The 144,179-nt window shown below is 44.9% G+C and overlaps 2 protein-coding genes and 1 long non-coding RNA gene across 8 annotated transcripts; 1 reads left to right on the plus strand and 2 right to left on the minus strand.

Annotated features, from left to right (window-relative positions):
- Positions 1-2,963: 2,963 nt before the first annotated feature.
- On the plus strand, positions 2,964-64,457 carry LOC142074808 (uncharacterized). Of its 4 annotated transcripts, XR_012670714.1 has the most exons (6): positions 2,964-3,021; positions 17,231-17,353; positions 17,650-17,761; positions 54,533-54,618; positions 58,758-58,922; positions 61,787-64,457. It is a non-coding gene; the product is annotated as an uncharacterized LOC142074808 (long non-coding RNA). The 4 variants fall into 4 exon arrangements; XR_012670715.1 differs by lacking the exon at positions 17,231-17,353 and having other exon boundaries at positions 2,964-3,030; XR_012670712.1 differs by lacking the exon at positions 17,231-17,353.
- Positions 3,149-9,060, minus strand: LOC142074806 (homeobox protein orthopedia-like). The gene is made up of 3 exons (XM_075135682.1): positions 9,024-9,060; positions 7,666-8,075; positions 3,149-3,673 (listed from the first exon to the last, which is right to left on the minus strand). Exons 1-3 carry the CDS (start codon positions 9,058-9,060, stop codon positions 3,149-3,151), a joined length of 972 nt encoding a protein of 323 aa, XP_074991783.1.
- LOC142074807 (tubulin-specific chaperone A-like) lies at positions 56,447-114,682 on the minus strand. Of its 3 annotated transcripts, none has more exons than XM_075135684.1 (5): positions 114,553-114,662; positions 67,810-67,915; positions 66,736-66,868; positions 58,040-58,126; positions 56,447-56,686 (listed from the first exon to the last, which is right to left on the minus strand). In XM_075135684.1, exons 2-5 carry the CDS (start codon positions 67,824-67,826, stop codon positions 56,606-56,608), a joined length of 318 nt encoding a protein of 105 aa, XP_074991785.1. In that variant the 5' UTR covers positions 67,827-67,915; positions 114,553-114,662; the 3' UTR covers positions 56,447-56,605. The 3 variants fall into 3 exon arrangements, with proteins under 3 accessions (XP_074991785.1, XP_074991786.1, XP_074991784.1); XM_075135685.1 differs by lacking the exon at positions 66,736-66,868 and adding an exon at positions 75,454-75,509 and having other exon boundaries at positions 114,553-114,599; XM_075135683.1 differs by lacking the exon at positions 66,736-66,868 and having other exon boundaries at positions 114,553-114,682.
- Between the last annotated feature and the right edge of the window lie 29,497 nt (positions 114,683-144,179).

Raw genomic sequence — 144,179 nt, forward strand, 5'->3', positions numbered from 1 at the left:
TGATCGCTTTATGTGAATGAAGCAAAGCTTGTTCCTGTTGTTAGGTAGAACTAGTCAGTGCTGTTTAATTTTTATCTTTTAATATCAGCAAGGGTGAGATTTTGTAATAAAATCATTCACATACAACCTGTAACATGTATGAGTGAAACCTGCAGTCCCCTTCCTTTCATCCATGTTAAAGACGTAAGAGCGTCAGCTTAGATGTTTTATGTTGCAAAGCTTCAGCTGGTGCTAAGGGTATGTATAATTTCAAAAATCTCAAGGACTCAGAACACGAAGATCTATTGCCATGGAAACAAATGTTGTATCAAAGTTGGGTAGGATCAAAAAGCTTTGCTCATAACCAGGAGTTGCATTAGAATATGGAGGAAATGATGGATGTTTTAGGAGCGAGAATTAACCAGAAGGACCTTTGTAAGGCCCCTTCCATAGATTTGCAACATTCGGTGTCAAGAGTTGGATCTTACAGGTTGCATCTCAATCCCCTGCCCCCAGTCAGAGAGAGCATTTTCCTCTACCATTAAAAAGCACATATTTTTTAAATATCTTCCATACCACACTTTATGACATTCCTACATCTTAAAGCTGTCTTGCTTATAGCAATATAAAGCAGCTGTAAAAATTACATGCTTATAAACAACCTTCCATGCATTTGGGAGAAGCAGAGTGAGATTTGCATGCCTCTGCATGTAAGTGGAGACCTGCTTTTCCTCCCAGCGGGCCACAGCACAGGGAAGGCACCGCTGTGGGATGCATGGGCCATTCCCCTTCTCCCCTTGGCCCACACAAGGGCACCTATGGGATAGGGGGGCTGGGGGCACGCTGACCAGCCCTGCTCCATACGCACCCCGTATGCCCACATCTTTGAGGGCTGATCTAAACTGATCACGAATTTCAAACTCAGAGCCAAACCCGGGTGCAGAGGGGCAACTGCTTGGCCCAAGGCCAGGCTGGGGAATAGAGGGAGGGTTGGAAGGAGGGACAGGGCATGGTGCCTTCTTACCCCAGGCGTTACTCATGGTATGGATTATGGTACAGGACCTGTCTTGCCTGGCCTGGCCTACCTCAGGATGAGCGTCCCGGGTTGTTTTGGCACCCAGGCCAGCAGGCTCCTGCAGAAGGGCGCAGGGCTGCTTCCTCAGGTGACCCCCAGCGGACTCACTCACGTCCTGGATCTCCAATAATTTATTCTCCTTTTATTTCTCTTTTAAATTAAATATGCATACATAATATGCACTTTGGAGCAGGCAAGGACCCTTCTGCAGGTACCTATGGAGCCGGGCACTCTCAGGCATGTAATTACAAGGTGTGCAATTGATGTATAAGGGGAAGAGATCTCAGTGCATTGTATTAAAAAAAGAAAGGAGAGGGGGAAAAAAGAAAAATATAAACCCAAACCGGGCTGTAAGATGCTTGCCAAAGTCCTGCACTTTTTTTCCCCCGTGTCAAAGTTTGGAAGGGATTACATCGAAGGGAGTACATCCCTCTTCCGTGGGATTAGCCCCGCCAGCATCCGCGCACTCATTTCAGAGCCAGCAAAAAGGTCTGTGGCGAAGCGCCCCTCCGCTCCCGCTCCCGTTGCAATCTCAGCCCTCGTCCCCAGGCCCCGCACCGGCCCCGCGGCTCTCCGGAGTGGGCGGCACTTGCTGCCAGCCCGGGCCCAGGGCAGGTGCCCCCGCTCCCTCTCACTCTTCGCCTCTGTCTTGCTTCGCAGCGGAACTTTTTGTTTCTTGCAGTTTAAAGGCCAATTACGCAGAAAGATTAACAAAAGTTTATTCATAATGAAGTATTAAAATTGAGATAAATGAAAGGCTTCAATGCAAAATTCAAGCAAGCAAACCATTCCCAAACGTATGATAAAGGAATCAGTGAATCCCAAAGAAAGAAGTCTTGTCTTTTTTTTTCTTTTTTTGCCTGCAGTTCAAGACACCTCTCATATCTCACACGCCACACCAAAACCCATAATTCTTCATATCACGTACTGAAAATTATTTATTTATCCATTTACATTAACTTGATATAAACGTGTCCGGAAAAGTCAAATAATATGTTTTATATTAGCTCAAACATTTATTAAGAAACCCCAAATTCAATAAATAAGCACAGACAGTAAATTAAAACGTATCACGAATCGACCAGTATGTAACAAGAATGCTTTATCTACACAAAACATCCTATTTCACATCGTTTGTTCATTCCTCCAGTGTCCCTGCCTTGCGGCGGGGTAACCGGCACATGCAGGTGGGCGGGCCGCGGGGCCGGGCCGGGTGGGGCGGGGGCCGCGGCCGCCCGGCGGAAGCCTCCGCCGGCGGCAGCGGAAGATGCAGGAGGGACAATAGCAGCAGGAACGTAAATATATGCGTAAATAAACATGGGGCAGATTGGCAACTCAACTGTCACGAAATCAAAGATCCGAAAAAGGGAAGTTCTCTTGCTTTTTTTTGTTTTGCTTTTTTTTTCCATGTGTTTTACTTTTACAAAAAGAAACAATACTTTTTTTTAAAATTTTTTCTTCTCTCTCTCGGTTATAAATGCTTTATCAAAATGGATTTGATTCCTTCTGGCGTCTTCGTACCGCTCCACGAACCCGCCCGGCCACCCCCTGACGGCGCCCTCGGACCGGGCGCCGTCCGGCCCCTGCCCTCGCTGCGGACGGGGCCGGCGGCAGATCACTGCTCTTAAATTACAAAAAAAAAAAAAATCAACCAAAAACAAACAAACAACCAAAAAAAACCAACAAAAAAAACCCAAACCGCGTTTCTTTGCAAAGCCGGTCGGGTGGCCGGCGGGTGCGCCGGGTTTTGGCGAGGGAGGGAGGCAGGGAGGCAGGGCCGGGCTCTGGGAGGCCCCGGGGCCCGGCGAGTCCTTCCGCTGTCGGGGAGAGGCGGCCGCCAGGCAGGCCAAGCCGGGCCGCGGGGGGGGCGGAGGGGGTGTGTGCGGGGGCTGGGGGATGGAGGGGTGTTTCTCGGCCCACAAACCAGTCAGTTGGCGTCTGATTTCAGATCCTGAGTCGACTTCCTGGTAAGTCAGGTGAGGGGATAAGCGGGGGGGTGGGCCGGACCGGGCCGGGGACGCGGGGCGAGGCGGTGGCGTTGGCGGCGGCGCGGGGCGAGGCGAGGCGAGGCGAGGCGAGGCGAGGCGGCGGCCATTAAGTGAAGCTCATGGAGACTGTGTGCTCTAGTGCTTTGCGGCGGAGGGAGGCGATGCTGGTTCCCCGCCACACGTCGCTGCTATCCGGGGAGCTGCAGAGCTGCGGTGAGCCCGTCACGTTGCTGGGGCCGGGCAGGGAGGCGGGCACCATGCCGGGGAAGGCGGGCTGGTAGAGGTGTGACTGCAGCCCGGCGCCGTTGGAGCCCGCCAGGCTGTTGGAGAGGCCCATGGAGTTGGGCGGCGGCCCAGCCGCCAGGCTGCACTGGGAGAGGGACTGCGCCATGGCCTGCTGCCTGCCCAGTGCCGGCGGCAGCGGCAGCTGCGACACGCCCGGCATAGCGGCGGCGGCCCAGCGCGTGTCGTTGGCGTGGAAGGAGCAGAGGCTGTCACCCATGGCGGCGGCGGCGGCGGCCGAGGGGAACTGAGGCAGCCCCGGCGTCGGCAGCAGCGTGCCCGGGGCGCGGAAGACGTTGGTCGTCTTCTTGCGTTTCTTCCACTTGGCCCGCCGGTTCTGGAACCAGACCTGCGGGTGGCGGGCAGCGACACACACCGTTAGCGACACCCGCGCCGCGGCCGGACCCGGCGGGGCGGCGGTAGGGGGCGCTGCGGGAGCGGGTCCCCCGGCAGGGCCCGGCCGGGGCCCGCGGCTGCCAGGCCCTCCCGGCTAGCGGGGGCCCCGCCCCCGGGGCTCGCTGGCACCGCCGGAGCGGAGGGCTAGGTGTTGCCGGTGTCACCGATTTCCGCGCCCGTCGGTGCGACCGAGGCGAACCTTTTATGAAGGTGCGGTTCGGTTAAACGGGATTTACTCCCTCCCCAACCCTCGTCTCGGTACCTGTCACGGCCTTCCTTGTCTCCTGTCGCCCCCCCGAGACCCCTCCCCGGCCATTGTCTCTCCCACGCCCGCTCTTCACACTCATGGCCCTGCTGTAGCCCCACGCGTGTCCCCGTGGCGGGTTAATGAAGCCGCTGGAACTTTTTATAACGAAAGAGATCGATGTGTCTGTCCCGAGATTGAGCTGTCTGTAGCCTCCCTCGCTCAGGAGGAGGCTCCGGGCGAGGAGCCTGGCCTCCCCCTGAAAAAAACAGTAACACAAACCAAAAATAAATGACCGGCCCACGGCTCTTTCCCCTGCGTGGAAGCACTCCCGAGCCGGCATCGGAGCAGGGCGCCGGCGGGGCGGGAAGCCTTTCCCCGGGCGAGCCCCCACGCCCGGCGCCGCTCAGGTCCCGGGGCTGCTCCGCGGGCAGGAAACCCTCCGGCCAAACCTCCCGCATTTGGGTTTTTTTTTTTTTAAAACAAAGGTGGTTTAGGTAAGCGGGTGCTCATGATGCCGGCAGGGATAATTTCGTGGGTCTCGCTGCACCGTTACCGAAAGCACCGGGATGTTTGTTATGGGGGAAAAAACGGGTCATGAATGAACAGCCGTTAAGGAATTAAATGGCATATGGATAATCGAAAAATCGCGTTCAATTATGTTTTAGGGTTAATAGTTAAATTGTGGCTACAAAATCTTTTTATGTTTCATGGTTTACTGGTGTTGTAAAGAATCTCCATCAGGTCTGATCGCCTCAGTTCATAGCTATGCTGCATATGCTTTTAAAATGTGAATGTTTCCAGTTGAAAACTAGTGCATGATAGATTAAAACACGGGGAAAACCTGGAGGAGATTTTGAAATCGCACGCATGACAACTCTAGAAATATATTAACCGCGACCATTTGGCAACTTTGGACTCCTTTTAAAATGCAACTAGCCCCTGAAAATTATTAATACAATAGTGAGAATCTAATAGAGGTTGGAATCTAAAAATCTACCTTGATGATATCTGCTGTTACAGTAATATAGACATACTGTAAATGTATTTTAAAATATATAGCCCATTTAATTCCCCATCTATAAAGGGGTTAGAAATAGAGAGAGAGAGAAGGGGAGAGAATATAACTTCTTATTTTTTTAGGAGCCAAAGCTTTATGAAGATCTCATTGGAATCCAGTGGATGATTAATGTGAAGATTTGGTAGGAAATCTGGAGAGCTGTATTAAAGCTCAGATCTCAGGTTCATTTCGATCAGCCAGCCATGAACTGTGGGCCAAATTCATTACACTTTAATAGTGCTGGGAGAAGAAGAAAATTCCATTGGAAAACTAGAAAATACTCTCAGCTTGTCCCCTATTAAGATGTGGCAGGTGACGGGACCATTGTGGGGGACACAGTCAATGGAATTACAGCACATTATTTTTGTTCGTATAAAATATTGAAAGGCAAGCCTGACTGTGCAGAAGTTATTTCACTGATTTGGTTTTTATGTAAATAAAATATTGAAAGTTAATTAGTCGGTGCTAGAGACTAATGATTATGCTTATTATATTGCATTTGATCACGTAATTTGCATGATTCTCGCATTGCTGTTTAATAAGCCATTCCAGGTTATAAATAATTATGAAATTGGTTTCTAATAATGGCATGCTATAAAAAGAATGGTTTTATTATACCAGCCTGAAAAGTGGAGCAATATCGGAGAGCAATTGGACTCCCATTTAAGCACCAGCCGCTTTAATAATTATTTAAATGTATCATATACATCAAATATAGATCTAAAAGGAGGAAAGAGGTAATTTATTCTGGCATCTAAAGCCCTTAAAAACATATACAGCCGCTATAAATTAACTATTTAGATCATTCCTTAATCAGTGTGGAGCCCACATACTGCAAGGAATGTGTAGGCAATCTGTTAATTATGAAGAAAACTATGAAGTACATAAACGAATTAATATTTAATTTAAATTTGGTTAAGGAGCACTGATACAGTGGATTGTGAAGTAAATACATTTTACATAAATTATTATGCCTTAGATTACATAATGTTAATAATTTTGAAGTGTTAATTAAGAAGGTTATGTTGTTCTGATTACTTTTTAAACTACAGAACATTATTGTAAAAAATATTTAAATTGCCACTCTATTAAACTGTTTTTATCAGCAGTCTCGAGCTATTATCATTGGTTTAAGATTATGCTGAGACCATTAAAACACTTTGTCTTTCTTCCTACGAATTTCTTTAAAGTGCTGTTAGAAAATAACTATTTCCATTTTATATTTTATATTTTACTTCATTTACCACACTCCTAATATTGAAATTGGTATCATTAACCTTTGGGAAACCCAATGAAGTTTAATAACCTCGTTTTCTTTTTTTATAGAGTCAGTTGTCCAATTATATTTTATTTGTGAATCTAATTTCTTTCTCAATTTAAACTAATTATAGTCCTGTGTAGGCTGAGTCAAATTGTTTTACTTTTTAAAAGCAGACGTGCATTTTCTGTCGCATTCGAGAACGGAGTCACTTTCTGTTCATAAAAACGTTCATTTAGGGATTTCTTTTGATGTGTCTTTATTTAGCTGAGGAGCCTAGGCTTGCCGAGAGAGATTTTGAACACCCGCTCTGGTACAGTGCGGTGGCATTCCCGGTGCACTGTGCTGAGCAGGGAAAGCACATCCCACAAGTGATTCCATTGTACACGCTTTCATTCCTCTGAAGAGACTCGCCCAGAAAGTCGCTAAAATAACCCTCTACCCACACAAGCCGCATCTGAGTAGCCTAGCGGTTGGATCCATCTCCCCCTTTTCCAAATTTCGTTTACATTTATTTGACTAAATGGTTTCTTATGTGCCTGTGTGCAAATATGTATATGTGTATATATATATACACACACACTTTTGAGAACAAAGTACACCCTAGATTGTTGAAGTTACTCGCTACCCCTGCCGTCCCCATGCATTATAAAAGCCAGTACGGGGAAACTCCGATTCCAAATACAAGTGCTTTTTATCGAAGTTCCTTTTCACAAACCTGTGTGTCTTCCTCCGCCGCCCACCCCGACCCTCTCGGCGGCGGCGGCGGGGGCCGGGGAGACGCCCCGTCCCGGCGGTTGCGGCGCCGCGGCCATGCCGCCGGCAGCACCTTGGACAGCAGCCCCGCGCCCCCGCCCCTTTCCCCCGCGGGGCGCCTGGGCAGAGCCGCGGCCTCACTGCCGCTGGAACTCCGCACCGGGCAATTCCCGGGCGGTTTTGGCTCGCCTCTTAGCGCCGAGCTATTGCGAGGGCTGAGACTCGCCCCTCTCGGGCTGTGCTTGCCCGGCCTCTTTCCTGCCGCGGGTTGGGCTGTGGAGCGGAGGAAACTCCGCCCGCGTCCCACTCGGGACCACCGCGTTGCAGGTGGATAGGGGACAAGAGGACACCCCGGGGCGCACCGCCCCCGGCCCCGCCACCCACCTGCGGGGACAGTTTTAGTCTCGAGTGCGTAAAGGGGCGGGTGGAGCGGAAGCGGTTTAGAAGTCTTCCTGCGCAAACTGTTGCGTTCGGGGGTAGGTTTCCTCCCCCGCCGTCGGGCTGACGTTTGGGGGCACCCACACCCCCCCGCCCCGTTGTGCCTGGCCTCGTCGCCGTCGGTGCTCCCGGGGAAGGGGCCGGCAGGCGCGGTGGGAGCGGGCTCTGCGCGGGGGCGGCTGCTCATACCTGCACCCGGGACTCGGTGAGGCCGATGCGCAAGGCCAGCTCTTCCCGCATGAAAATGTCCGGGTAGTGGGTCTTGGCGAAGCTCCTCTCTAGCTCATTGAGCTGCGCCGGCGTGAAGCGGGTGCGGTGACGCTTCTGCTTCTGCTGCCCCTGCTGCTGCCCAGCCTGGATGGGGTTCTGGCCGCCCTGCTGGCCTTGCTGCTTGTCGGGGTCTTTGGCACTGACGGCTAAGGAGCTGGGGTTGGATCCCATCGTGCTGATGTCCTCCCCCGGCAGTAGGGTGGTCCCTTCCACCGTGTCCGAGTTGGGGGCCATGTCTCCCGAGTGTCCCCCTGGATCCGAGCCCCCTACGCCCAGCCGACACTTCACCGCCTCCCGATGTCCCAGGAGCTCGGCCGCATCTTTCATCCCTGCGGAAGCAAAGGAGCTGTGGTCACTCCCCTGCAGCCGGGCATGTATCCATCAGAGCCGCTTTCCAGCGCACCGAGCCAGCGAGAGACATCCAGCCACCGCCACCGCGTCCGCCCCGCCGCCCCTCGCCGCCTCCCGGCCGCCCGCCAGCCCCGCAGCGCGGGCTCGGCTCCGCGGCGCGCAGAGCCCGCGGCCCGGCGCAACTCGGGGCGGGGGAGAGAAAACTTTACATGGAGTGGCTCTTCTTCCTGCTTACATAACCAGCTCCCTGCCGGGCCTCCTCTTTGCGAGACCGGGGGGGGGGGGCAAGTTTTTCCGGGTTCGGCTTGGGTTTTCCAGTGGGGCTGGTAAATGAAAGAGACGGAGAGAAAGAAATAACACTCGAGCCGCCCTGCTGCCGGGAGCTTTAACTCCCCGACAGATGTGCGGGGACTTCGGTCACCCTGGCCACCTTTCCCCTCTCCTCCCTCCGCTCCTCTGAACAAACGCATGAATAACCGTAAATAGGTAGATACAGATATTTTAAAACGAAAGAAAGGGGAGAGGAAAGCGAGCAGGCGAGCAGGAAAAGGCCACCCAGAACTTCTTCATAAATACCATTGAGCTCATCTGTCCTAAAATAATAATAATAATAACAACAACAACAACATCATCATCATCATCATCATCGTACTAATGTGTAGGTATGTATATAAAAACAGGGGAGGGAGAAATTAAATGATCCACAATTCGCTGTAGATCTACATACTCCATAGGTTGCCCTCTCTTTTTTTTTAAAGATGATGTTAAATCAAATTAAACTTTAATACAGTACAATTACTTTTAAAGGAATTAGCCCATTTAGATCGCATTAAGGTAAAATAAGGAACAAATTGACAATTTCCTGCCCCGGCTTCCTTCCGCCGGTGCAGCCGCCGCAGGGCGGGGGGGTGCTGGGGGAAACTCACCGAGACGGGCGTCCAGGAGGTCGGCATGAGACAGCATCGCGCACCGCTCCAGGGCGAAGGCTGTTCCCCCCCAAATTTTAGCGGCCTTAAGTTATTGAAAATAGATATAAGAAATATATATATATAGATCGCCTAAATGAAAGAAAATTCGGTGTGTGGTTAAAAAGGGGGTCTCTTGCATTATAATGTCCTTTGGAGAGACGGGGAGGTGCTTAACACTTCAATGAACCCGTGAGCAGCTCGGCGCAGGGACCAATCAGGAGGGCAGCCTGCAAATGTCAGCGCCCGGAGCGCCCCGCTCCGCCCGCCCGGCCGCCCGCCGCCTCCCCGGCCGCCCACCGCCCCGGCCGGGCCTGCGCCGCCGCTCCCTTCCCCTGCTCCGCTTGCCTTCGCCGCCCTCCTTCCCTCTCTCCCCTGCGCTCTTCTCTTCCAAATGCACATTTGACACCCTCCTCCCGGTCCGGGTCACCTCTGATTTATCGGGGTTTCTTCTTTTTTTTTTTTTTTTTTTTTTAATGCCTCCGCGGAGCGCACCTTCGGACCCGACCTGGTCTGGCTCCCGGGGATGGCTTGCAAGTCCAGCGCCCACCGGGGGGATGTAAGTGGGTGAGCGCGGGCGGCTGCGCGCGGGGGGGGCGGCGGAGACCACGGGCCGGCTCTCGCCCACCCGCCGCCGCCTGGCCCCGACGGCTGCGGGGAGGCGAGGAAAGAGAAACTTCCGCGAGTTCCCCCAGCGGTCCGGGCCGCACAGGCTCCCCTGGCCCTTCGGGGCTCCCCGCCACCCCCTTCCCGGCCCCACTTGATACGCAAGCATGCCGCAACTCAGGGAAAAGGGAACCAAACACCGCATGTCCCGGCCGCCCAGGGAGCGCTTCCTCTCTGGCCGGGATTTAAAAGCCCGTAAGCCCTATTTTTTCGGGTAAAGTTTCCAAGTTCGGCTCGCCTACAAACTCAATTTAAAGCAGTAAATAAAGTTAAATGCTTTTTATTTTCCTCTTGAATATGTTAAACTACTTGAACAATTTAAAGTGCTTTGCACAAGTGAAGCGAACCATTTATAATCTGATTTTTCAAAGCCAGCCAACAACAAAGTTTAGATTAGTAATATATTTCTAACCAGAGTAATTTTCAAGATCATTAGGCATTTATGTAATTAGTGCTAAATCTATAAGCTTTTATTACGATTATTAGAGTAAAATCAGTATAAATTTGTACTAATTTACTACTGTTTAGACTTGGCTGTCAAGCCAAGAGGTTCTTATTGTAAATGATAACTGAGGAAATTAAGTGCAAAATTCTGTACCATTTCTGATCCGCTCCTAAACAATCCGTTTCAATTGTATTTGTAGCAGAACATAATGCCCTTTTAAAGTGATTTGACTTGTATTTTTATTTGAGAAAAAAAAACCCACAACCTCTACCCGGGCACAATGAAAACTGATATTTACTACTTCCAACATGATTAACATTTATTTTTAATTCAAAAGTGATGCAATTAAGATTATTCATTTAGTGCAAATAAAGCTTCCACCAAAAGGGAGCCCAGTGAAGTCTGTGTTAAATAATACAGCGCCAATGGCTTTTTTTTTCTGCCATCCAATTGACTTACACAAAACATTGTAAATACTGCATACGAAGAGATGCAAGAGTGGTTTTGTTTGCAGCTCAGATGTGCAAGGGGTTTCGGCAGCGACTGAACAAGGAGACAAAGGAACCGACCGACTGGTCTCTAGGGAAGTTTTGATGCTTTTTTTTTCCCTCCTCCCTGCCCAGATCTTTGGCTACATTGATTCAATTCAACTTTCGAGACGTCGGGCTGTTGCAATGAACCTGGGTGCCCGGGAACGGCCGCTAAGAGCAGGGAGAGAGACCCAGAGCTGGGCCACAATTTAGCTGGAGAGACGGAGAGAGCGAAAGAAAGAGGTGGAGGTGGGGTGGGAGTTTCGGGTTGTTTTTTTCTTTTTCGGTTGGATGGAAAACGGCGAGGATGGATCATTTGCTTTGCTTTTTTCCTTTGAAAATTATCTATGTACAGCTCCAGGACAGCAGGGGAAGCTCCGGCGGTGAAAATTCCCGAGAGGCGCCCCCCGGCCCGCTGCCGGGTGCCGGGACCCGCGGAGCGGAGCTTGCGGAGCCGCCGGCGGTGCGGTGCGCGGCCAAGTCGGGCGCCCGCCGGCGGGGAGGCAGGCAGGGGCCGGCGGGAGCCGCAGGGCGCGCAGCCTTTCGCGGCCGTGGCGGGTCTGGCCCTACCTGGGCGCGGGCGCCGCAGCTCCGCGCCGGAGTTACGGGAGTGGTCTGGAGTCGGCCGGGTGCTTTTGGGGTTCAGTTTTAGCTATAGCCACTGGGCTATCCGGGCGCTGTAGGTGCCTGCAGCCGGCTTCTGCCGAACGTGCTGCGGACAGAGTCACACGGCGTGCACGTGTATCTATTCCGTGGTTTTGTATGTTTCAGGTCGATAAATAAATGTGTAATAGTCAATGTGCAGACACATCAGAGTAATAACAATGGGATGAAATCAAAGGATTATCAATCTCTGTTAGCAACTGCTGAATAACAGTGTTGCGGTGTGATTGATAGCGCGCTTCATTTTATGACTTGCTCTTGATTTTTATAGCAGTATAAACAAACTAAATTATTTCTTCCAAGACTTCAGAGCACAATCGTCTTAAGGGAAGGAGGGAAATCAGAGAAAGGAAGTCTGCGGGAGAGAAAAGAGCGAGCAGGGCTGACATTTAAGCGTGTCAGAAAGAAAATGACAATGGGGTCTATACCCTAATCACGTTCCGCTTCCGCACACTCTTGTTTTGTCAAGTGTCTGAATTCATCCGGGCAGTGTTGGATATGTATTTACAAGGATTCTATTCCCCGTCATCTTTCCATTTTCCCAGTGTAGACAGAAAACTGCCAGTCAAGTCCATTCCCTGTTATAATTTACGGTATTCCCCACATGATCATAGGAACTGAAGTTCCTAACAAGGAAAGGCTTTAGCACAATGGCCCAAAATCTTCAGAGTAACAAGGGTGCCTTCAGAAATCACTTCAGAGAAAAGTAAAAGGATTTTCTATGACGGATCCAGTGATTTTTCCTCAATAAATAGGTTTTAGATTGTTACACACACATAGAACTGGAACAAAGGGACCTACCAGAAAATATATTGGTTGCCCCAAATAAAATTTATTTAGACAGCTTACTTCTCATAAAAAATAGAGATTTAATTTCGTACTGGAGCGCCTGCCAAGGGGCTAGGCACTGGGAGATCATCTGCCCCCACACTTTCCCTTTCCGGCGGACCCGATCCTGGGATCCTAGCTGGGGCCGGCTCTCCCCTCCGCTCCCCACCTCCTGCCCACGCTGGCCGATCTGCCTGAGTAAGGACCGCGGGATCGGGGCGTTTCGCGTTTGGAAGCAATATAAGCCTAATTCTCCAGTGCTGTGACCATGGGAAAAAAGGGTAGAGAACTTTCCAACCCCTCAGCTAAACTCAAGCCTTGATTGAATGAGGCTGTAATATAAACAAGTGTATTTAACCAATTCTGCTCTGATTTAGGAACAGAACCTTCTTTTGTCAGAATAATTATATTTGGAGCGAGAAACACGATAAAATAAGGTTAAACTGCTAAAGTCAGCAGGGTGGCTGATAAGGTTTGTAATTTGATATTTATGTATTTATTGAACATCCATCCAGTTAAGGGGGCTGCTATATGCAGAGCACCGTAATTACTTTTTGCACTTAGCACACGCTCCCAGCGTTTATCAAATGTAATTTTTGTTTGCTTAGCTTGTTCACACTGCCTTTTTTTTTTTTTTTTGTATTTCCAGGCAGTAGTCCTGAAATATCGGATATTATTATTCACATTCCCGCTCCTCAGTGCTGTATTGTAACATTGTTCGCTTTAATGAAAAGCGCCTCCCTCAATAATTAACGACCTCACTTTTCATCAGTCAAGAAAATAGGGAAAAGAATCAATTTTAATTCATTGTAAATTACAGCTATGCTTCTGAGTGTTATTTGCTTACAGTTCAACAAATCAAGTGACTTAGGCTACTGTTTACTTTTCCACATCGGCACAACCTAAACACAAATGACAAATCAAACTATATCCTTTTGTTAGGTGTAATTTGGAGTTAAGAAATAGAAAAACATAAACACGTGGTTTTATTTTAATCAACCCGCTCGAAAATATGACTTCTTTGGAAATGAAGGACAAGGCTACTAGCAGCTATAGATCCCAATTTATTCATTCTAGTCAGAGCTAAATATGATGATCATCTCTGCTTTACGACATTAGGGTGCATGCAGCATTTTGTAGCTGTAATAAATATACTACTTTGAAAGCAACTTTATGAAGTTTAAACGCATCTGAGGCAAGAACGATTGCAGCTGATCAGAAATGCAGCCGTCAGATGTTCCGAAAATAGCCTTTCTGAGCGCGGCAGGTAAAGCTCGAATCTCCTGTCATCTATTCTCAAATACGTTTATGAACATCGTTTTCCTATTTGCTTATTTATCTAAATATCTGTATCTCACTCCGGCTAAGTCAAAGGCAGCATCTCCGATTGTCTCCTTGCTGGCAGACTGCGGGGAAGCTCTCGACAGCGAAGCGGTTGCTTTAGATTGAAAGGATGGCTTCTATCAATTAATTTTCATCAGAACTATGACAACCAGACTTTTATGGGGAAAAAGCTATTTTAATATAAGGTATGCCTGATATGCCCCCACCCCCGCTCTCCCCCGTCCAAATGCAAACTTTTTATATGCAAAAGTCACCTCCCCCTCTAGCTTTGTGTGTATGTATGTATAGTCTTTTGGCATAATATTAAGTTCATAAACTTAAAAATGCGGGGCCCAAGCATAACGCACTGTATTGTAACTTATGCAGTCAGACAGGAATTATCGGGGCTACCCCGAAAGCGAATGGAATGCCAGTATAAAGCATTTTTCAGATACATTTCTGTTTAGGGAAAGAGCACAGTTCCAGGAAGACTATTCCTACTGAGATTTGAGGAATTTATTTAACACATACCCATATTTTAAAATGCAAAATCTCCCCAACCGGCTGGATAAATAAACCGCCAGGCGTGGCAATGAAAGAATATACATCGGAGACTGGCGTAGAGTATTTAACTTTCTCCTTTTTAACACCGTAGTTTTAATCTCTTCAATTGCATAGGTGGTATATAGTAATAAGGAACATATATATTTTGTTTGTATATGTTAAGTTCACTGCTTTTCTGATTTCTATTTACTCAAGATAAATATATCAGTTATTCAGTTAGGTGACAAGTCTAGTAACTGGAATAAAAAGAAAACATCTCATCCTTATCTCTTCCTATAACTAGATATAGTGCTAATAAGACTGCATCAATCTTATCTGGCAAATAAATAGACAAAAAAACCCAAATTCGCCTCCAACAAGTTAATGTGGTGTATCTGAGTGGAAAGTAGATATTTTCACGCATTCTGGAGATGAGGAGTGATTTTTAATAAAATCACAAGAAAAACAAATGTAATTCTGTAAGCAATTTCAGAGCTCGGCCATCTCTCACCCGCGCCGTTACTTAGCATTCTCCAGCCGTCCTAACCTTTTATGTTAAAAAACAGTTAGTTCCAGAAATATGGCTGTCACTCAATCTGGGACCTTTAGATCCACTTTTCTTTATTATTGGGGGGGGGGGGGGGGGGGACGGGACGGGACGGGACAATTCTAGAGGTAATATGGTTTATTTTTGTTGACTTTTGTTTTTTCCCCTCCCTCTCCCCTTACCCCTCTTGCCCGAGCGCGGCTAATTCGGGGCGTCTATATTTACTCAATTAGAGAAATCTAAAGAGAAAATCGATCTTCCATCTGCAGAAATGCCAGCTTAACAAATTAGATTCTTGTTTCGTGCAGGTGATTTGGTGACAGTCGGGGAATTAGAAGTAATAAGTTGTTGTGTTCGAGACCGAGACCGAGACCGAGACCGCGACCGCGGGAGGGGAGCGCCGCGCCCTCCTCGGCACCTCCTCCTCTGACCGGGCAGGCGAAAAGCTTCCGCCACCGCATCTCCCTATGTAATTAGTGCTGCTGCCCTCCATGTGGGCTCGATTAAACCGTGATTTAGCCGAAAGAAATATAATTATGGCTGCAAATAAAATAATCAGCATTGAAGAGCGATTTCCTTAATGAGATGGAGCGGTTGCACGTCACGGAGTAAAGGGGTCTCATTAAGAGGTGATAATGAGGCTTGGGTGAATATTGGGAGTTGCACAAAATATCTAAACTAGTGAGAAAACCCAGCGCCGGGCTCCCGCTCCCGGGGCTAGGCGGGCCGCAGGACAGCGCGGCCCCGGGCCAGAGCCCCTGGTACTGTATGTGGAGGGCAGCGGCACAGCGCCCTGCGTCAGGCTGAGATACCCCTGGCCGGCAGCAGCCCTACCTCCAGCTCCCCGCCGCCGCCCCCAGCCCGCCCCGCAAGCGCACTCGCTGGAGGACGGGCACCTACATGCCCGCGAACGCCCGGCCGCGCTCTCCTCGCCCGCGGGCACCACCTGGAGATAGGTATTTTGATTATGGCTAATTTTTTTAAAGCTATTAGCGCGGCCATTTTTAACGAGGAACAGCAACGCTTAATAACTCCCTCCTCCTACGCACCCGCCCGGTACACCCGGCGCTCTCCACAGCCTTCCCGCATAGCCCGCGGAAAGCCTCGACTATTGCTATTCCTTCGACTGCGCCGTGTATCCCTGGCAGTCTCCAGAGCCGGCTCCTCAAGTAGCTGCCCGCGGCGGGTGGGGCTGTGTGAGGCCGCGGGCAGCACCCAGCCTCAGGCCCGTCCCGGCTAGCTCTGCCAGCGAGGTGGAAAACAAGAGGCAAAAGCTGTGAGAACAGAAGTCGATCCCCCAGGCAACAAAACAGAGACGAACGGCTGAGTCAGGGAACACAGATTAGAACCAAAATGGCTAATTAAGAAAATCAATTACAGAACACCCACAGAGGAGCGCCAGTATGGCTGCTCTGTCCCTCGCCTGCCACAGGTGTGAGGCTGCCAAGATGGCCACCTGCCACGCATGCTCTGGGCCCCGCTAGGCGGGAAGCGATGGCGGCCCAGGACAGGGATGGCGAAGAAAGGGGCTAGTGGATGGTCTCAGCAGGGGAGACCTCTCCTGGAGGAGGAGAGGCCTGAGTGAAACCACCGCGGGTAGCGGTGCTGCTTCAGTCCGGGGCTGTGTGTGTGGGAGGGGCTGCCTCTAACGGCCAGGCCGGGGCTCATGGGGGGCCTGTTTGAGAGCAAAATGTTATATTTACATAAAATAAAAGGGAAACAAATTGGATAATAGGCAGCCTAATGTTCCCCTGGAAAATTACATGCTGGCTCTGCTGTGTGACAAAGGGAAAAGCATTGTTTTGCTTTCATCCCCCTGCTTTTTATTTTGTTTTTAATAGTGTAAAATTGGGCATGTCTTGGTGTTTTAGCATCTAATCAAGAAAAACAGCTTGAATAAGAAATACTAAAATAAAATAAAGGCCAGGGTATTTTTCTTTCTTTGCTTATGTCATGGTTTAACCCTAGCCAGCAACTAAACACCACACAGCTGCTTGCTCACTCCCCCCACCTCTGGTGGGATGGAGGAGAGAATCGGGAGAGTAAAAGTGAGAAAACTCATGGGTTGAGATAAAGACAGTTTAATAACTGAAATAAAATAAAGTAAAATAGTAGTAGTAGTAATACTAATAATAGAATATACAAAGCAAGTGATGCACAATGCAATTGCTCACCAACTGATGCCCAGCCAGTCCCCAAGCAGCAATCACTGCTCCCTGGCCAACTCCCCCCAGTTTATATACTGAGCATGATGTCATATGGTATGGAATAGCCCTTTGGCCAGTTTGGGTCAGCTGTCCTGGCTATGCTCCCTCCCAGCTTCTTGTGCTCCTGGCAGAGCATGGGAAGCTGAGAAGTCCTTGACTTTGTATAAACACTACTTAGCAACAACTAAAACATCAGTGTGTTATCAACATTATTCTCATACTAAATCCAAAACACAGCACTATACCAGCTACTAGGAAGAAAATTAACTCTATCCCAGCCAAAACCAGGACAGCTTATGCTCTCAGTAACTTAAAGAGGAGACGGAATCTACATTTTGTTCTTATTACCACCAAAAACATTTCACCTTTTAGCCCGATACTTGCAATACGTGGTAAAGGTCAAGTTTCTTGATTAGGAAAAAGGTCTGTGTGACATTAGCAAAAAAAATGGGAAGGCTGTGCTCGGCAGTGAAGGAGCTGAGAGTCGCAGGAGCACTGGTGGCCCCTGTGTTGAAGACTTGTCCTGCTCTTCTATCATGGTGAGATTATATTTTTTTTTAACTGACTACCTCTGTGTTTTCAGTGTATTTGTGTGTGTAGAGGGCTTTGTAGTCTTAAACTATTTACAACTTATATATATACATCCCAAACAGTGACATTTGTCTCCCATTTTGGTACTTTGTAAAACAATGGGGACATGCCAGGGCCAGCCAGACTCTAGTTCAGGATATCCCATTGGTAGTACTTACATTTATGACCATAAACACGTTAGAAATTCCAAAGTAGCCCTAAGGGACAGCTCTCTTAAGATTGTGTTTTGTTTTTTTTCTTCTAGGAAAAATATTTTGGGTTTTTGGATGATTGGTTCTGTTGGAAGAAATTGCAAATCATGTTTAGAAAAAAACTAATCGGGAGTCTTGGGAGACTCTGCTACTGGCTGGAAAGAGGTAAATAAATGTTTTCTCAAAAAGCATTCTTCTGCTGCTTTCTGTTAGGGTTTCATTTTCAGACTTTCTACCATTGTTTGCTTAACCTGAGTGCTCCTTTCTGCATAGTCACAAACTCTTCTGCCTGCAGGCCTCTCTCTTCCTGATTAGTCTGGCTAGTGGCTGATATTTCGATCATGGCTTACAATGTTTGAATTGACATTCTCCAAAAAGAAGCATCTCTGTCTCCTAAATTTGTCATGAACGTGGGACAGTTTTCTCATGTTCCAGCTCTAGCGAGGAATCATACAAACCTCAACACAAATCTTGTGGATTTCTTCACATTTAAACTTAGCTGTTCCTTCTCAACTGAAAGCACAGGTTAACTATAGCAGATGTTTACTGTAAGCAGGGTGCTCTGAGGAAAGCTGATACTCGGCACCCAGAATTTTGTATCTTCTGCTAGGGAAGCTACAGGACTGAAAGCCATTTTTTCTTTATGCTCCAGTTGAGGAGAAGGTATCAAATTTTGTAATGGGCAGAAGGTACTTTGTGTGTTGGGAGAAATAGTGTGTTTGGGCTTGAGGACTGGAGTACTGTACAGAAAAAGTATTTTATTTCACTGTAGAGTAGTGACCAGGCATGAAATTATTAGAGCTCTAGAACCTCCTTCGCCTCCCTTATTGAAAGAGTAGCGTGTGCTCATGATTACAGCCGGTCAGACTGCAGGTGCCTCATCCCCTAGTGACAAGCACTGGGGGAACTGTACTCATCTGATTAATAGAGGCTTTCAGTCAAAACAGTGGAGCAACAACATGTCACAAGTGTGGTAAGTGTCTGACTAGGTTTATCTTCACCTGGCATAAACGCAGTCTGCTCTAGGTGGGTTACTTTCAGCCTAGAATAGTAGTAATTACTTGGATGGGTAAAATCGCATGAAAGCACACCTGAGAGTCATGGCATGAAAGAGTTTAGCCTTGTAGCCACAAAAAACACAGAACGTGATGGCAGTGGTAGCATCTTGTAAGATTGGGCTGAAAGACGCCTTTTGGGTCAGTGAGTCCGGCAACTCTATCATAATTAGGGAGCGAGAGGGTGCCCCAGCCCCCCTCCCCCGAGCCGGAGGAGCGAGCTCCTGACGAGCGGCAGCTCTGACTCAGCGTGGGCGGGGCCAGGAGGGACAGCGGCCAAACCCCCTCAGGTACAAGAGCAGCCCCCAGGGAGCGCGAGCGACCCGGAGCGCGGCGCGGCGCGGCAGTTGGCACAGGGCAGGGCGCGCGAGCAGGGCGCAGTCCCCCTCCAGGCTCCAGAGGCTAGCTCAACTCGTGGTCGTTGTCCTCCCAGAAGAGGACCTGGCCATGGTTTCCACTCGGCCAAAAGCCATCGTCAGGAGTAACGTGGCGACCCAGACCAAGCCCCTATGCAAACACACATCTGTCCAGGTCTCCGGCTGCAGGGAGTGCCTTAGCCTGTCACTTGTACAGGAGGACAGCAGAGATGACACCTTTGTGCACTGTGACCAGGTGGATGGTCTGCTCAGCCTGGTGGCAGAGCTGAAGGAGGAAGTGGAGAGGTTAAGGAGTATCAGGGAGTGTGAGAGGGAGATAGATTGGTGGAGCAGCACCCTACCATCCCTGAAGCAAGGACAGCACATAGAGGCTCCACAAGAAGCGGAGGAACCCCTGCCCTCTTGCCGCCAGGCAGAAGGAGGGGACCCAGGCGACGGAGGGGAATGGACACAGGTCCCTGCTCGGGGTGCCAGGCGAACCCCCGCCCGGCCTCCCTCACCTCAACCTTCCCAGCTGCCCCTACACAACAGATATGGGGCTCTGGAACTTGAGGGCCAGACGAACGAGGACAAAGATGAAGGCCCATCCAGGGGGTTGCCCAAGGCGAGGCAGCCAGCCCCACAAATCACGACTGCCTCCGCTAAGAAAAAAAGGAGGGTAATTGTCACAGGTGATTCCCTTCTGAGGGGGACGGAGGGCCCAATTTGCTGGCCAGACCCATCCCACAGGGAAGTCTGCTGCCTCCCTGGGGCCCGGGTGAAGGACATTACTAGGAAGCTCCCTAGTCTTGTGCAGGCCTCCGATTACTACCCACTACTGGTTATACAGGCTGGCAGTGAGGAGGTTGCAGAGAGAAGTCCCGAAGGGATCAAAAGGGACTTCAGGGCACTGGGGCGACTGGTGGGAGGATCGGGAGCACAGGTAGTGTTTTCCTCGATCCCTTTAGTGGCGGGGCGGAACACTGAAAGGAACAGGAAAACTCATTGGATCAACACGTGGCTCAGGGGCTGGTGCCATCGGCAGAATTTTGGCTTCTTTGACCACGGGGAGGTTTACACGGCACTGGGCCTGCTGGCGACGGACGGAGTTCAGCTGTCTCACAGGGGGAAAAGGATTCTCGCGTGTGAGTTGGCCGGGCTCATCGAGAGGGCTTTAAACTAGATTCGAAGGGGGAAGGGGATAAAACCAGGCTCACTAGAGAAGAGCCTAGGGACCGCACGCCAATGTCGGGGGAGAAATCGGCAGCCCAGCTCAAGTGCATCTACACCAATGCACGCAGCATGGGCGACAAACAGGAGGAGCTGGAAGCCATTGTGCAGCGGGGTAGCTATGACTTAGTCGCCATCACGGAAACGTGGTGGGATGAGTCGCACGATTGGAGTGCTGCAATGGATGGCTATAAGCTCTTCAGAAGGGACAGGCAAGGAAGGAGAGGCGGTGGGGTAGCCCTGTATGTTAGGGAGTGCTTCGACTGTCTAGAGCTCAATGGTAGTGATGACGAGATCGAGTGCTTGTGGGTAAGGATGAGGGGGAAGGCCAACAAGGCAGATATCCTGCTGGGAGTCTGTTATAGACCACCTAGCCAGGACGAGGAGGCAGACGAAATATTCTACCAGAGGCTCGCAGAAGTCTCCTAGTCGCTAGCCCTTGTTCTCGTGGGGGACTTCAACTTTCCGGATGTCTGCTGGAAATACCACACGACAGAGAGGAAACAGTCGAGGAGGTTCCTGGAGTGTGTGGAGAATAACTTCCTGACGCAGCTGGTAAGCGAGCCCACCAGGGGAGATGCCTCGCTTGACCTGCTGTTCACGAACAGAGAAGGGCTGGTGGGAGATGTGGTGGTCGGAGGCCGGCTTGGGCTTAGCGACCATGAAATGGTAGAATTCTCGATACTTGGTGAAGTAAGGAGGGGGGCCAGCAAAACCGCTACCATGGACTTCCGGAGGGCGGACTTTGGCCTGCTCAGGACACTGGTCGAGAGGGTCCCTTGGGAGACAGTCCTGAAGGGCAAAGGGGTCCAGGAAGGCTGGACGTTCTTCAAGAAGGAAGTCTTAAAGGCGCAGGAGCGGGCTGTCCCCATGTGCCGCAAGAAGAACGGGCGGGGAAGGCGACCGGCCTGGCTGAATGGGGAGCTCTGGCTGGGACTCAGGAAAGAAAGGAGAGTTTATCACTTGTGGAAGAAGGGGCAGGCAACTCAGGAAGAGTACAGGGATCGCGTTAGGTCATGCAGAGAGGAAATTAGAAAGGCAAAAGCCCGGCTAGAACTCAACCTGGCCACTGTCGTGAGAGACAACAAAAAATGCTTTTATAAGTATGTTAATGACAAAAGGAGAGCCAAGGAGAATCTCCATCCTCTATTGGATGCGGGGGGGAACGTTGCCACCAAGGACGAGGAAAAGGCTGAGGTACTCAACGCATTCTTTGCCTCAGTCTTTAGTAGTCAGAGTGGTTATCCTCAGGGTACTCAGCCCCCTGAGCTGGAAGACAAGGACGACGAGCAGGATAAACCCCCCATAATTCAAGAGGATGAAGTTAATGACCTGCTACGCCACCTGGACGTTCACAAGTCTATGGGGCCGGATGGGATCCACCCGAGGGTACTGAGGGAGCTGGCGGAGGAGCTTGCCGAGCCGCTCTCCATCATTTACCAGCAGTCCTGGTTAACTGGGGAGGTCCCGGACGACTGGAGGCTCGCCAATGTGACTCCCATCTACAAGAAGGGCCGGAGGGAGGATCCGGGGAACTACAGACCGGTCAGCCTGACCTCGGTGCCGGGGAAGATCATGGAGCGGTTCGTTTTGAGGGTGCTCACGAGCCATGTCCGGGACAACCAGGGGATCAGGCCCAGCCAGCACGGGTTCATGGAAGGCAGGTCCTGCTTGACCAACCTGATCTCCTTCTATGACCAGGTGACCCGCCTAGTGGATGAGGGAAAGGCAGTGGATGTGGTCTACCAGGACTTCAGTAAAGCCTTTGACGCTGTCTCCCACAGCATTCTCCTAGAGAAGCTGGCGGCTCACGGCCTAGACAGGTACACTCTTTGCTGGGTAAAAAACTGGCTGGACGGCCGAGCCCAGAGAGTTGTGGTCAACGGAGTTAAATCCAGTTGGTGGCCGGTCACGAGCGGTGTTCCCCAGGGCTCAGTACTGGGGCCGGTCTTGTTCAATATCTTTATCAACGATCTGGACGAGGGGATCGAGTGCTCCCTCAGTAAGTTTGCAGATGACACCAAGTTGGGCGGGAGTGTTGATCTGCTCGAGGGTAGGAAGGCTCTGCAGAGGGACCTGGACAGGCTGGATCGATGGGCCGAGGCCAATTGTATGAGGTTCAACAAGGCCAAGTGCCGGGTCCTGCACTTGGGCCACAACAACCCCAGGCAACGCTACAGGCTTGGGGAAGAGTGGCTGGAAAGCTGCCCAGAGGAAAAGGACCTGCGGGTGCTGATTGACAGCCGGCTGAACATGAGCCGGCAGTGTGCTCAGGTGGCCAAGAAGGCCAACGGCATCCTGGCCTGTATCAGAAATAGTGTGGCCAGCAGGAGTAGGGAGGTGATCGTGCCCCTGTACTCGGCCCTGGTGAGGCCGCACCTCGAATACTGTGTTCAGTTCTGGGCCCCTCACTACAAGAAGGACATGGAGGTGCTGGAGCGTGTCCAGAGGAGGGCAACGAAGCTGGTGAAGGGCCTGGAGCACAAGCCTTATGAGGAGCGGCTGAGGGAACTGGGGTTGTTTAGCCTGGAGAAGAGGAGGCTGAGGGGAGACCTCATCGCGCTCTACAACTACCTGGAAGGAGGTTGTAGCGAGGTGGGTGTTGGTCTCTTCTGCCAAGTAACTAGCGATAGGACAAGAGGAAATGGCCTCAAGTTGCACCAAGGGAGGTTTAGATTGAACATTAGGAGAAATTTCTTTACTGAAAGAGTGGTCAGGCCTTGGAACAGGCTGCCCAGGGAAGTGGTGGAGTCACCAACCCTGGAAGTATTTAAAAGACGTGTAGATGAGGCCCTTAGGGACATGGTGTAGAGGGCATGGTGTGTTGGGTTGACGGTTGGACACGATGATCTTAGAGGTCTTTTCCAACCTGTATGATTCTATGATTCTATAATTACTGCCCTTTTCATACTCTGATGATGGCAGGTCCACAGCTGGGCAGTGTGAGAGTGGTTTTAGACTGGAGGTACTGGGTTTTCTGTTTTTTAGCATTGGGAGCAAGGGTGGCAAGGATAGTGGTGGTGTTCATTTCCACTCTTTGAGGGTGAGGAACTAGAGAGAAAGTCCTGTGTTGGGGTGTCCAACTTGGGGAGGGAGCCAGAACGCAATGAGGGGCTTGGTTGCTGGTAATCAGCAGATTGAGTCTCTGTGTGCAATACTGGCTTCTCCAAATGTTAGTAAAGTTCTGCTTCCTTCCTAAGCCATGTCATTTACAGCTAATGAAGCAGTGAGGGGTTGCAGGGGAGAGAGCCTAGCACAGGGGATGGTGACATGCTGGGGGAGGAAACCTCCTGCAAATGGCTGCCTTTACTTCGGATGGCTCCCAGCTGTCACTGCTCTTCTCTCCTATGCTGTCTTCAGAGTATGCTTTCCTTCTGCTCTGCAGGGGGAGAATTAGAGGCACAGAGATAAAATAGCCCAATACAGTCAGGATAAGTGTGTTCCTTTTTGAACTCAATGTTTGAAAACAGTAGCTTGCTCCTTGGACTGCTTATTGAGATTCCTAGTGGGAATAAGAGCTCAAAGAAGGCTTGTCTGTGTAATAAGCATTGGTAAAACTTCTCTCACCTAGTTGTAGCTCAAAAAGTAGCTGACGGAGGGGGGTGAATGTTTTGTCTTGTGATATCTTTATAAGGTCTTTATCCTGAATTGCAAAGCATGCTGTCCTTTGTGATTATCTTGTCACAGTTCCATTTTTAGCACAGTGTATGTGCTTTCGGGCAGCTATTGGGTTTTGGAAGTGTCGCAGGAGAAGAGTCAGAGATCACTAAGATAGATCTGATCTAATAGTTAGTTTATTATTAGTTAATTATTATTAATCAGTAAATTTAGGCATGTAAAATATTTAATAAGTACAGATGGATTGGCAGTCACTACTCTACTATTTACTACACTTAAAGTTAGCATGGGATACAAAGATTATCGCGTAAGCTTACTATACGTATCTTAAATGTTACGTGCATGCAAAAAATGTCACTTACCAACCCATCGATGCCTGGTGTCAGGTAAGGGATCTCTCAGCCTCGAGGGGCAACCTTGAGAGGCATCCTTACTCAAGGGGAGATAGCCGCCACGCATCCAGCTGCTATGGAGGGAGAGCTCAACGGACCCTGATGGCTGCAGATATTTATAGCGTAAAGTGGTTGATTTGTAGTCAGATTTTCTGCTGTGTTAATGCAGTTTCAGCCACTTATCAGCCCAGTCTCCAGCCAAACTGGTGTTTTGTTTTTGGCGCTGGGTTCTCGCTGATAGCCTCACACAATAGGATTAACTTTGGTTAGGCCTATTTGCAGAGCATCTGTCTGGACCAAAGTTCAGTTAGTTCAAACAGGAGGAGTGCATCTGTCACACTCTCCACCCTGTGATTACAGTCAATCCACTTTACCTCACAGAGTGGTGGTATGGTCACCTCTTGCCTCTGTGCCATAAATATAGGGCGGTAAAGACATCACCTTCTCGATAGGCTGGTAAATAAGTTAATATATCAATTTGCTGATTCTTTAATATCGACATGTTCACTCATAGCTATTATATGTTGAGATAAGCGCCATAATTTGATATATAAACAAAGGGTTAACAATAAGCACAAAAATACTACAATTGGGTGTAACATCAAATTCAAAGCTCCAGTTGCTGTTGGTGACCATCCAAGGAGTTTCCCACCAGTGATGTTCTCCATCTTCAGTCTTTCTAGGACGCAGTGTATCTCCTCTGCGTCATGATTGGATGGTAATTAGGATTCTTTGTCCGTTGTTTCAAACTTGTTTTAGCAATTGACACAGGTCATCATGTTGCAACAGTTTTCTTACCAATGTGAGATTCATTCCAATGGGGGTAGGTAATAAATGTTGATACAATGTGTAGTTAGATTGTAACAATTGGTGGGTTGTGACAGGAGCATCCCATAATTTTAGTAAAATTACAAATACAGATATTTGAGTGATTGTGTACATCTACAGTGGTGTTGCCTATAAATAGAAAATCACAAAGGGTTCTCATACAAACACATCCATTTCCAACATATACAAGTACAGTTTCAGGGGTTTCATCAGTATGTATCTCAAAATAACAAACACTTTGTTCAGTGTCAAGACAAATGTCTTGGGCCTTAATGGTATTACTTTCACAAATAAATTCTTGTTGTTTCCATACAACACATGCGTCAACATCGACAGTTTGCCATTTGTTCCCATTTTGTTGGGCCCATACTCTATGTTCTAACAGATAGAGTACAGTTCCATGGTGATTTAATCCCAGCGCAATGATTGGTTATATGGTGGATACCGAAGCATTGCATATGGTTAAAACAAAAGCTGTGGCTTTACTGTCGGTGGAGTCATAAGTGAAGTTGACTAGACACCACCAAGATGGGAAATCCTTTTTGAATTGAGTTGCATTTTCCCAAATTACCTTTTGAATCTCAGTGGGCAAGGTGCCCTCATCACCTTCCCTTATAATTGCTGCTATAGTGGATTGCACTCATAACTGGGCTTGGATACAGCTAAGAGCTAGAGAAACATTATTCCGGGTGATGCCAAGTGCGTCTACAATTAGTTGGTGGTCCTCATTAATTCTTTCCCATTTAGGCAATATATTAGCTAAGAGCCATTGACTAGTTCCCAGTGCCAGCAGAGATGATCTTAATGCATGTTCTAGTTTATACAAATCACTTGTTGCCAAGCTTAATTTGTTTGCCAAAACTTCAGCGTCTATGCTGTTTAATACTCCTAATCCTGTTCCCAGGACGCCAGTCACATCTCTCCGTGCAACCATGCTAACCATCCTGTATAGGGTGTATTTGGCAGGCAGCCAAAGACCACGCAGCCGCTCACTCACTCCCCCCACCCCCCAGTGGGACAGGGAGAGAATCGGAAGGGTAAGAGTAAGAAAAACTCATGGGTTGAGATAAAGACAGTTTAATAGAACAGAAAAGGGAAAATAATGATAATAAATAATGATAGAATATACAAAATGAGTGATGCACAATGCAATTGCTCACCACCCGCGCTGACTGATAACCAAGTAGCGATCGGTACTTCCTGGATCACGCCTACCCTTCATATACTGAGCATGACGTCACATGGTATGGAATACCCCATTAGCCAGCTGGGCTGGCTGTCCTGATTATGTTCCCTCCCATCTCGTGTACCTAGCTCAGTCAGTAGGCATGGGAGCTGTCCTTGGACTAGGAGGGCACTTAGCAACAACTGAAAACATCAGTGTGTTATCAACATTCTCCTCATACTAAATCCAAAACACAGCACTAGGAAGAAATTTAACCCTATCCCAGCCGAAACCGGGACAGTATCCACCCCTTATTCCATACCATTTACGTTATGCTTAGGTCTCACATTTTTCGATACATTTCAATTAATCACCACTATCTTTTTTATATATATACATATATAATACATATACATACATATATACATATAATACATATACATACATATATATACATAAATATATATAAATGTCCACTGAGTTCATTTAGTCCACAACTTTGGGCTCCATCTGTCATAACAGTCTTTCAGGGCCAGAAAGATGGTGTGTGGTGTTGGGCTGTTGCATCCTGAAGCCAGTTCTCATTTCGGTACTGCTGCACTCGTTCAGTTCTATCATCGTTGCACTTTGCTCGGTTTCATCGGAGTTAGTTCATTCTTCATTAATCTGGGTGATTTTCACTGCTATACCATTGATAGCAACCATAGAAATAATGATATACAATATCATATAACAATTGACATCATACAATTCAGTTCATTGGCTATTTTCACCCAAAATCAAATCCCCTTGAGGTACACACCGGACTTCCCCATCCTTTCGCATCACCCACCAAGTGCACCCAGGTCCTTGAGCAAAAGCAATCCCACGGATGGGTTTTCCCTTGCCAGAGGCAGGAGTAACCCAGACTGTCTTCCCCAGCATATTTCTTATGTGCACGACAGGGACTTTATCTCCATCTACAGTACGTAAGAGTCTTGATTGGGCAGGGCCAGCTCGATTAACAGACCCCCTGGTGTTGACTAACCAGGTGGCTTTTGCTAAATGTGGATCCCAATGCTTGAATGTCCCACCACCCATTGCTCTCAGCGTAGTCTTTAGCAGTCCCTTGTATTGTTCGATTTTCCTGGAGGCTGGTGCATGGTAGGGGATGTGATAGACCCACTCAATGCCGTGCTCTTTGGCCCAGATGTCTATGAGGGTGTTTCGGAAATGAGTCCCGTTGTCTGACTCAATTCTTTCTGGAGTGCCATGTCACCATAGGACTTGCTTTTCAAGGCCCAGGATGGTGTTCCGGGCGGTGGCATGGGGCACAGGATACGTTTCCAGCCATCTGGTGGTTGCTTCCACCATGGTGAGCACATAGCGCTTGCCGTGGCGGGTTTGTGGGAGTGTGATAGAATCACTGTGCCAGGCCTCCCCATATTTATATTTCAACCATCGTCCTCCATACCAAAGAGGCCTTACTCGCTTGGCTTGCTTGATTGCAGCCCATGTTTCACGTTAATAGATAACCTGTGCAATAGCGTCCATGGTCAAGTCCACCCCTCGATCACGAGCCCATCTAGATGTTGCATCTCTTCCTTGATGGCTTGAGGTGTCATGGGCCCAGCGAGCTATAAATAATTCACCCTTATGTTGCCAGCCCAGATCCACCTGAGCCACTTCAATCTTAGCAGCCTGGTCCACCTGCTGGTTGTTTTGGTGTTCTTCAGTGGCCTGACTCTTGGGTACGTGAGCATCTACGTGACGTACTTTTACAGTCAGGTTCTCTACCCGGGCAGCAATATCTTGCCACAACGCGGCAGCCCAGATGGGTTTGCCTCTGCGCTGCCAGTTGTTCTGCTTCCACTGCTGCAACCACCCCCACAGGGCATTTGCCACCATCCATGAGTCAGTATAGAGATAAAGTACTGGCCATTTTTCTCGTTCAGCAATGTCCAAGGCCAGCTGGATGGCTTTCACCTCTGCAAGCTGACTCGATTCACCTTCTCCTTCAGCAGTTTCTGCAACTTGGCGTATAGGACTCCATACAGCAGCTTTCCACCTCCGATGCTTTCCCACAAGGCGACAGGACCCATCAGTGAACAGGGCATATTGCTTCTTGTTTTCTGGTAGTTTGTTATATGGTGGGGCATCTTCAGCACGCGTCACCTCCTCCTCTGGGGATATTCCGAAATCTTTCCCTTCTGGCCAGTTCGTGATCACCTCCAAGATTCCTGGGCGACTGGGGTTTCCTATTCGGGCTCGTTGTGTGATCAGTGCGACCCACTTACTCCACGTAGCATTGGTTGCATGATGTGTAGAGGGGATGCTCCCTTTGAACATTCAGCCCAGCACCGGCAGTCGGGGTGCCACGAGGAGCTGTGCTTCAGTACCAACCACTTCCGAAGCAGCTCGAATCCCTTCATGTGCTGCCGATATCTCCTTCTCAGTTGGAGTGTAGCGGGCCTCGGATCCTCTGTATCCCCGACTCCAGAACCCTAAGGGTCGACCTCGAGTCTCCCCTGGTGCTTTCTGCCAGAGGCTCCAGGTAGGGCCATTCTCCCCGGCTGCAGTGTAGAGCACATTCTTTATATCTTGTCCTGGCCGGACTGGCCCAAGGGCTACTGCCTGAACTATCTCCTGTTTAATTTGTTCAAAGGCTTGTTGTTGCTCAGGGCCCCATTTGAAATCATTCTTCTTCCGAGTCACTTGATAGAGGGGGCTTACAATCAGGCTGTAATCTGGAATATGCATTCTCCAAAAGCCCACAACGCCTAAGAAAGCTTGTGTTTCCCTTTTGCTAGTTGGTGGGGACATGGCTGTTATTTTGTTGATCACATCCATTGGGATCTGACGACGTCCATCTTGCCATTTTATTCCTAAAAGCTGGGTCTCCCGTGCAGGTCCCTTGACCTTACTTTGTTTTATGGCAAAGCCGGCCTTCAGAAGGAGTTGGACTATTCTCTCCCCTTTCTCAAAAACTTCCTCTGCTGTGTTGCCCCACACGATGATGTCATCAATGTATTGCAGGTGTTCTGGAGCCTCACCCTGTTCCTGTGCGGTGTGGATCAGTCCATGGCAAATGGTAGGGCTGTGTTTCCACCGCTGGGGCAGTCGGTTCCAGGTGTACTGGACGCCCCTCCAAGTGAAAGCAAACTGTGGCCTGCACTCTGCCGCCAAAGGGATGGAGAAGAACGCATTAGCAATGTCAGTTGTGGCGTACCACTTGGCTGCCTTTGACTCCAGTTCATATTGAAGCTCTAGCATGTCCGGCACAGCAGCACTCAGTAGCGGCGTCACTTCGTTCAGGCCACGATAGTCTACTGTTAGTCTCCACTCTCCATTAGACTTTCGCACTGGCCATATGGGACTGTTAAAGGGTGAGCGAGTCTTGCTGATCCCTCCTTGGCTCTCCAGTCAACGAATCAGCTTATGGATGGGGATGAGGGAATCTCGGTTGGTGCGATATTGTCGCCGGTGCACTGTTGTGGTAGCGATTGGTACCTGTTGTTCTTCAACCCTCAACAACCCCACAACAGAAGGGTCCTCCGAGAGACTGGGCAAGGTGGACAGCTGTTTAATTTCCTCCGTCTCCAGGGCAGCTATACCAAAAGCCCACCGGTACCCTTTTGGGTCCTTGAAATACCCTCTCCTGAGGTAGTCTATGCCAAGGATGCACAGAGCCTCTGGGCCAGTCACAATGGGGTGCTTCTGCCACTCATTCCCGCTTAGGCTCACTTCGGCCTCCAACACAGTTAAGTCTTGGGATTCCCCTGTCACTCCAGAAATACAAATGGGTTCTGCCCCTTTATAGCTTGATGGCATCAGGGTACACTGTGCACCGGTGTCTACGAGAGCCTTATACTCCTGTGGGTCTGATGTGCCAGGCCATCGAATCCACACAGTCCAGTAAACCCGGTTGTCCCTTTCCTCCACCTGGCCGGAGGCAGGGCCCCTCTAGTTCTGGTCATAGTATCCGCTTCTCACTTCTTGCAAACGTGAGTCAAGAATTCCTTCATTACAGTCCAAAGTAAGATCAGCCCTTCTACTCTGTCTGGGGAACTGTTCACTGGAAACTGGACCATCGTGAGACAGGTTTTTCCTGACAACTGGAGCAGCATTTTTCCTGGGAGAACCCCCTTGTGTGATTGTTTTTCCTTGCAACTCACGTACACGTGCCTCTAGGGTCAAGGTAGGTTTTCCATCCCACTGCCTCATGTCCTCTCCGTGGTCACGCAGGTAAAACCACAGGGTGCCCCGTGGTGTGTACTTTCGATATCCTCTCTCTTGAGGAGAAAAACGCTGACTCCTAATGGCTGAGATACTGGTCCCTAGAAGTGGGGAATAGGACATACCCTCTTCGAGTTGCTGGACCTTCCGGGACAGCTTCTCCACAGCCGAGACAAGGGAGGAGTAGACAGTTTCTTCGAAATCCTGAAGTCTGCTAACTAAGACATCCACCGTTGGTGCTTCTTCCTCTGCCCAGGACAGTACTGCCAATGAACTGGCATACGATGCTGGTGCGCTCCGTACCAACTTCCGCCACATGGGTCGCATGCACTGGACGTCATCTGGATCTTTGGGCGTTTGGTTGTTGTCCAGGTCACTATAAACCACCTCCAGCACGCCTAGTTCTCTCAGGTACTGGATACCTCTCTCCATAGTGGTCCATTTGCCTAGGCGATATATAACATCTTCCTTGAAGGGATACCTTTCCTTCACGCCTGACAGGAGTCGCCTCCAGAGGCTGAGGACCTGTGTCCCTTTTCCAATTGCTTTGTCAATGCCTCCTTCCCTAGCAAGGGATCCCAGCTGTTTGGCTTCTTTCCCCTCTAATTCCAGGCTACTGGCCCCATTATCCCAGCATCGGAGCAGCCAGGTAACAATATGCTCGCCTGGACGACGGCTGAAATCTTTCCGCATATCTCGCAGCTCACTCAGGGATAGGGATCGTGTGGTTTCCGTCTCGTTTATGAGTTCTTCCTCCTCCTCCTCCTCTCCTTGTGATGGCCCTGGTCTTCCATCATCCCTTTCTAAATGACCTGATCTCCGCTTCCAAGATTTCCTCTTCTGTACAGGGGCAACGGATACCAGCAAGGGTTGGTCCTCTGGTTCAGCTGTAGTGCCTGTTGCTGGGGTTTGGGTAGCTGCAGTGCTTGTCATGGGGGTTGGAGTAACTGTAGTGCCTGTTGCCGGAGTTTGAGTGGCTGCAGTGCCCATTGCAGGGCTTGGAGAAGCTACGGTGACTTTTGCCGGGGTTTGAGTAGCCACAGGGGTTGTCGTGGGGGTTGGAGTAGCCGCAGTGCCTGTCGTGGGGTTTTGAGTAGCCACCGTGTCTGTAGCCGCCCCCGAGACTCGCCGCTCCTCCCGCCCCGATGAGTCAACGCCGCTTGCCCTCCCTCTTTTCTTGTTCCTGAGGGTTGATCTCTGGACAGTATTCCTGAATAGTTGTTTAACCCTAGACAAGGCCTGAACCACATTCAGGAGACATAGTAGCAATATGAACATGCTTGTTTGAACATCCCAAGGATATTCAAAATTCTCAGGGAATATTGTGGACATCTTCGTGAAGAGGATAGAAGAAAAAGGAGTTTCTGACAATATGGAAGGGAAGATGAACAAGTGGGAGAAAGTGTCCCATCCTGTCTCCCCCTTAAATTCATTCTCCGAGGCGAAAACAGTGCAATTACCAATAATTTCTAAGAGGTGGTTCCCGAGGTACAGAAATGACGGCAGTGGTGAGTACAGATACCAGATTAGACTTGCGACCAATGATTTTATCACCTCATAAAACAGCAGAAAAATGATAATCTTGGCCCAGTTCCGAATAATGATAAACAGCACAAAAGGGAACATATACTGCAAGCAAGGTATTACATGACCCAACATTGAGAGCCAGCCCCACAACTTTGAGAGCCAATACATCAACATTGTGACCAATCAATATAATGAATGCTTATAACAATTTTTCCTTAACACACTTTGGTCAGATCTATTGTTATCTCAACCCTTCGTGCCCCACGTTGGGCGCCAAAAAGGACTGTCGTGGTTTAACCTGGCAGGCAGCCAAAGACCACGCAGCCGCTCACTCACTCCCCCCACCCCCCAGTGGGACGGGGAGAGAATCGGAAGGGTAAGAGTGAGAAAAACTCGTGGGTTGATATAAAGACAGTTTAATAGAACAGAAAAGGGAAAATAATAATAATAATAATGATAGAATATACAAAATGAGTGATGCACAATGCAATTGCTCACCACCCGCGCTGACCAATAACCAAGTAGTGATAGGTACTTCCTGGAACACGCCTATCGTTCATATACTGAGCATGATGTCACATGGTATGGAATACCCCATTAGCCAGCTGGGCTGGCTGTCCTGATTATGTTCCCTCCCATCTCGTGTACCTAGCTCAGTCAGTAGGCATGGGAGCTGTCCTTGGACTAGGAGGGTACTTAGCAACAACTGAAAACATCAGTGTGTTATCAACATTCTTCTCATACTAAATCCAAAACACAGCACTAGGAAGAAATTTAACCCTATCCCAGCCGAAACCGGGACAGGTGAGCAGGTAGGTTTAATTGCAGATATATTAACCTGCATTAATAGTTCCACTCGCTTGAGGGACCACGATGGATTAAATAGCACTTGTTGCTGGCCTGTATATTTAATAGCATAGGGTCCAATTTCAGAAATCTGTGGGGATAAGGTTTCAACAGTCTTATCGGGGGTCTTGGAGGTAGTAGGATGCATTGTGGGGGCTAAGGTACTTTTTGCTGTGCCGATATAAATTATCCCAGTTTCAATTGCGGATAAATTTTATCTCCATGTGCATAGTATTTCTCTTTCCATATTTTCTTTTAATGTAACACTCATTGAACAGCTACTAGCCTCGTTACATCTATGCCACTTTTCGAAGGAACTATATTGAAAACTAAATAAGTAAATTTCCCCTTCATTGTCTGGGGGTTGTGTTTCACATATTAGGCTTATATTTTCCTCTGCCAAATTCATGCTAATGGGTGGGATTCCTAAATTTGTACAATTATAGCTTACTTTGTTAGCGATTGTCATTGTAATGCACTCAGGCTTAAGTGCAGTTATGACCGTTACCATGTTGATTGGTACAAATAAAAGAAGTGAGGGTCTCCACCCTGTGCGTCAGGCTTGTTGACGCCTCCACTGGAGCTGGTCTATGCAGGCCAAGATGGTTAGGAGACAGAAGAGAAATAGGCCTCCAGCGATAGCGACAACTTCTCTGGTGGGTATTCCCCTGCTGGTATTATTCATTATTCCTGCAAGAGAGAAGAATAGTCTCGGCGGGGCATGTCCAGACCAGTTACCCTGTTATGTTCAATAACTGGGATATATTCATCTGGTTCTAATACTATGTTCAGTGCCACTACTATCTTTTGCCTTCCAGGCCAGAGAGCCACGAGGTTCAGTCAAGATCATTTGTACTTATGCCTATTTGGGGTAGTTTGACCATGACAGGTTGCCCTGGTTGAAAGGTCATGGGGAATTTTCTACCATCTGTGGGAAGAGCGTCATGGGGTGCCATCACAGTGGGAAAGAATGCGCAAGCAACTGGACTACCAGTTGAACCATACCTGTTATTTAGTTGCTGAACTACTTTCCACACTCGAGTTTCCCAATGGGGTTCATGCGGTTTTAAATACCGTTTCAATAAACCATTGGCTCTTTCTACCATCCCATTTGATTGAGGGTAGTAAGGAGTATGGAATACCCATTGGATTCCATTCTGGTTGGCCCAGTTTTGGACCTCTTTATTGGAGAAGTGTGAACCATTATCGCTTTGAATCATTTTAGGTGTTGGTAGGCCCGAAAACCATGATGTCAGACTCTGTATGGTACTGCGACCAGTCGCGGCCCGACATATCCATGCCATGATTAGTCCTGATACTACTTCTACTCCGGTTAGGATATAAATATATCCTAATGATGGCTTCAAAGGACCTATATAATCTATTTGCCATGCAGACCATAATGCTTTACCTTGCCTTATATGTAAAGGAGGGTCCTTAGCTGGATGATCCGTAGTAAGTTTTAATCTACATTGTGGACATTCTGAAATAATAGTAGCGCACACAGCACGACTAAGGGGCCATCCTTTGTGCTGCAAAGTACAGGGCTTCTCTTCCCATATGGCCTAAGTGTTGATGCAACCATTCACCTAGATGATACCATTCTTTCTCTTGTGGCTCTTCCTCTAACTTTATACTATGTATACGTGCCAAAGCATCCACCCGATTGTTCGGTTTTGATGCTATGTCTGACTTGGTTTCCTTCTCTGTTCCTGGCTATACTAGGAAGTTTTTGCTAGTCCTCCTTCCTCCACGCAGGTGCTCAGTTTACTTCCCAATTTAATGCTTCTCATTGACAAACACCTGGGTTGCTCCAGCCCATACAGCATAAGAGTCAACATAAATTATGTCAGCTCTGTATTCAGCTGCCAACATTACCGCGTGTAATTCTTCTACCTGTGCACTACCCTCTCCCTCTTCTACCTTCTGCTGACCAGTTTTCACTTCCAAAGCCACTGCTCTATATTTCCATTTTCCGTCCACTCTTTTAGCTGATGCATCTGTAAACCAAACACCCTTCAAAGGGCTTTCAGCTGATAGAGGGGGAGTGGGGTAAATAGGAGAGGGTTTAAAAGGTTGAGCTAATGCAAGTGGGTTCATGTTCACTGATACTTGAAGTTTCAAAGGTTTAGTTGGTCCTTCCATAAGATTCATTTCATCAGCTACTCCTGTTAGGTAGGTGTACCATTCCTGACTGGGCTTCTGTGCAATTCCTTCAGAAGGTGCTGTACCCTTTAAGACTGAATCGAGCAAGTGAAAGGGACCTCTGACTTGTACAGGTTGTCCCTGATGTAATTTCTCTACTTGTTTGACAGCACGAACTAGGGATGATAGGCCCTTTTCCCATTCTGAATAACACTGTTCAGTTTCTTTAAAAGATGTAGAATTTAATAGCAGGGGCCGCTTGGGTCCATTGGGTCGCACCTGGAATAAGTTACAGTAGGTTCCGTGTTCTGCAAATCCCCATTCTACAATTATGGGATCTAGGGGATGTATCGGTCCCAATGACTGGTAGGTCCTTAGTTCATTTATTAACGTCTTTACTGCCTCTTCATGTTCATTTCTGAAATCCCACAACTTTCCTTTTCGTAATAGGGAATATAGGGGTCGTGCTATAATTGAAAATCCTGGTACGTGTTTTCTCCAATATCCTAAAGTTCCGAGAAGTTGTTGCAGTTCCTTCCTGTTGTTAGGCATTTTTGAGTTTTCTAGTTCCGTCAGAGTATCGGGGGGTATAACAGCACTCCCAGCTACCCACCAGGTGCCTAGAAATTTCACCTCCCTACTGGGTCCCTGGCATTTGTTGTGGGGAACCTCTATTTCTGCTTCGTGCAGTGTCTGCCAAACAGTAGCAGCAGCTTGCCCTACCAGTTCAGGAGAATCTCCTCCAATCAAGATATCATCTATATATTGGTACAACTTAACTCCTGGAGGAATTGAAACAGTTTGCAATAATTCAGCCAGTGCTGCATGAGCTATAGTGGGTGAATGTTTATAGCCCTGAGGAAGTCTATTAAAAGTAAATTGTATCCCATCCCAGGTAAAAGCAAATTTTTCTTTATCTTCCTCCTGTAGCAGCACCATAAAGAACATATCTTTTACATCTAGTACCGCCATCCAGGGGTGAGCGGCAGCTTGCAGGGTGGCAGTTAACGTAGCAATGTTTGGGACGGCTGCTGTAAGAGGAGCGGTGTTTGCATTTAACTTTCTATAGTCTATGGTTAGCCGCCACCTCCCGTATGTTTTTTTAACTGCCCACACTGGAGAGTTGTATGGGGAGTGTGTTTGGGAAATAATATGTCTTTTTTCTAAATCAGCTATGACCTCTGCAATACCTGTCTGAGCAGCAGCAGAGATAGGATACTGAGGGACATTAGTTATTTTTGAGTCAGGCAGCATGGGTGCAGCTCGCAGCAAGTGAACTATGCCAGTTAACTGACGCCCACTGGTAGCTGCTAATTTTCTCTCAGCTAACCAAGGACACTCCGGGCGGCCAAATGACCAAACACTACCATCTGGTAATTTCCAAACCCGTCCTTGTAGTACATCAAAGCCTAACACATTTTGTTTCCCTGAAGCTACTGCTAATTGGTGCCTTGATATCCTTTTCTCCCCTGGTAATAACAAGTTTACTTTAGCCACAGGGCATATCTTACTTTTGCTGTTAAATCCTGTTATTTTAACTTTCCGCCATCTGGGCTTAACGTAAGTTCTTTGGGCATCCAAACTTGAGATTATTGAAATTTGAGCTCCAGTGTCAATCAGAAATTTTACTAACAGTTTCTTAGGGCCAACGGAGATATAAACATGGGGGCCGTGTGAATCATCCCACTGACAGGCATCTACTCTCCAGATGGATAGGCCCAAAGTCCGTTTGGAGCTTAATCGTTTTTTGGGAGTTTAACTCTTTCAACTCATTCAGTAATATCTTGTGCTTCCTCCCTGGGGGGTCTAAAAGGGTTATTTATGGGTGGAGCAGATGACTGAGTGTTCTCCCTAGGTCAAGTCTGGCCTGTCGATTCCTTACTGCCCGGTTGAAAAGCTTGTACCAGGCTAAGAATTACCCCCATAGACTGTCCTTGAATAGCTACTCGGGGTATGCCTAAATCTAAAGCTAGTCTCCACAATTCATTGCGGCTCTTCTGGGGATCCATTGCTTTATGCGGAGGCCCTTGTGATCAAGAAGGATGTCTGGGATTCTGGGGGGTCTGTTTCACTTGTCTGACCCGTTTACTGTCTGGTTCAGATTGGGATTGCCCAGCTGGCATTGGATTGTCCCACCCCATTTTTCACCCATGATTGACAATGCCGTGCATCAAATCTGCCCAGGTCAGAATAGGTTGAATATGTTGTTGTCCGTCCTGCGCATTGTGCTCCATATTTTGTCTTATTTCGTCTCTTTTTGCAATAAGATACGGTTTTAAAACAGTGGGGGCTCCCCGTATTAGTGGCTTCATGGCCTGGGGGTCTACGGGAGCTGAGACAGGGTTACCATGTTCACCCCTAGCTTGAATGCAGGCTGCCTTTGTAACAGCTGTCGATAGCTCGCTCATTGATCGTATAGGGATAGCAGTGGGTTCTCCTTGTTCCCGAGGGTCTATGCCCCTGCCCAATAAGCTATTCGGCACGTGATAGAATGCGGTTCATTGTTAGATCTGGTCCCCCTGTTAAAAATACCCCCAGTCCCCAAAAGCCGTCCGCTTCATCTTGGTTTAACATAATACCATCTCCCCCTGTCAGGGAAACTTGCCATAAATATTCAGTTTTGCTCTTGCCAGGCTTCCGCCCATATTTTTCCTGCAAATTAGCTAATTGAAGCGGGTCCCATGGAATGGTTTCGTGGTATTTCTTTGGTAACCCCCTTGGGGCCCTACGGACACTTCAGTTTTAATAATAGGGGCCACCTGAAACTCCGATTCATCTAACTCTCTTCACTACTCTCATCGCTAAATTCCTGGTCAGGGTCCCCCCATATATCTCCGTCCCAATCTTCCGGGGACACAATTAACTTATGGATCTTTACAGGGTCTGGGGGATTGGGGGCCCAAGTTATCATGAGTTCTAGTTTGTCCTCTACTCTTTTTTGCTTTTCCTTTTCCTCCCCCAGTTGTTTCTGCAATTGTTCTATTCACGGAGGTAACAGCATTTCTTGTCACTTTCTTTGTTCAACCTCATCTTGTAACATTCTCATTTCCTTTTCTTTGCATTTCTTATACTGACATGCTGCTTCCAAACATGTGCCCAACATCTTGCATATTATCCCTTTACCATTTTTCAGTTTCCCTCTTGCAAGTTTTAACTGTACCTCTATCTTACTCCAATTATCCCAATTTTCATGTGCCCAATCTCCGTGCCTCCGTAAGTAGTCAGTGATTTAATCTGCCATCCTGCCGACTACGCCAATTTTGTCGCAGGAGAAGATTCAGAGATCACTCAGACAGATCTGATCTAATAGTTAGTTTATTGGGTTCTAATCAGTAAATTTAGGCATGTAAAATATTTAATAAGTACAGATGGATTGGCAGTCACTACTCTACTATTTACTACACTTAAAGTTAGCATGGGATACAAAGATTATCGCGTAAGCTTACTATACGTATCTTAAATGTTACGTGCATGCAAAAAATGTCACTTACCAACCCATCGATGCCTGGTGTCAGGTAAGGGATCTCTCAGCCTCGAGGGGCAACCTTGAGAGGCATCCTTACTCAAGGGGAGATAGCCGCCACGCATCCAGCTGCTATGGAGGGAGAGCTCAACGGACCCTGATGGCTGCAGATATTTATAGCGTAAAGTGGTTGATTTGTAGTCAGATTTTCTGCTGTGTTAATGCAGTTTCAGCCACTTATCAGCCCAGTCTCCAGCCAAACTGGTGTTTTGTTTTTGGCGCTGGGTTCTCGCTGATAGCCTCACACAATAGGATTAACTTTGGTTAGGCCTATTTGCAGAGCATGTCTGGACCAAAGTTCAGTTAGTTCAAACAGGAGGAGTGCACCCGTCACAGGAAGGTAGGGTGTGGTTCTCTCTTTGGCTTGAGATATGCTTTTGGATTCATTCTCTGCCTGGAGCCTGACTCTTGTGTATCCAGAGTTAGTCTAACTACCTGGCAATAGGCCCTCCAGCTCTTACCTCTTTCATCCTGCCCCCTCCACCTGGACACTTCAATCATATTTACCACTGTTGACAACCTGAGTTCTAGTGCAGAAGACTTTAAAAAACAGCTAGAGATTGAAAGTACCTTTTTCATGTGTTAATCTTGCAATGCGTGCGATTTTTCTCTTGTAAAACAATAGTTGCTTCTGCTTGGTTAACAGTATTAACTACCTGTAATACAACATACTGCATACTTAAAATATCCTGGGATGATTAAGTTCTGTGCTTAAAACTGTCAAGAAGTTCTGAAGCTTGCATGTTTGCATGTAGACTTTTTAATGATAAAGTATTTCTTGCTTCTTCAGTTGAGTGTAGTTTGTTCACTTAACAACTTTCATGAGAGGACAGAATTATTAAACTGAAATAATCCTGCCATCGCCACTGGGATAACAAAACTTAAAACACTTAAGTATTAGTTTATGGAAAAGTGAACTAAAGCTTGGAGAGACTAATTGATTTGCTGAAGAACAACATTTCATTAAAAATGAATAGGAGCCTTTCTGAAAAGCGATGTGTTTGGTACAGAAGGGACTGGAATCTTCTGCTTATCCACAGGATGTGTAGTCTTGGCAAAACTGTCTGACCTTTCTTACCTTGATTCCTCATTTCTGTGATGTGTCTTGACGCTGCTCTGGCAGTACTCCTTTTAAAGATAAGAAGATAGTTTAATGATAGGAAGGTAATTTAGTTTTCTGTCAGCTCAGCTCTAGGCTCCTTTGAAGGCACTAGTATTTAGGATATGGGTTCTCCCCTCTTGTACCTCTGTTACCATAAGAGAAATGGCTCTGCCTTGGAAACCTTTAGCAGTGTCCCATTTGCCATATGATATTATGGGGTTTTAATTGTCACCTCTGCTACCCAGCTCCTGTAAGACTGCATTTTTTTTTTCTTTCATAGCTTTTGTTGCATGTAGCTATTGTTACACAGGGGCTTGAGTTCAAAGCCAAGTGAGAACACTGGTTGTCCTCCTTCCAGTTTAATGCAGTCTCAGCTCTGCCTATCTGTGGAAAGAAACTGATTTCTAGTAGTGTCCTGGTTCCGGCTGGGACAGAGTTAACTTTCTTCCCAGTAGCTGGGGGGGGGCGGTGCTGTGTTTTGGGTTTTGTATGAGAGGAGCATTAATGGCCCATTGATGTTTTGGTTGTTGCCGAGTGGCACTTGCACTGGGGACTTTTTGGCTTCCCATGCTCTGCCAGGTGGATGGGAAGCTGGGGGTGGGGGGGGAGCATAGCCGGGGCAGCTGACCCAGCTGGCCAATGGGGTATTTCATACCATGTGACATCATGCTCAGTATATAATTAGGAGGCGTGGTCCGGGAAAGGGGGGCTCTCGTGCTTTGGGACTCATGGGGCGTCGGTCAGCGGGTGGTGAGAAGTTGCATTGTGCATCGCCTGCTTTGTATATTGTTATTGTTGTTGTTATCATTGTTATTATTACTGTTCTACTTTGTTTTATTTCCATTATTAAACTGTTTTTGTCTCAACCTGTGAGTTTTCCTACTTGTGCCCTCCCGATTCTCTCCCCCATCCTATCAGAGGGCGGGTGGTGAGCGAGCGGCTGCGTGGTGTTTAGTTGCTGGCTGGGGTTAAACCACAACAAGTAGTAACCAGGTGGTGTGGCCATCATCGTTTCCTCCTGGCTAAGAATCTTAATGTCTTGGTTAACTTTTTCCTTTTTTTGAGTCTTTCCTTGTCTTAGTCACGTGTTCACATGAGCATAGAGACCATAAACTTGTTTGGATTATTGTTCTCCTTTATTGTACAGCTCCTGGCACAGTGAGGACCTAGTGTGATGGTTTTTTAGATGCTGTTTCTGTAAATGCTCAGTAATATTCAGAAATGGACTAGGTTCACCATCTCACTTTATGTAAGCTGCTGAACAGTGTGTAGGTAATATGTTGATGGTTATTGATTTTAAATTGGGTTTGGCAAAGTAATCTGAGGTTTGTTAGCTTTGATGTGAAAATTGCTTCATTTTGATCACTCCACAAGCTGCTTTTTTTTCCACTCGCTCCATCTACTGTGCCTAAGGGTACATGTGGAATTTCAGATGTCTTCAGTGTGGGTTCTCATGAGTCCACATTAGCCAAAAATTTCCAGTTTACTCAATATTCCTCAAAGCAGGGGGTAGCACTCCAAAAGTAGCAAAGGCAAACAAAATTAGAGTTGGTGTTTGGCTCCTTTAAAAACAAGTCAATGAATTCAGTATAGGTAGTTGTATCTTTTTGATATCACTGTTTAAAAGTTAAGTTTCATGTATACCTTCTTAATTTAAAGGAGTATAAAACTTAAGTTTACAGCTGTTTAATTTGCTCAACTAAGAGTAACAGTTTAGCTCTTTGGTTTTGGGGTTTTTTGTGGGTGTTTGTTTTTTTTTTTACACTGTTTAGAAGGCAGCTTGCTCTCGTGCTGGTTAGAGTTTTTACTGCAATTTTTTTTTTTTAGGTCACAAATGGTATTTGGTGCATTCATGGAGGTGAGGTCCATCAGTGGCTATTGGCCATGATACAGCCTTTGGGGGCTTAACTCACTGATTTCCCTGGCAGAGTTTCTCAGTTGTCATCACTGTTATACTTGTTTCTTACACTTTTCCCTTGAGTATTGGCTTTTGTGCCCCCCATCTGTGCCCCAGCTCAAGAGAGTGAGAATACAGCTCCCTGCTGCCACAAATGATGCAATCAAGTTTCCTGCATTTGGGGAAATTGCATGAGTTGGCACATATGGAGTGTGAGGCTTGATCTTCACCCTGAGAAAACTGCATTCCTGCCCAGGGTGTTTCCCCTGGCTTCTGTTGGTGTCAGGATGCTTGGGGGAGAGAGCCCTTGGTCCGGCCCAGTATCAGGAGCTGTTCTGAGTTCTTACAAATCCTGCGGTGTGCTGGACGATAGCTCTCAAGCCTTCCTTTTCCAGGTTCAGCTTGGCACCTAGATAACCTGGTGGTAGGTATTGTGTAAATGGCCCAAGAGAATGAAACGTAACACGTTAGTCCTTTTGTGGAGGCATTGATTTTTATGCAAAAATATGAAGTTTATCTTCTGTGTTGAAAACAGAGGACAAGTTATAAAACTGACATATGTGATCAATTGGTTTTGAAAGGTACCATCTTCATTTGCAAATGCAGTCTTTTTTTTTAACCCACTTCCTTGGAAATGTGTAGAAGCTGTAAAACAGCAGGAAGCCAAGTCACTAAAAGCATCCAGAGGAATTTTATATTATTTTCATAAACTAATCTACCCACTCACATCTATCTGTGTAAACTAATTACTTTTTTAATTAGGTAGCCTTTTGATTGCTTATGGAGAGCTGTGGTGAAATTTACCACTAATTATGCTGGGGCAGGAGGAGGCCACTGGATTGTTAGGAAGGATGAGAAAATTTTATTTCCTTTCGTTGAAATGGGGAGCAAGTAGTAATTGATACATAAATAATGTGCTTATTTTTCCAATTTCAACCTATTCAGCTTCTGTTAACCTTACTAATTGAGGCTTTTTCTATGGGTCACTGGGTTTCCTTCCATCTAATGTAACATCTACAGGAACTTCAGAACAATAAGGAAACAGAACTGTTGTAAAGTTTAAGTTGTCCTTCTTCTTGTTAAAGGTAACGTTTATACTGAGTGGTTCTAGATTTTGGAATTTGGTGAGTTCCAGTGATGTTTGACCCAAAATGCTCGATCCTAGGACATGCTAGCAAGTAATCTGCAAAGTTCAAGTGCTGTTTTTTTTCACTGTGGTTGAATATGTATTTAGAAAACTGGGGGAAGGTGGCAGTTTCACATCTCTTGTGCCATCTCCTCTGAAGCCCTAAGCCCATCGTTTGGATAAGATTGCACATGGAAGAGAACCCAGTAAGTGGTTCTCCTTTGTGTTTTCTGTCCGTGGTGTAGTCCTGGCTCCTTATAAAGAGTTGGTGCCCAGAGAGATCAGGTGGGAGGAGGGACGTTAAGATGGTTAGGCCATAAGCAGCATGTTTTCTCCTTTCCCTCAAGCTTGCAGTCCTGCTCTGAGTCTCTACTAAGGCTGAGACTTTCAAATGAATTTGCTGCACCCCTCCCAGTTGTTTCCAGCAGGCCCCACAGTTCACTTCTGGTGCCTTGTGAGCTCCATCCTTCAGTTCTCAGCTTCAGTCCAAACTTCTGGCTTATCTTTGCCTGAACGAGTCGCTTGTGCACAAAATAAACACCACTGACAAGTGGGAAATTTGAGGTATTTTTTGGCATTGCGTTAGTGGTGGGTGTTCAGAAACGTGAATAAAAACAAGTGGGAAGCCAGAAAAAATAACTTCATCTGGATCATAATCTAGTCCTTTCGTTCAGGAGGACCATTTTCAGCTTCTTTCAATCCACTGCATTGTAACGTGCAGTGCGAGGTCTGAAAGGTCTGATATGTATCACTGAAATCCTCTCCTTTGAGGAGGCTCTGGGGATCACCTCTTCACTGTATTCTGAGTAGTTCACTTCAGCTGTGTCACGAATCTTGCCTTTTTTTACATTTCTGTGTGGGTGGGTGAGCCTAAAGGGGCGAGTGCTGCTGAGGGAAGGACGGTTGCTCCATCCATCTCTAGAAGCCTTTGCCTAATGCGCAAGTATGAGGCAGGATCAACTGTCCCTGTGTCACATGTGACAGAGCTGCCTGGTCAAGAGAAGACCTCTAGGAATGCATTTCTGACAGCCTCCCTGGACAGTCTGTTCCAGAGCTTCGTTTGTCTTAGTTGTTTTCTGAGGAGAAAGAAACCTTTCCGACTTTCCCCCCCCTTGCTGTAACTGAAGCCCATTGCATTTTACTCTGCTAAGCAAAAGTTTATTCCTTTCCTCCATAATCTTTTACATGCTTGAAGACTATTACCACCCTTGGTATTCTCCAGGCTAAAATGTCTGAATTTGTTCCATCTTTCCTTAGAGTCCATTTTTTTTAGTCTTTTTGGTAGTTTTCACCGTTTTCCTCTGAATCTTTCCTATTTGTTCATTCCTTTAGTTGTAGCTTCTAGCTGTGATAATGCTTCTAGATGAAGCCTTAATAATATGGAGAGTGTAAGGACTGTTGCCCATGTCTTGTGAGCTAGGCTAGTGTTTTGCATATAATTCACTAAAACACATCTCTCAGAAATGCTGTCTAGCTTTTACCTTTTCCTGTGTTTATGCAGCAGATAATTTCTGCTGCCATGTAAAATTTTGCATTTTTCCTTATTGAAATATGTTCTTACCGAAATGCATTTTTTCTAAACTTTCTCCAATTTGTTAGAAACATTTTGATTTCTAATCTTGTCCTTCAAGATATTGAACAGCCTTATGTCGCCCACGTATTAAATATGCACACTTCCTCTTTCACCTCTTTCATCATATAGATCAGTTGAACAGAACTGCACCTTTTGGGGTGGTCAGAACATTCAAGTTTAGTAGTAAACTCTTGGTAACTACCTGGTGTAAGGGGCTGTGCACCCACCTGTCCTATTTATGTAGGAATTCTGAGGACCCCCAGTCTATTAGGAATGAGTGGCAGGTATTGCCCAGTAGTTAAGCATTTTCCTGGATTGGAACCCCTCTGCTTGCTTGATTTAGACCAAGGACTTCAATCCTTCTCCCCGCCCCACTCCCCGCAAGAGAATGTTTTGAACCATGGCTGCTAGGTATTCTGTGGGAGAGCTCTCAGTCTGGGCTTTTAAAGTCAGTTCAGTCAGTGTTAGAGGAGTGTGGGAGATTGCAGCTCAGAGCTGAAGGCTTTCACTAGAGGTGCAGAAGGTGGGTTGCCAAACCAGTACATTATTCTAAGGAAATTGAGCAATTTTGTGTGGGGGTTTTTTTTTGTGTTTTTTTTTTTTCTTTTTTTAATTGGCAGATCTGGATTCAAGCCTCTGCCTTAGGATTTGAAAATACGTCTTCTAGATGGCAGATAAAGCCTGCCTTTTCTTGTTCCTAATCTTGACATTTCCTGCTGGCTAGAAACTTCTTGCTTAGTTTATTGCCTTTTGTGAATGCCATTCTGAAAGCCCAAACTTTTCCCATGGCTGAAAGTCAAAATCTGACAAAATGTGTCAGAAGTATTTGTAGCATGGAGTACATTATATTATGGAGATTCATGAGCATTAGACATCTATGAAATGGTTGCCCTTGGATTCAGTGGCACTGGGCTAATTGGCTCTGCACTCTGCAGTCAATCCCCTTTTCCTACCTCAAGGCATTTAGCACAGGACATGCTGTACCACCTTTATCCTTTTTGTAGATTTTATCCAAAATATTCATGTACAGTTAGCTCTTCCCTTCTCTTAAGGGAAGTTGGAGCATGTCGTGGTTTAACCCCAGCCAGCAACTAAGCACCACGCAGCCGCTCGCTCACTCCCCCACGGTGGGATAGGGAAGAAAATCAGAAGAGTAAAAGTGAGAAAACTCATGGGTTGAGATAAAGACAGTTTAACAGGTAAAGCAAAAGCCGCGCGCACAAGCAAAGCAAAACAAGGAATTCATTCGCTGCTTCAGCAGGCAGGTGTTCAGCCATCTCCAGGAAAGCAGGGCTCCATCATGCATAATGGTTACTTGGGAAGACAAACGCCATCACTCCGAACGTCCCCCTTCCTTCTTCTTCCCCCAGCTTATATACTGAGCATGACGTCATATGGTATGGAATACCCCATTGGTCAGTTGGGTTAGGTGTCCTGGCTATGCTCCCTCCCAGCTTCTTGTGCACCTGGCAGGGCATGGGAAGCTGAAAAGTCCTTGACTCTGTGTAAGCACTACTTAGCAATAACTAAAAACATTCTTCTCATACTAAATCCAAACCATAGCACTATACCAGCTACTAGGAAGAAAATGAACTCTATCCCAGCTGAAACCAGGACAGAGCATAACCTCCCTGGAGATGTATACTGTAGTCCTTTTTTGTAGCTAATTATTTGCCTACAGGATAGGGGAAGCAGGCTTATTCTGTTGGAGGTTTACTTAAGTCTTGGCTCTGATACACATTCTGTCCCTTCTGAAACTGTGTTTCAATGGATAAATCTCCTTTTAACCTATGCTGTGTGATCTTAGTGAAATTCAGCTAATTCAACTCAATGAACAATATTTTTGATTGGAAAAAAATACATTGTTCTGTTTCATCCCTTTTATGCTAGTAAGCTATGGCCAGAAATGACCTGTACATAGTGATGTTCCTTGTGCAAGTGCTTTTGGACCAGATTGTGCTTTCCCCTGCTCCCCATACTTCTTAAGTCATCCCAAAAACTATTTTTGAGTGTAAAATTTCAGTTGTTTTATTTGCGTTGTTGGTTGGTCTGTAGTATAGTGTGGCCAATTACAAGAGCAGATTTCCATATTTCAAGGAAGTGGTAGCTGCTCGGCTAATAAATAAAAGGGTAAAAGGATGCAGTGGCAGCTGTTTCCTCTGCTTGCGTTTTGGGAGAAATAACTGACGTAGACATTGGACTCTAAGCAGAGGTTCAGGGTTGCTGTATTGGGTTTGTGTGGCAAGGTTTTGGTAGTAGGGGGGTCTACAGGGGTGGCTTCTGTGAGAAGATGCCAGAAGCTGCCCCCATGTCCAACAGAGCCAGTGCCAGCCGGCTCCAAGATGGACCCGCCACTGGCCAAGGCTGAGCCAATCAGCGACAGTGGTAGTGCCTCTGTGATAACATATTTAAGAAGGGGGGGAAACTGCTTTGGAACAGCAGCTGGAAGAGAGGAGTGAGAATATGTGAGAGCAACAACCCTGCAGACACCAAGGTCAGTGAAGAAGGAGGGGGAGGAGGTGCTCCAGCTGCCAGAGCAGAGCTTCCCCTGCAGCCCGTGGTGAAGACCATGGTGAAGCAGGTTGTCCCCCTGCAGCCCATGGAGGTTAACGGTGGAGCAGATATCCACCTGCAGCCCATGGAGGACCCCACGCCAGAGCACGTGGAGGCGCCCAAAGGAGGCTGTGACCCTGTGGGAAGCCCGCGCTGGAGCAGGCTCCTGGCAGGACCTGTGACCCCGTGGAGAGAGGAGCCCACGCTGGAGCAGGTTTGCTGGCAGGACTTGTGACCCCATGGGGGACCCACGCTGGAGCAGTCTGTTCCTGAAGGACTGCACCCCGTGGAAAGGACCCACGCTGGAGCAGTTTGTGAAGAACTGCAGCCCGTGGGAAGGACCCACGTTGGAGAAGTTCGTGGAGGACTGTCTCCTGTGGGAGGGACCCCACGCTGGAGCAGGGGAAGAGTGTGAGGAGGAAGGAGCAGCAGAGACAATGCGTAATGAACTGACTGCAACCCCCATTCCCCGTCCCCCTGTGCCGCTATGGGGGGAGGAGGTAGAGAATTTGGGAGTGAAGTTGAGCCTGGGAAGAAGGGAGGGGTGGGGGGGAAGGTGTTTTAAGATTTGGTTTTATTTCTCATTACCCTATTCTGACTTTTGATTGGCAATAAATTAAATCAATTGCCCCGAGTCGAGTCTGTTTTGCCTGTGATGGTAATTGTTGAGTGATTTCCCTGTCCTTATCTCGACCCATGAGCCTTTCATTGTATTTTTCTCCCCCTGTCCAGTTGAGGAGGGGGAGTGATAAGAGCAGCTTGGTGGGCACCTGGCAGCCAGCCAAGGTCAACCCACCTGTCCTGGTTTCGGCTGGGATAGGGTTAAATTTCTTCCTAGTGCTGTGTTTTGTATTTAGTATGAGGAGAATGTTGATAACACACTGATGTTTTCAGTTGTTGCTAAGTGCCCTCCTAGTCCAAGGACAGCTCCCGTGCCTACTGACTGAGCTAGGTACACAAGATGGGAGGGAACGTAATCAGGACAGCCCAGCTGTCCAATGGGGTATTCCATACCATGTGACGTCATGCTCAGTATATGAAGGGTAGGCGTGATCCAGGAAGTACCGATCGCTACTTGGTTATCGGTCAGTGCGGGTGGTGAGCAATTGCATTGTGCATCACTAATTTTGTATATTCTATCATTATCATTATTATTTTCTTTTTTTTTTCCCTGTTCTATTAAACTGTCTTTATCTCAACCCACGAGTTTTTTCTCACTCTTACCCTTCCGATTCTCTCCCCGTCCCGCTGGGGGTGGGGGGAGTGAGTGAGCGGCTGCGTGGTATTTGGCTGCCTGCCAGGTTAAACCGCGACAGTCCTTTTTTGGCGCCCAACGTGGGGCTCGAAGGGTTGAGATAACGACACATCTGACCCGAACGGGTTAAAACAAATTTGTTATAAGCATTCATTATATCAATTTAGTACTCGATGTTCACAATGTTGATTTATTTGCTCTCAGAGTTTTTGGATCTGTTCTTGCAGTTGTGGTATATAGCACCTTACTGGCTGTCTATACTGCTGATTATCAGTTTTTATGTGGGGTTGGTCATCTCTGGGAAATGGATTAAGGTCATTGCTTTGCTATACTGTGTGACCTGGCTTTATGTTATGATAAAATTATTGGTCACGAGCCTGTACTCAGCACTGCCATCATTCCTGTTCTTTGGGAGCTATCTTTTGGAAACTATTAATAATTACACTTCTTATGTCTTCACCTCAGAGGATGAATTTAGTGGGGAGACAGGATGGGACACTTTCTCCCACTTGTTCACCTTTCCCTCCATATCTTCAGAAACTCCTTTTTCTTCTATCCTCTTCATGAAGACGTCTACAATATTCCCTGAGAATTTTGAATATCCTTGGGATGTTCAAACGAGCATGTTCATATTGCTATGTCTTCTGAATGTGGTTCAGGCCTTGTTTAGGGTTAAACAACTATTCAGGAATACTGTCCAGAGATCAACCCCAGCAACAGACACGGTGACTACTCAAACCCCCACGACAGGCACTGTAGCTCCTTCAACCCGCACGGCAACCACTGTGGCTACTCAAACCCCTGCGACAGGCACCGTGGCTACTTCAACCCCCACAACAACCACTATGGCTACTCAGACCCCGGCAACAGTCACTACAGTTACCCCAACCCCCGCAACAGGCACTGCAGCTACCCAAACCCTCGCGACGGGTACTACAGCTGAACCAGAGGACCAACCGTCGCTGGTATCCGTCGCCCCTGTACAGAAGAAGAAATCTTTGAAGCGGAAGTCAGGTCGTGTAGAAAAGGATGATGGAAAACCAGGGCCATCACGAGGAGGGGAGGAGGAAGAGGAAGAACTCATAAACGAGACGGAAACCACCCGATCCTTATCCCTGAATGAGTTGCGAGATATGCGGAAAGATTTTGGCCGTCGTCCAGGCAAGCATATTGTTACCTGGCTGCTCCGATGCTGGGATAATGGGGCCAGTAGCCTGGAATTAGAGGGGAAGGAGGCCAAACAACTGGGATCCCTTGCTAGGGAAGCAGGTATTGACAAAGCAATTGGAAAAGGGACACAGGCCCTCAGCCTCTGGAGGCGACTCCTGTCAGGCGTAAAGGAAAGGTATCCCTTCAAGGAAGATGTTATATATCGCCTAGGCAAATGGACCACTATGGAGAGAGGTATCCAGTACCTGAGAGAACTAGGCGTGCTGGAGGTGGTTTATAGTGACCTGGATGACCCCCTAACACCCAAAGATCCAGATGACGTCCAGTGCATGCGACCCATGTGGCGGAAGTTGGTACGGAGCGCACCAGCATCGTATGCCAGTTCGTTGGCAGTACTGTGCTGGAAAGAGGAAGAAGCACCAACGGTGGATGAGGTGGTTAGCAGACTTCGGGATTTTGAAGAAACTATCTCCTCCTCCCTTGTCTCGGCTGTAGAGAAACTATCCCGAGAGGTCCAGCAACTCAAAGAGGATATGTCTTATTCTCCACCTGTACGGACCAGTATCTCAGCCATTAGGAGTCAGCGTTTTTCCCCTCAAGAGAGAGGATATAGAAAGTACACACCACGGGGCACCCTGTGGTTTTACCTGCGTGACCACGGAGAGGACATGAGGCAGTGGGATGGAAAACCTACCTTCATCCTAGAGGCACGTGTACGTGAGTTGCAAGGAAAAACAATCACACAAGGGGGTTCTCCCAGGAAAAATGCTGCTCCAGTTGTCAGGAAAAACCTGTCTCACGACGGTCCAGTTTCCAGTGAACAGTTCCCCAGACAGAGTAGAAGGGCTGATCTTACTTTGGATTGTAATTGCAATGAAGAAATTCTTGACTCACGTTTGCAAGAAGTGAGAGATGGATACTATGACCAGAACTAGAGGGGCCCTGCCTCCAGCCAGGTGGAGGAAAGGGACAACCGGGTTTACTGGACTGTGTGGATTCGATGGCCTGGCACATCAGACCCACAGGAGTATAAGGCTCTCGTAGACACCGGTGCACAGTGTACCCTGATGCCATCAGGCTATAAAGGGGCAGAACCCATTTGTATTTCTGGAGTGACAGGGGGATCCCAAGAGTTAACTGTATTGGAGGCCGAAGTGAGCCTAACCGGGAAGGAGTGGCAGAAGCACCCCATTGTGACTGGCCCAGAGGCTCCGTGCAGCCTTGGCATAGACTACCTCAGGAGAGGGTATTTTAAGGACCCAAAAGGGTACCGGTGGGCTTTTGGTATAGCTGCCCTGGAGACGGAGGAAATTAAACAGCTGTCCACCTTGCCCGGTCTCTCACAGGATCCTTCTGTTGTGGGGTTGCTGAGGGTTGAAGAACAACAGGTACCAATCGCTACCACAACAGTGCACCGGCGGCAATCCCACACCAACCGAGACTCTCTGATTCCCATCCATGAGCTGATTCGTCGACTGGAGAGCCAAGGAGTGATCAGCAAGACTCGCTCACCCTTCAACAGTCCCATATGGCCAGTGCGAAAGTCTAATGGAGAGTGGAGACTAACAGTAGACTACCGTGGCCTGAACGAAGTCACGCCGCCACTGAGTGCTGCCGTGCCGGACATGCTGGAACTTCAATACGAACTGGAGTCAAAGGCAGCCAAGTGGTACGCCACAAATGATATCCCTAATGCGTTCTTCTCAATCCCTTTGGCGGCAGAGTGCAGGCCACAGTTTGCTTTCACTTGGAGGGGCGTCCAGTACACCTGGAACCGACTGCCCCAGGGGTGGAAACACAGCCCTACCATTTGCCATGGACTGATCCACACCGCACTGGAACAGGGTGAGGCTCCAGAACACCTGCAGTACATTGACGACATCATTGTATGGGGCAACACAGCAGAAGAAGTTTTTGAGAAAGGGAAGAAAATAATTCAAATCCTTCTGAAATCTGGTTTTGCCATAAAACAAAGTAAGGTCAAGGGACCTGCACAGGAGATCCAGTTTTTAGGAATAAAATGGCAAGATGGACGTCGTCAGATCCCAACAGATGTGATCAACAAAATAACAGCCATGTCCCCACCAACTAACAAAAAGGAAACGCAAGCTTTCTTAGGCGTTGTGGGTTTTTGGAGAATGCATATTCCAAATTACAGTCAGATCGTAAGCCCTCTCTATCAAGTGACCAGGAAGAAGAACGACTTCAAATGGGGCCCTGAGCAACAACAAGCCTTTGAACAAATTAAACAGGAGATAGTTCATGCAGTAGCCCTTGGGCCAGTCCGGGCAGGACAAGATATAAAGAATGTGCTCTACACCGCAGCCGGGGAGAATGGTCCTACCTGGAGCCTCTGGCAGAAAGCACCAGGGGAGACTCGAGGTCGACCCCTGGGGTTCTGGAGTCGGGGATACAGAGGATCCGAGGCCCGCTACACTCCAACTGAGAAGGAGATATTGGCAGCATATGAAGGGGTTCAAGCTGCTTCGGAAGTGGTTGGTACTGAAGCACAGCTCCTCCTGGCACCCCGACTGCCGGTGCTGGGCTGGATGTTCAAAGGGAGGGTCTCCTCCACACACACATTTAGCAAAGGCCACCTGGTTAGTCAATACCAGGGGATCTGCCAATCGAGCTGGCCCTGCCCAATCAAGACTCTTACGTACTGTAGATGGAGATAAAGTCCCTGTCGTGCACATAAGAAATATGCTGGGGAAGACAGTCTGGGTTACTCCTGCCTCTGGCAAGGGAAAACCCATCCGTGGGATTGCCTTTGCTCAAGGACCTGGGTACACTTGGTGGGTGATGCGAAAGTATGGGGAGGTCCGGTGTGTACCTCAAGGGGATTTGATTTTGGGTGAAAATAGCCAATGAACTGAATTTTGATGTCAACTGTTACATGATATTGTATGTCATTATTTCTATGATATAGCAGTGGTATAGCAGTGAAAATCACCCAGATTAATGAAGAATGAACTAACTCCGATGAAACCGAGCAAAGTGCAACAATGATAGAACTGGACGAGCGCAGCAGTACCGAAATGAGAACTGGCTTCAGGATGCAACGGCCCAACACCGCACACCATCTCTTCGGCCCTGAAAGACTGTTATAACAGATGGAGCCCAAAGTCATGGACTAAATGAACTCAGTGGACATTTAGAGGGATAGTCCATAGACCGAGGGAATGATATCTGTGCGTGCATATATATATATGTGTGTATATATAAAGAAAGATAGTGGTGGTTAATTGAAATGTATTAAAAAGATGTGAGACCTAAGCACGACGTAAATGGTATGGAATAAGGGGTGGATACTGTCCTGGTTTCGGCTGGGATAGGGTTAAATTTCTTCCTAGTGCTGTGTTTTGGATTTAGTATGAGGAGAATGTTGATAACACACTGATGTTTTCAGTTGTTGCTAAGTGCCCTCCTAGTCCAAGGACAGCTCCCATGCCTACTGACTGAGCTAGGTACACAAGATGGGAGGGAACGTAATCAGGACAGCCCAGCTGTCCAATGGGGTATTCCATACCATGTGACGTCATGCTCAGTATATGAAGGGTAGGCGTGATCCAGGAAGTACCGATCGCTACTTGGTTATCGGTCAGCGCGGGTGGTGAGCAATTGCATTGTGCATCACTCATTTTGTATATTTTATCATTATCATTATTATTTTCTTTTTTTTTCCCTGTTCTATTAAACTGTCTTTATCTCAACCCACGAGTTTTTCTCACTCTCACCCTTCCGATTCTCTCCCCGTCCCGCTGGGGGTGGGGGGAGTGAGTGAGCGGCTGCGTGGTATTTGGCTGCCTGCCAGGTTAAACCGCGACACCACCACAGTTGCAAATCTCAGCCAGAGAGAGGTGCAGCTTAGTTATTGGAATTAGAGCCGGAAGAATAGGGGTGAGTAAGGGATGTGTGGCTTAATGGTGTGCTTCCTACAGTTCGTGCTTAAGTGTGGATGTTTCCTGGATCCTCTTTTGAAGTATTTAACTACAACATGTAGTTTTCAGAAGAAAATTAAGTTATTTTCCTGGATCTTCCTCCTAGAACGTAAACACTGTAAAACAACCCAAAATATGGTGCTAATAAATTGCAAGGTTTGCTTTTCATGCAGAATATTTTGAGATGTGTTGTATTAGAGGCCTGTAAGAAGCATTATTTTAGAATCATGGTTACTTTTATGAATGTAAGAAACTTACCTTCAAAGAATCCTTGGGAAATTATTGCTGGGGAAGAAAGTGCTTTGTATTAATTAAAACACTTTTAGTAACATAACAAAAGCAACTGGCCTGCAAATTAGCCAGTTACAAGAAATTACCTGTGTGTTGTGGAGGTTTTTCAAGTGAAGGAAGGAGTTTAAATTAGAGGACAAACAGAGTTTTGAAACTACTTTCAGTTTTGAATATACAGTATAACTGAGGACTTGAGAAATATTAGTTTCCGGGTGAAGATATCAAGTTTTTTTTGTAGTTGTATTTCAGATGCAGCACATCTTCTGAATCAAAGGGCAAGAATCTTAACTGTGCAAGGGTAAACTTAAAAGCAGGTAGTAGCTAGCAAGCATGTGATCAGAGTAATGGGCACAGGACTTATAATGATAACTTACTTACAAATTGTTATTTTCTGTCTACCTTTTTCTTCTAAAATCACCTTTGGACTCCTGTTCTGCTATGGCCTTTCAGTAAAACAAATGCTTTGTTCAGCTGGCAAATAATTGAGAAACTTCTTAAAATTATTCTGCCAGCAAGAGAGAGAAATGTCCAAGGCATAAAAATGCATTCATTATAAGAGTGCAGTATGAAAACTTCTGAGTGATAAATGAACATGTATCGTCATATGTAAGGGTAAATACAGCTCGTGTCAATCTCAGGTAGACTTTGAAAGGCATCAGTAAAGCTAGTGACAAGGTTCAAAGAGGACAGAGGTCAAAAATATTGCCCACAGGACTTTTCTTTTTTGGCATGGTCTCTTGTATCCGCTAATGCAGACTGTGTATCTCCAAAAAGAGTAGGTAACTTTAAAATTAGAAATAACATGGTGTCACTTGATGTGCTACTGCCTTTTGAGTTTGGGATCTGAGAGGACAATAACAATACTACTACTTAGGCTTAATTTTCTGTATTTTACTTCACTATGGAAATTGGCCCCAGTCTAAATGATAAATGTTTTGTCAGCAAAAATCATCTTCTATATGAATAATCTGCATCTGGCCACTGCTGGAAAAATTTAGTCTGCCATAATATATCACTGGATCAACTGTTCTACTAGCATGAGTAATGCATTATCTGCATGGATTTGCCAATCACCCGTCAAGGGCCAGCCCTATGTTATTGCTGCCTTGTCACAATTTTTTGGTATAGTTTTTACAGATATCATGCTGCTGTCCTCTCAGAAGTTAGACACTTTCAGGGGCACCTGGAGACAAGAAGAGAGCAAGTCCTTTCAGGTATGAACATACCTTGATTTTCATCAGTGAGGCTGGCTATTTTCTGTACAACAGAATACACTCAGTCTTTTGGAGAACTTAGTAAGAGGGAAGAAATGGATAGGGGAGATGTAATCAGAGGGAGCTAGAAAATAGCTTGGACAGAGATGTATAGGCAAACATGAGAAACCACTCTACCCTAGAAACTATTGCACCAAGAAACTTTTCCCTGGAGTCTGGTTTATATGTTAACCACTCAGTCCCATGCACCCTTAACTCTAAATGCCAACTTAAGCCATACCACAATGCTACTTCCTTTCAGCCACCACAGGTCCCACCTATGTTTAGATTTCATGCTGACCTGCATTTCTTGTGGTACTCAGCAACTGCACATCATTTTTCTGTGGGTTTGTTTTCGAGAAGTGTGTATTATTTCTTCTGAAGAAGAGTAATTTTTATTTTAAATTCTGCCTTACCCAGCATACTTGACACCCCCACACACACCTTTTCAGCTCAGCATTTATTCACCACACTCCACTCAAGGGCCTGCAAGCATAGTTACTATTACGCTGTCTGCAGTCGGTCAGCTAAGGCAGGCTTTGTCTGCTCCAGCTGCTGTTCCTGGTAAAGGTTCATAGAAGAAACTGACTGAAATGAGTACGCAAAGACAGATGTTCTCCTCAGTAGCAGTTCATTTGCCCTGTGAACAGGGCAGTGTCTGTTTGGCAGTTACATGCCTAGGACACAATGCTAGTAAGAAGGTGTGCATATACTCTTATGAAACCATAGTGTTGTCACAAATGTTTTTTATCTCTTAGCGCTGTCTAATACTGGTCTGGGGTCACTTACTTCAAAAGTAGGTCATTCTGCAGTCAATCAGAAATCTTGCAGTGTTGATAACCTGTCAGAGCAGTGCTTAAGAGTGATGGAGAAGTAGACATTAAGCACATTGAGAGTAAGGTACACAAATAGAGGTACTGAAACTGCAGTTTACCCAAACTCAGGCAAATTAACAAAAAATTTTAATAAGAGTATTCAATATAGCACCACACAAAAGGTACACTGTGCTTTGTGTTGCCTTTAAGGAACATGCCAAAAAACTTTCAAACTAGAAAAACTAATGTAAAAAGCTTTCTTGTTCATCAGAGCTTACTCTTTGCTGTTTAGAGAAGCCATTCTGAAAGAACCACAGCTTTTGTACATGTTTGGTCTTCCAGGCAGATTAAGCATTGTTCCCTTACCTGTTAGTTCTCTTTCAGCTTCTGGGGTTTAAGCTTTGTTCAAAGAAACTCACTTAAGCCAAGGTGCTTTCAGGAAAAGCATTCAGTCCAGAACTCTTACCAGCAGATCCAACTGACAACATACTAGTCACCTGCTAAATTCTGTTTCTTTAAAAAGTAACAGAATTTTGATCAATAGTAATTGTGTGAATTGGGCTCTACGAATCAACCCCAGGCAAATTGAGAAAGATTTGGAATCAGCTCTTAATTCTGTCTTGGGCTCAAAGATAAACAAGGAGTAATACTTGATAAAATGACAAATAAATTGCATCACAGAAAAAAGATGGGTGACGTTGAAGGGTCATTTACTCCATCTCTTCTTTCAGTACAGATTGTTATGCTAGAATGGCTTGAAATTATTTCAAATATAAGGTGCCTCTAAAGTATTTATTGGTCCCTCACATTCCTTACATAGCTAAACTTTCTTAGCCTGAATTGTTCAGATTAAGTTCTGTATATTAGTTATTACACTATTATGCTTACATTAAATAGGCTTTATTTTTTTCCTTTCTGTAACTGAGGTGAACTGGAAATGTTTCTATTTTGCCTGAATATGGAACACACAGATGTTTCAGAACGTCCTTTATTTGATGCATCTTGCAGTTAGAGAAAGGCCAGTTTGCATAAAGGGAACCTTAGCAAGCCAACAATAGTAATAGAGCCATAGTCAAATGAAAGTGTGGAAAGGACTCAGTGCTAATGCATATAAAGAGAGTACTGAAAAACTTCTAGGCTTCCAGCTTCACTGACTCTAGTATGGAACGTGCTTCTTTATACTCTTCGGCTTCTTCCAATTCTTTTTCATTTTCCTGGAATTAAAAACAAAACTTTTGAGTACTTTGAAAATAATGGACATGGGATTAAATTTAAGAAGGAAACTATGAAACAAGGGATATATCATTATTGAAAACACTAGTTTTACATAATTCAAAGCACAGGTAATTTCTTTTGTCCTGCTTAAGGTCCAGGATAATGGCTGTCATGTGTGAATAGATTTAACCTATGCATACCTTTATTTTGTTAAATAAATATTTAAAACCAAGGACAGCATAACTGAAACCAATAACAACAGAACTCGGAACAAGAGTACCATTAGAAAAAAGCTTAGGCAGAGATTGACAATTGAAAAAGCATATACTACTACACAGTTGATTTTAAGCATTGAAGGTGAGCAAAGAACAGAAAGCAACCTTTAAAGACTTCCAAATTCTTAATAAGAATAGTAACTCCCCACATTCCTCGTTTTAACTTTATACAGCACAGCATATGGATCAATAGCATCACTTCTGCATGCCGCTGAAATCTAGACCAGCTAACTGTCAAGTAACTAGTTGAATGACAAAAGGACCCTAAATCCTGCCAGGTACTGAGCATTTATTTTGGAAAACAGTAGAGGCATACCACCCGAGGACAAGACACCTTGAGTTTTCCTTTGAAAAGGGATTTGCATTTTAGCTGTCAAATGTGTCTGAGGCTTAATTTACGGTATGTATTTTTAGCCTCACGGTAGCATTTACATGTGTAGCAGAATTCTTGGTGAAAAATCAGCTTTTAAAATAAGCATGACTATCTCCAAACTTAGTATAGTTTCAGTGAATCTATTTGTACAAGATACTATTTATTCCTGCAGGTATTCATATCTTAAAAATGCGGCACTAGTTCTCATCTCACTAATAAATCATATAAGCAGTACTCAGTAAGGACTCAGCTGTCTTGTTTCTTGTCCATAGCATAATAAAAGTAGTAAGCAAAGTATTTTGACTATTTCAGTTCACTACAAGCATATTATATACATCTACATGATCTAGAAAGACTACCTAAAGCAAGTGAACTATTTTTTCTGATCATGTAACTATCACAGGAATTCAGAGTCCATTCTAACAGTTCAGTATTTAAGTGTATGTTGAGTGTGCACTCCCTTAAAGACAGCTTCTAATATTCTAACACACATAGTTTTCATAGACTGAAGACCAAGTCTGCAAAGACAGTTATCTAAAATGAAATATTGGTATGTTATAGGATACTAGTCTTGAGACCTACAAAAAGTAATTCTTCAATCCAGTACTAATATGCTGCAATTGCACTACAGACAAGCATGTTTATCCAAGTTCATCAAGGAACAGCAGCATTTCTTGATCAGTGGATTTTGGTGCTATACTTACTAGTAGTTGAGTAAGATCTGCACGTGCAACTTCTAATCTGCGCTGGCAGTCTGGAATCATCATTCGTGACTCTTGTAAGATCTCAATCTGTGAAAATTAGAAGCCAATGAAATGAGAATGTATTCCAGATAGGAACGTTATTTTTTAAGATAAGTCTTTACTCTGAAAAATCAGTAGTCCAGTCATCATCTAGGAACTTCAGAACAGTGGTACCTATTTTCTGAATAGGCTTTTTTATTAAAAGACACACTTAGCATAATTACTTAAAACTCTGTTAATTTACAGGACACTTCCATTTACTTTGTGCTTAATTAAATATAAAGTATTAAGTGCAAAAGAGTATTTAGAATAATTTTTTCCTTAGAAAAAGGTACTGCCTGGTAAGCTTTCCATACAGCATTTGTTAAAAAGGCTATTTAAAACAAACTTTCTCCTGCTGTCGTGAAGCAGCTTCATCCAAAATGGGATCAGCTGGTTATATAAATATCTCCTGCATCTTTTGGGTAATAAAGAAAAACAGTGTTCAGATAATACCACATAGAGATAATTACTGCATGAAAAAAGTTATTGAGTTATTGATCACATTGTGTGCACACTGCAGGAAGCTCTGACTGAAAGAAAAAGGTAAAGAAAAATGAAAAGCAAAGACCAGCAGGCTCATATTTTTGATGCTTATCATGCATAAAAAGTTATTACTTATCCTTGTGCTTCATTTTAGGAGAAAGATTATTCTCACCATGCACTTTGAACAAAATTACTAAACTGGCACCCCACCGAATCTGAACATCCTGCCTCCTCCTACAGAAAACTTCAGATTTATACAAGGGAACATTTATTTTAGGGAACATTTCTGGATCTGAAATCCAACCACTGAGAAGAAAAGGTGTGCAGAGTTGTTCAATAATGTTAAATCTATTTAGAAATGAAAATAGGTTAGATATTTAAGTATGAAACCTCATCTGCATTCAGGATAACCTGCAATAGAAGGCTTTCACTTTAAATGGCTTACTTCATTCTGTCATTCCTATGTTGTATTCTTTCAGTATTAATGCTGCCATACTAAAGGAAACACTGTCATCACAAAAGGGAAGATAAGCTATGGCTAAGAATGTATTTATGCATACAGGAAGGCCTTTTGTAGTACAACATTATCACCATGCTTAAGTTCTTAGTTCAAGTAATTTTTGAGAAAGGGTTTAAAAACTTTGTTTCTAATTTCCTTTCAGAGAATCTAGGGCAAAACCTGTCTACTTTGATGAAGCAAAGACGGGTGACAAATGTTTAAAAAAAGTTAAGCACCCCCAAGTTCTAGTTCTCATCAGTATTATCACTTTCTTTTAAGCATTCAGCATTGGACTGTATTAAAAATAAGACTAGTCAGTCTGCATGTTACACTTTCAGCAGTGAACAAATAAAGGTTTGTAACTTCTATAGAATGAGGTATGCCATGAGATGATGCCTTCTGCTTTATGTACTACAACTTTGTTCTACAAAGAATACCTACAGGAGTGAGAATATCCAATAATTACTTCCTTGGGCCAGTATTGCTAAATAGTTGTGTGTTGTAAAGCTGGTGGATGATATGGAAAGTAGTAACTTATTTGATATATGCCACTCAATAAGCAATCTGGGAAGGCATATAAGCTGTAGTCTTGGCTGCTGTAAGAAAAGAACAAAACTACCCTAACCACTCTGTTCAAAACAGAATTTGACTGAGATCCAAAGGGGTACCTGAGTTTTATTTACATTTTCCTGCAGTTATGCAATAATATAAATAAAAAACAGAAGGAAGATAAATCCTGTAACTACATTCAGTAGGTGCAAACAGTTGGAGACTGGAACAGGAATTTTGTGGAACCAAGATTATTAGCTGATTACTGAACTACCTATGCAAACTTTGATAACTTCTACATAAAACACTTTTTTCCAAGATAATCCCATATGGACTATTTACTGTTACAAATGTATATAATAAAGCAAAGTCAAAAGCTCAAATAATTAGATAAGCTTTAGGACTGGAATTTTTAAAGAGTGTTTGCTCTCTAAATTCTATCAAAATTTAAACAGCAGCCCTCTCCCCTCCCCCAACACATTCTAGAAACTTTCTGACTAAATTCTAAGGAGTTAAAATTATAAGCAGGTCACAGAGGAAGTTATTACATTAAACTGATCTAACTTTGCAAAGGACCATAAATATCTGCAAGGTTTCTGTGAATTACAATGCCAAGTAGAAGTATTAAAAAACTGGAGTAACTGAAGTGCATCTAAATAAAGTGTTAAGACAAAAGCAATAAAGCACAAAAGTACGTACAGAGAGAAGCAAATTGAATTTGTTGTCAATAAGTGCATGTAGGACCAGAAGAGCTACTGTGACTAGTGAGGATGACGTCCCTATTCCTTTAAGTGTACTGAAAAATCCAGTTAAACAAATCTCTTCAAAGAGACACATTTCTGGTCAGTTGTCTTTCAGGATTGAAGGTATTTCTACTAATAAGGGAGCAGATGTCTGGCATCTTTCAAAAGAAAGCAGTCTGCTCAGATGTGATGGAGCTCTGTCCTAGTTTCGGCAGGGATAGGGTTAAATTTCTTCCTAGTGCTGTGTTTTGGATTTAGTATGAGGAGAATGTTGATAACACACTGATGTTTTCAGTTGTTGCTAAGTGCCCTCCTAGTCCAAGGACAGCTCCCATGCCTACTGACTGAGCTAGGTACACAAGATGGGAGGGAACATAATCAGGACAGCCAGCCCAGCTGGCCAATGGGGTATTCCATACCATGTGACGTCATGCTCAGTATATGAACGGTAGGCGTGATCCAGGAAGTACCGATCGCTACTTGGTTATCGGTCAGCGCGGGTGGTGAGCAATTGCATTGTGCAACACTCATTTTGTATATTCTATCATTATTTATTATCATTATTCTCCCTTTTCTGTTCTATTAAACTGTCTTTATCTCAACCCACGAGTTTTTCTCACTCTTACCCTTCCGATTCTCTCCCCGTCCCACTGGGGGGGTGGGGGGAGTGAGTGAGCGGCTGCGTGGTATTTGGGTGCCTGCCAGGTTAAACCACGACAAGCTCTCTAACTGTTGGGGTGTATATAGCCTATTTACTAAACATTATGTGGATTTTTTGTAAATTGGTTCAGATGTCAAAGAACTAGTGTGCATAATGCACTATCAATAGCCTTCAATCTGTTTTCCATAAATTCCAGATTGCAGTGACAGATAAAGCAGAACTGGAAACAGAAAAGCCAAATAGATGCAAACACACAGATCCACCTACCAGTTGCTTAAGTGGAAGGGCACCATAACAAAAATCATACAATTATTTTACACATTCAAAATAAGCACAAAGGCCAAACACAACTCTCTGAGAAACAACTGAGGAGGTAATGCCCGAGGCTTTAAACATAAGCAACTTTGATTTTAGCAGGTCCCACAATAAAAGTTCAAAGCCAGTATTTCAACTTATCTAGGCAGATCAGAGCTGCTCAGATGAGGCAGATTCTCTATTTTTTGGCTCACCCAAGCACTTATACTAAAACAAATTTTTGATACTTTAAGAATACAAATAAATATTACTGCTTATGAGTGTCGATACCAAGTATTCTGCAACAGGAAGCAATTTTGCTCAGCCTAACTGACATTTATTGTGTAATGTGGACAACAGTTTTATCAGCTTCAAAAAGATGGAAACAGAGTTTGGTGGGGTTTTTGTTTTTATTTTTTTGTTTTTGTTTTTTTCAGCTGACCCACAACTTAACAAGAGATTTAGAGATGTGCAGACCCACAAATAATTTGAAAACAACAACAAGAAAACCTCCATAGGACACGCTCTCATTCCTTGATCTTAAGAAGGACAACCTAATAAACTACTGGGTCACAGGGTATGGTGACAATATTGTTTTCTATGACAGGAATGGTGTTCTAAACACAAAAGATAGGCTAAGAAAAATTAGAACTGTGAATGAGTCATATATATATGAATTATATACACACACATGAATATATATTCATGCTTTTAAATACTGCCTGATAATCACTTGCCCTTTGTTGCACAACTGAAAACAGATAATCATAACAGTATGGATCTACTCAAAGACAGTAGGGAAGAAAAGAAAAAGCATGCAAATAATTCAGTGCTACTTGTTTGAACTACTTTTCATCAGAAAGTTTGTAAAACACTTGGAATCCATTGACCAGTTACAGCCATATCTGATGGAAGGACAGAGACCCAAAAGAAAAAAAGGACATCTCTAAGTATCATGAACACCAATGGTTCCAAAATTAATAATCCTACTAAGGAAAAGACTGTGGCACAAAGTAAACAGTGATGCTAAGGCTACTGGTTGGCTAATCAACATATTTGTAACTTAAATCCACAGCATGGTATTACTTCTCACCTCACTGGTAATCAGGGAATATAAAGGCACGAGGTGCTGGGCCAGGATGGTGGCAAGGGGACACAGGGAGTAGGACAGCATAGGTGATGTAGGAGAAAGCTGGGTATAGGGAAGGCAGGAGCTCACAGGAGATACAGCATTAAGGGGAATATAGAGGGGAAAAAAACCCAAACACACACAAAAACTGTAGGAAACCAAGTTTTATTAGTTCTACTTCCTTTGAAGCAACTTGTTTTATTTTCACATAGCAGGCCCAAAAGAAAGCTTGAGCTATCCACAAATACAGGATACAAGAACACACTGCAGTCTGTTGTGAGTTCTTTGCCAAATACATTTGATCAAAACACTTCTGAAGGACCACGAACAAAAGCTTGCAGTAAAGAATTGGAGAACGTTGTTTTGTTTCTATAGTGCTTGAGCGTTTCAGGCACTGAAATGGCCGTGTATCGACCACAAAGTAACTAAACTAAAAAATGGAGATACTGTTCAGAGGACAGAAGCAAAACTCCATGTCCTCCACTGAAAAAGTTTTTCATTAAATACTCTGTATCATAAATTACAGATACTGCTCTTTAAAATTAACTTAGAGGATGATAATGGAATTATCCATTACAGAAAGTTGTCATTTAATCAGCAGGCAGCACATTTCCTTCCAGCAACTCAAAATTCTACCTGAACAGATCCGTGTTGATGCAAGTATAAAGCCTCACCCTGTAAACAGGTGAGAGGTGGTAAACATCTGAATGAAGAGGTTTCTTTGGGAGTAGCATAAAGAAAACACTGACAAAAGACAGACTTGCTTTCCCAACAAGAATGGCTCAACCTTGTTAGAACAAATAACCAAATTTTCTCTCTGCCGAGGTTAAGCCTGGGGGAGAGGTTTAGAGGGTTGGTTTTTGTTGTTGTTGTTGTTGTTTGTTTGCTTGTTAAGATAGCATATAGATTCTGAATGCATGCTTTGCTAAAAGGTAGCAGGCTGGTTAGGAGATGTTTTAGAATAAGCTTGAAGGTTTGGGAGGAATCCTCCATCTGTTTTGTGGAGGCAAAATACCTGGGGAAATATTTGTGCTAAAATTGGAAGCAGAACAGACATGGGAAGTTCCCTAGATAGACAGAAGGCAGAAAAATCAAGTCCAGATTTTTTTTCCTCCCTCTAGAGCAGAGGAAAAATGAGCCCAACTACAGAAGAAATGAATCATGTCCCATCTTGGTGGCAAGTCTTTTCTACCATAGGAATGTTGCCATACTAACTTATTCTAAATATTGCACAAGTGCCTTTAATCTTCAGTATAAAATCTGGAATCCAAAAGGTATTTACACCTGCCTAGATAAAAAGGAAAACAGCCCCTGGAAAACAGAAGGGAAAAAGGAAGATCACAGTAATGATTTTTCATCATTTGGTCTCTTTCAGAAAGCACGTTAGGCAATAAAACCAAAGTTTTAAAGCATTTTTAATATCACCTGTATGTTAGGAATATTATTCTGTATTTAGTACAGAGAATTCCAAGTTGCTAGCTTTTAAGGAAACAAATTGTGCTTGTTAAGGATACTGTCCAAATACATAAGGGGGAGCATTAGACCCTTCATTAGTATTTCCACTACCTCTTTACCTAAGCAGCTAGAGCTACAGAGTTCAGATTATTAAGCAAAGATCATATATTCTTAGAAAAAAAAAACAACTTATGAAAATAATCAGACTGCAGTGAAACTGTATGTTTCATCTAATCTTACTGTACTTGATCGGTGAGAAGATTGAAACTTTGTTTGAACCAATAGGGTGGGGGGTGGAAAGAGTTAAAAACTTAAAAAGCCAACTGAGCTAACTAGAGCATTTCTTTGATGCTAAATAGACATTTAGAAATGAAAAAGTTACAGAACATTACAATGTTCCTTTCAGCTAGAACACTTCCAGTAACAAGGTTAGCAGCTCATTCTCATCTTCAACAATAATTTTCCAAAACAATATAAATTGTTTCCAAATGTATTTCTTTTTAGCTGTTTCAGGAAATATTCTACCTCCCACTCAACAAAGCAAGAGAAATATTGCTGTTTTCACGAATACTTGGAGAAAAACTGTGTATTAGCAAGACTGTATGTACTCTTTGGCATGCAGATATTAAATTCTACGTTAAGTCCATTGGATTTTTAATTCATCTGGAAAAGACATTACACAAAAAATCATTTGGAACTGTAGGATAACTATTTAAACAATAAATAAATTATCATTTATCAGTAAAAATGCTGACAGTTAACAAAAACTCTAGAGTAGATCTACAATCCCACTGAGAGGAAATAAGGAGTAGATACCTCAGGCTCTTCCCACACTCACAAGCCTCAAGATAAAAGCATGAGATAGGAAAGAATGTTATTTATGTACAGGACAAATCAACAACCACAGAAATACAGAAAACTACTGGTTCCTACCATTAGTCTGCATTCATGAGCAACTACAGTGAAAAGTTTCTATTACAGATAAAGTATCATGAAGCCCTATGTAAAGTCTTCATATATCGAGAACCATTACAACTGTGTGGAAACTCAGGCTTCATTACAAAAAAAAAAAAAAACACGGAGGAACAACTGCATTATTTGCTGCTACCAGTCAGGGGTCTTCATGACCCTCTATAGAAACTATATGCAGAATTTACACCTGATAGAATACATCAAAAGTCTTTTAATACTTTTTTTCTAACTTAGACAAACCTGTTTTGTATAAAATAGTTCAGTTTTTATTAAAATTGTTTTCAATTTAGTATTTTATTAAAATACTTAATAATCCTTTTTCCTAAAAGTCTTGTGGTTGAAGATAGTGTGATTTTGAGATATAAAATTTATGAAAATTTTTTTTTCATAGTATTTTTCCCCCAAATACTGCTCTTCATTTATTATGTTTTTTCTGCCAATAAATTGTTATAAGCTTTCCCCTAAATTCTAAACTTCTCATCTGCCTTTTGTAGACAAAAACCAGACAGAGTGTGTTTTTTTTGGTTTGGGGTTTTTTGTTGCGGGTGGGGTTTTTTGTTGTGGGTGGGGTTGGGGGGGTTTGTTTGTTGTTTTCTTTTGTTTTTTGTTTGTTGGTGTGGGGGTTTCTCTTTTTTTTTTTTTTTTAAATAAACTGTAAGTGATGGGAAAGGAAGGGCTTCCCTGCCCCATAATGCTAGCGATTCTTTCCTTGGGATATACTACCTACCACAAGTAGATCTCACCCAGCTTAGATTCAGCTGAAGTACATTAGTTGAGACACAGCAAGTAATGCAAATACAACATGCACCCAGGACAATGGTAATATATGGGGTCTTCAAGTTATATTCTTGGTCAGAGTATACCAGCACTGCGAGAAAACTGTCCTTTTTGTTTCTCAGATATTGAATCTGCTCCTCATTAAAATAGTCTTTCTGGACAGTGCAGGTGAAGGCTAGTATCTAACAACTGCCAACTACCCTAGTTGGTCACTGCCTCAGCTAGAGATCACTTGAGTTCACAGAAACCACAAGGTGCCTAATTGTATAAGGAGTTAGGAGAAAAATATTGAGTCAAACCCTAACTATTGTTCTACAAAGGGACTGATCCCTCCTTACAGACCAGACACACCCTAAAGTCTACGTATGATTTAGGAATGGCATTATTAATTTTAAAGTAAATTTTTCCTTAGACACTTCTGTACTGTTAAACCATGTGTTCTACTGCAGAGTTGTAACTAGAAAGCTAAATGAGAATAGTAGTACATTAAGAGGCAAGTAATGCTTTTAAGCATCCCTCCCTCAACTCTGGATTGATTTGTATATACATATCTGATTTAGCTGATACCTCAGCTAAAATAAGTTAAAATTATTCTCCTAGTCTCAAATGATTGAATTCATTCCCATCCCCCAAATGCTATTTTTCATTACTGAAATAAAGTCTATAACCATATTTTTAAATAAAGTTATTCAGATTAGGAATTATTAACTAAAAGCAATTCTTAAAATGTGTAACTACAGATATTTTTCCTGAAGAACTTCTCAAAGTATTAACTCTATCCAAAATGGTTTTTTGAGCAAGCTCTCCTGGTATTATGTAATTTTCTTTAGTGTAAGAAATTTGATCCTATGAAAAGCGTGCACATTCTTTCTGAGCCTCCAAGTTCTTTACAACCTAAAATATTAACAACTTCCAGAATGCAAAGTGCTCTAAAAGAACAATAAGTGAAGATGTCATTGGAGGAATTGATTGCTTTCAAAGTGGATCAGGCAATTTCTGAATGAATCGAGACTATTCTCTTTGAAGGCTTTTGTCATCGGTCTCTGAAAATACCTTCAAGTAGTGTGTAACATTCCATTTCACAGCAGAAGTTCCCAGCCTCCGCTTTTTTTGACTTTGATGATATCTTGCCAGGTCACTGTGGAAATACCACGGTGCAGTCAAATAATCTGATGAATGGGGGACACTAAAAACAGGAATTGCATTCATTAGTTCTTGTTAGCACCAACAGATCTTCAGAAATACTATTTCTGTAGGATCTTGGAGTCTCAGTCTGTGGTGAGGCAGAAGACAGCTCAGCTCTATAAATACAATTCTTTATTTCTATACAAATACTTTATTTGTATTTCTTTCTCATGGCATAATGAAAGCAAGGCAGGACATGAACTTATATAAAAAGTTGTTTTAGTTTGTTCTAAAAGGGCTTTCTCCTAGCTTGTTTTCGTTTATTTTTATATTGGGTTTTGTTTAACCTATTCTTCCATTGTTTGAAAATGAAGATGGGAAAACAGTAGGTTTTATAACACGAAGTCACCAGACTATTGAAACAAGTGAAAATAATTTTAATTTACAGTTTCAGTTTCTGTGAAGATTTAAGAGAAAACATCTGGGAAATGCTTGGGAAAACACAGTTAAAAGATATTTAGCATATTTAGCTGAAAGAATATAAAGGCCACAGTTAAACACAGACATGCCACACTTCTGTAAAGAATATAAACGAATCTCCCAAATCCAAGCCTTCTCTCAGTGACAAGGAAACTTGACACTCCTTCCAAAAGGGCATGTACCAACTGTCTGCAACGACTGTCCTTTATGGGGAACCTTCCAAGAAAAATTTAATCATATCGTAATAGTGACTCTAAACTATACCCATTGTTAGTGAGTAATAGCCATCCTGACACCAAGTGCTTAACAATCCATACCCAGTCTCCTTATAATTTAACAGTTCTGGAGGAAAGGAAGTTTCTACAAATGCATATTATGACTTTTATAATTGACAGGATTTTAGTCTAGTACTTATATAACAGGAGTCTGGAAAAAAGTACAGGAGATTCTTTTATTTAAGGATGACTATGATTAAATCAGAGCAAAGAAGGATTTTATAAAACAAGTTTTAGGATAGTTTACCTGCTTCTTAATTCCATAATTATCACATGCTTCAGCTTTCATTTTTTCAATCTTTTCTTCTTGCTGTTTTGCTTCTTTTTCATACATAAATTTTTCTTTTGCCAATCTGCAATTAAACCAAGTGATTGTGTTAATCTGGTTCTATTATGGTAAAAAGTTATGCCATTGAAAACAAAAAAAAAACCTGAAATCTGCAGCCCTATAAGATAATACACAGTTTTATAAAAAAAGGCTCTTAACCACTGCAAAAAAACTGCATCTAGGAAATGACGAATTTAGCTATAAAGTATAATAATTCTTATTAAAATAATTTCAATTTAAAATATTTTTAAAGAGTCTGTGTGGGCTCCATATAGAATATCCTAAAAAAGCTATATACTGATACTTCATTTCAAATACATAATAGAAACAGATAAGAAGCTGCCTTATAGATCTGGATGACTGCTAATACAGACAGTAATACAGAGGAGAAAGCTATCTAAAAAAAAGTCCTCACATCATAGGTAGCCAAAACAAACTTAATATTAAGATGTCTGCAAAGGCAACACTCTTATCATGGACTTTTAGATCAACATTTGCCAGACTTTCTCATCACCATCCAGACTCTGATAGTTTTGCGAGTGACCTATATTGGCTGTTATAGTCATGCGGCCTTTCCTCTTTCCTATTCACTACTAAATAACATCACTGCACCTGAACTGACGGACATTCTTCTTAGTAGTAACTCTGAAAAAAGTTATCACATGTAAATGAAAAGAAAAAGCACTTTCAGGTTCACAAACTATGATCCCAAAATGGTTTGTTTGTTTTGGTTTTTTCCTGATCACAACTCCATGTCATGCCATTAAATGCAATATTTCCCATACTAGTTTTCATACAAAATAATGAAAAGTAAAATTCCCAAATAACACAGTAGCCTCATAGTCTTGTGTTGCCTAGAGTATTTTCTCCATTTATGTTTGTGATAAATGATTTAGTCCCAAACAGGATTCCAATTTAAGTTAACAATTTATTAAACGAATAGAGGCAAGCAAACAGCGCTGGGTGCGCCGGGAGCCTCCGCTCTACCAAGATGCGCACCCCATACAGTTCCCGCCTTCGGTTTATATCCCATCTGCTAATACATATTCATAACTATTCCACGAATGGCGTATCTTCTTCGGCACATGCCCTCTTGCTTATCACTATGCAGTTAGCAACAAAACCGGTTTGGTGGCTTTTGCAAGAGGCAAGAACAGAAGTTGAAACTTAGTTTCAAAGATAGGGCTCCTCCACCCAAACAATCAGGATGCAGAGGCCCCGCAGACACAACCCCCAAGGCACCATCAGGACAGTCTGTCTGGAACAGACCCGATGAACTATCTTCCCTTCAGGGCAACCACTAGCCTGCGGCTATACAAGAACAATCAGAATGGTTAAAGATTACATATACAGAGAGGGTCACATTTCACCATGCGGCCCTAGAATTGTTCCATATTGACACGAATCAAGTGAACACATTTCACAATCCCTCATCGTCTTTTTTTATGGTATTGATTCGTGTTGTTGTTTCCAATCGAGTCAATACTTGCCAAATTGGTATCGATTTCGGATCTTCTTTTGTTTTTATTATCATACTGCAGATATCTGTATTCCTTGTATAACCGGAACAAGGTATTAAACATGGAATTATTAACAATCCTCCACATATCCCCAATACAAGTATTCCGAACTGGGACATGTGCAATTTTCTTCATTTCTTTTACAAGCTCATTTACAGCTTTTCCCTCATCATCAATTTCTAAACAACAATTACTAAGATTAAATTTTCCACAAACACCCCCTTTTTGTGCTAGCAAATAATCCAAAGCTAAGCGATTCTAATACAAAGCAGTTTTTACAATTAATCTAAGTGCATACAAATAGATTTTTAGCAACTGTGGGAATTTCATATTTCACTCCTGTTTCTATTTCATGATAAATTGAGTTCACCGATTCCTTTGCCTTTTCTTTTATTTCAATATTAATGCCACAAAAATCGTAGCAATAGGGTGTCTCCTTAGTTCTGGGACATCAGTTGTTTGCCGTAGTCAGGGTCAAGGAACTCGCCCCAAGTAGGACTAGAAGAGGTCCGGTAAGGGTCATAGTGATGGCAGTCACAGCCCAAAGGGGTTGCAGCCCTTGGCAGACTTTTTCAAGCCACTGCACTAGTTTCCTATCCGGTCTTGCCCTCTTCTTTAATCTTAAGGGGTGGCCTCTTCCAATTTGTATGCTATGTCCCAAAAATCTGGTGTATTCTGTGGATAGCCTATTGTTATCCCTAGGGGATAATGCTTAACTGATCCCTGTTATTTCACCAATTTTTACAGGAGTAGTCACAATAAAATTCCCACAGCAACTTAGCTTATACTCTTTGATTAAGGCCTCTTCAAGTTTGTCTGATGGTTAGCTTAGTTTCTCCGGGTGCAGATGTGACTCTCCACTCCTTCACTGGACCCTTTACTCGTGACACGTGTGTCCATCCTTTTTCGGCAGTTCTCACAGCAGTTTCTGTAGTTAATAAAACAAGAAAAGGTCCTTCCCAGAGGGGAGATAAGTTTCCTTCTTTCCATGTTTTTATTAGAACTTTATCTCCTGGTTCCAACTGATGAATTGCAAATCCTAAAGGTGGTGTTTGGGCCACCATCCCAATCTCTCTTAATTCTTTTAATCTTTTTCCAATGGTAATTATATATTTTTGGACACTATGATCCTCAATTACATTGTTCCCCAAAGGCATTCCTTGAAAATAAGGCATGCCATATAACATTTCATATGGCGATAATCCAGTCTCACTATGTGGTTTAGTTCTTATGTTTAAAAGTGCCAATGGTAAGCATTTTGTCCAGGGCATTTGTGTCTCAATCATCAATTTAGCTAATTGTTGTTTTATTGTTTGATTCATTCTTTCTACCTTCCCCGAGCTTTGTGGGTGCCACGGAGTGTGGTATTCCCACTGAATACCTAATGATTGACATAATAGTTTTATTATTTTAGAAGTGAAATGTGTGCCCTGGTCAGAATCAATGTACTGGATTATCCCATATCTAGGTATCAAATGTTCCAATAAAATTTTTACCACCATCTGTGCCGTAGCTCGTGCTACAGGGTAAGCTTCTACCCATTGCGTTAAATGATCTACTATTACCAATATATATTTTATCCTCCCTACCTTAGGCAATTCAGTAAAATCGACTTGTACTTTCTCGAAAGGTCTGTAAGCTGTTTTTCTCCCTCCCGTGGCTGCTTGTCGAAACACTTTCTTATTTACCTTTTGACAAGTTAAGCAACCTTGTGTAATTTGCTTTGCTATTTCAAAAATTCCAATACAGCCAAATTGTTTAAGGAAATGATCACTTAATGCCTTTGTACCCCAATGTGTTTGCGCATGCAAACGTTCCAATATTTGCCTGGCGTAGGCTTTTGGCAACATTTCTCGCCCATCGGGCAATGTCCATTTTCCTTGTTCTAATTTAGCTCCTATTTTCTCCAATTTTGTTTGTTCTTCAGGGGTAAACTTCTTCTCTCTTTCCTCTCGTCCTTCTTCGCTGGTGTCCTCCTTTGTTTGTACTGCATTAATTTTAGCAACTTTAGTACTCAGGGCTGCTTCCTGGGCCTCTTTATCTGCTAAGTTATTTCCTCTGGTTTGGTAATCTAATCCCTTTTGGTGTCCCTTTACATGTACCACTGCTATCTCCTTTGGTTCTCTTAATGCCTTTAAAATTTTTACTATTAATTCTTGATGTATTAGATTCCTCCCTTGAGTATTAATCAAACCTCTTTCTTCCCAAATTTTTCCAAAAGTGTGGACCACCCCATACGCGTATTTAGAATCCGTAAATATAGTCCCGCTTTTTCCTTTTAATAATTCCAGGGCCCTACATAGGGCATACAGCTCACAAGCCTGAGCTGACCATGATGGACTCAGAGGTCCTGATTCCACAAGTTCTAAGTCCTTATTAATTATTGCATATCCCGATTTTCTCTTCCCTTCCACCACTCGGGAGGAGCCATCTATAAACAGCGCTTCTCCATTTTCCAACTCAGTATCTCTTAAATCTGGCCTCACCTTAGTCTGGGTCTCAATTACCTCTAAACAGTTATGTTGTAATTTCTCCGATGGTTCTCCAAACAAAAATTGTGCTGGACTCTGAGCAGAAGTCACCCTCAGTTCTAAGTCAGGGGAGTCTATTAGTATTGCTTCATACTTTAGGATCCGGCTGTCTGTTAACCATTTTTCTGCTTTCTGTTGTAAAACATTTCTGACATTGTGTGGGGTATACACCTTTAAAGGAGCACTAAAGGTAATTTTCCTAACTTCCTCTATTAATAATGCTGTAGCAACCAAAGCTTGGAGACAAGCAGGCCATCCTCTGCTTACTGGATCAAGTAACTTAGAACAATACCCCACGGGTTTTTTGATTCCTGCCCAGTCTTGAGTAAGAACTCCATACGCTGTCTGGCTTGATGTATTCACAAAGAGATAGAAAGGTTTTTCTAGATCTGGGAGGTTCAATACAGGTGCTTGTATTAATGCCTTTTTTACTTCCTCGAATCTCTGATCATCTTCAGTAAACCACTTGAGTTGGTTATTAGTTAATTTTTCATATAGAAATTTTACCTTTTCACTATAATTTTCAAGCCATGGTCTACAATATCCTAATAATCCCAATATTTGCCTAATTTCCTTTTTAGTTTGTGGGGGTCTTAAGGATAGAATCCCAGATACCCTGTCAGGATCTAACTTCTTCCTTCCCTTACTCAGCCAATGTCCTAAGTATTTTACTTCCTGTTCTACAAACTGTAGCTTTGATTGGGACACCTTTAATCCCTTTTCCCCTAGAAAATTTAACAATTTAATGGTGGCTTTTCGGGTCCCCTCTACAGTTTCTCCTGCTACTAATAAATCGTCCACATATTGCAATAATTTTACCTCCTTAGGTATTGTGAAATCTTGTAAGATTTTCTCTAAAGTTTGTCCAAATAGATTTGGTGACTCCGTAAACCCCTGTGGTAACACAGTCCATCTTAATTGTTGTTTTCGTCCCGTTTCGGGGTCCTTCCACTCAAAGGCAAAATAATCTCTGGATCCCTCATCCAGAGGACAGGCCCAAAAAGCATCCTTTAAATCTATTACACTATACCAAGTATGTTTGGGAGATATATGACTCAATAAAGTATAAGGATTTGCCACCACAGGGAATTTAGTGATTGTTCGCTGATTTACAGCTCTTAAGTCCTGCACCATCCCGTATGACCCGTCCGGTTTCTTTACGGGGAGAATGGGCGTGTTATGAGGTGACATACATGGTTCTAGGGTTCCTTTTTCCAAAAGTCTGTCAACTACAGGTTTTAATCCTTTTCGACCCTCCATAGGTATAGGGTATTGCTTGATTCTAATTGGGCGGTGCGGATCTATTATTTGAACGCTTATGGGGTCCATTTCTATCTTTCCAGTTTCCCCTTCTTTATACCACACTGAGGGGTTAATAGCTTCTTCATCCTCTTGTGTTAAAGCGTATAATTTAATCTGCAATTTGTCCCCTTGACTCTGAATGCTCAAATTTAACTTCAAAATCAAATCCCTTCCTAATAAATTGTATTCCGCTTCAGGGAGCAAAAGTAAATCATTAAGACAAATTTTCTTTTCTGTTTCTACTTCTACATCTTTCAAAATATTTACTTTAAAAGGCTCTCCTTTTGCTCCTACTACTGACATATAGCTATTCCCTTTTTCTATTCCTTTTGGAAGTTTTTGAATGGTTGATTTTTCGGCTCCTGTATCCACTAAAAATAAAACTTCCTCTTTATGGGGACCAATTAATAATTTTATCAAGGGCTCTGTTGATGTTGAAGTCCCCAGAAGATATAGCCCCTGACACCCCTAATCTTCTTTGAACATTTTCTCATCTTGTTCCCGCTTACGGCAGTTCTTCTGAACATGTCTCCTCTTGTTACAGTAGTAACAGACGGGAGTTGTAAATCTTTCTAAATAAGGCTGTCCCCGGGGTGTCTGTTCTATTTTTTTTTCCCTTTTCTCTCCAGACGGAGTCTTATCTTTTTGACTTTCTCTTACTGCTGCTACAAAAATTTTTGCCTTCGCTTTCTGTTTTTCTTCGTCCCTCCTAACATAGACTTTCTGGGCCTCTCTAAGTAACTCCTCTAATCCTCTTTCTTGCCAGTCTTCCAATTTTTCTAATTTCCTTCTTATATCCCCCCAGGATTTAGCTACAAATTGTGTTCTAAGGAGTGCTGTCCCAGCCACTGTATTCAGACCAATTCCAGAATACATTTGTAGGTTTTTCCTCATCCTCTCCAACCATTCTGTTGGAGATTCGTCTTTCCCTTGTTGTTCATTAAATGCTTTATTAATATTTTGCCCTCGGGGAACCGCTTCCCTTATTCCCTGTATGATTAATGTTCTCAAATCCCTCATATTCTGTCTTCCTTGGGGTTGTTGATGATCCCAGTGGGGATCCACATTTGGCCATTTCTGATCTCCCGGGGGTCCTGCCTGATTCTGTCTTTCCCAAATTCTCATTCCAGCTTGTCTAATCATTCCTCTTTCCTCAGCAGTGAATAAGATCCCTAAAATGGACTGTATTTCTTCCCAGGTATAGGTATTGGGGCCTAGGAATTGGTCCAGTTTTTCAGCTACTCCGAGGGGATCATCTAATAGGGTCCCCATTTCTTTCTTGAAATTTCTTACATCTGTGGTATTTAATGGGACTGCCACAAACCCTATGCCTCCCTGATTGCCTCCGAGGGGTACTTCTCGTAAGGGATATAGAGAAGCTCCCTCAGATACAGCAGTCCTACTTCTCGTACATGCAGCCGGAGGGCGATCTAATTCCGGTGCTGTTGGTACTACGGCCACCGGAGGGGGAGCCGCCGCCGGAGATGGATTGTTAGGAAATGGAGGCGGTAGGTTATCCAGCAGCTCCCATTTATCATCTTTTTCCTTTCCCTTTTTGTTTTTATCTGCTTCTTCTTCCTCAAACCTTTCATCTGTTTTTAATGTAAATATTGAGGCTGGAAAAGGATGTGAAGTTCTGATCCATAATCCTGCATAATCACTTTCCTCCTGACTAAAAGGTTCCTTTGAATTAACATATATATTTAAAGCCTGGCAAATCCAGTCTTCAAAAGATCCAAAAACAGGCCAAAAGACATGTGTTCTTAAAGGCTTCTTCGGCCATTCAACCATGCAATATTGAACCAATTTTAATTTACTTTTTCCTTTTCTGGGGCCCCTTTCATTCCAATTTCTAATCATTATTCCTAATGGACTTTCTGATGGTATGTCTGGTAATTTGCTCCCTTCCTTCTGGTCCTGGGTCTTCGATTCTGTCTGACCCATCTAGGAATTTTACTGTGGCAATTCCTACAGCCCTTGGTTACCAGTAAGAGTGTCTTGCAGGGGGTTTTAGGACCTATCACCCACCCACGAATCCTATAGGAATCGCTTCGGTCCTTCACCGGCCAAGTCCCTCACGGGAGATTGGAACCGCGGTTAGAAGACCTCCACAATCGCTTCGGAACTAGGTTCCGTCTCAGTCACACTCTTACACACACACAGGCAACCGAATCCCACCCAACCGAACGGTATACACCTTAAATACTTACGACTCCGTCGTCTTCGTTCGGATCTTCGCGCGCAGAATTACGGGCAAAATAAACTGCTGCAGCCGGCAAGGGAGCTCATAAAAATCAAATTTATTGGCCAATAAATAAAAATCAAATTCTTTGCTTGCCCCTATTCAGGTTCAGGATGGTGTTAGTCCCGACCCGACCCGATCAGGAGCCACCAAATGGTGGGGCGCCCCTCCTAGATCAAGTCAGAATTCAGGAACCAAGACCCTCCCGGACGAGCCCCCAATTGTGATAAATGATTTAGTCCCAAACAGGATTCCAATTTAAGTTAACAATTTATTAAACGAATAGAGGCAAGCAAACAGCGCTGGGTGCGCCGGGAGCCTCCGCTCTACCAAGATGCGCACCCCATACAGTTCCCGCCTTCGGTTTATATCCCATCTGCTAATACATATTCATAACTATTCCACGAATGGCGTATCTTCTTCGGCACATGCCCTCTTGCTTATCACTATGCAGTTAGCAACAAAACCGGTTTGGTGGCTTTTGCAAGAGGCAAGAACAGAAGTTGAAACTTAGTTTCAAAGATAGGGCTCCTCCACCCAAACAACCAGGATGCAGAGGCCCCGCAGACACAACCCCCAAGGCACCATCAGGACAGTCTGTCTGGAACAGACCCGATGAACTATCTTCCCCTTCAGGGCAACCACTAGCCTGCGGCTATACAAGAACAATCAGAATGGTTAAAGATTACATATACAGAGAGGGTCACATTTCACCATGCGGCCCTAGCATTGTTCCATATTGACACGAATCAAGTGAACACATTTCACAATGTTGATGCTGGTTTGGGAGTTATAGACAAAAGTAACAGTTCTATAATTTACATTGTAGCAATTTTCTTTATGGCTTTATTTTTCAAAGGGAAAAGAATCCATCTTTTAATCCTAATAATGGACCCATATTTGGGAGCAGGATGCTTTTTGCTAACAAGCATAGATTCAAGAGTAATGCAAGAAATTTTGAAGATCAGAAGGGAATATTAAGGTAGTCTAGTCTGACGTCTGTAATTTTTACATTGCAATTCCATTATAAGGCTTAATTATTTGTTGTTATTGCAATTTTGCTGTTACATCTCCTACTTTGTTACATATGTTCATTATGTATATATTGGATTACATAATGCTAGATTCAAACCAAAACATCCTTCAGGATCTAGAAAATTAAGAAGTAATTCCTGATTAGCTAATTCAAGACCAAAACAAACATTGAGATGCTAGTGCAAACCTGAGAGCATGCCAAAGAAAATCCTTCCCCAAACAAGAACAAGCCTATATCAGATCAGCCTATATTAGATAAGATTGCTTAAGGAGAACTCAACGTACTTTGTTACGTATGTTCATTATGTATATATTGGATTACATAATGCTAGATTCAAACCAAAACATCCTTCAGGATCTGGAAAATGAAGAAGTAATTCCTGATTAGCTAATTCAAGACCAAAACAAACATTGAGATGCTAGTGCAAACCTGAGAGCATGCCAAAGAAAATCCTTCCCCAAACAAGAACAAGCCTATATCAGATCAGCCTATATTAGATAAGATTGCTTAAGGAGAACTCAACAGCCAAAAGAACATAATCAGATCCAAGAAGCAAAGAATTTTATACAAATGAAAAGAGAATAAAGGTCTTGCAGAGAGCTTCTTGGTCATGTTAGCACATCAGAGCAAATTAATTCCTAATTTGTCACAGTTAAGTGCTCTACTAGAAGTGCTGATGAGGATGGACAGAACAGTACCGGGTTGATAAGAACCTTTTGTGAACTGAAGCTGCCACAAAAGCACCACTGCAGTAATATCTTGAGAAAAATTCCAAAGACAATATGCTGATATTGCAAGAGCAGGAATTCTCCCTGCTTTTCATAGAGTTTACATAATCAAAAATTGTTTTGCCAAAATAGCCTTAAGCTGTGGTTCCACAACAGTTGATCTAAATTGGGCTGTGGCAACACTCACCTGAACTGGTTTCAACCCCCGTGGAATCACACCATCGGAGAGGGCCTTCAGTCTTATAAAGCAGCAGTGTGTAGAGCATGTAGTGTAGGTATCATCCAGGCCAGTTTCTACAAGTCAGCCAAATACTAGCTTTGAAAAGTAGTACTGGGGAAAGACAGCAGCCTAATTACTACTAATAAAGATACTAAATCAGGGGCTGTAATTCCAACTACTGGAACTAGCTCCAGTATTAGCATCAGCAAATATTGATTTAATAGAGGATAAAGTAATTGTTTGACCAAGGTTGCTTGATTTAATTCCAGACAATATTATTTGCTTTGCTATTTTTAGGTTCCAAAAAAGTTAATTTTAATCAACCTGTGAGACAGCTGATTTTTTTTGAACGAGAACAGAAAATTCCCTTGAGGAGCAAGGGGAGAGAGCAGATTTTATGTTGATTCACTTACTAAAGTGTGTATGCCATTGTGAAATATGTTCATCTGATTCGTGTGATGAAGTGTGACCTTCTGTCTTACATACCCTTGTATGACCACAAGCCTAAGTCTAGCAGAGTGGTTAACGTATGTAGTATGTATATAGTTCCTGCTTCTTGCAAAAGCCACTTAGTGAACATTCTGGTATAGTAAATGAATTTACTAACTTTTTAGAAAAGGGGGGATTGATAGAGGGAACTAACACTTAAGGGTTAATAACAGAACCATTGTCTAGCCTAAGCCATAAATTAACTAACAATTCCTGACTGAGATTTCACCATGGTACATCCTCCCACTTGATAAGAGCAGACAGGCCTTGAGCTGGCTCGTTAGGCCTCCTATGTAACAGCTGTGATGAGATAGTGTCCTATGTAAATCACTAATAACAAACACCTGTGAAAGGATAAGTGTTAAAGGACAAGATAACCCAATGCCTTGTTACATTACAAGAGTCGAGGAATGGATGAGTTAATTAAATGACCATATATAGACAAAGGAAGCCCAGAGTTCAACTAACGGACACAGTGAAGAAGACTATGAACAGAAGACTGAATAGCAGTGGTACATATGAGAGGACATCAAAAGGGATTAGATTACCGAACCAGAGGAAATAATTTAGCAGATAAAGAAGCTCAGGGAGCAGCCCTGAGGATTCAGGTCGCTAAAATTAATGTAGTCCGAACAGAAGAAGACACCAGCAAAGAAGAACAGGAGGAAGGGGAAAAGAAGTTTACCCCCGAGGAGTTAACAAAATTGGAGAAAATAGGGGCTAAATTAGAACAAGGAAAATGGACACTGCCCAATGGGCGAGAAATGTTGCCAAAAGCCTACGCCAGGCAAATATTGGAACGTTTACATGCACAAACACATTGGGGTACAAAGGCGTTAAGTGATCATTTCCTTAAACAATTTGGCTGTATTGGAATTTTTGAAATAGCAAAGCAAATTACACAAGGCTGTTTAACTTGTCAGAAGATAAATAAAAAGGTGTTTCGACAAGCGGCCATGGGAGGAAGAAAAACCGCTTATAGGCCTTTCGAAAAAGTACAAGTTGATTTCACTGAATTGCCCAAGGTGGGGAGGATAAAATATTTATTGGTAATAGTAGATCATTTAACACAATGGGTAGAAGCATACCCTGTAGCACGAGCTACGGCACAAATGGTGGCAAAAATTCTATTAGAACATCTGATACCTAGATATGGGATAATCCAGTATATTGACTCTGATCAGGGCACACACTTTACCTCAAAAATAGTAAAATTATTATGTCAATCATTAGGTATTCAATGGAAATACCACACTCCGTGGCACCCACAAAGTTCGGGGAAAGTAGAAAGAATGAATCAAACAATGAAACAACAATTGGCTAAATTAATGATTGAGACACACATGCCCTGGACTAAATGCTTACCATTGGCACTTTTAAACATAAGAACTAAGCCACATAGTGAGACTGGATTATCACCATATGAAATGTTATATGGCATGCCTTATTCTCAAGGGATGCCTCTGGGGAACAATGTAATTGAGGATCATAGTGTCCAAAAATATATAATTACCATTGGGAAAAGATTAAAAGAGCTAAGAGAAATCGGGATGATGGCTCAGACACCACCTTTAGGATTTGCAATTCATCAGTTACAACCGGGGGATAAGGTTTTAATAAAGACATGGAAAGAAGAAAATTTATCTCCCCTCTGGGAAGGACCTTTTCTTGTTTTATTAACTACAGAAACTGCTGTGAGAACTGCTGAAAAAGGATGGACACATGTGTCACGAGTAAAAGGTCCAGTGAAGGAGTGGAGAGTCACTTCTGAATCCAGAGAAACTAAGCTAACCATCAGACGGACTTGAAAAGGCGTGAATTAGAGAATATAAGCTAAGTTACTGTGGGAATTTTATTGTGGCCACTCCTGTAGAATTGTTAATAGTATAGTGCATGAGAGAAATAGCTAAAAATAATATTTTCTTAAAACTTGAAAAAGGAGCTGGAACTAGAATTTGTCCTCTGTGTAGAAGATGTTGTTTATTTGTAAGAGCGAAATGTTCTCAGTGTAATTAATATATATTATCTCTCCAGGAGGAAGACAAGAACACAGTTTAAGAAATGATATAGACTTTAGGTGCATCCGCTATGGAACATCTACCCCCTTAGAAGAGTTACTGTGGGTTAGATTTTATTATTATCAGTTTAATCAAATAGTTTTTCTATAAATTGAAAGAAAAGAACGAGCTCTCAATTAATTTAGGTACTAAGAAAGCACCCCTTCAGATTAAGGAAGAGGGCAAGACCGGAGAGGGAAGCGGTGTTGCGGCTTGGAAAGGTCTGCCAAGGGATGCAACCCCTTTGGGCTGTGACCACCGAACACTATGGCCCTTACCGGACCTCTTCTAGTTCTACTTGGGGTGAGTTTCTTGACCCTGACTACGGCAAACAACTGCAGTCAATGTGTAGTAACTACTAGAAGGGGACGAGTAAGTTCCCAAACCTTGGTGTATCATACTGTCTATGACTGTAAAGGCCAGAAAATGGGAAGCTGCATTCATAACCAAACCCAGTACGTCCTCTGCAAAGAAGGAAATAGGACCGTATGCTATGATCCAAAGGAACTCCCTTATCAATATTGGGTGGAAATAAAGACAAACTCAGCAGAGGGAAGGTTGATAGCGAAAAGTGAAATTATAACTAATTTAAGTCACCCCGTATGGGTAACTTTTGACGCTTGTGACGCTATTGATGATGACCCGTATTCTAACTGTGGGAATATGAACTGGAGAAAATATTACAGTCAGAGTGAAAAGTATCTATGTCTCAGGCCTAAGTCCTCACCACCCTCCAATTGCTACGTCAATGGTGTAGACAAAATTGCCAGGAGTCATCACTATTGTGGAAGCACAGGATGGGATTGTGCCTGTTGGAGTACAGCTCCCACACGGGGATGGCCTCAGCAATGTAAGGGGACTCAATTAAGAGCAGAAATTAAAAAGGGGGTAACTTTCCCCAATTGTACAGCCTATACTTGTAACCCTGTTAATCTAACTATTTGGAATCCAGAACAATGGAAACAGCAAGATGTAAAAATGGGACTTAAGATATATGGACCTGGGGAAGATCCGGGAGCTGTTTTACCGATAATAATTAACGAGAAATCTAGAGAGTCAATACAACACCGGTTATTGTTTAACTCATTTTATCATGAAATAGAAACAGGAGTGAAATATGAAATTCCCACAGTTGCTAAGAATCTATTTGTAAATCTTGCTGAAAATATTGCTAAGTCATTAAATATAACTAACTGTTATGTTTGTGGTGGAACAGATCAAGGCGAACGATGGCCTTGGGAAGCTATGGAAAGTAATATAAGTGATCCCCAAATATGGAAAACAATGGGAAAGGGTAATAGGAAACAACGATGGGTACTCCAAACAAGTATAATTGGAAGGAGTTGTTGGCAAAATCTAAAAGATGATGGAAAACGAAGACAAGTAGGTAATCTGGATTGTGAAAGAGGTTACCTATGGAATGAAACTAAGAACAGCTGGGATAAGTGGGGAAGCCCACTGGAAATAAGTGATCAATTTAAGAATTGGACTAATGGAACAAACATATCAAACGGTTGGCCAACTCCCGAAGGACATTATTGGATTTGTGGCAAACTAGCTTATGCGTATTTGCCAAAAAATTGGACAGGATCCTGTGTATTAGGAACTATAAGACCCAGTTTTTTCCTGTTACCCATAAATCGGGGAGAACGGCTAGGAGTCCAAGTGTATGCTGAAGCTGATGAATTGGGAACAAGGCGTAATAAACGGAGCTTACAAATTGGAAATTGGAAAAATAACGAATGGCCTCCTGAGAGAATCATTGCCTATTATGATCCAGCTACATGGGCAGAAGACGGATCCTGGGGTTACAGGACCCCAATATATATGCTTAATAGAATAATTAGGTTACAAGCTGTGCTAGAAATAATTGTAAATAAAACCGGGGATGCACTCGGATTAATTGCAAGGCAAAATACCAAAATGAGAACTGCTTTATATCAAAACCGCTTAGCTTTGGATTATCTGCTAGCACAAGAAGGAGGAGTTTGTGGAAAATTTAATCTTAGTAACTGTTGTTTAGAAATTGATGATGAAGGGAAAGCTGTAAATGAGCTTGTAAAAGAAATGAAGAAAATTGCACATGTCCCAGTTCAAACTTGGAATGGAATCAATCTAGGAGGATTTTGGGGAAATTTTATGAGTGGTGATTGGCTAACCAAAATCGGGATAGTTGTATTGGGAATATGTGGGGGATTGTTAATAATTCCATGTTTGATACCTTGTTTTACTAGATTGATCCACTCGGTTATACAAGGAATGCAAATATCTGCAGTATCTATTGATCCCAAACCAGGGAAAACTCATTCCCTTATGATAATAAAAACAAAAGATGATCCGAAGTTAATACCAATTCGGCAAGTGTTGACTCGATTGGAAGCGAAAACACGAATCAATACTATAAAAAAGAAGATGGGGGTTTGTGAAATATGTTCATCTGATTCGTGTGATGAAGTGTGACCTTCTGTCTTACATACCCTTGTATGACCACAAGCCTAAGTCTAGCAGAGTGGTTAACGTATGTAGTATGTATATAGTTCCTGCTTCTTGCAAAAGCCACTTAGTGAACATTCTGGTATAGTAAATGAATTTACTAACTTTTTAGAAAAGGGGGGATTGATAGAGGGAACTAACACTTAAGGGTTAATAACAGAACCATTGTCTAGCCTAAGCCATAAATTAACTAACAATTCCTGACTGAGATTTCACCATGGTACATCCTCCCACTTGATAAGAGCAGACAGGCCTTGAGCTGGCTCGTTAGGCCTCCTATGTAACAGCTGTGATGAGATAGTGTCCTATGTAAATCACTAATAACAAACACCTGTGAAAGGATAAGTGTTAAAGGACAAGATAACCCAATGCCTTGTTACATTACAAGAGTCGAGGAATGGATGAGTTAATTAAATGACCATATATAGACAAAGGAAGCCCAGAGTTCAACTAACGGACACAGTGAAGAAGACTATGAACGACCACCAGAGAGGAAAAGACCCTAACCCTAATTTTACTGCGCATGCTTGGACTATGTAAATGACTCTTGGAACTCATTTTAATACGAAGCAGGGACAGGTCATGCATATGTATAGGCATATTACAAAATTATATGAATATGTAATGTTTTACTGTATATATTTATGATGAGTGCCGCGTTATGGTGTGTGTCCTGGTGGAGCGGAGACTCCCGGCACACCCAGCGCTGTTTGCTTGCCTCTATTCGTTTAATAAATTGTAAACTTTAATTGGAACCTTCTTTGGGGTTCAGTCATTTATCACACCATCGAAACTAAAGGCAACTTGCATCGCTAAACCCAGCATTTTGAATTATTTTAATTTTTAGCTAGAACAAAAGGCACATTTTTTGTCACTACTTATGTTTTCACATTATGTTTTCACACTCACATCTCCCTCTATGCACACTAACTTTTCAAACTGACTGCTATTCAAGTTTGCTTACTTTTGTCAAAAGGTAAAGGACTGCATGTTCTGGCCTAGTTTAGAACTAAGTTTTAACTGGATTTTTTGCCCACCTTTCTCAGATCTGGATGCTTAATAATTACATCCATATTTATCTACCTACTTCTATTTCTGTATTAATTGTACATTTCAGAAACAGAACTTGAAATATTCTGCTTTCAAAACTGGAAACATTACATGAAACCTGAAATATGAGACTGCTTTCTGTGACACTTTTTCCATTGCATTTTGTTCAGTAATCAGAATTCTCCAATTTAATGTTCCATTTATCATTCATAAGATTGGGATGCTGATATTAATGCTATTAAGAAGTTTTGATTTGAAAATATGTAGTAGATCCTTCCTCTAGATGCCATGAAGCTGTTTCTATTGAATATGTAGCTTAGGAGATGCTAAATTAAAGCAAGCTATTGATTTCAAAAGGAAAGTGAAATTTCATAATGGAGCAATACTATCCCTTAATCACCTCTTCCTTAAAAATTTCAGCAGAATTTTACACAAAGATACCCACATGATACTTTGTTCTTCTCTTCTTCCTTCACCCTTTATCTATTTAGAAGCAAGATTCTGGGTTTTTTTATTTGGGGTTTTTTTGTGGGGGTGGGGTGGGTGGTTTTTTTTTGTCGTTCCCCCTCCCCCAGGTTAAAATGAATACTAAACCAGAATCTTTATATATGGTGTGATCATACACAGTGAACAGATTAAGAATAGCACAGTAGGTACCAGAAAAAGCCATACCATAACTTGTTGCATTTCAAGTACACAGGTCATTTATATATGGAAAAACCTGCAACCATAATAACTATTACAGGCATAACTTTAGCAGACATTCTACAGTGTCATACGAAACATAAGCTACAGTAACTTTAACTTTTAACTGCAAGAATCCAAAACCAAAAAAAGAAACAATGTAGATTACTTATCATGGTTATACTTCTATGTGCTGGTTTTCGCTGAGATAGGGTTAATTTTCTTCATAGTAGCTAGCATGGGGCTATGTTTTGGATTTGTGCTGGAAACAGTGTTGATAGTACAGGGAAAATTTCATTACTGCTGAGCAGTGCTTACACAGAGTCAAGGCCTTTTCTGCTTCTCACACCACCCCACCAGCGAGTATGCTAGGGGTGCACAAGAAGTTGGGAGGGGACACAGCTGGGACAGCTGACCCCAACTGACCAAAGGGATATTCCATACCATATGACATCATGCTCAGCAATAAAACTAGGGGGGAGGTTGGTGGGGTGGCCGCTGCTCGGGGACTGGCTGGGCATCGGTCGGTTGGTGGTGAGCAACTGTTTTCATTTGCATCACTTGTCTTTCTTGGGTTTTATTTTTCTCTCTTCATTATTTTCCTTTTCATTACAATTTAATTTTTTTTAATTATTATTATTATTATTATTTTATTTCAATTATTAAACTGTTTTTATCTCAACCCACGAGTTTTCTCACTTTCACCCTTCTGATTCTCTTCCCCCATCCCACCGAGGGGGAGTGAGTGAGTGGCTGTGTGGTGCTTAGTTGCCAGCTGGGGTTAAACCACAACATTGTCACATGGAATAAACCTTTATTCTACAATAAGCGGTTCCTTAAAATATCCTCTTGTTTTTAAACAATTCTGTCACCTAGTACCCATCTGAAACCCTACAGTTAGCCTTATTTCAGCTACGCAATATCCTGCATCCTGTAATAGCTCTGTAAATAAACCAAACATTAATCACCAAGAAGGTCTATACATTGAAAGGCACATTGCGTTAAGAAATATTGTCAGCTCTGTGACCAGTTCTCTCAAATCTGATTGCCAAAGTTAGGAATCTAAATGTTGTTCTAAATAATGATCTTTTTCTTTTCTTCTCTTTGGTAAAAATGAGCCTGTTTTTTAGTAGTAGTCTGTAAACAGAACTTAGATGGACACCAATTGGAGAGAAGGGTACTCACCCTTTGTAAAAGAAAAATCTTAACTTTGCTCACAAAACAGAAATTCTAGTCCTTCACGCACTCAAGGTAAAACATTTTGGCATACATTACAACATGTATCCTCTCAGCTACCTTAAAATGCTATTGTATTTTTCAAATTCTTCTCAAGTGCAACTATGACGTATGATAAGTAAGTGGAAATGAAGTCACCAGCTATATTGCCTTCAGTATAAGACAGAACTTTAGTTGAAACAAGAGTAATTTAAAATGCAATACACAAACAAAACAAAGGACAGTTAAGAATAACAAGGACTAAGAAATTCAACCTCTCAGCATTTTGATTATATTTATTTATGTTACAGTTAAGCAATAATAGCATACCTATAAAATGTATTCTGTATTATCAGAATAAATGCATTAATTTTGGTATACACCAAGTTCAGGGTGAATATTCCATTCAGAAAAGTCTCTACAAAGCTCCATAAAGTATATTATAAAGCAAAAGTATCACATTGATCAGCACGAAACTGACCTCAAAAATAACTACAGCTTTGGTTTGACACTTCAGAAAAAAACTTACCTTTGTCCCCCCTCAAACTCAAAAAAGTAGATGACGACATTCATTCTTTACAACGTATCACTTGGATAGACTCGGATATTGAGATGTATTTTATACAGATGTAGTTGTAGAGAGCGATAAGGTCTCCCCCTCCCCGGGTCCTGCACTTGGGCCACAACCACCTCATGCAACGCTGCAGGCTTGGGGAAGAGTGGCTGGAAAGCTGCCCAGAGGAAAAGGACCTGGGGGTGCTGATTGACAGCCGGCTGAACATGACCAACAGTGTGCCCAGGTGGCCAAGAAGGCCAATGGCATCCTGGCCTGTATTAGAAATAGTGTGGCCAGCAGGAGCAGGGAGGTGATCGTGCCCCTGTACTCGGCACTGGTGAGGCCGCACCTTGAATACTGTGTTCCGTTTTGGGCCCCTCACTACAAGAAAGACATGGAGGTGCTGGAGCGCGTCCAGAGGAGGGCAACGAAGCTGGTGAAGGGCCTGGAGCACAAGCCTTATGAGGAGCAGCTGAGGGAACTGGGGTTGTTTAGCCTGGAGAAAAGGAGGCTGAGGAGAGACCTCATCGCGCTCTACAACTACCTGAAAGGAGGTTGTAGTGAGGTGGGTGTTGGTCTCTTCTCCCAAGTAACAAGCGATAGGACAAGAGGAAATGGCCTCAAGTTGCGCCAAGGGAGGTTTAGATTGGACATTAGGAAAAATTTCTTTACTGAAAGGGTTGTCAAGCCTTGGAACAGGCTGCCCAGGGAAGTGGTTGAGTCACCATCCTTGGAGGTATTTAAAAGATGTGTAGACGTGGCACTTTGGGACATGGTTTAGTGGTGGACTTGGCAGTGTTAGTGGCCTCTAAACCACTCATTCGCGACAATTAGGTTAACGGTTGGACTTGATGATCTTAAAGGTCTTTTCTAACCTAAATGATTCTATGAAAACTGAAATAAGACTTCATGCAGTTGAAAACAAAGTTATCATTAGCTTTTTAACTTGAAATATTTCACAGAAGCCTGACACTGCGTATGCACATTTCTTGAATTCTTGGTGGAGATTTTTACGTTGTGTGTCAGAGGCACTGTATAAGCCAAGAATTTTTCCATACTCATTTGCTGTGTACAAAGTTTGTTTGTACAAAAATATAAAGCCTTGCCAGAGTAATGGATGGAAGTACCAAAATAAATGTTTGTTTTGCTCTTTCACCATGTCCCCAAACCTCTGACCCAAAACCATTTTTATCCCATAAACTGTTTTGTCTATGACATGCAGTTAGAGGTATTACCTGAGACTCTGCTCTGCCTTTTCTATTCATAGAAGGGTGATGTCAAATATGCTCCAATTTCTGTCTCCATGTCTGTGACAGCTCTAAACTACAGCCAGTCTTATTTTTATACCAACACTATAAATCCAGTCATTTGCAATCCAGCTGCATGCTCATTAGCTGCAAAACATAGCAGTTCAACTCATTTCTGCTCATTCTGCTAATCTCCTGTCTTTACTCCATTTATTTGCCACTTTTGCTGCTACTCCTCCACAAAATACAACATTGCCCCTTCTAAGATTAATTGATCGTCAATTTAATCCTAATTTGGACCAAGTCAGGTGGTAAATGGACCACTTTTGCTTGATTGTTAGTGAAATGTGTGCAAGCACATTGATAAATTTTGATTATTTATCAATTACCACCAAATGAAGTAAATCTATTTAATAAATTCTAGCCTGATTGCTATAATAGAGTTTGAAAATATCACTATTGATAATGATTCTCACTAATAGTCTTTTCCGACTGCAGTTGCTGGGTTGTTGGCACAACAAAGAATTCATTTTTCATAACATCAGCTGCGTATACCTCAGCAATCCTTCATTAATCAGTTACATTATGGGGCCGCTCCTCCGTAATGGGTGTTGCTTTGCTCAGAAAGCCTAAAACACTTTGTCATATTTTATGTCAATTACCAGTAATTTTAATATCCTTCCATCAAGGCATCTTGTAATAGCTAGCATATGCTACAGTAAGCATCTTAAAGCTCCTTGAGATGAGTTAGTTACATTGCAGATACAGTTATGTTTCATAATGCTGTCTTTGGAATGCAAATAACAAAGCCACAGGCTAACAAAAAAAAACGTCCCTTGATCTTAATTTCTTATTGCACAGGCTAAGTCACTTATATGAAGGGTGGAGCTGAGCTTATTTTAAATGAATCTGCCAGTATGTTTTCCCAAAGTTAATGGAAAAGCAGCTCTCTGGAAAATGGAAAAAAGAATTAGACTCAACACACATTCAATTACTCTAATACTGTATTTTTGAGCCATGTAGCCAGTGCCAGTTCAAATAACAAAACTAAATTGCTGTTGTCATTTTATTAAGGGTATCCACTGTGTAAGGAGCTAACTCAAGTGTGCAAAACTGTAGAAGAGCCATATACAGTATTTTTAGCTTCCAAAGAGGAGAAAGGAAGCAGTAGCAATGCTTCATTTTATTTTGCACTGTCACTGCAGGTCTTGCCCAAGGTCACACTTCAGTAAGTGTGCATCCAGCACTGTTGCAGAATTATAAGTGGTCTGGAATAGAGTTCATTGAATTCTATTTCACTAGAAGAATATACTATCACTGAATAAGACAGATTTCTTTATTATGTGCATGAAAACTATTTTTTTCAGGCATAGGCAAGCCATTATTCAAACTTGGTAAAAGTATTTTAAACCAGTGATAAATATCTGGGTTTGTACAACAGACAACACAAAAATTTTGTAATTGTTACCAATGTATGTATTTTACATAAAATTAGTATTTATTTTGCACATTCCTCTTTCACAACTTACTTTGAGGCTACAGAGGCTAAAGAAATTAGGTTCCCATTTCCTCCCTTTCTGCTCACCCTCAGACCAGGGCATGGATTGTGCAGAATGCTGATGTTCAAAGACAGCAAGTCAAGAATTTGTAATTTCTTAAAGCACAAGCATAATATTTTAAACTTAACTATTCCAGGCTATTTCCTCTTGTACACACAGGTATTCTGGGTGAAGCATGAGTAATCAAAGAGAATCTCCTTTAGGAATTTATCTTATTAAAAAAAAAAAATCACATACTTGCAATGTGATTTAAGAGTTTTTATATACTGCATATTCTTGCTAGAGGTTAACATCTACTTTGCTAAGCTTGCATGATCTTCACTTAAAAGTCTTACTCATTCTGACCTAAGTCACCTGAGCAGGCAAGGCAGCAAACAAGCCACTCCAAAGGCTCCCACTACTTTCATAACAATCACAGCTTTCAGTTTTCAATAAAAAAGAAGAAAATGGTCTACTGAATTTTTCTATTTTCAAAAGTGTATATACACCAGCAAGAGAAATGTGTAACTTAGGTCCATTCTATATTGAAATTTGTGTTGAAAGGGGCATTGAGGATTTCTCAAATTCCTGAAAAGACTGCTTTAGGAATTTATTTTGACTCCACATTTGTGACAATTAATTAAACAGAACTAGATCTATTAATCTGATTTCTCAGAGATCCTCTGAGCCAGTTCAAGTGCTTTATGGTTTTCATGTGTCAATAGTTTACACTGGTGTCATTCTTTAGAAATTATATTAGCCAGACAAGCACACTTCCCATTCTCTCCAAGGAGTTTGGCCACTATGTTTCCTATGGCTCTCCCTCCTTCCTGACATAGTGTTAACAGCTGCCAGAATTCGTGGACATCCACAGGAATGTCTTAAACATCTATGTGACATTAAGGTGATGGGTACTTTCCTGTGCCAAAACTTATGAAAATATTATTTGGAAGGCTTAAAGATATACTTATGATCAAGCCAAGATGTCACAGCCTCAAAAAAACAAGAGCTTCATTTTTACTGTATACCTAATATCCACCAGTTCCTAAATGGGCCAAGAAGAGTCTTCCTCTAAATTACATTTGCAAACCACTGCCCATAGTTTTATAACATAAAAAGCACCTGTAAGGTTGAACTGTTCTGAAAGTAATCAGTACTTTCTTAAACCACTGTCCTGGTTTCGGCTGGGATAGGGTTAAATTTCTTCCTAGTGCTGTGTTTTGGATTTAGTATGAGGAGAATGTTGATAACACACTGATGTTTTCAGTTGTTGCTAAGTGCCCTCCTAGTCCAAGGACAGCTCCCGTGCCTACTGACTGAGCTAGGTACACAAGATGGGAGGGAACGTAATCAGGACAGCCAGCCCAGCTGGCTAATGGGGTATTCCATACCATGTGACATCATGCTCAGTATATGAAGGGTAGGCATGATCCAGGAAGTAGCGATCGCTACTTGGTTATCGGTCAGCGCGGGTGGTGAGCAATTGCATTGTGCATCACTCATTTTGTATATTCTATCATTATCATTATTATTTTCCCTTTTTTTCCCTGTTCTATTAAACTGTCTTTATCTCAACCCACGAGTTTCTCTCACTGTTAACCCTTCCGATTCTCTCCCCGTCCCACTGGGGGTGGGGGGAGTGAGTGAGCGGCTGCGTGGTATAGAATCATAGAATCATACAGGTTGGAAAAGACCTCTAAGATCATCGTGTCCAACCGTCAACCCAACACCACCATGCCCTCTACACCATGTCCCTAAGGGCCTCATCTACACGTCTTTTAAATACCTCCAGGGATGGTGACTCCACCACTTCCCTGGGCAGCCTGTTCCAAGGCCTGACCACTCTTTCAGTAAAGAAATTTCTCCTAATGTTCAATCTAAACCTCCCTTGGTGCAACTTGAGGCCATTTCCTCTTGTCCTATCGCTAGTTACTTGGCAGAAGAGACCAACACCCACCTCACTGCAACCTCCTTTCAGGTAGTTGTAGAGCGCAATGAGGTCTCCCCTCAGCCTCCTCTTCTCCAGGCTAAACAGTCCCAGTTCCCTCAGCCGCTCCTCATAAGGCTTGTGCTCCAGGCCCTTCACCAGCTTCGTTGCCCTCCTCTGGACATGCTCCAGCACCTCCATGTCCTTCTTGTAGTGAGGGGCCCAAAACGGAACACAGTATTCGAGGTGCAGCCTCACCAGTGCCGAGTACAGGGGCACGATCACCTCCCTAGTCCTGCTGGCCACACTATTTCTAATACAGGCCAGGATGCCGTTGGCCTTCTTGGCCACCTGAGCACACTGCCAGCTCATGTTCAGCTGGCTGTCAATCAGCACCCCCAGGTCCTTTTCCTCTGGGCAGCTTTCCAGCCACTCTTCCCCAAGCCTGTAGCGTTGCCTGGGGTTGTTGTGGCCAAAGTGCAGGACCCGGCACTTGGCCTTGTTGAACCTCATACAGTTGGCCTCGGCCCATCGATCCAGCCTGTCCAGGTCCCTCTGCAGAGCCTTCCTACCCTCGAGCAGATCAACACTCCCGCCCAACTTGGTGTCGTCTGCAAACTTGCTGAGGGAGCACTCGATCCCCTCGTCCAGATCATTGATAAAGATATTGAACAGGACCGGCCCCAGTACTGAGCCCTGGGGAACACCGCTCGTGACCGGCCGCCAACTGGATTTAACTCCGTTGACCACAACTCTCTGGGCTCGGCCGTCCAGCCAGTTTTTTACCCAGCAAAGAGTGTACCTGTCTAGGCCGTGAGCCACCAGCTTCTCTAGGAGAATGCTGTGGGAGACAGTGTCAAAGGCTTTACTGAAGTCCAGGTAGACTACATCCACTGCCTTTCCCTCATCCACTAGGTGGGTCACCTGGTCATAGAAGGAGATCAGGTTGGTCAAGCAGGACCTGCCTTCCAGGAACCCGTGCTGGCTGGGCCTGATCCCCTGGTTGTCCCGGACATGGCTCGTGAGCACCCTCAAAACGAACCGCTCCATGATCTTCCCTGGCACCGAGGTCAGGCTGACTGGCCTGTAGTTCCCCAGATCCTCCCTCCAGCCCTTCTTGTAGATGGGAGTCACATTGGCAAGCCTCCAGTCGTCCGGGACCTCCCCAGTTAACCAGGACTGCTGGTAAATGATGGAGAGCGGCTCGGCAAGCTCCTCCGCCAGCTCCCTCAGTACCCTCGGGTGGATCCCATCCGGCCCCATAGACTTGTGAACGTCCAGGTGGCGTAGCAGGTCATTAACTTCATCCTCTTGAATTATGGGGGGTTTATCCTGCTCGTCGTCCATGTCTTCCAGCTCAGGGGGCTGAGTACCCTGAGGATAACCACTCTGACTACTAAAGACTGAGGCTGCCTGCCAGGTTAAACCACGACAACCACCTAGAAGATGCTGAAAAGTCTTTGAGAAGTGGCTAGAGGAACCTTCCCAGTCCACTTTTGCTCAAGAAGTCTACAAAAGATCCAAACATTCAAAGTCCAACACAGATCTGTTCTTTTTATTCTCTACATGCATTCAGTATGCATAAAGAGAACAAGTCAAACATTCCTGTTACCTAAAGTCATTTCTTTGGGGAATGTGCAACGAGACATCCCCAACCAGCTAGAAGTACAGGACCATTCCAGCACAAGCTGCTTATCTCTTCCTCCCCCAGAACTCCAAAACCTCAATGACTCCACCTATAAAAAAAGCTCTCTACCTCAGTCCCACTTTAGGGCAGGAAGGGATGAAAAAAAAAAAATCTATTTTTAACTTTCTCAAGTCTTTAGGTATTTACCTTTTTTTTTTTAATTATGGAAAAGAGATTAGAAGTTCCTTAATTAACTTTATTTCCATCTTAGAAAGGAAGGCATTAAGGTATTAGTGGCAAATATTAAATTTCCCCAAACAATGATTTTTTTCTTTTATTAAAATTTTTAATAGGTACAAAAATACAGATATCTATAATGTAAGCATTAATGAAATGAAAAAAGTCTTACAGGAAAACAGTGAGAATTATTTTTTCCATTGTATTGAATCTGTAAGGTAACTTTACCTTAACCTGATTTCAGAATAGGCATAGGAAACATGAGACCACTCTTATGTCTACCTGAAACCTTCTGAAGCTGACTGTAGCTTACTTTGATTGAACTGAGAACAAAGATTATGAAAAATAAATTGTTTTGAGCACATAAAATAGGGTACAGCCTATTTATGTACATTTTGAGTTTTAAATACTGCCTTAAGTGTAATGACTTAAACCGACTATATTTGGACAGTGATTAAACAACCTAGAGACTGAAACAACAAAATGAATCAAGGGGTTTTCAATCTCCAAAACAATCTCACATTGCTTCTGACAAAGTGCACTGTCTATGTTTTGCACAGAAAGTAAACTTGCCATGCTAAAAAAAAAAAAAAATAATACAGAAAGTACATATTGTTATTCTTTGGAAGCTTTATAAAGAAAAAGTGGGGGGGTTTGCCTTTAAAAGATTTGCCACTACAGTCTGTTTTAAACACAAAGATTTACAATGTATTTTTCCTGATAGTTATTAATTTTTCGAGGGTACTGCAGGGTACAGATTAGCACCGATACAAATTTATATTGAAAATAATTTCTGTCATTGATGACTGTCATTAATGTCAATATGACAACTCATACTAGCACTCATATCACCAAGAATTCACTTTTTCTTCCACACGTAAGTGTATTTACTAAAACCAAAGATCTCCAACCTAACTTTCCATAAGATAAAGCTAATGGTAGTCTGTGCATAGGAAAAGATGCATGCAGAACAACTGAAGGTAAGCTGTTTGGCAATGGACTTTTGGAAAATTGGGATTTATCAGCTACCATACAGGTGGGAAAAGTTTAGTGTGTATTAGACATGACCAGCAACAGCAGGAACATAAGCCATCCATTTATTCATTGAGAACAACCCTGCAACCTTCAAAACATGTCCATAAACATCGCAGACAGTTCCTCAACCCTAACCCAGAGAGAACCAATATTTAAGGATATACGTTTACTGCACTTAATCCTGTGAAAACTACCCAAACCTGAAAAGCCACAAAGCTCGGGAATCGGGAGGGCACAGGTAGGAAACCTGCCGGGTTGAGATAAAAACAGTTTAATAATTGAAATAAAACGAAATAGAACAGTAATAATAACAATGACAACAACAACAACATACACAAAGCAGACGATGCACAATGCAACTGCTCACCGAACGCGTGTCACGAACGGGGGGGCGAGCCCCCCCCCATCCCTGGTTTTTATACTGAGCATGATGTCACATGGTATAGAATACCCCATTGGCCAGCTGGGTCCACCACCCTGGCTGTGCTCCCCCTCCCCGGTTCAAGCACCACCCAGCAACAGCCAAAGCATCAATGGGCCATCAATGCTCCTTTCACACTAAACCCAAAACACAGCACACCCCCCACAAGCTACTGGGAAGAAAGTTAACCCTGTCCCAGCCGGAACCAGGACAACATCCCTCGGTAGTTAAGATACATCTATTGGTACTCCTTGGGAATATTGTTGTGGTTTTATCCAAGGTTAGTAAGCAATTTAAGAATGTCATCCAGAGATCTGCCCCAAGGCTGGATAGTTATGAGTGGCAGGGCGAGTGGGATAGCATGGGCAAATGCCTAGGACGGTGGGCACCCCCAGTGTTCTGGAACTTCACCCCTGAACAAGTGCAGAACCCTGAAAAAATTCATAGAATATATGGAAGAAGTATGCTGTCACCCTGGCCATTCTAGGGAGACACAAATCACTACAATGTGCTGGGGCCTGGCCAACACCTACCGAGCCCTGTTTAACACCACTCAGAACCCCCAAGGGGAAGGAAACGTCTCTGCAGCTGATGACAAAGCAACAGGCCCTGCGGCTACCCCAACCCCTAGGGCAGGCATGGCAGCTACTCTGCCCCCTGCGACAAAGAACCAACCCATGCCGGTATCAGTCGCCCCTATACAAAAAAGAAAATGCACAAGAAAATCAGCTCGTCTAGTAAGGGATGAAGATGAACCAGGGCCATCACGAGAACAGGAGGAGGAGGAGGCAGAACCCGTAAATGAGATGGTGACCACCCGATCCCTATCCCTGGGTGAGCTGCGAGATATGCGAAAAGACTTCAGCTGTCGTCCAGGCGAGCACATTATCACCTGGCTGCTCCGATGCTGGGATAACGGGGCCAGTAGCCTGGAATTAGAGGGTAGGGAAGCCAAGCAGCTGGGATCCCTTTCCAGGGAAGGGGGCATTGACAAAGCAATTGGACAAGGGGCACAAGCCCTCAGCCTCTGGAGGCAACTCCTGTCAGGCATGAAGGAAAGGTATCCCTTCAAGGAAGATGTTATATGCCACCCAGGCAAGTGGACCACCATGGAGAGAGGTATCCAGTACCTGAGAGAATTAGCTGTGCTGGAAGTGATTTATGATGACCTGAAAAACAAGCAGTTATCCAAAGATCCAGATGAAGTCAAATGCACCCGACCCATGTGGCAGAAGTTTATACGGAGCGCAACAGTGTCACATGCAAACTCATTGGCAGTAATGACCTGGAAAGATGGAGAGGAACAAACGGTGGATGAACTGGCTGGCCAACTCCAGCCATATGAAGAAAGTCTCTCTTCTTCCCTAAGGGCCTGTGTCTCTACTGTGGAGAAACTGTCCCGGGAGGTCCAGCAACTCAAAGAGGATATGTCCTACTCCCCACCTGCACGGGCCAGTGTCTCTGCCATTAGGAGCAAGCGTCCCTCTGCTCAAGAGAGGAGGTATCGTGGGTACACACCCTGGGGCACCCTGTGGTTTTACCTGTGTGACCACGGAGAGGACATGAGGAAGAGGGATGGAAAACCTACCTCAGCCCCACAGGCACAGGTACATGAGTTGCAAGGGAAAACAATCAACACAAAGGGGATTCTTCCAGGAAAATTGCTGCTCCAGTCTCCAGGGAGCAGTTCCCCAGACAGAGTAGAAGGGCTGATTCCACTTCCGACCTTAACAAAGGGACTTCTGACTCATACTTACAAGAAGTGGATAGCGAATATGATGACCAGGACTAGAGGGGCCCTGCCTCCAGCCAGGTGGAGGAAAGGGACAACCAGGTTTACTGGACTGTGTGGATTCGATGGCCTGGCACATCAGATCCACAGGAGTATAAGGCTCCAGTAGACACCGGGGCACAGTGTACCCTGATGCCATCAAGCTACGAAGGGGCAGAACCCATTTGTATTTCTGGAGTGACAGGGGGATCCCAAGAGTTAACTGTATTGGAGGCCAAAGTGAGCCTAACTGGGAATGAGTGGCAGAAGCACCCCATTGTGACTGGCCCAGAGGATCCGTGCATCCTTGGCATAGACTACCTCAGGAGAGGGTATTTCAAGGACCCAAAAGGGTACCGGTAGGCTTTTGGTATAGCTGCCCTGGAGATGGAGGAAATTAAACAGCTGTCCACCTTGCCCGGTCTCTCGGAGGACCGTTCTGTTGTTCTTTGACCTTCAACAACCCCACAACAGGTACCAATCGCTACCACAACAGTGCACTGGTGGCAATATTGCACCAACCGAGACTCCCTGCTTCCCATCCATAAGCTGATTCGTCAACTGGAGAGCCAAGGAGTGGTCAGCAAGACTTGCTCACCCTTTAACAGTCCCATATGGCCAGTGCGAAAGTCCAATGGAGAGTGGAGACTAACAGTAGACTACCGTGGCCTGAACGAAGTCACGCCGCCACTGAGTGCTGCCGTGCCGGACATGCTGGAACTTCAATACGAACTGGAGTCAAAGGCAGCCAAGTGGTACGCCACCATTGATATCCCTAATGCGTTCTTCTCAATCCCTTTGGCGGCAGAGTGCAGGTCACAGTTTGCTTTCACTTGGAGGGGCGTCCAGTACACCTGGAACCGACTGCCCCAGGGGTGGAAACACAGCCCTACCATTTGCCATGGACTGATCCACACCGCACTGGAACAGGGTGAGGCTCCAGAACACCTGCTGTACATTGATGACATCATCGTATGGGGCAACACAGCAGAAAAAGTTTTTGAGAAAGGGGAGAGAATAGTCCAACTCCTTCTGAAGGCCGGTTTCGCCATAAAACAAAGTAACATCAAGGGACCTGCACAGGAGATCCAGTTTTTAGGAAAAAAATGGCAAGATGGACATCATCAGATCCCAACGGATGTGATCAATAAAATAACAGCCATGTCCCCACCAGCTAGCAAAAAGGAAACGCAGATTTTCTTAGGCGTAGTGGGTTTTTGGAGAATGCATATTCCAGATTACAGCCTGATTGTAAGCCCTCTCTATCAAGTGACCAGGAAGAAGAACGACTTCAAATGGGGCCCTGAGCAACAACAAGCCTTTGAACAAATTAAACGGGAGATAGTTCAGGCAGCAGCCCTTGGGCCAGTCCGGGCAGGACAAGATGTAAAGAATGTGCTCTACACTGCAGCCGGGGAGAATGGCCCTGCCTGCAGCCTCTGGCAGAAAGCACCAGGGGAGACTCGAGGTCGACCCCTGGGGTTTTGGAGTCAGGGATACAAAGGATCCGAGGCCCGTTACACTCCAACTGCGAAAGAGATATTGGCAGCATATGAAGGGATTCGAGCTGCTTCGGAAGTGGTTGGTACTGAAACACAGCTCCTCCTGGCACCCCGACTGCCGGTGCTGGGCTGGATGTTCAAAGGGAAGGTCCCCTCTACACATCATGCAACCAATGCTACGTGGAGTTAGTGGGTCGCACTGATCACACAACGGGCCCGAATAGGAAACCCCAGTCGCCCAGGAATCTTGGAAGTGATCATGAACTGGCCAGAAGGCAAAGATTTTGGCATATCCCCAGAGGAGAAGGTGACACGTGCTGAAGAGGCCCCACTGTATAACAAACTACCAGAAAACGAGAAGCAATATGCCCTGTTCACTGATGGGTCCTGTTGCCTTGTGGGAAAGCATCGGAGGTGGAAAGCTGCTGTATGGAGTCCTATACGCCAGATTGCAGAAACTGCTGAAGGAGAAGGTGAATCGAGCCAGTTTGCAGAGGTGAAAGCCATCCAGCTGGCCTTGGACATTGCTGAACGAGAAAAATGGCCAGTACTTTATCTCTATACTTACTCATGGATGGTGGCAAATGCCCTGTGGGGGTGGTTGCAGCAGTGGAAGCAGAATAACTGGCAGCGCAGAGGTAAACCCATCTGGGCTGCCCCATTGTGGCAAGATATTGCTGCCCGGGTAGAGAACCTGGTTGTAAAAGTACGTCACGTAGATGCTCACGTACCCAAGAGTCGGGGCACTGAAGAACACCAAAACAACCAGGAGTTGGACCAGGCTGCTAAGATTGAAGTGGCTCAGGTGGATCTGGACTGGCAACAGAAGGGTGATTTATTTATAGCTTGGTGGGCCCATGACACCTCAGGCCATCAAGGAAGAGTTGCAACATATAGATGGGCTCGTGATCGAGGGGTGGACTTAACCATGGACGCTATTGCACAGGTTATCCATGAATGTGAAACGTGCGCTGCCATCGAGGAAGCCAAGCGAGTAAAGCCTCTTTGGTATGGAGGACGTTGGCTGAAATATAAATATGGGGAGGCCTGGCAGATTGATTATATCAAACTCCCACAAACCTGTCAAGGTAAGCGCTATGTGCTCACCATGGAGGAAGCAACCACCGGATGGCTAGAAACATACCCTGTGCCCCATGCCACAACCAGGAACACCATCCTGGGCCTTGAAAAGCAAGTCCTATGGCGACATGGCACCCCAGAAAGAATTGAGTCAGACAACAGGACTCATTTCCGAAACACCCTCATAGACACCTGGGCCAAAGAGCATGGCATTGAGTGGGTCTATCACATCCCCTACCATGCACCAGCCTCTGGGAAAATCGAACGATACAATGGGCTGTTAAAGACCACACTGAGGGCAATGGGTGGTGGGACATTCAAGCATTGGGATACACATTTATCAAAAGCCACCTGGTTAGTCAACACTAGGGGACCTGTCACTTGAGCTGGCCTTGCCCAGTCAAAACCCTTACGTAGTCTAGAGGGGGATAAAGTCCCTGTCGTGCATATGAGAAATATGCTGGGGAAGACAGTCTGGGTTACTCCTGCCTCTGGCAAGGGAAAACCCATCCGTGGGATTGCTTTTGCTCAAGGACCTGGGTGCACTTGGTGGGTGATGAGAAAGGATGGGGAATTCCGGTGTGTACCTCAAGGGGATTTGATTTTGGGTGAAAATAGCCAAAGAACTGAATTGTATGATGTTAGTTACTATATAATACTGTATGTCATCACTTCTATGGTTACCATATGCCATATTAACAGTATTATAGTAAGAATCACCCAGATAAATGAAGAAGGAACTCTGATGAAACCAAGCAAAGTGCAACGATGATGGAACCGGATGAGCGCCCAGAACAGTCCAACACCACACACCATCTCTCCTGCCCTGAAAGACTTATGACAGATGGAACCCCAAGTCATGGAGTAAATGAACTGAACGGACATTTTAGAGGGATGGCCCATGGACTTAGGGAATGATATCTCTGTCTGTGTATATATTAAAAGGCAGGAAAAGTGGTGATGACTAATTGGAACGTATTGGAAAATGTGAGACCTGGGCATGATGTAGATGGTATAGAATAAGGGGTGGATATTGTCCTGGTTCCGGCTGGGACAGAATTAACTTTCTTCCCAGTAGCTTGGGGGGTGTGTGCTGTGTTTTGGGTTTGGTGTGAAAGGAGCATTGATGGCCCATTGATGCTTTGGCTGTTGCTGGGTGGTGCACAGCCAGGGTGGTGGACCCAGCTGGCCAGTGGGGTATTCTATACCATGTGACATCATGCTCAGTATAAAAACCAGGGGTGTGGGTGGGCTCACCCCCCATTCGTGACACGCGGTCCGTGAGCAGTTGCATTGAGCATCGCCTTCTTGTATATTCTGTTATTGTTTTTCTCCTTGTTATTATTACTGTTCTGCTTTGTGTTATTTCAATTATTAAACTGTTTTTATCTCAACCCGGGAGCTTTCCTACTTGTGCCCTCCCGATTCTGTCCCCCATCCCACCGGAGGGTGGGGGGGAGCAAGCGGCTGTGTGGGGTTTATTTGCTGGCTGGGGTTAAACCACGACACCCAGTAATTTTGTTTTTATTATTTCTTGGATTTCTTTCCCTTCTGATTTGATTTTTTGCTTTGGGAATATTTGCCCTTTGGCCATAAAGTTTTATCTTCACACTTCAATCTTTATCCTAAAGTTTCCAGGTAGGGCCTCAATTTTTAAGATATTAGTGATTTTTTAAAAATTAACAAGATTGCTATAAAGAATAAGTTATTTAAAGATTAGACCAGAGACAGCCACCATCTAAATTAATAGGATGATATATTTTGCAGTTGGGTCAGATGTTAAAAAAAATGCAAAATCTGTAAGGAAGTTTCATTTTTTATATATTTTGTTACAGTTTCCACATCCCATTCTGCTTTCTGGCAAGTGTTACAGTTCAGTGGACTATCAGGAAGTATGTGAGAGCTTTTGATTAGAGGCACCTGGTACATAATTAAGGTACCAACTAATGACTGAAATTTTCCTTTAGTTTTCCTCCTTTTAAAATAAATCTACTGACCAAGAATTCCCAAATCCTTCCTCTCCTTGGACACCCTAAGTTAAATAAGTAAAAACTGATAAACAACTGCATACTACCAATATTAGCTTTTTCTCATACTTCAAGTCTCCATTTACAATAACTCTTTTCAGCCATCAGAACTCCACATAAATTTTCAATGGAAGTGAAGGCTCCCACATACCTGGTTTAAATCTACTGAAAACAAGTTTGTTTTCCCTAGTTATCTTTCACAGACCCTGAAGCAGAAGTCCATGCCCCCAGAAACAGGAAAAAATAACCCAAACAAAATAATAGTATTTTTACTAGCTTCTCCCAGTCTTTTGAAATGAGAAAGAAGAAACATAAGATACAATTATTCTGGACCTTGTCTCCAGTGCCAGCCAACTACTAGGGAAAGAGTATAAAGAAACAAATCAAATCAAAAGTGACGTTTCCTGTGGTATACCTGCCTCTAGAAATCAAGTTAAGGACTTTTTAACACTGAAGAACAAAACTAAGCCATCAATGTTTAATAGTCAGCTCCTGACTATGGCTGCTGCCCTTTTAAAATCCTTTACACATTTGACTTTCACATCACTTAACAATCAATTCCACAATTTGCATGTTCTGTGTAAAAAACACAGTTTTATTACTTTAAAGCTGCAGACTAAAACCAGAAGAGCTCAAAGAGCTTGAGAGAATCTTGAACTAGAAGAAAACAGGAAAAAAAAAAAGTAATTCCTTAACTACCTTTTCCATACCATTATGATTTACTTCCTCACCTATTTTCTTCTACTCACTTTCTCCCCCACTTCCACTCCCCAAGCTGGAGCTGTGGTGGGTTGACTTTGGCTGACTGCCAGGTGCCCACCAAGCCGCTCTATCACTTTTCTCCTCAGCTGGACAGGGGGAGAAAAATACAACGGAAGGCTCATGGGTTGAGAATAAGGACAGGGAGATCAATCACCAATTACCATCATGGGCAAAAAACAGACTCCACTCAGGGAAATTAATTTAATTTATTGCTAATCAAATCAGAGTAGGGTAATGAGAAATAAGAACAAATCTTAAAACACCTTCCCCCCATCCCTCCCTTCTTCCCAGGCTCAACTTCACTCCCGATTTCTCTACCTCCTCCCCCCACAGCGGCACAGGGGGACGGGGAATGGGGGTTGCGGTCAGTTCATCACACGTTGTCTCTGCCGCTCCTTCTTCCTCACACTCTTCCCCTGCTCCAGCGTGGGGTCCCTCCCATGGGAGACAATCCTCTACAAACTTCTCCAATGTGGGTCCTTTCCACAGGGTGCAGTCCTTCAGGAACAGACTGCTCCAGCATGGGTCCCCCACAGGTCACAGGTCCTGCCAGGAGCCTGCTCCAGCGAAGGCTCTCCACGAGTCACAGCTTCCTTCAGGGCACATCCACCTGCTCCAGCATGGGGTCCTCCACAGGCTGCAGGGTGGATATCTGCTCCACTGTGGACCTCCATGGGCTGCAGGGGGACAACCTGCCTCACCATGGGCTGCAGGGGAATCTCTGTTCTGGCAGCTGGAGCACCTCCTCCCCCTCCTTCTTCACTGATCTTGGTGTCTGCAGGGTTGTTGCTCTCACATATTCTCACTCCTCTCTCTTCCGGCTGCTGTTGCGCAGCAGTTTCCCCCCCTTCTTAAATATGTTATCACAGAGGTGCTACCACCGTCACCAATTGGCTCAGCCTTGGCCAGTGGCAGGTCTGTCTTGGAGCCAGCTGGCACTGGCTCTGCTGGACATGGGGGAAGCTTCTAGCATCTTCTCACAGAAGCCACCCCTGCAGCCTCCCCTCCCCGCTACCAAAACCTTGCCACGTAAACCCAATACAAGAACAAAGTAACACAAGATGGTTCAAGACAGTCAAAAAGCTGACCACTGCTGAACAGAGGCCTGCTCCCCCCACACCCTAGCATACATCTCTGCCAGCACTAATGTTCAACTGACTTCTCCATGAGCCAATTCAATTCACCAAAACAGCAGGAAATTAACACAGTAAGGAAAAAAAACACTAACGTTTTTTCTCCTGGGTTAAGTAAGTAGAGCGAGCTCAGCAAAAGGTTTGACTAGCATCAACATAAGAAACTCTTCCCTGGCTGGACTGAGCGAGCTCAGTGGAGCTCTGAAGAAGATGGGGGGGGGGGATTTATCAATTTTGCTATTGAATAGCTTCACTATTGAAAGGACACGCATCTCTTCAAAACTAATGTTACCATTAACCATGGTATATGCTAATATACCATAGATTCAACCTAAGCACACAGAAAACCCAAAGCTGAAAGGATGCATTGACTAGATAATGAAATAGCTATGCTGACTTAGTTCAAACCAAAAATCCATAATAGTGTAACTGTACGTGGTAGGTTTTTTGTTATAGTATAATAAATTCCATGTATTAATATTATGCACAATTATAGCACAAGTAACTCAAAAACTGCAGTAACATTGGTGCTGTGGAAATCACTACATGCAGAGCTTAAACTATCAGGTCCCAAATCTGCAAATTACTTATGCACATTCTTGGTTTCACTGTGGCTACATAAGCACACATGTATTACAGACTGGGGCCTAAGAGGAAAAGTCAAGGAAGGAAGGAGGAAAGAAATACAGTACTTGACAGTTATCACCAACTGCCATATTTTCTTAGCCATGAGTAACTGACTACTTTCTGATTTGGACAGGATCTCAAGTTTATGCATTCATTTTCTTGATAGTGACAAAATCAGCATAAAAGATAAACTTTCTCTAAAAGAGTCAAGATGTAACCACACACAAGTATACGCATTATTTTTACCATGCACACCCCCCTCCCCACATCTACAACTTACAGAACTGAGTTACCATGACATTTTCAGGTTAAATTTGTAGGCTTGGCATTTATCAGGTACTATTACCGTGAAGACTATGAAAATCAGTTACAGGGTTTTTTTTTTAGTTAGAAAATTATTTTAATTTAAAAATGACTTGGTTTTAACATTTTTACAGCATCTTTTTTATTAGTAAAAAAGGCAAATTATACCATTTTTAAATTTGAGATTTCTCTGAATCTCCAGGGCTTCACATTCTGTCCTTGCCTCTCATTTTCCTGCTCTTGCAATATATTCCTGCAGATTTTTTTAAATCTTTGCCAAAGCAACAGCTGAATTTCCCCTTTTCCCTACTAAGAAAGTCTGCTTGGTTAGGACATCATTGAATGCCAGCAGCCAGTGGGAGCAAGTAATGGAAGAATCCAACAGATGCAACCAGAGTGAAAGCTCTTAAGTTATGGACTACTCAAAAAGCAGAAAGATGCTAGCTGGGGATGAAGTATTTGCTGAGGTACTGCAAGAAGCAACTTGGATGGCTGGGGGCAAAGAGATGGGGTACTGAACCAAGAAAACTGAAAGAGCATCTCTGATGGACTGAAGACAAGAGTTAGAGAGAAGTAAAAAGTTTATCAGCCCATGCTGAAGAGGCTCTGGAGTGTCAAAAATTCTGGGAGAGAATGGTACGGAATGGAACAGGACAGAAGTTGAAAGTTATAAATGCTAAGGAACCTGAGAACTTCACTTCTAGAGAAGGAAGAACAAGAAATGGGGCCTCTGTTGTGGCAACAATTGGGGTTACCACAGATCACCACTTCATTTTCCCTTCTATAACCCCACACAGTCATCATCTTCAGTCAAGACCTTTGTTTTGGAGAAAAGGAATAGTATCTACTTCTTCCCTTCCCCCCCAAAAAAACCTGGGGATAACCGATTGGAAGTGTTACAGTAATGATCAAAATTAGATAGAACTAAAGCCATATTATGTGTGTAGGCAATTCACGATGCATCAGGAAAGAAACTGAATACAGTTTAAAAAAAAAAAACACGATAGGCCTCCTGATCCTGAATGAGATTTCCACCTATATGATGCATATAATTTAATAATACTTAACTCAAAGTCAAGCCAGGATGGATTAGGGTTGTTAGTGCAGTATCTTCTGTATACAAAGCATTACCATAAGTTTAATATAATAATTTAGTTTTTTCCATAGAGCCACATTCTAATTCATGCAAAATTATTATTTGCAACTGTTTTATGTACATAGTTGAATATGTGGCTCCGTGCCATGGGTAAGAATGCCATGAAAAAAGTATGTACAATCAATACCAAGACAATAGTACTACACACATGCGTAATGGCACCAAACTAGGGTTGCCAAGCAACTGTAACTATAGTATTTCCAAACTTTTGAAAGACTGCTGAAAGAATGTAAAGTTGCAAAGCCAGTTTTGCATATGTACTTGCCCAAATTAAAAAAAAAAAAAAAATTTCCTTCCTCCTTAACATAGCATCACTACCGACACCTATGGTGATAAACCTGGTTGGTGTGTGACATAGTTCTGCCAATTAAGACGATGACATCAATAGATTACTATGGTCAATGCACAAGACAGTTTTGCCTCAGGGGACGGACGATAATTGTAAACACAAAACCAATGAGATGCCAGAATCATGCATTACACTAGAGGCTTTTATTTTTTTTTTTTAGAAGAGGTAATGGGATGGAGGAAGGAATGCGAACGAGGCAATCAATCTTTTAGAGGTCTGACCATTACTAATTTAAATTTGTGAGATGCTTCTATAAAGGAACCAGTGTTTAGGTCTGCTCAAAAGGTAAAACAAATGAAATAAAAATAATTAAAAAAAAAAAAAAAACACTATGCAATTTTAACAGCAGCCACTATGCTTTTCTCACAGCTTTTTTTTAAAAAAAAAAAAAAAGAAAAAAAAAGATCTGTGTGGGTACTGTTTGATATTCCTGAAGTTTAAAAGAAAGCATGCATTGAAAAACACAGGGAAGTAGGAACCCCTTCAAACAAGTAGTTTTGTTTCTGGAGACTAGAATCAACTTGCAATTACCCTTAAACTAATTATCTGGGTTGGTGACTATGTATGCCACAGATGTTAATTCAGACAGCACTGTGTAAATGCAGGTGCGCTCTTTTCTCAACCAGTTCACATAAAGCAGTTTTTATGTGGGACAGAGACTAAGTAAGTCTAAAAGACTGAAGCAGCCTTCAACCGCAGGGCCAACTCCAGACTTTCTGTATCTGATCCTCATGCCAGAAGCACTACAGAAGGTACTTAAGAGGTATCTAAGTAGCTGTGGACCACAACAACCACATTTGGCTAGCACTGAACCCAAGTTTACAGGCTGGGCTGTTAAGACTCCAGGACTGAGCTGGTGACAACCCTAGACAACAGCTGCACAGTGCTCCTGCACTCTGAGATGGGTTATTTAATTTGGATACAGAGTCAGATTGTATCCAACACTGCATGCAATATATTCACTCCACCTGAATCCCTGCACTCTTGGATGTGCAGTGTAAACATTAAATAGCTTTACCATGCTGACTCGGTATAGCTGAGCAGCTCTGCAGATCATTCCTCAATACCCATATAATATAGTGTCGTGGTTTAACCTGGCAGGCAGCCAAATACCACGCAGCCGCTCACTCACTCCCCCCACCCCCAGCGGGACGGGGAGAGAATCGGAAGGGTAAGAGTGAGAAAAACTCGTGGGTTGAGATAAAGGCAGTTTAATAGAACAGGGAAAAAAAAGGGAAAATAATAATGATAGAATATACCAAATGAGTGATGCACAATGCAATTGCTCATCACCCGCGCTGACCGATAACCAAGTAGCGATCGGTACTTCCTGGATCACGCCTACCGTTCATATACTGAGCATGACGTCACATGGTATGGAATACCCCATTAGCCAGCTGGGCTGGCTGTCCTGATTATGTTCCCTCCCATCTTGTGTACCTAGCTCAGTCAGTAGGCATGGGAGCTGTCCTTGGACTAGGAGGGTACTTAGCAACAACTGAAAACATCAGTGTGTTATCAACATTCTCCTCATACTAAATCCAAAACACAGCACTAGGAAGAAATTTAACCCTATCCCAGCCGAAACCGGGACATATAGGATATCCCAGTCCTTCCCATTAATTGTGCTAACAAGCAGTTGTTGCATACAATCTTCTAATTATAATGAGAATAAAGAAAGGAGACATGAGTTTCTTATCAATATATTGATGGTAAGAATCAGGGCTGGTGTCCATGGCTAATCAGAAACAAGCAAGAAAGTGACCATAATTCATATAGTGGAGAGAAGATTGAGAAAATTTGTGATTTACACCAGAAATAGCAAATTTCTTGAGTAATGAAGAAAATTAACTAGTTTTGTGCTTCAATTAGCAATAGTCACCATACAGCAAAAGGAATATCTGCATTCTCTGCAATACTTCATACTTCACTTGCACAAAATGTATCCTGAACTCACCAGTAAAATAATTAAATTTAAAATAATTGTTTACACTTATATTTTAAAAGAAACCAACACTTTTGTGTAACTTGCAGAACTTTCTGTGCTTGGGGGGGAATAATAAAAAAAAAATCAGTGTAAATTGTTTGGCAATGTGAGGATATTTTACAAAGAGAAAAAACAGTATCAATACCAGTGCTACAGGCAAAAGAACATCTTAGGAAGATTCCATAGTTTTAGAAAGGTGGTTTTAAAAAAGGGCTGCTTCACGAAAATCAATACACTTTCCCCATAGGTTCATGACATAAAATTCTATAATCAAGGCTTGTAGATTTGTAATTATGGTATGTCAGCCACACTTAAACAAGAGTGTTAAAAGATTGTTAAACTAATACAATTGCAATGTGAATTGTCTTAGTCTCATTCTAATCTACTGGTGTCACTTCCATTTAATCAGATGGAAACTATGGGCAAGTGTCAGTGCTATTTTCACATGCCCCAACTTACTTTGTTCGCAGTAGTTTTTAAAACCATTGCCAATCTGAAATGAGTACAAGATATTTTTTAAACTGGGTTTGGTTTTTTTTTTTCCTAATCAATTCCCTCACTATCTAGCAGGTTGTCTGACTTTGGATTTACTAAGAGTAAGACTATTTTGAATCATAGAATATCTCGAGTTGGAAGGGACCCATAAGGATCATCGAGTCCAACTCCCTGCTCCTCACAGGACTACCTAACACTAAACCATATGACTAAGAGCATCATCCAGATGCTCCTTGGAACTCTGACAGGCTTGGTGCCGTGACCACTTCCCTGGGGAGCCTGTTCCAGTGACCGACCACCCTCTCAGTGAAGAACCTTTTCCTTATGTCCTAACTTCCTAACTAATTAACCTTTTCCTAACTTCCCCTGACACAGCTTCATTCCATTTCCACGTGTCCTATCGCTGGCCACCAGAGAGAGGAGATCAGCACCTCCCCCTCCGCTGCCCCCCTTGAGGAAGTTGTGGACTGCGATGAGGTCACCCCTCAGCCTTCTCTTCTCCAAGCTGAACAAGCCAAGTGACCTCAGCCGCTCCTCATAAGTCTTGCCCTCGAGACCTTTCACCATCTTGGTCGCCCTCCTCTGGACACACTCTAATAGTTTGATGTCCTTCTTATACTGAGGCACCCAAAACTGCACACAGTACTCGAGGTGGGGCCGCACCAGTGCGGTGTAGAATGGGACAATCACCTCCCTTGACCATAGCTATGCTATGCTATGCTTGATGCACCCCAGGACACGGTTGGCCCTTTTGGCTGCCAGGGCACACTGTTGACTCATATTCAACTTGCCATCAACCCAAACCCCCAGATCTCTTTCTGCGGGGCTGCTCTCCAGCCTCTCGTCCCCCAATTTGTACGTATAACCAGGATTACCCCATCCCAGGTGCAGAATCTAGCACTTGCTCTTGTTACATTTCATACGGTTGGTGATTGCCCAGCTCTCTAGTCTATCCAGATCTCTCTGTAAGGCCTCTCTACCCTCGAGGGAGTCCACAGCTCCTCCTAGTTTAGTATCGTCGGCAAACTTTCTTAACGTACATTTGACTCCTGCATCCAGATCATTTATAAAAACATTAAAGAGCACTGGCCCTAAAATTGATCCCTGGGGAACCCCACTGGTGACTGGCCGCCAGCCTGATGTAACCCCATTTACTAGAACTCTTTGAGCCCGACCCGTCAGCCAATTGTTCACCCAATGTATTACGGACTTGTCTAGCTGTATGCTAGACATTTTGTCCAGAACGATACTGTGAGAGACAGTATCAAAAGCTTTGCTAAAATCCAAATAACCCACACCTACTGGCTTCCCTCAGTCAACTAGATGGGTGACCTTGTCATAAAAGGAAATTAAGTTGGTTAAGCAGGACTTTCCCCTCGTGAACCCGTGCTGGCTATGACCAATGGCTGCATTGTCTCTCAAGTGTTTTTTCAGTAACTCCCAGAATAACCTTCTCCATAATTTTACCAGGCACTGAAGTGAGACTGACAGGCCTGTAATTACCAGGGTCTTCCTTCTTACCTTTCTTGAAAATTGGGACAAGATTTGCCAGCTTCCAGTCGACTGGGACCTCTCCAGATTGCCAAGACCATTGAAAAATAATGGAGAGAGGTCCTGCGATAACATCAGCCAGCTCTTTCAGTACCCTGGGATGAATCCCATTGGGCCCCATAGACTTATGTGCATCCAGCTGGAGCAGCAAGTCTCGAACAAGTTCAGGGTCGGCTGGGAGTTTATCATCCCCCCAGTCACGGTCTTCCAACACAGGGCTCCGGGGGTCCCAGGGCCCATCATCAGTGTTAATGACAGAGGGGAAGAAGGCATTAAACGTCTCTGCTTTGTCTACGTCCCTATTTGTGAGGTGACCGACCTCATCAAGTAATGCACCAATGTTATCTCTGATCCTCACTTTGAAGTGATTAAACAGAAGCATTGCTTTTTAGGACATAAGCCACAAGTACAGCAAACATTATTATTCATGCTCATCAAATCTACTTCTTTGAAAGACTGGCTAATCAAATTATGCAATCACCAAGAGCCTGGCTATCAGATTTGTCAGAAAAAGCAAAAGGTTCTCCCCATTCCTAGTTCAAATTTCTTTCATTAATACATAACAATGTAAGAAGCATGAAAGTAAGTAGTAAAGTATCCACAACCTACAATATAGTCTCTCGAGAGGGGTACACAAAGAATATATGATATACAGCTAAAAAAAAAATAATCCCACATTAAACAACTGCTTTGTTCTTAGTTTGAAAAAAGTGATGAGTTAGGTAACTGATGAGAGAAAAGAATGGGCTACAGCAGATGATTAAAAAAAGACAAATGAAGTGTCAAAAAAGTTCAATACATCCTAATGGTTCTTGACCCTTATCTTTTTTTATATACTCTTATAGCCTGAGCATTGAATGTGCTTGAAAAAACAGTATTATGGGCTAAATTCAATGCACTTTTCTAAACTGCAAATTCAGAAAAAAATAAGGAAAACTAATTGAAGTGTTAAGTCAGTCACTTTATAGCATGTTTAAAAAGCCTCTACGTGAGTCCTCTCACACACTAGGAATAAATATCTATATAGTTGCTCTAGTCCCAAATGAGAGGACAATATTAATGTTCCTAAGTTGACTCAAGTCACACGCACACCCACTATAGTACAGAGTACAGAACTAGGCTTCTAGTTGGAGAAGGAAAGGTGGAGTGGGACAGAGCCACACCTCTTCTTGCATCTGTGTGCAACTGTCACAGAAGGGGGAGCTGCTGCTGTATCATCTCCCCCCCACAGGGAGTGTAAGATAACATTTTTTTTTTTTTTAAAAAAAAAATTACCTTCACTTACAGTATGCCAGCTGCTGCAGAGTAACTGTAGATGTGCATATTGTTATCACACAACAAGCACAAGCTGTTTACTTGCTTATTCACACAGCCATTCTCCAAAAGCAAATCTGAATCCTGCTGACTCCACTTGTATAATTTCCCCAGATGTTTTCATCACTTTCTTTGTATTAGCCCTGAAACGTATACAGCAACGTGGTGAGCTGGTCCAGGCAGGCCTCATCCTTCAAAATAACTTTTTCTTTTTAAATCTGGGTTATTTTTCAGTGGATCAGCTCCCTGAAATATACAGATGTGTGGCCACCTAAGTCCTTGTGCTGGGCAGGAGGCTGTAACACAGCAGATCAGATTTAGATTAGCTTAAGCCACCATGGAGCAACACCAAGTCTGCTTCTGTCACAACTGGCAATTTTTTCACCTCAGAGGAATGCCCACCTGTACAGTGCCCCTGAAACATGATTAATTTATTAAGCATAGTTTTTAAGAGGCCACAGGATTTGTATTAGGCTCACAAAATAGTTCTCAGGAATAGTCAGACTTTGCCCAGACTTGTCTCGGCCAGCCTAGAACTTTCTTTTACTTGTTTAACTGTAACCGCTATTATGACTAGGTAACAATTACCTACTTTGTTTTAGTTTTTGCTCAGCTTTGTACAATCGTATGGTATAACACTGCTGTATTGATTTTTGTTACTAACAAGAATGAGCTATCTCTGACTTAGAATAAAAATGCAGCATAAATGATCAAATCTGATGAGAGCAGGTGCATGGGGTGATAGCAGAGCCCTTGAAAACACAGGCACAGGAAGATGCTGAAATGCCCCAGTGCTATAAACAACTCACCAATAGTCAGGTACTGGTCATCAAAGAAACGCAACCCTGAGAGATGGGTAAAACTAGTTTTAGGATAACGAAGAACAACTATTCAACACATGCAAAACACCATATACAGTAATTCAGATAAAACGTGGAGTGCAAAACAACAAAGAAAAAATAAGATGTGGATTTTTATATGCGTTTCTATATGCAGACTCAGAGAAGCACAAAAACCATCAACATGATATTCCTCTCAGCAAAGGATTTGAGATACTGATGATTTGCTTGAATTTGTCCCCTCCCCATTACCAAATTCAGCCAGTGGCCTTAGGACCCAGAGGGCCAGCAAAAAGGTGAGTATAACATCAGGGAAAGGGTGCTATTAGAAACAAAGTAGAAACATTAGAAGTTTTGTGTCTATTAATTTTGACTGTATATAATTGAACTGTGTTAGCATCATTGTAACTGAACTAATATCCAGTGGGAATTTAAGCAGCCTACTCTGTAACTTGGATGCAACAAACTTGTAACAAAATCAAAACCAGCATCCATAGTTTTCCATAAATCAAGTGAACAAACAGAAGAGCCACACTAAGCAGTAAAGAAATTGCTCACACAGGATAACAACACTACTAAACTTTTAATCTCTTGTTCTCAGCTCTCAGACTCACTTAAACTGCAGCAGCAGAGAGATTCTGACAAAGAACACGCAAGCTAATCTCAGAGCTGGAAGCACTAAGGACAGTGGTATACAGACACTGAGCTAGCTCCACACTAGCATCATTAAACCACTTCCAGGTCCAGGGGGACATAGCCACATGGTACAGCATTCACCATATGAACATGCAGGCCTGTACCAGCTCTGACTGGGATCTCCACACAGTTGTTCATTGCCTAGTGTAGACTTTCCCTCTCTGTTCCCCAGTCTATAAACATGAGGAAAAAGCTTGTTCAGGTATCTTTTGTGATGATTTATTATTAAGCAATGGTCATCTGAAGTGCTGTTCAATATTACCACACAGTTCTCTCAGTAAAACTATCAAACAGCAGCAATAAGCCAGTACAGAAACTTCCACAAATTACAAATTCTACAAAAGTAAAACTGTGTCTTATTAGATTGTAGTGGGTTGACTCTGGCTGGTCTCCAGGTGCCCACCAAGCTGCTCTATCACTCCCCCTCCTCAACTGGACAGGGGGAGAAAAATACAATGAAAGGCTCATGGGTCAAGATAAGGATAGGGAGATTAATCACCGATTACCATCATGGGCAAAAAACAGACTCCACTCAGGGAAATTAATTTAATTTATTGCTAATCAAATCAGAGTAGGGTAATGAGAAATAAGAACAAATCTTAAAACACCTTCCCCCCATCCCTCCCTTCTTCCCAGGCTCAACTTCACTCCCGATTTTCTCTACCTCCTCCCCCCACAACAGCACAGGGGGACAGGGAATGGGGGTTGCAGTCAGTTCATCACACATTGTCTCTGCCGCTCCTTCCTCCTCACACTCTTCCCCTGCTCCAGCGTGGGGTCCCTCCCACAGGAGACAGTCCTCTACAAACTTTTCCAATGTGGGTCCTTCCCACGGGCTGCAGTTCTTCACAAACTGCCCCAGCGTGGGTCCTTTCCACAGGGTGCAGTCCTTCAGGAACAGACTGCTCCAGCGTGGGTCCCCCATGGGGTCACAAGTCCTGCCAGCAAACCTGCTCCAGCATGGGCTCCTCTCTCCACGGGGTCACAGGTCTTGCCAGGAGCCTGCTCCAGCACGGGCTTCCCACAGGGTCACAGCCTCCTTTGGACACATCCACCTGCTCTGGCATGGGGTCCTCCATGGGCTGCAGGTGGATATCTGCTCCACCATTAACCTCCATGGGCTGCAAGGGGGACAGCCTGCCTCACCATGGTCTTCACCACAGGCTGCAGGGGAATCTCTGCTCTGGCAGCTGGAGCACCTCCTCCCCCTCCTTCTTCACTGACCTTGGTGTCTGCAGAGTTGTTTCTTTCACATATTCTCACTCCTCTCTCTTCTGGTTGCTGTTGCTCAGCAGTTTTTTCCCCTTCTTAATTATGTTATCACAGAGGTGCTACCACTGTCACTGATTGGCTCAGCCTTGGCCAGCGGTGGGTCTGTCTTGGAGCCAGCTGGCACTGGCTCTGTTGGACATGGGGGAAGCTTCTGGCATCTTCTCACAGAAGCCACCGCGTAGCCCCCTCCTCCACTACCAAAACCTTGCCACACAAACCCAATACACAGACACAACAGTTGTCTCAAAAGTATCTAGACACGAATAAATTATAGTTTTGGCTGACAGAAAGAATAGAGAGACTGAAAAAAATGTTACCCTAAGTAAATCTAGTTTTCCCACACCTCAGAATACTTTGTCTACAAAAACTGACACAAACCACCATCCACTTACAAATGCAAAGAGAACATTTACAATGTTCCTGTCCAGCAAAGCCAGTAACCATAACACAGGTCATGAAAAGGACCCAAAGCAAGAAGCAGTCACCAAGCTGCTCAATCAAGACCACACTAAAACCTTCTAGCTTAAAAATGACACACAAGTTCATGATTTGCATTCCCTGCACAGTGACAGGAAACAGGACCTTACAATCATATAATCAATTTCTTGCTTGCAGCAGTACTTAAGAACTGCTCCCCGTTTTTAGTTTTGTTATTGGGTTTTTTTGAGATGTTTTTTTAGAGAACTCAAAGTGTCTTTATCTAGCATAAACATAATGATAAACCTGCATCCATTTTACTTTTCTAGTCTTGAAATCCAATCCTTAAAAGCTAATCAGATATTAGAAAGTGTACCCATTTTACTGTTAGTCTTTTAGTAACTGAATTTAAATAAGTCATAATACAAAGTTGATTGTACGAAACTGGACTATTAAACACCCTGATCCAGCACACATACTAATTCCTGTCTCTGCCTGAGCCACTGCAGTCTTTGTAGGATGCAACCTTAATAAACCCCACTGTGACCAAGTATTTAACATCAAAGCCTTGCACTTACAGTCATAATAAGAGGGATTCAGAAAGATGAACTGCAACTTTTCTTAAAAATGAAGACTTTGTTAAAAATAGACAAAACCGAGACTCGGGTGTTGAACTTACCATCGGTTTTGCGGTGTGAACTACCGAATTAGAAATATCCCATTCAACATTTGTTTTGGTAAAATAGGTAAGACTTCCTGCCTCTGCGAGGTATATGGCGAGACCGCCCTGTACACTGACGGGGCAGCGTGACAAAAAACCCCGTTTAATTGGGGTCTCGGAAAAGAAAGGCCTTTTCCTGACGACAGTGCGCAAGGGGAAGAAACCAGCAGCCATGGCAGAACTTGTGCCACAGCCGCCCTCCAGCACACCTCGACAGCCCCACCCCACGGCGAAACGCCCCAGCGCAACAACAACCCCCAGACCCCACAGCAAGCACGGCCGGCAGCGCACGAAGCCCCGCTCGCAGCTCCTCCGCTCGGCCCGGCGAAGCCCCCGAGGGCCGCGGCAGCGGAAGGGCCCCTCCCCGCTCAAGGCGACGGGGACTGCCCTCAGAGCTCGCAGCAGGACCGAGCCTGCTCCCGCTCTCCGCTCGCCCCCTCGGGAGCGGCAGAACCGCCTTCAGCCTCCCACAACGGCTTCCCCCTCGCCGCGCGCGTGCACTCACCGCCTCACGACGCCGGTCTTGATCTTGATCTGCCTCAAGCGCGGGTCGGCCATTACGCGACTAGCAGAGGAGCAGCTCGGACACAGCCCTAGCGGCGCAAGAACTGCGCAGCCAAATCCCGCACATGCGCCAAGCTGCCAGCCTGAGCGACATCACCGGGAGCGGAGGCGGGGCTCCGCGCCCCTCCCCCCACCCCCGGTGGAGGCGTCCCCATAGCGACCAGCGAGGGCCGGGCCGGGCCGGGCCGGGCCGGGCGCGGGCGGGCTCCGCGGGCACGCAGTAGCCTGCGCGGGGCTGCGACAGCCCCTCGAGCGGCCAAGTGTAATTCACCATTTCTTCATAAGCACACACACAAAAAAAGTCTGAATCCACCCTCAGATGCAGCAATAGGAGTTATTCTGAGGTAGTGTCCTGCTTTCGGCGGGGATAGAGTTAAATTTCTTCCAGTGCTGTGTTTTGGGTTTAGTATGAGAAGAATGTTGATAACACACTGATGTTTTCAGTTGTTGCTAAGTTCCCTGCTACTCAAGTCCTTTTCAGCTTCCCATGCTCTGCCAGGTGCACAAGAAGCTGGGAGGGAGCATAGCCGGGACAGCTGGCCCAGCTGGCTAATGGGGTATTCCATACCATGTGACGTCATGCTCAGTATAGGAATGGTAGATGTGTTCCAATAAGTAGTGATCGCTACTTGGTTATCGGTCAGCGCAGGTGGTGAGCAATTGCATTGTGCATCACTCATTTGGTATATTCTATCATTATTATTATTATTATTATTTCCCTTTCCTTTTCTGTTCTATTAAACTGTCTTTATCTCAAACCATGAGTTTTCTCACTCTTACCCTTCCAATTCTCTCCCCGTCCCACTGAGGGGTGGGGTGAATGAGCGAGCGGCTGCGTGGTATTTGGCTGCCTGCCAGGTTAAACCACAACAGTCCTTTTTTGGCACCCAACGTGGGGCTCAAAGGGTTGAGATAACAACACATCTGACCTGAACGGGTTAAAACAATTTTGTTAAAAGCATTCATTATATCAGTTTAGTACTTGCTGGTTACAATGTTGGTTTATTTCCTCTCAGAGTTGTTGGATCTGTTCTGGGAGTTTTGGTATGTAGCACCTTACTGGATTTATATATTGCTGTTTATCGGTATTTATGTGGGGTTTGTCATCTCTGGAAGATGGATTGAGGTCATCGCTTTGCTATACTGTGTGACACTGGTTTATGTTATGATAAAATCATTGATCAGGAGACTGTACTCAGCACTGCCATCATCCCTGTTCTTCGGGAGCTATCTTTTGGAAACTATTAATAATTACACTATTTACCCCTTCTTCTCAGGGAGCCAATTTACGGGGGAGACAGCTTCCTTTACGTTCCCCTTCTCCTCCAGGCTGATTACAATAGCTCTTGAGGATTTTGAATATCCTTGGGATGTTCAAACCAGCATGTTCCTATTGCTATGTCTTCTGAATGTGTCTCAGGCCTTGTTTAAGGTTAAACAACTATTTAAGAATACCACCCAGAGATCTGCCCCGAGGCTGGATAGTTATGAGTGGCAGGGTGTGTGGGATAGCATGGGCAAGTGCCTAGGACAGTGGTCACCTCCAGTGTTTTGGAACTTCACCCCTGAACAAGTGCAGAACCCTGAAAAACTAGTTAAATATTTGGAAAAAGTATGCTGTCACCCTGGAATTCCAGAGAGACCCACATTGCTGCAACGTGCTGGGGCCTGGCCCATACCTACTGATCCCTGTTCAACCCCATTCAGAACCCTCAAGGGGGAGAGAAGGTCTCAGGATCTGATGACAAAACGACGGGCACTGCAGCCACTCCAACGCCCGGGACAGACAGTGCGGCTACTCCAACCCCCGTGACAGGTACTACAGCTGAACCAGAGGACCAACCCTTATGGTATCCATTGCCCCTGTACAGAAGAGGAAATCTTGGAAGCGAAAGTCAGGTCATTTAGAAAGGGATGATGGAAAAGCAGGGCCATCACGAGGAGGGGAGGAGGAAGAGGAAGAACTCATAAACGAGACGGAAACCACCCGATCCCTATCCCTGGGTGAGTTGCGAGATATGCGAAAAGATTTCAGCCGTCGTCCAGGCGAGCATATTGTTATCTGGCTGCTCCCATGCTGGCATAATGGTGGATGACACGGATGGCAGAGTCCGGGAATACGAAGAATCTGTCTCTTCTTCCCTTGTCTAGGCTGTGGAGAAACTGTCCTGGGAGGTCCAGCAACTCAAAGACGATAGGTCCTATTCTCCACCTGTACGGACCAGTATCTCAGCCATTAGGAGTCAGCGTTCTTCTGCTCAAGAGAGAGGATATAGAAAGTACACACCACGGGGCACCCTGTGATTTTACCTACATGACCACGGAGAGGACATGAGGCAGTGGGATGGAAAACCTACATAGACCCTAGAGGCACGGGTACGTGAGTGGCAAGGTAAAACAATCACACAAGGGGGTTCTCCCAGGAAAAATGCTGCTCCAGTTTTCAGGAAAAAACTGTCTCATGACGGTCCAGTTTCCAGTGAACACTGCCCCAGACAGAGTAGAAGGGCTGATCTTACTTTGAATCATAGAATCATAGAATCATACAGGTTGGAAAAGACCTCTGTCCTGGTTCCAGCTGGGACAGGGTTAACTTTCTTCCCAGTAGCTTGGGGGTGTGCTGTGTTTTGGGTTCGGTGTGAAAGGAGCGTTGATGGCCCATTGATGATTTGGCTGTTGCTGGGTGATGCTTGCACCGGGAGGGGGGAGCACAGCCGGGGTGGTGGACCCAGCTGGCCAATGGGGTATTCTATACCATGTGACATCATGCTTAGTATAAAAACCAGGTGTGTGGGGGGGCTCGCCCCCCGTTCGTGACACGCGGTCGGCGGTCGGTGAGCGGTTGTGTTGTGCATTGCCTGCTTTGTGTATTCTGTTATTGTTGTTGTTCTCATTGTTATTATTACTGTTCTACTTAATTTTATTTCAATTATTAAACTGTTTTTATCTCAACCCGGGAGCTTTCCTACTTGTGCCCTCCCGATTCTCTCCCCCATCCCACCGGGGGGGAGGTGATCGAGCGGCTGCGTGGCGTTTATTTTTGCTGGCTGGGGTTAAACCACGACAGTCCTTTTTGGCGCCCAACGTGGGGCACGAAAGGTTGAGATAACGACAGATTATTTAGAGCATATTAAGGAATTTATATCTGGTAACATATTCGTTTGTTCTGCACCATGCTCTTGTTTTTACTGTACCTGTTAAAAATTGGAGTTGGGTTTTGTAGTCTGTTGTGCTCTGCCGTGATTAATGATGTTTTGCCTGGGAGATTTGTTACTAAAACGCTGGCATTGGGGGTTATTTGGTATTTGGGATTCGTAATGAAGCCGTTTCTGCATTTCTGATTTATGATGACCTGAACGACGAGCAGTTATCCAAAGACCCAGATGAAGTCAAATGCACCCGACCCATGTGGCGGAAGTTTGTACGGAGCGCACCAGCGTCACATGCAAACTCTTTGGCAGTAATGACCTGGAGAGATGGAGAGGAACAAACAGTGGATGAACTGGCTGGCCAACATCAGCAATATGAAGAAAGTCTCTCTTCCTCCCTACGGGCCTGTGTCTCTGCTGTGAAGAAACTGTCTCAGGAGGTCCAGCAACTCAAAGAGGATATGTCCTACTCCCCACCTGCACGGGCCAGTGTCTCAGCCATTAGGAGCAAGCGTCCCTCTGCTCAAGAGAGGAGACATCGTGGGTACACACCCCGGGGCACCCTGTGGTTTTACCTGCGTGACCACGGAGAGGACATGAGGAAGAGGGATGGAAAACCTACCTCAGTCCTACAGGCACGGGTACATGAGTTGCAAGAGAAAACAACCACAAAAGGGGGTTCTTCCAGGAAAACTGCTGCTCCAGTCTCCAGTGAGTCCCCCAGACAGAGTAGAAGGGCTGATTCCACTTCCGACCTTAACAAAGGGACTTCTGACTCATACTTACAAGAAGTGGATAGCGAATATGATGACCAGGACTAGAGGGGCCCTGCCTCCAGCCAGGTGGAGGAAAGGGACAACCAGGTTTACTGGACTGTGTGGATTCGATGGCCTGGCACATCAGAGCCACAGGAGTATAAGGCTCTCGTAGACACCGGGGCACAGTGTACCCTGATGCCATCAAGCTATAAAGGGGCAGAACCCATTTGTATTTCTGGAGTGACAGGGGGATCCCAAGAGTTAACTGTATTGGAGGCCGAAGTGAGCCTAACCGGGAATGAGTGGCAGAAGCACCCCATTGTGACTGGCCCAGAAGCTCCGTGCATCCTTGGCATAGACTACCTCAAGAGAGGGTATTTCAGGGACCCAAAATGGTATCGGTGGGCTTTTGGTATAGCTGCCCTGGAGACGGAGGAAATGAAACAGCTGTCCACCTTGCCCGGTCTCTCAGAGGATCCTTCTGTTGTGGGGTTGTTAAAGGTCCAAGAACAACAGGTGCCGATCGCTACCACAACAGTGCACCGGCGGCAATACCACACCAACCGAGACTCCCTGATCCCCATCCATGAGCTGATTCGCCGACTGGAGAGCCAAGGAGTGATCAGCAAGACTCGCTCACCCTTTAACAGTCCCATATGGCCAGTGCAAAAGTCCAATGGAGAGTGGAGGCTAACAGTAGACTACCGTGGCCTGAACGAAGTGACGCCACCACTGAGTGCTGCCGTGCCGGACATGCTAGAACTTCAATACGAACTGGAGTCAAAGGCAGCCAAGTGGTACGCCACCATTGATATCGCTAATGCATTCTTCTCCATCCCTTTGGCGGCAGACTGCAGGCCACAGTTTGCTTTCACTTGGAGGGGCGTCCAGTACACCTGGAACCGACTGCCCCAGGGGTGGAAACACAGCCCTACCATTTGCCATGGACTGATCCACACCGCACTGGAACAGGGTGAGGCTCCAGAACACCTGCAATACATTGATGACATCATCGTGTGGGGCAACACAGCAGAGGAAGTTTTTGAGAAAGGGGAGAGAATAGTCCAAATCCTTCTGAAGGCCAGCTTTGCAATAAAACGAAGTAAGGTCAAGGGACCTGCACAGGAGATCCAGTTTTTAGGAATAAAATGGCAAGATGGACGTCGTCAGATCCCAATGGATGTGATCAACAAAATAACAGCCATGTCCCCACCAACTAGCAAAAAGGAAACGCAAGCTTTCTTAGGCCTTGTGGGCTTTTGGAGAATGCATATTCCAAATTACAGTCAGATCGTAAGCCCTCTCTATCACGTGACCAGGAAGAAGAACGACTTCAGATGGGCCCCTGAGCAACGACAAGCCTTTGAACAAATTAAACAGGAGATAGTTCAGGCAGTAGCCCTTGGGCCAGTCCGGGCAGGACAAGATGTGAAGAATGTGCTCTACACCGCAGCCGGGGAGAATGGTCCTACCTGGAGCCTCTGGCAGAAAGCACCAGGGGAGACTCGAGGTCGACCCTTAGGGTTCTGGATTCGGGGATACAGAGGATCCGAGGCCCGCTACACACCAACTGAGAAGGAGATATTGGCAGCATATGAAGGGATTCGAGCTGCTTCGGAAGTGGTTGGTACTGAAGCACAGCTCCTCCTGGCACCCCGATTGCCGGTGCTGGGCTGGATGTTCAAAGGGAGCGTCCCCTCTACACATCATGCAACCGATGCTACATGGAGTAAGTGGGTCGCACTGATCACACAATGGGCCCGAATAGGAAACCCCAGTCGCCCAGGAATCTTGGAGGTGATCACGAACTGGCCAGAAGGCAAAGATTTTGGAATATCCCCAGAGGAGGAGGTGACGCGTGCTGAAGAGGCCCCACCGTATAATAAACTACCAGAAAACGAGAAGCAATATGCCCTGTTCACGGATGGGTCCTGTCGCCTTGTGGGAAAACATCGGAGGTGGAAAGCTGCTGTATGGAGTCCTATACACCAAGTTGCAGAAACTGCTGAAGGAGAAGGTGAATCGAGTCAGTTTGCAGAGGTGAAAGCCATCCAGCTGGCCTTGGGCATTGCCGAACGAGAAAAATGGCCAGTACTTTATCTCTATACTGACTCATGGATGGTGGCAAATGCCCTGTGGGGGTGGTTGCCGCAGTGGAAGCAGAACAACTGGCAGCGCAGAGGGAAACCCATCTGGGCTGCCGCGTTGTGGCAAGATATTGCTGCCCGGGTAGAGAACCTGACTGTAAAAGTACGTCACGTAGATGCTCATGTACCCAAGAGTCGGGCCAGTGAAGAACATCAAAACAACCAGCAGGTGGATCAGGCTGCCAAGATCGAAGTAGCTCAGGTAGATCTGGACTGGCAACATAAAGGTGAATTATTTATAGGTCGGTGGGCCCATGACACTTCAGGCCACCAAGGGAGAGATGCAACATATAGATGGGCTCGTGATCGAGGGGTGGACTTGACCATGGACACTATTGCACAGGTTATCCATGAATGTGAAACATGCGCTGCAATCAAGCAAGCCAAGCGAGTAAAGCCTCTTTGGTATGGAGGACGATGGTTGAAATACAAATATGGGGAGGCCTGGCAGATAGATTATATCACGCTCCCACGAACCCGACAGGGCAAGCGCTATGTGCTCACCATGGTAGAAGTAACCACAGGATGGCTGGAAACATATCCTGTGCCCCATGCCACCGCCCGGAACACCATCCTGGGCCTTGAAAAGCAAGTCCTATGGTGACATGGCACCCCAGAAAGAATTGAGTCAGACAATGGGACTCACTTCCGAAACACCCTCATAGACACCTGGGCCAAAGAGCACGGCATTGAGTGGGTCTATCACATCCCCTACCATGCACCAGCCTCCGGGAAAATCGAACGATACAACGGGCTGTTAAAGACAACACTGAGGGCAATGGGTGGTGGGACATTCAAGCATTGGGACACACATTTAGCAAAGGCCACCTGGTTAGTCAACACTAGGGGATCTGTCACTCGAGCTGGCCCTGCCCAATCCAAACCCTTACGTACTGTAGAGGGGGATAAAGTCCCTGTCGTGCATATGAGAAATATGCTGGGGAAGACAGTCTGGGTTACTCCTGCCTCTGGCAAGGGAAAACCCATCCGTGGGGTTGCTTTTGCTCAGGGACCTGGGTGCACTTGGTGGGTGATGAGAAAGGATGGGGAAGTCCGTTGTGTACCTTAAGGGGATTTGATTTTGGGTGAAAATAGCCAATGAACTGAATTGTACGATGTTAGTTATTACATAGTACTGTATGTCATCACTTTTATGGTTACCATATGCCATATTAACAGTATTACAGTAAGAATCACCCAGATTAATGTAGGATGAATGCCGATGAAACTGAGCAAGGGGCAACAATGATAGAACCGGACGAGCGCCCAGAACTGGCCTCTGCATGCAAGAGCCCAACACCACACACAATCTCTCCTGCTCTGCAAGACTGTTATGACAGGTGGAACCCGAAGTCATGGACTAAATGAACTCAACGGACGTTTTAGAGGGATGGCCCATGGACTAAGGGAATGATATCTCTGTGTGTGTATATATCAAAAGGCAGGGAAAAGTAGCGGTGACTAATTGGAATGTATGGGAAAATGTGAGACCTGGGCATGATGTAGATGGTACAGAATAAGGGGTGGATATTGTCCTGGTTCCAGCTGGGACAGGGTTAACTTTCTTCCCAGTAGCTTGGGGGTGTGCTGTGTTTTGGGTTCGGTGTGAAAGGAGCGTTGATGGCCCATTGATGCTTTGGCTGTTGCTGGGTGATGCTTGCACCGGGAGGGGGGAGCACAGCCGGGGTGGTGGACCCAGCTGGCCAATGGGGTATTCTATACCATGTGACATCATGCTCAGTATAAAAACCAGGTGTGTGGGGGGGCTCGCCCCCCGTTCGTGACACGCGGTCGGCGGTCGGTGAGCGGTTGTGTTGTGCATTGCCTGTTTTGTGTATTCTGTTATTGTTGTTGTTCTCATTGTTATTATTACTGTTCTTAGTTTTATTTCAATTATTAAACTGTTTTTATCTCAACCCGGGAGCTTTCCTACTTGTGCCCTCCCGATTCTCTCCCCCATCCCACCGGGGTGGGGGGTGATCGAGCGGATGCGTGGCGTTTATTTTTGCTGGCTGGGGTTAAACCACGACAACCTCTAAGATCATCATGTCCAACCATCAACCCAACACACCATGTCCACTAAACCATGTCCCTAAGGGCCTCATCTACACGTCTTTTAAATACTTCCAGGGATGGTGACTCCACCACTTCCCTGGGCAGCCTGTTCCAAGGCCTGACCACTCTTTCAGTAAAGAAATTTCTCCTAATGTCCAATCTAAACCTCCCTTGGTGCAACTTGAGGCCATTTCCTCTCGTCCTATCGCTAGTTACTTGGCAGAAGAGACCAACACCCACCTCGCTACAACCTCCTTTCAGGTAGTTGTAGAGCGCGATGAGGTCTCCCCTCAGCCTCCTCTTCTCCAGACTAAACAGTCCCAGTTCCCTCAGCCGCTCCTCATAAGGCTTGTGCTCCAGGCCCTTCACCAGCTTCGTTGCCCTCCTCTGGACACGCTCCAGCACCTCCATGTCCTTCTTGTAGTGAGGGGCCCAAAACGGAACACAGTATTCGAGGTGCGGCCTCACCAGTGCCGAGTACAGGGGCACGATCACCTCCCTACTCCTGCTGACCACACTATTTCTGATACAGGCCAGGATGCCGTTGGCCTTCTTGGCCACCTGAGCACACTGCCGGCTCATGTTCAGCCGGCTGTCAATCAGCACCCCCAGGTCCTTTTCCTCTGGGCAGCTTTCCAGCCACTCTTCCCCAAGCCTGTAGCGTTGCCTGGGGTTGTTGTGGCCAAAGTGAATGGATTGTAATGAAGAAATTCTGGACTCGCGTTTGCAAGAAGTGAGAAACGGATACTATGACCTGAACTAGAGGGGCCCTGCCTCCGGCCAGGTGGAGGAAAGGGACAACCGGGTTTACTGGACTGTGTGGATTTGATGGCCTGGCACATCAGACCCACAGGAGTATAAGGCTCCAGTAGACACCGGGGCACAGTGTAGAGAACTTGGAGCAGGTACACCCCTAAGGGACTGCAGTCTGTGGATAAGCCCAAGCCGGAGCAGGGGCAAGGGGAGGAGTTCATTGCAATGTTAAACCCTATGGTCTGGTCCAAAGGGGCCAGGGGTGGAGACTGTAATGGAAATACCTTTAAATTGTTGTAACCCATGATTTGAGTTGCATGTTATAGGAATTACTATAGCAGGAACCACCTGAACCAATGGAGGACAAGCCTTACAAGAAGCAGTGAAAATGCAGCAGTGACGGGACCTGAGCTGGCTTTGGTGCCCAATAACTCCATGCAACACACCACCCCTCCTGTCCTGAGTGACCACCATAACAGATGGAGCCCAAAGTCATGGACTAAATTAACTCAATGGACATTTTGTGGACATTTTATGGGCATTTCACGGGCATTTCACAGGGGTGGTCCACACCGTTGCATAGAGGCAGGTGCCTAAACATAATTTGCTGATGCTCTAGCTATGCTGACATATGGAACAAGTCATTCTGTATGTGGGACCCTTATGTGTATCTTTCTGCATTCTCCTGTATTGCTCCCTCCCAGCATCTCAAATGTAAAGCTGCAGCTGCCGTGAATATGACTTCCTTCCCTCTGACCACTGTCATCTGGTCATCTCAGCTTTCATCTGGCTCCACATAAGGAATACTTGCAAGACAGTTTGTTATGTGTTTTGCACAAATTTATTTGAGCGGGTGCAATTGTCGCTGCTGATCTACTTCTGTCTAAGAAATCCAGCTAAGTCTTGTTTATTTCTTCTGGATAAGAGCACACGTAGTGATTACTGCTCATTTCCATTTCATTTAAGAACAAAGGACTGTAAGCAGCTAATCAGACTGATGAGCTCAGGTCTCTACACACATAAACAACTATATAATAGATGTTTGACCTGAAATATTCACAGTGCACCCATTTCGCATGCAAGGGAGCTCACCAGGCTGCAAAGCACTTCCTACAACTCATAACAATCTCTGTTAAAGATCAGCTAAGAAGTTAATGCCACACATATGCTTCATCACAAGAAGAGAGTAGACGGACTCAAAGGCATTGCTGTATGCCACAAGTCCCTCTGATACGTGCAATTGCAAGTTAATAGGTCTCCCAATTAAAGACTACCCTTAAGAAACACACAACTTCTAAGCTGTGCAAATAGTAAATCTCACTAATCCTGTATTCTCATCATATCCCTTCCTCCCCTTTAAATTCATGATGTTTCCTTGGCTTTAGTAAGGGAGCTCCTGAAATAACAGGGCTGGATTTTTGTTGCAGTGGAGCTGTTTTGTGTTATACCACTCGTTCATTTGGACTATAAAGCCAACATGTTTATCAACTGATATAGTTAAAATTAGAGGTATTATGCCACTTCCACCTATGCTGCTGAGGTCAGAGCGTATCTTGCAGAAGGAGGTGCAGTCACCTCTGAAGTCCACTAAACCCCAGTGGCAGTTTCCATCATCTCGTCCATTACCAGTTGGTTTAGACAGCTTGAAAAACCCATGGCCATAGCTGTACCAAATGTACTTTTGCTTCAGCTGAGGACTGAGACCATTACTCAATGAGCTTTTATGCTATTTTGTTTATCCATCGAAACCATCTGTGCAGTTTGAATATAATTTCATTTTCATTTATGATAAAACAAAATGTGGAAGTTTAGTCTTCAAATTTTATCTTTTTTGTAGGAAAAGTAAATTTCATTCAGTCTCTCTAAAGGGTATTACATAAATAAGATTAAATTTTGAATAAAGGTTAGTAGTGTCTCCTTAATTTTTTATATATTCAGTAGATATGTACAGCTGGCCAGCACAAAGCTAGACACCATTTAAGTGCACAAGAATGAATTTCCCTGGTTGTGAGCATACAACATAGTATCAGTATTCCATGTAGTGTAGATCTCTTGACCCACTTTCTTATTAGGTGATCATCACTGGTCAAAATGATCTTCCAAAAATATCCCCCCCAAAATGCTTAGAGAGTTATTCAACACCACAAATACAGACAAGTGGCATAGGTTATTAGCACATAGCCATGGGATGGGACAAGGATAAAATGGGTTGCTGCTGCAGAGTTTGTGAGATACCTACTGAACACGGTGAATCAAGTGGGAGCTGTGTTTTGTTACAGGAGAGGCTCGATTATGTTGGGAAATTAGGTAAAGGAGGAATGAGTCACCAGGCAGAAACTGAAAAGAGTCAGGGGCAAAGTCCATTCCCATTTCTGCCTTTGTAGCTTCACCAAACACTGCCGGGACAGATTCTGATTTCATCTATACTTCTGTGAAAAGGAAGTAGCCCACTGGGATGTGGTGGTATAAAATCAGAAGGAAACCTACTCATTTTCAGCAGAGTTATAGTGACAGAACAATTTACCCTTGGTAGAGAAGACAGCAATGGTGATTCCTCAAATATTACACTATTGGGGAGCACATGTTACAAAACAACCCCCTCATACAGTTTTGAGGGATAAACTGTGCCTATAATAAATGCTAAGCTACAATTCAAACCTTTTTGGCTAACTCGAGGCTCTTTTTAAAGCAGTTTCTCCTAGCTCAGACCAACCATTAGGTGAAGAGCTGGAAGTAGTGAGAGAAAAAGGGATTTATGTGCGTGCATCAAAAGGAGAATATATCCCTTTGCGAATTATTTCCATGGGTCCCCTACCTAGAAATGAAGAGATATGTGATATAACAATTCATTGTTCTGACACACATTACAATCATGATGTGCAGTTTTTAATGCATTGTGTTACATTAAGCTTAGCCCACGGTCTAACACAATGTAACATAAATTTCTGTGAAGGGAGTAACATAACACGATACTGTCTTTTAAAAGACACACACGATTTTTTCAGATCACTTACTTTTTATCCACGAATGCCCAATCTAAAAATCAAGGTGGCAGACGAAAGTGAAGTGAATGAGTATCCACAAACCAGAATATTTACCTTGTGAAGTTTTGCTTATTGCTACCTGTATTCAAAGACTCTAGTCAACTGCTACCTGTATTCAAAGGCTCTAGTCAATTTTTATGTTGTAATGCATGAGCAAAGTTGATGGACATATTTTTTTGACACCCTCAGTTAGATTTTATTCGCAGTCAATCAAGGGAGACCTGACAGCCATTAAGACTAAAACACACTGAGAATCCTCACAAGTGTTTATTTCGCAATAGAGAGGGGCTTTGATTAATGAACCTGCCACTAACGTTATTTTGGCTGCTTTGTTTTTATTCTACTTATGAGACAGATTTTCTGTTTTAATTGATAGTTTATTTTAAAATAAAAATATCATGTAAGTGATTCTCATTGGAATGAAATAAAATGAATTACTGATTTGACAATAACTGGATATAATAAAATCTCCAGTGAAAGATCAAATTCAAATCTGAAGTTTAAAGAACTCACAGAATAAAGCTGCATGTGATCAATCTCTTTGGAAAAAAAGAGGTAGATTTTATATATTTATATATACATATAAATTTGCTTATTTATCTCCTCCCGAATCATTAGAAAGCTTCAGGATATTTGAAGACTTTTTATATAAGTGCCTTGAAATCGGTCTTCAATGCCTGCTTGATTCCTAAGTGATTATCTTTATTTTTAATTGAATCCTTTCTGTGATACAATACAAAGCAAAACCATGAAATTCACAGATATCAACTGACATCTGTGTGGGTTTGACTGATCACATGCTTCAGTGCAAAGTTTAAATACCACATCTGAAAACTGCAATTCTTACCAGAGACTGAACACTCAGGACACTATTCTCCAATGAAGAAACAATATTTGCCAGTGCTTAGCAGACAGGAACATGTTGGTAGCACACAAAGGTGGAGAACTGTAAAATAGCTGGCACAAATTTGCAGATCATGCTAATATCCCTTATGGTGCCGCAAGCGATGCTTTGAAAGCTTCTCATAAATCAGTAAAAAAGGAAAATAGTATCTCTAGACTGCAGCATCAAGATGAAGCAATATTTAGAAAGTCTAAGGGAGATCAAAAATATATGCTTTTAATAGGACAGCAATCTGTTGATGTCCTGGTTTCAGCTGGGATAGAGTTAATTTTCTTCCTAGTAGCTGGTATAGTGCTGTGTTTTGGATTTAGTATGTGAATAATGTTGATAACACGCTGATGTTTTAGTTGTTGCTAAGCAGTGTTTATACAAAGTCAAGGACTTTTCAGCTTCTCATACTGCCCTGCCGGCGAGAAGGCTGGAGATGCACAAGAAGCTGGGAAGGGGGCACAGCCAGGACAGCTGACCCAAAGTGGCCAAAGGGATATTCCATACCATATGATGTCATGCTGAACAAAAAACTGGGGAGGTTGGCCGGGGGGTGGGGCCACTGCTCGGGAACTGGCTGGGCATCAGTCAGCACGTAGTGAGCAATTGCATTGTGCATCACTTGTTTTGTATATTCTTTTATCATTACTATTATTTTCCCTTCCTTTTCTGTCCTATTAAATTGTTTTATCTCAACCCACGAGTTTTACCTTTTTTTCCGATTCTCTCCCCCATCCCACTGGGGGGGAGTGAGCGAGTGGCTGAGTAGTGTTTAGCTGCCTGCCGGGTTAAACCATGACAGTCCTTTTTGGCGCCCAACGTGGGGCTCAAAGGGTTGAGATAATGACAGATCTGACCAGAGCGTGTTAAAAAAAATGTTATAAGCATTCATTATTAGGTTAATAGTCGCTGGTCGCAATGTTGATTTATTTGCTCTGAGTTGTTGTGCTTGTTCTCAGAGTTGTGTCATGTAACACCTTACTTGCTGTATGTGCTCCCTGTTGTGCTGTTTATCACCTCTGGGGGCTGGATTAAGGTTATCATTTTGCTGTACTGGGTAACACTGGCTTATGATATGAAAAAATTGCTGGTCATGAGACTAATCTGGTATTTCAACTCAGCATTGTTGTCATCTATGTACTTCGGGAACCATCTCTTGGAAACTATTAATAATTACACTCTTTACCTTTTCTCCTCGGAGAGCCAATTTATGGGGGAGACAAGGGGGGACACTTTCCCCCGCTCCTTCACCTTCCCCTTCTCCTCCAGGCATGTTACAATAGCTCTTGAGGATTTTGAATATCCTTGGGATGTTCAAACCAGTGTGTTCCTATTGCTATGTCTCCTGAATGTGTTTCAGGCCTTGTTTAAGGTTAAAAAACTATTCAAGAATACCACCCAGATATCTGCCCCAAGGCTGGATAGTTATGAGTGGCAGGGTGTGTGGGATAGTATGGGCAAGTGCCTAGGACAGTGGTCACCTCCAGTGTTTTGGAGCTTCACCCCTGAACAAGTGCAGAACCCTGAAAAACTAGTAAAATATTTGGAAAACATATGCTGTCACCCTGGCAATTCCAGAGAGACCCAGATTACTGCAATGTGCTGGGGCCTGGCCCATGCCTACCGAGCCCTGTTCAACACTATTCAGAACCCTCAAGAGGGAGAGATCATCTCTGGATCTGATGACAAAACAACAGGCACTGCGGCTACTCCAACCCCCGTGACAGGTACTATAGCTGAACCAGAGAACCAACCCGTGCCGCTATCAGTCGCCCCTATACACAAGAAGAAATATTGGATGCGAAAGTCAACTCCTTTAGTAAGGGAAGAAACTCCTACTAAAAATGGGAAGGAGGAAGGAGTGGACTAGGCAGGCTACTCCGAAGCAGGGCCATCACGAGAACAGGAGGAGGAAGGGGCAGAACTCATAAACGAGATGGAAACCACCTGATCGCTATCCCCGAGTGAGCTGCGAGATATACGAAAAGATTTCAGTCATCGTCCAGGCGAGCACATTGTCACCTGGCTGCTCCGATGCTGGGATAACGGGGCCAGTAGCCTGGAATTAGAGGGTAGGGAAGCCAAGCAGCTGGGATCCCTTTCTAGGGAAGGGGGCATTGACAAAGTGATTGGACAAGGGGCACAAGCTCTCAGCCTCTGGAGGTGACTCCTGTCAGGCATTCTCCTAGAGAAGCTGGTGGCTCACAGCTTAGACAGGTGTACTCTTCGCTGGGTAAAAATACTGGCTGTATGGCCGAGCCCAGAGAGTTGTGGTGAATGGAGTTAAATCCAGTTGGCGGCCGGTCACGAGCAGTGTTCCCCAGGGCTCAGTTTTGGGCCAGTCTTTTTTAATATCTTTATCAATGATCTGGATGAGGGGATCGAGTGCTCCCTCAGCAAGTTTGCAGACAACACCAAGTTGGGCAGGAGGGTTGATCTGCTCGAGGGTAGGAAGGCTCTGCAGAGGGACCTGGACAGGCTGGATCGATGGGCCAAGGCCAACTGTATGAGGTTTAACGAGGCCAAGTGACAGGTCCTGCACTTGGGCCACAACAACCCCAGGCAACGCTACAGGCTTGGGGAAGAGTGGCTGGAAAGCTGCCCAGAGGAAAAGGACCTGGGGGTGCTGGTTGACAGCTGGCTGAACATGAGCCGGCAGTGTGCCCAGGTGGCCAAGAAGGCCAACGGCATCCTGGCCTGTATCAGAAATAGTGTGGCCAGCAGGAGCAGGGAGGTGATCGTGCCCCTGTACTCGACCCTGGTGAGGCCGCACCTCGAATACTGTGTTCCGTTTTGGGCCCCTCACTACAAGAAGGACATTGAGGTGCTGGAGCGTGTCCAGAGGAGGGCAACGAAGCTGGTGAAGGGCCTGGAGCACAAGCCTTATGAGGAGCGGCTGAGGGAACTGGGACTGTTTAGCCGGGAGAAGAGGAGGCTGAGGGGAAACCTTATTGCTCTCTACAACTACCTGAAAGGAGGTTGTAGCGAGGTAGGTGTTGGTCTCTTCTGCCAAGTAACTAGCGATAGGACGAGAGGAAATGGCCTCAAGTTGCGCCAAGGGAGGTTTAGATTGGATATTAGGAGAAATTTCTTTACTGAAAGAGTGGTCAGGCCTTGGAACAGGCTGCCCAGGGAAGTGGTTGAGTCACCATCCCTGGAAGTATTTAAAAGACGTGTAGATGAGGTGCTTAGGGACATGGTTTAGCGGGCATGGTGGTGTTGGGTTGACGGTTGGACTCAGTGACCTTAGAGGTCTTTTCCAACCTTTTCTATGATTCTATGATTCTATGACTCCTGTCAGGCGTGAAGGAAAGGTATCCCTTCAAGGAAGATGTTATATGCCACCCAGGAAAGGGGACCACCATGGAGAGAGGTATCCAGTACCTGAGGGAATTAGCCATGTTGGAGGTGCTTTATTATGACCTGGACAACGATCAGTTACCCAAAGATCCAGATGAAGTCAAGTGCACGCGACCCGTGTGGCGGCAGTTTGTACGGAGCGCACCAGCGTCGCATGCCAACTCATTGGCAGTAATGACCTGGAAAGATGGAGAGGAACAAACGGTGGATGAATTGGCTGGCCAGCTCCAGCAATACGAAGAAGGTCTCTCTTCCTCCCTATGGGCCTGCGTCTTGGCTGTGGAGAAACTGTCCTGGGAGGTCCAGCAACTCAAAGAGGATAGGTCCTACTCCTCACCTGGACGGGCCAGTGTCTCAGCCATTAGGAGCAAGCGTCCCTCTGCTCAAGAGAGAGGATATAGAAGGTACACACCCCGGGGCACCCTGTGGTATTACCTGCGTGACCACGGAGAGGACATGAGACAGTGGGATGGAAAACCTACCTCAACCCTACAGGCACGGGTATGTGAGTTGCAAGGAAAAACAATCACGCAAGGGGGTTCTCCCAGGAAAACCGCTGCTCCAGTTTCCAGTTTACAGTTCCCCAGACAGTGTAGAAGACCCGACTTTACTTCCAAACTTAAAAAAGGGACTTCTGATTCGCATCTACAAGAACTGAGTAACGAGTACTATGACCAGGACTAGAGGGGCCCTGCCTCCGGCCAGGTGGAGGAAAGGGACAACCAGGTTTACTGGACTGTGTGGATGCGATGGCCTGGCACATCAGACCCACAGGAGTATAAGGCTCCAGTAGACACCGGGGCACAGTGTGCCCTGATGCCATCAAGCTATGAAGGGGCAGAACCCATCTGTATTTCTGGAGTGACAGGGGGATCCCAAGAGTTAACTGTATTGGAGGCCGAAGTGAGCCTAACCGGGAATGAGTGGCAGAAGCACCCCATTGTGACTGGCCCAGAGGCTCCGTGCATCCTTGGCATAGACTACCTCAGGAGAGGGTATTTCAAGGACCCAAAAGGGTACCGGTGGGCTTTTGGTATAGCTGCCCTGGAGACGGAGGAAATTAAACAGCTGTCCACCTTGCCCGGTCTCTCGGAGGATCCCTCTGTTGTGGGGTTGCTGAGGGTTGAAGAACAACAGGTGCTGATTGCTACCACAGTGGTGCAACAGCAGGAATATCGCACCAACCGAGACTCCCTGATTCCCATCCATAAGCTGATTCGTCGACTGGAGAGCCAAGGAGGGATCAGCAAGACTCGCTCACCCTTTAACAGTCCCATATGGCCAATGCGAAAGTCCAATGGAGAGTGGAGACTAACAGTAGACTACCGTGGCCTGAACGAAGTCACGCTGCCACTGAGTGCTGCCGTGCCGGACATGCTAGAACTCCAATACGAACTGGAGTCAAAGGCAGCCAAGCGGTACGCCACAAATGATATCGCTAATGCGTCCTTCTCCATCCCTTTGGCGGCAGAGTGCAGGCCACAGTTTGCTTTCACTTGGAGGGGCGTCCAGTACACCTGGAACCGACTGCCCCAGGGGTGGAAACACAGCCCTACCGTTTCCCATGGAGTGAACCACACTGCACTGGAACAGGGTGAGGCTCCAGAACACCTGCAGTACATTGATGACATCATAGTATGGGGCAACACAGCAGAAGAAGTTTTTGAGAAAGGGGAGAGAATAGTCCAAATCCTTCTGAAGGCCGGTTTTGCCATAAAACAAAGTAAGGTCGAGGGACCTGCACAGGAGATCCAGTTTTTAGGAATAAAATGGCAAGATGGACGTCGTCAGATCCCAATGGATGTGATCAACAAAATAACAGCCATGTCCCCACCAACTAGCAAAAGGGAAACACAAGCTTTCTTAGGCGTTGTGGGCTTTTGGAGAATGCATATTCCAGATTACAGCCTGATTGTAAGCCCCCTCTATCAAGTGACTCGGAAGAAGTACGATTTCAAATGGGGCCCTGAGCAACAACAAGCCTTTGACCAAATTAAACAGGAGACAGTTCATGCAGTAGCCCTTGGGTCAGTGTGGCGATTAAGGGCACGGACTCTGTCTGAGAGGGAATGAAGATGAAGATGAAGACGAAGACGAAATCCTTTATTATACAGCACAAGAGCCTTTTATACCTCACATTATGCCACGTATGCACTTCAAAGAATTCCCTAGTACATCCCCTAAGCAAAGGTCATCTCGACACTCTTCCGCTAATTTCTTTCGTTTCTCACGCCCTCAAAACCGCGAGCTGTCACGTCTTACCTCCCTTTTTTCCCACGGCTTCTTTCACTTCCCATTTTCCCACGGCTTTTTGTTTACCAACGCTATGATACTGCTTGTACTCTCAGACATTGATTCCTCCACATCTCCCCCTTTTTCTTTTACAACAAACACTGAGCTAATTGACTTTTTTATCATTCGTTTTACACATTGCCACAAACATGGTACACACACAAGAATACATACAAATACAATCAAACGTATAATTCCCAGTTCAAACTCATTACCCATTTTACCAAGCCCCAATAATTCTATCATCTCTTGTGGCTCTACGCTCAGGGGCGGACGGTACACCAAACATCCGTCCCAATTGTCAGACACATTGCTGCCACCACTACAAAGTGTTGCATGTGGGTCCGTGAGACCTAGGGTCCAATTGTCCCATGAGAGTCCCCGCTAAGCAGGTGGAAAAAGGATTTCCAGGCGACGAGAGTGAAAGGCAAATGGTCTCCTGGCCTGTCTGATTCGCAAGGGCGATCCAGATGTTCTCTTTGGGCTGCGGTGGGGCCCAAAACGCGCTTACGCCTGCGACAACGGCGAAAAAGACGGCTTGATGAACCGCGCTGGTACCCATCTTGGTCCTCGATCTGTGGAGACACAAGCATACCCTTGACCCCAGGTTATCAATGAAAACGGGCCTTCCCACTCATGAGATTCCAGATTTCTCACCTTTACCCACGCCTTGTCCCTTATGATTGCCTCACGACCTTCAACAGAATCAAAACGTCTGCAAATCGGGGGTCCACCTTCCTCAGCCCACCGATTGAGAAAATTAAGAACATAAACGGCTTTTGCCAATCTTTCCTGTGGGGTCAAATCCCCTACTCCCCCTTTTTGTTTTGTTAACATGTCTTTGAGCGAACGGTGCGCACGCTCAACAATGGCTTGCCCTGTGGGGCTGTGTGGAATTCCCGTGATATGAGTGATGCCCCACGTTTGCAGGAATGTCCGTGTGGCTTGGGCAACGTACCCGGGGCCGTTATCTGTTTTTATTTTGCTCGGTACTCCGAGAATGGAAAAAAGCAAGAAGAAAATGTTTTCGGACATCCCGGGACTTTTCCCCAGTGTGGGCTGTGGCTGCAATTGCTCCCGAAAATGTATCCACTGAGACGTGGATGCATTTGAGTCGACCAAAGTCGGGAAGATGTGTAACATCAGTCTGCCAAAGTTCGAGTGCCTGCAAGCCACGAGGGTTGACTCCCCCCGGCTGTGGAGGGCCCGCACACTGGCACTCAGGGCATGCAGTGACAATTTGGTGTGCTTGTGTAAGTGGTAAATGAAACATTCTAGCCAAGGCCTTAGCGTTCTGATGATAAAAGTCATGTGAACGCCTCGCTTGCTCAAATTTCCCCGGGACAACAACAGCTCCTGCAAGCGAATCAGCCAACCGGTTTCCCTCAACCAGGGGCCCCGGCAATGCAGTATGAGATCTGATATGCAATATAAAAAAAGGATGGATCCTTCAATGAATGCATTCTCTGAGGGTTTTAAACAGAGCAAAAAGCTGGGCATTATTTACATCTTTCAAATAAGCAAACACCATGCGGGACACTACCCCTGCAACATATGCAGAGTCAGTCACGATGTTGACGGGGCATTGCCATTTTTCAAACACTCGTACCACTGCCGCCAATTCCACGATTTGTGGTGAACCGTCTTGTTTCCGGATATCAGATTGCCATTGATCGTGGTCGTCTTTCCAGACAATGACAGACTTACCCGTGCGCCCGGACCCATCCGTGAAGACCGTTAGAGCGTCCAAAGGGGTCACGCTACATTTCGGCAATTGCTGCAGTGGTAGCAGGGACTGCAGCCATTTATGACTGGGAGGGTGAATAGAAATCGCTCCTGTAAAACCTTCCATAGCCATTTGAAAAGGTACAGACATTTGCATCAACCAAGTTAACATAGGCATCACGACAGCAATGTAAATGGTATGCGGCTCTTTTCCGCACAGCGCTATCAACCGTTGCCTCCCTCTCATGACCAGGGATGCAAACATTTCTGCTCTAGTGGTGATGGTTTTTCCAAATTGATGGGGAAGAAACACCCATTCTATGACCAACAACTGTTCGCCGCTGGGTGTTGGCTTCCATTGAAACAACAAACCATATGGTTGGAAGTCAGTGTTCACTATTGCTAACTGAAAAGGAAGCTCTGGATCACAGCGCTGTGCTTGCCGAGCCGATATCATTGTAGCAATCCGCTGCAACGCTTGCTGAGCCTCGGGGGTTAACATTCGTCGAGACCCCAACGCAGGGATCACCTTTTAGCAAATTAAACAGAGGTCTTAACAGCTCGTTGTTGATTCCCAACAGAGGCCTTAACCAATTGATGGTGCCCAATAATTTCTGCAAATCAGTCAGGGTGTGGACCTGACTACCGATCTTGAGCCCTTGCGGTATCACAGTTTGCTCAGTAATGCGCCACCCTAGATATTTCCAGGGAGCGGTCTGCTGCACCTTTTCTGGGGCAACTATCAAGCCGTTATGCTGGAGGCTCGTTACAACAACCTCCATGGCCCCTCGTATCATGGCCTCAGAGGGGGTTGCTACAAGGATATCATCCATATAATGATAAATTACGACTTCAGGCAATTGGGCGCAGGCTGGACTAAGGGCCCGTGCCACGAACCACTGACATATGGTGGGACTATTTTTCATGCCTTGCGGGAGCACCGTCCAATGGTACCGTTGACTCGGCTGGGCTACATTGGTCACGGGTACAGTAAAAGCAAACCGCAGCACGTCATCTGGGTGTAGCGGAATGGTAAAAAAACAGTCCTTAAGGTCTATTATAGTGATGTGCCAGTTCATAGGTATCATGGTTGATGAAGGGAGACCTGGCTGTAGAGCTCCCATGTCCTCTATAGCCTCATTTATACATCTTAGATCGTGAAGGAGCCTCCACTTTCCTGATTTCTTCCGGATGACAAAAACTGGTGAGTTCCATGGGCTCGTGGATGGCACAATGTGCCCAGTGCGCAGCTGCTCAGCAACTAGGTCCTGCAAGTGATGCAGCTTGTCCGTGGGGAGGGGCCACTGATCCACCCATATAGGCTTTTCACAGGACCATTGCAACTTCAGGGTGTGCTGCCGATCAGTAGCCCCTAGGATAAATTTGTCCCCAGCATGATTCCCCATTGTGACAAACAATCTCATCCCCACAGCGTGAGAGGGGCCGGAAGAACGAACGGTCGGACATTGGCCCGCCGACCCTCCGGTCCCTCGATTTGAATTAATTGAACACTCTGCAGTGGTGCTGTTTGCCCTCCGATACCTGTAAGGGCAATCGGGACCTGTTTCGTCGGCCATTGAGCTGGCCAGTGTGACTGCGCAATGACTGTCACGTCAGCTCCGGTATCAATAAGGCCGCTGATGCGCACAGACTGCTGAGGGCCACCGCCTAACAGGCAGCAAGTCAGTTGCGGTCGCCCCGCAGCGACAGGCTGCGCCCACCACAGTTGTGGCGTGCCGGTGGAACCAAAACCTCCACCCGCCCATTCCTGAGGCTCCGCCGCAGGAGGGGCAGCTCGAAAGTAGACGAGCTGTGCTATTCGTGCTCCTGCCGGCACGTAACAGGGCGGAGTAGGCGTCCACAACATGATTTTAATTTCTCCCGTATAGCCTGCATTGATAACCCCAGGGAGAACGAACAAGCCCTGTAACGTGGCGGATGAACGTCCCAGTAAGAGTGCGCTGTAACCCCCACCTAGCGGCCCCCACACTCCGGTGGGCACCGCTTGAACAGCCGTAGAAGTCAGGTTCACTGGGTGGGAGGGGGCCAAGTCCACGCCGGCACTTCCCTGTGTCCGGGCGGATAATTCGGAGGCACGGATGCCAGCGGGGGGCTGGGGGCAGCTTGCATCATCGCATGGGGGGCTGCTTGTGTCATCACGTGGCCCCTCCCCGCGCTCCTGCAACCGTTTCCCTGGATAGGCTGACCGTCTTTATCACACCGCGACCGGCATTGATTCGCAAAGTGCCGGCCCTTCCTACATTTTGGACACGTTCCCAGTTGTGAGTCAGACGGTTCCCGCCTCCGCCTGCCTGCCTGCGGGCACTGTCTCTTAAAGTGACCAGGACGGCCACAGGTGAGGCACGTCTGTTGGCTAAACTTAAAGTTTGCAAAAGCAGCAGCCATCGCCACAGCCTGGTGCTCCGTGGTCCCCACACGGTTGCATTCCTCTATCATTTCAACTACCGTAGGGTTTTTTAATGGACGGAGCACCTTCTGGCAATCCACGTTAGCGTTTTCAATCACCAATTTTTGTAATATATTTGCCGCGCTTCCTCATTCTCTACTTATTTGTCCAAAGCATCTTTTAATGTCTCGATAAATTTCATATACGGTTCCTGCGGTCCCTGCCTAATATTAGTAAACGAGCGCTGGGGCTTCCCTACATCGGGGACCTTCATAAATGCTAGGTAGGCAAGATTCTATGAATCATTTAGGGCTTCCATCGGGAGTTGTACCTGGGCAGGGGCAGTGGCATATCGACCCTCTCCTACCAATGCCTCAGCTCCCAAGAATCTCAGTGGATCTGCCGCGGGCCGCCCCAAATAGTCCAGGGCTTTGGCCTCACAGAGTCGCCGCCACTCCCCATTCCAGAGCATAAACTGAGCAGAGGAGAGCAACAATTGCGCCAGCGTTTTACAATCGTGCGGACATAACGTATAACTCCTCATGACTGACCCTAGCATGTTCGCAGAGTAGGGGGCACTGAGGCCAAATTCAATCACTCCCCTTCTCAACTCCTTCACTACTTGGAAATTCAGACCCTCCCACCGGGGCCTTTGATGAGCTTCATAAATCACCGGGAACGCCCGGACCTCACGGAGCTTAACCGCGAGGTCAGAGTCCCCTTCTTTCTCTGCCTCCCTTTGAATCCCCTTCCACACATCATGCAGATGCGGGGGATATAAGTCCGACTCTTTCCCTGGGTCGACCGGCCCCGGATCAAATGGGTTGGGATCATCACTGTAGCTACCCTGCTTCTCCCAGGCAGTCACCACTCCAGCCTCAGTGGCCGGGGGCGCAGAAGGCTCTTTGGCCACAGATGCACTCCCTCCTGAGTTTTCACCTCTCAGCTTGTCTTTAGCACTGACATGCTTTTTTAGGGTCTCATACAGAGTCCTCCAAGGCGCTAGCAGCCCTGCAGCCACCGAGTCCGAACGAGTGGCAGCATCCCAAAGCTGGGTGCCTGCTTCATCCCAAATTTTTAGGTCATAAATGTTAGTAGAATCGACTCCCTTAACGGTGGTTGTCACCCACTTCAGGAGTCGTCTCAAGTCCCCATGATCCATAGTTGCTTGATATTTTTTCAGGATCAATTCCATGGTCCTGCAAACAGTTTTTTCCTCCTTTGTCATGTTTGAACCCATGACTACCGTTCCCCGCTGCTCACCTCTGTTCTGCAGAGACGATTATGCGACGTCGCTATCCTGTTTCCTTTCAACGGCTTTTATCCCGTTTCTTTTCAACGGCTTTTATCCCGTTTCCTTTCAACGGCTTTGCAGTTCAGCGGGGCTCACCACCGGATCGGAAATTGCCGACTTTATGGCCCTTCAGACAGAGGGTCCCTGTTCGGGCGCCATTTGTGGCGATTAAGGGCACGGACTCCGTCTGAGAGGGAACGAAGACGAAGACAAAGACGAAGACGAAATCCTTTATTATATAGCACAAGCGCCTTTTATACCTCACATTATGCCACGTATGCACTTCAAAGAATTCCCTAGTACATCCCCTAAGCAAAGGTCATCTAGACACTCTTCCGCTAATTTCTTTATCTTTTGTCACGCCCTCAGAATTGCGAGTGTCACATCTTACCTCCCTTTTTCCCATGGCTTCTTTCACTTCCCATCTTCCCACGGCTTCTTGTTTACCAGCGCTATGATACTGCTTGTACTCTCAGACATCGATTCCTCCACAGGCCAGTCCGGGCAGGAAAAGATGTAAGGAATGTGCTCTACACCGCAGCCGGGGAGAATGGCCCTATCTGGAGCCTCTGGCAGAAAGCACCAGGGGAGACTCGAGGTCGACCCTTAGGGTTTTGGAATCGGGGATACAGAGGATCCGAGGCCCGCTACACTCCAACTGAGAAGGAGATATTGGCAGCATATGAAGGGATTCGAGCTGCTTTGGAAGTGGTTGGTACTGAAGCACAGCTCCTCCTGGCACCCCGACTGCCGGTGCTGGGCTGGATGTTCAAAGGGAGCGTCCCCTCTACACATCATGCAACCGATGCTACGTGGAGTAAGTGGGTCGCACTGATCACACAACGGGCCCAAATAGGAAACCCCAGTCGCCCAGGAATCTTGGAGGTGATCACGAACTGGCCAGAAGGCAAAGATTTTGGAATATCCCCAGAGGAGAAGGTGACACGTGCTGAAGAGGCCCCACTGTATAATAAACTACCAGAAAATGAGAAGCAATATGCCCTGTTCACTGATGGGTCCTGTCGCCTTGTGGGAAAGCCTCGGAGGTGGAAAGCTGCTGTATGGAGTCCTATACACCAAGTTGCAGAAACTGCTGAAGGAGAAGGTGAATCGAGCCAGTTTGCAGAGGTGAAAGCCATCCAGCTGGCCTTGGACATTGCTGAAGGAGAAAAATGGCCAGTACTTTATCTCTATACTGACTCATGGATGGTGGCAAATGCCCTGTGGGGGTGGTTGCAGCAGTGGAAGCAGAACAACTGGCAGCGCAGAGGGAAACCCATCTGGGCTGCCGCATTGTGGCAAGATATTGCTGCCCGAGTAGAGAACCTGGCTGTAAAAGTACCTCATGTAGATGCTCACGTACCCAAGAGTCGGGCCACTGAAGAACACCAAAACAACCAGCAGGTGGACCAGGCTGCTAAGATTGAAGTGGCTCAGGTGGATCTGGACTGGCAACATAAGGGTGAATTATTTAGAGCTTGGTGGGCCCATGACGTCTCAGGCCATCAAGGAAGAGATGCAACATCTAGATGGGCTCGTGATCGAGGGGTAGACTTGACCATGGACGCTATTGCACAGGTTATCTATTAACGTGAAACATGCGCTGCAATCAAGCAAGCCAAGCGAGTAAGGCCTCTTTGGTATGGAGGATGATGGTTGAAATACAAATATGGGGAGGCCTGGCAGATTGATTATATCACACTCCCACAAACCCGCCACGGCAAGCGCTATGTGCTCACCATGGTGGAAGCAACCAGAGGATGGCTAGAAACATACCCTGTGCCCCATGCTACTATCCAGAACACCATCCTGGGCATTGAAAAGCAAGTCCTATAGCGACATGGCACCCCAGAAAGAATTGAGTCAGACAACGGGACTCATTTCTGAAAACCCTCATAGACACCTGGGCCAAAGAGCATGGCATTGAGTGGGTCTATCACATCCCCTACCATGCACCAGCCTCTGGGAAAATTGAACGATACAATGGATTGCTAAAGACTACGCTGAGGGCAATGGATGGTGGGACATTCAAGCATTGGGATACACATTTAGGAAAAGCTACCTGGTTAGTCAACGCCAGGGGATCTGTCACTCGAGCTGGCCCTGCCCAATCCAAACCCTTACGTACTGTAGAGGGGGATAAAGTCCCTGTCGTGCATATGAGAAATATGCTGGGGAAGACAGTCTGGGTTACTCCTGCCTCTGGCAAGGGAAAACCCATCCGTGGGATTGCTTTTGCTCAAGGACCTGGGTGCACTTGGTGGGTGATGTGAAAGGATGGGGAAGTCCAGTGTGTACCTCAAGGGGATTTGATTTTGGGTGAAAAAAGCCAATGAACCGAATTGTATGATGTTAATTGCTCTATAATACTGTATGTCATCAGTTTTATGGTTGCTATATGCCATATCAACGGTATCGCAGTAAGAATCACCCAGATTAATGAAGAATGAACTAACTCCGATGAAACCGAGCAAAGTGCAACAATGATAGAACTGGACAAGCGCAGCGATAATGGAATGAGAACTGCCTTCAGGATGCAACAATGCAACACCACACACCATCTCTCCTGCCCTGAAAGACTGTTATGACAGATGGAGCCCAAAGTCATGGACTAAATGAACTCGATGGACATTTTAGAGGGATGGCCCATAGACTAAGGGAATGATATCTGTGTGTATATATATCAAAAGACAGGAAAGGTGGTGGTGATTAATTGGAATGTATTGGAAAATGTGAGACCTGGGCATGACGTAGATGGTATAGAATAAGGGGTGGATACTGTCCTGGTTTCAGCTGGGATAGAGTCAATTTTCTTCCTAGTATGTGGTATAGTGCTGTGTTTTGGTTTTAGGATGTGAATAATGTTGATAACACACTGATGTTTCAGTTGTTGCTAAGCAGTGTTTGTACAAAATCAGAGACTTTTCAGCTTCTCATACTGCCCTGCCAGCGAGAAGGCTGGAGATGCACAAGAAGCTGGGAAGGGGGCACAGCCAGGACAGCTGACCCAAACTGACCAAAGGGATATTCCATACCATATGACGTCATGCTGAACAAAAAACTGGGGAGGTTGGCCAGGGGGTGGGGCGACTGCTCGGGAACTGGCTGGGCATCAGTCAGCAGGTGGTGAGGAATTGCATTGTGCATCACTTGGTTTGTATATTATTTTATCATTTCTGTTATTTTCCCTTCCTTTTCTGTCCTATTAAATTGTCTTTATCTCAATCCATGAGTTTTACCTTTTTTTCCAATTCTCTCCCCCATCCCACTGCGGGGGAGTGAGCAAGCGACTGTGTGGTGTTTAGCTGCCTGCCGCATTAAACCACGACAATTGACAGAGGGAAACATGCTGTCATGATATAGCTTGACACTGTAAAGCAACTGGCTCAAAATCACACTACGTTGTGATTAAAAGTTTAGGACTGTACTGGATCATTTTAGCACGTGTCCTGGTTTCGGCTGGGATAGAGTTAATTTTCTTCATAGTAGTTGGTATAGTGCTATGTTTTGGATTTAGGATGTGAATAATGTTGATAACACGCTGATGTTTTATTGTTGCTAAGTAGTGCTTACGAAAGTCAAGGACTTTTCAGCTTCCCATGCTCTGCCAGGTGCACAAGAAGCTGGGAGGGGGCACAGCCAGGACAGCTGACCCAAACTGGCCAACAGGGTATTCCATACCATATGACGTCATGCTCAGTATATAAACTGGGGGGAGCTGGCCGGGGGGAAGCGATCGCTGCTCGGGGACTGGCTGGGCGTTGGTCGGCGGGTGGTGAGCTGTTGCTTCACTTGATTTTCCTGGGTTTTGTTCCTCTCTCTCTCTCTCTTGTTGTTTTCCTCTTCATTACAATTTATTATTATTGTTGTTGTTATTGTTGTCATTGTTATTATTATTACTGTTATTGTTATTATTTTATTTCAAGTCTTAAACTGTTCTTATCTCAATCCATGAGTTTTCTTACTTGTGTCCTCCCGATTCTCTTCCCCATCCCACTGGGGGGTGGGAGGGTGAGCGAGCGGCTGTGTGGTGCTTAGTTGCTGGCTGGGGTTAAACCACAACAGTCCTTTTTGGTGCCCAGTGTGGGGCCTGAGGGTCTGAGATAACAACAGATTAACCAGAGCGTATTAAAGAATTTATATCTGTTAATAGTTACCAGTCACAATATTGATTCATCTGTTCTCGATATTAATTTATCTGATCTGCACCATGCTCTTGTTTTTGCTGTGCATGCTAAAGATTGGTGTTGGTTTTTGCAGTTTGCTGTGCTCTGCAGTGATTAGTGATGTTTTGCCTGGGAGATTTGTTATGAAAACACTGGTCTTGAGCGTTATGTGGTATTTCTGCTTCTCACACCACCCCACCAGCGAGTAGGCTGGGGGTGCACAAGAAGTTGGGAGGGGACACAGCCGGGACAGCTGACCCCAACTGATCAAAGGGATATTCCATACCATATGACGTCATGCTCAGCATATAAAGCTGGGGGAAGAAGCAGGACGTGGGTGACATTGGGAGTGATGGTGTTTGTGTTCCCAAGTAACCGTTACGCATGATGGAGCCCTGCTTTCCTGGAGATGGCTGAACACCTGCCTGCCGATGGGAAGTAGGGAATGAATTCCTTGTTTTGCTTTGCTTGTGTGTGCGGCTTTTGCTTTACTTATTAAACTGTCTTTATCTCAACCCATGAGTTTTCTCACTTTTACTCTTCTGATTCTCTCGCCCATCCCACTGTGAGGGACTGAGTGAGCGGCTGTGTGGTGCTTAGTTGCTGGCTGGGGTTAAACCACGACACTTTTGCACTGGCCATATGGGACTGTTAAAGGGTGAGCGAGTCTTGCTGATCACTCCTTGGCTCTCCAGTCGACAAATCAGCTCATGGATGGGAATCAGAGAGTCTTGGTTGGTGCAATATTGCTGCCGATTCACCGTTGCAGTAGTGATCGGCACCTGTTGTTCTTCAACCCTCAGCAACCCCACAACATAAGGGTCTTCTGAGAGACCAGGCAAGGTGGACAGCTGTTTAATTTCCTCCGTCTCCAGGGCAGCTATACCAAAAGCCCACCAGTACCCTTTTGGGTCCTTGAAATACCCTCTCTTGAGGTGGTCTATGCCAAGGATGCACGGAGCCTCTGGGCCAGTCACAATGGGGTGCTTCTGCCACTCATTCCCACTTAGGCTCACTTCGGCCTCCAATACAGTTAACTCTTGGGATCCCCCTGTCACTCCAGAAATACAAATGGGTTCTGCCCCTTCATAGCTTGATGGCATCAGGGTACACTGTGCACCAGTGTCCACTAAAAGCCTTATACTCCTGTGGGTCTGATGTGCCAGGCCATCGAATCCACACAGTCCAGTAAACCCGGTTGTCCCTTTCCTCCACCTGGCTGGAGGCAGGGCCTCTCTAGTCTTGGTCATAGTATCCGTTACTCACTACTTGCAAATGTGAGTCAAGAATTTCTTCATTACAATCCGAAGTAAGATCAGTCTTTCTACTCTGTCTGGGGAACTGCTCACTGGAAATTGGAGCAGCATTTTTCCTGGGAGAACCCCCTTGTGTGATTGTTTTTCCTTGCAACTCATGTACCCGTGCCTCTAGGGTCAAGGTAGGTTTTCCATCCCACTGCCTCATGTCCTCTCCGTGGTCACGCAGGTAAAACCACAGGGTGCCCCGGGGTGTGTACCTGCTATATC

Source organism: Calonectris borealis, chromosome W, assembly GCF_964195595.1.
Source record: "Calonectris borealis chromosome W, bCalBor7.hap1.2, whole genome shotgun sequence".
NCBI classification, from domain to species: domain Eukaryota; kingdom Metazoa; phylum Chordata; class Aves; order Procellariiformes; family Procellariidae; genus Calonectris; species Calonectris borealis.

Excerpts from the sequence above, each read along its gene's own strand:
- LOC142074807 (XM_075135683.1), bottom strand. The coding sequence starts at position 114,605 with ATGGCCGACCCGCGCTTGAGGCAGATCAAGATCAAGACCGGCGTCGTG. Across the intron at positions 67,916-114,552 it reads AAGACCGGCGTCGTGAGGCG|ATTGGCAAAAGAAAAATTTA; the intron begins GTGAGTGCACGC and ends GTTTAATTGCAG. Across the intron at positions 56,687-58,039 it reads CAGATCTTACTCAACTACTA|GAAAATGAAAAAGAATTGGA; the intron begins GTAAGTATAGCA and ends TTTTAATTCCAG.
- LOC142074806 (XM_075135682.1), bottom strand. The coding sequence starts at position 9,060 with ATGCTGTCTCATGCCGACCTCCTGGACGCCCGTCTCG. Across the intron at positions 8,076-9,023 it reads CCTCCTGGACGCCCGTCTCG|GGATGAAAGATGCGGCCGAG; the intron begins GTGAGTTTCCCC and ends TTGCTTCCGCAG. Across the intron at positions 3,674-7,665 it reads TCACCGAGTCCCGGGTGCAG|GTCTGGTTCCAGAACCGGCG; the intron begins GTATGAGCAGCC and ends CGCCACCCGCAG.